The sequence below is a fragment of the Solanum dulcamara genome, chromosome 9, assembly GCF_947179165.1.
Source record: "Solanum dulcamara chromosome 9, daSolDulc1.2, whole genome shotgun sequence".
Lineage (NCBI taxonomy): Eukaryota > Viridiplantae > Streptophyta > Magnoliopsida > Solanales > Solanaceae > Solanum > Solanum dulcamara.
This window is the reverse complement of record NC_077245.1, coordinates 1,475,115-1,610,853: the sequence shown is the minus strand read 5'-3', so window position 1 is coordinate 1,610,853 and position 135,739 is coordinate 1,475,115. Positions and strand designations below refer to the sequence as shown.

The 135,739-nt window shown below is 32.9% G+C and overlaps 16 protein-coding genes, 1 long non-coding RNA gene and 1 other non-coding gene across 25 annotated transcripts; 9 read left to right on the top strand and 9 right to left on the bottom strand.

Annotated features, from left to right (window-relative positions):
- Nucleotides 1-13,528: 13,528 nt before the first annotated feature.
- On the top strand, nt 13,529-26,855 carry LOC129902144 (5'-3' exoribonuclease 3). Of its 2 annotated transcripts, XM_055977205.1 has the most exons (23): nt 13,529-13,870; nt 15,082-15,184; nt 15,581-15,657; nt 15,740-15,931; nt 16,061-16,180; nt 16,302-16,364; nt 16,652-16,801; nt 16,909-17,073; nt 18,084-18,161; nt 18,409-18,495; nt 19,113-19,454; nt 19,676-19,771; nt 21,505-21,600; nt 22,064-22,134; nt 22,507-22,635; nt 22,709-22,785; nt 22,962-23,002; nt 23,075-23,149; nt 23,229-23,386; nt 24,148-24,252; nt 24,362-24,437; nt 25,593-25,672; nt 25,777-26,855. In XM_055977205.1, the coding sequence occupies exons 1-23, from the start codon at nt 13,667-13,669 to the stop codon at nt 26,435-26,437; spliced, it is 3,246 nt and encodes a 1,081-aa protein (XP_055833180.1). In that variant the 5' UTR covers nt 13,529-13,666; the 3' UTR covers nt 26,438-26,855. The 2 variants fall into 2 exon arrangements, with proteins under 2 accessions (XP_055833180.1, XP_055833181.1); XM_055977206.1 differs by lacking the exon at nt 13,529-13,870 and having other exon boundaries at nt 15,082-15,150.
- A 12,087-nt stretch (nt 26,856-38,942) lies between these two features.
- LOC129904036 (cytokinin riboside 5'-monophosphate phosphoribohydrolase LOG1-like) lies at nt 38,943-42,926 on the top strand. The gene is made up of 7 exons (XM_055979564.1): nt 38,943-39,344; nt 39,968-40,065; nt 40,203-40,233; nt 40,650-40,749; nt 41,198-41,268; nt 41,846-41,989; nt 42,486-42,926. Exons 1-7 carry the CDS (start codon nt 39,207-39,209, stop codon nt 42,582-42,584), a joined length of 681 nt encoding a protein of 226 aa, XP_055835539.1. The 5' UTR covers nt 38,943-39,206; the 3' UTR covers nt 42,585-42,926.
- Nucleotides 42,927-44,933: 2,007 nt separating this feature from the next.
- LOC129903038 (endoglucanase 2-like) lies at nt 44,934-51,007 on the bottom strand. Its single transcript, XM_055978516.1, has 7 exons — nt 50,652-51,007; nt 50,307-50,529; nt 48,734-49,017; nt 47,592-48,029; nt 47,110-47,248; nt 45,824-45,990; nt 44,934-45,454 (listed from the first exon to the last, which is right to left on the bottom strand). The coding sequence occupies exons 2-7, from the start codon at nt 50,503-50,505 to the stop codon at nt 45,122-45,124; spliced, it is 1,560 nt and encodes a 519-aa protein (XP_055834491.1). The 5' UTR covers nt 50,506-50,529; nt 50,652-51,007; the 3' UTR covers nt 44,934-45,121.
- A 2,691-nt stretch (nt 51,008-53,698) lies between these two features.
- LOC129904320 (probable diphthine methyl ester synthase) lies at nt 53,699-57,638 on the bottom strand. The gene is made up of 6 exons (XM_055979881.1): nt 57,353-57,638; nt 57,133-57,257; nt 55,784-56,013; nt 55,092-55,131; nt 54,923-55,014; nt 53,699-54,061 (listed from the first exon to the last, which is right to left on the bottom strand). Exons 1-6 carry the CDS (start codon nt 57,500-57,502, stop codon nt 53,880-53,882), a joined length of 819 nt encoding a protein of 272 aa, XP_055835856.1. The 5' UTR covers nt 57,503-57,638; the 3' UTR covers nt 53,699-53,879.
- A 51-nt stretch (nt 57,639-57,689) lies between these two features.
- Nucleotides 57,690-57,771, top strand: TRNAS-UGA (transfer RNA serine (anticodon UGA)). Its single transcript has one exon. It is a non-coding gene; the product is annotated as a tRNA-Ser (tRNA).
- Nucleotides 57,772-58,304: 533 nt separating this feature from the next.
- LOC129903453 (protein SPA, chloroplastic) lies at nt 58,305-61,485 on the bottom strand. The gene is made up of 5 exons (XM_055979013.1): nt 61,111-61,485; nt 60,904-60,987; nt 60,490-60,541; nt 58,887-59,043; nt 58,305-58,623 (listed from the first exon to the last, which is right to left on the bottom strand). The coding sequence occupies exons 1-5, from the start codon at nt 61,273-61,275 to the stop codon at nt 58,602-58,604; spliced, it is 480 nt and encodes a 159-aa protein (XP_055834988.1). The 5' UTR covers nt 61,276-61,485; the 3' UTR covers nt 58,305-58,601.
- Nucleotides 61,486-62,680: 1,195 nt separating this feature from the next.
- On the bottom strand, nt 62,681-66,093 carry LOC129904322 (uncharacterized). Its single transcript, XM_055979883.1, has 8 exons — nt 65,966-66,093; nt 65,752-65,885; nt 65,414-65,486; nt 64,774-64,856; nt 64,027-64,065; nt 63,364-63,434; nt 63,183-63,297; nt 62,681-63,108 (listed from the first exon to the last, which is right to left on the bottom strand). The coding sequence occupies exons 1-8, from the start codon at nt 66,009-66,011 to the stop codon at nt 63,040-63,042; spliced, it is 630 nt and encodes a 209-aa protein (XP_055835858.1). The 5' UTR covers nt 66,012-66,093; the 3' UTR covers nt 62,681-63,039.
- Nucleotides 66,094-75,484: 9,391 nt separating this feature from the next.
- On the top strand, nt 75,485-79,131 carry LOC129903895 (putative HVA22-like protein g). The gene is made up of 7 exons (XM_055979417.1): nt 75,485-75,747; nt 76,351-76,391; nt 76,485-76,583; nt 76,669-76,725; nt 76,846-76,909; nt 77,018-77,224; nt 78,226-79,131. The coding sequence occupies exons 2-7, from the start codon at nt 76,360-76,362 to the stop codon at nt 78,679-78,681; spliced, it is 915 nt and encodes a 304-aa protein (XP_055835392.1). The 5' UTR covers nt 75,485-75,747; nt 76,351-76,359; the 3' UTR covers nt 78,682-79,131.
- Nucleotides 79,132-79,848: 717 nt separating this feature from the next.
- On the bottom strand, nt 79,849-86,810 carry LOC129902900 (transcription factor E2FC). The gene is made up of 13 exons (XM_055978346.1): nt 86,421-86,810; nt 82,930-83,101; nt 82,784-82,837; nt 82,610-82,695; nt 82,349-82,437; nt 82,221-82,275; nt 81,528-81,580; nt 81,396-81,446; nt 81,263-81,311; nt 81,120-81,185; nt 80,969-81,042; nt 80,616-80,790; nt 79,849-80,297 (listed from the first exon to the last, which is right to left on the bottom strand). Exons 1-13 carry the CDS (start codon nt 86,625-86,627, stop codon nt 80,229-80,231), a joined length of 1,200 nt encoding a protein of 399 aa, XP_055834321.1. The 5' UTR covers nt 86,628-86,810; the 3' UTR covers nt 79,849-80,228.
- Nucleotides 86,811-89,071: 2,261 nt separating this feature from the next.
- LOC129904376 (uncharacterized) lies at nt 89,072-95,556 on the bottom strand. 3 transcript variants are annotated; one of them, XM_055979941.1, is made up of 13 exons: nt 95,351-95,556; nt 94,790-94,917; nt 93,550-93,658; nt 92,951-93,032; nt 92,810-92,880; nt 92,123-92,164; nt 91,724-91,848; nt 91,321-91,438; nt 91,109-91,175; nt 90,817-91,001; nt 90,626-90,731; nt 89,795-89,881; nt 89,072-89,404 (listed from the first exon to the last, which is right to left on the bottom strand). In XM_055979941.1, the coding sequence occupies exons 1-13, from the start codon at nt 95,482-95,484 to the stop codon at nt 89,297-89,299; spliced, it is 1,362 nt and encodes a 453-aa protein (XP_055835916.1). In that variant the 5' UTR covers nt 95,485-95,556; the 3' UTR covers nt 89,072-89,296. The 3 variants fall into 3 exon arrangements, with proteins under 3 accessions (XP_055835916.1, XP_055835917.1, XP_055835918.1); XM_055979942.1 differs by having other exon boundaries at nt 91,321-91,417; XM_055979943.1 differs by having other exon boundaries at nt 91,321-91,414.
- Nucleotides 95,557-99,785: 4,229 nt separating this feature from the next.
- Nucleotides 99,786-103,901, top strand: LOC129904188 (uncharacterized). Its single transcript, XM_055979728.1, has 4 exons — nt 99,786-100,227; nt 100,852-101,103; nt 101,208-101,308; nt 103,064-103,901. The coding sequence occupies exons 1-4, from the start codon at nt 99,893-99,895 to the stop codon at nt 103,741-103,743; spliced, it is 1,368 nt and encodes a 455-aa protein (XP_055835703.1). The 5' UTR covers nt 99,786-99,892; the 3' UTR covers nt 103,744-103,901.
- Nucleotides 103,902-110,465: 6,564 nt separating this feature from the next.
- On the top strand, nt 110,466-110,876 carry LOC129902330 (uncharacterized). Its single transcript, XM_055977543.1, has one exon. The coding sequence runs from the start codon at nt 110,466-110,468 to the stop codon at nt 110,874-110,876; it is 411 nt and encodes a 136-aa protein (XP_055833518.1).
- Nucleotides 110,877-111,189: 313 nt separating this feature from the next.
- On the bottom strand, nt 111,190-113,203 carry LOC129903380 (WEB family protein At1g75720). The gene is made up of 2 exons (XM_055978916.1): nt 112,967-113,203; nt 111,190-111,922 (listed from the first exon to the last, which is right to left on the bottom strand). The coding sequence occupies exons 1-2, from the start codon at nt 113,111-113,113 to the stop codon at nt 111,485-111,487; spliced, it is 585 nt and encodes a 194-aa protein (XP_055834891.1). The 5' UTR covers nt 113,114-113,203; the 3' UTR covers nt 111,190-111,484.
- A 2,646-nt stretch (nt 113,204-115,849) lies between these two features.
- On the top strand, nt 115,850-120,590 carry LOC129902876 (hexokinase-2, chloroplastic). Its single transcript, XM_055978311.1, has 9 exons — nt 115,850-116,419; nt 117,357-117,507; nt 117,609-117,791; nt 118,343-118,417; nt 118,517-118,672; nt 118,765-118,860; nt 118,964-119,097; nt 119,320-119,401; nt 119,917-120,590. Exons 1-9 carry the CDS (start codon nt 116,136-116,138, stop codon nt 120,253-120,255), a joined length of 1,500 nt encoding a protein of 499 aa, XP_055834286.1. The 5' UTR covers nt 115,850-116,135; the 3' UTR covers nt 120,256-120,590.
- Nucleotides 119,538-121,527, bottom strand: LOC129902877 (uncharacterized). Its single transcript, XR_008770164.1, has 2 exons — nt 120,857-121,527; nt 119,538-119,728 (listed from the first exon to the last, which is right to left on the bottom strand). It is a non-coding gene; the product is annotated as an uncharacterized LOC129902877 (long non-coding RNA).
- Nucleotides 121,528-121,991: 464 nt separating this feature from the next.
- Nucleotides 121,992-125,514, top strand: LOC129902202 (AP-2 complex subunit sigma). Its single transcript, XM_055977294.1, has 6 exons — nt 121,992-122,150; nt 122,343-122,441; nt 122,544-122,594; nt 123,492-123,665; nt 124,716-124,775; nt 125,263-125,514. The coding sequence occupies exons 1-6, from the start codon at nt 122,148-122,150 to the stop codon at nt 125,302-125,304; spliced, it is 429 nt and encodes a 142-aa protein (XP_055833269.1). The 5' UTR covers nt 121,992-122,147; the 3' UTR covers nt 125,305-125,514.
- Nucleotides 125,515-126,336: 822 nt separating this feature from the next.
- LOC129902200 (uncharacterized) lies at nt 126,337-131,260 on the bottom strand. 5 transcript variants are annotated; one of them, XM_055977289.1, is made up of 12 exons: nt 131,163-131,260; nt 129,940-130,122; nt 129,795-129,852; nt 129,307-129,428; nt 128,965-129,172; nt 128,700-128,878; nt 128,569-128,623; nt 128,376-128,445; nt 128,209-128,299; nt 127,761-128,111; nt 127,501-127,692; nt 126,337-126,904 (listed from the first exon to the last, which is right to left on the bottom strand). In XM_055977289.1, the coding sequence occupies exons 2-12, from the start codon at nt 130,033-130,035 to the stop codon at nt 126,470-126,472; spliced, it is 1,857 nt and encodes a 618-aa protein (XP_055833264.1). In that variant the 5' UTR covers nt 130,036-130,122; nt 131,163-131,260; the 3' UTR covers nt 126,337-126,469. The 5 variants fall into 5 exon arrangements, with proteins under 5 accessions (XP_055833264.1, XP_055833268.1, XP_055833266.1 ...); XM_055977293.1 differs by having other exon boundaries at nt 126,337-126,898; XM_055977291.1 differs by lacking the exon at nt 131,163-131,260 and adding an exon at nt 131,062-131,121.
- A 994-nt stretch (nt 131,261-132,254) lies between these two features.
- Nucleotides 132,255-135,529, top strand: LOC129904399 (mediator of RNA polymerase II transcription subunit 7a-like). The gene is made up of 6 exons (XM_055979964.1): nt 132,255-132,361; nt 132,791-133,166; nt 133,734-133,803; nt 134,447-134,613; nt 134,722-134,795; nt 135,139-135,529. Exons 2-6 carry the CDS (start codon nt 133,026-133,028, stop codon nt 135,197-135,199), a joined length of 513 nt encoding a protein of 170 aa, XP_055835939.1. The 5' UTR covers nt 132,255-132,361; nt 132,791-133,025; the 3' UTR covers nt 135,200-135,529.
- Nucleotides 135,530-135,739: the final 210 nt, after the last annotated feature.

Below are 135,739 nucleotides of genomic sequence, written 5' to 3'. Positions count from 1 at the left end.
CAAGGCAATAGCGTCGAAACTCATGCTTGAATCATTATCTTCATATGGGTCTTGAGCGTCTTGATAAGGATTACTTCCATATTCTTCATTAGAACTTGGAGGTCTTATACTAATACTTCATCTTTATTTAGGATGTATAACTTAAAGCTATTTAACTCATATATTATTGCTAATACTTCAGTGTCTATGCCATTCATATTTCCTTTTTTCTTTATATTTACCACTTTGGTATGCATATATTCTTTCTTCATTTTTACTACTATATTTATTAGGTCTTGTTTGGACTACTAAGTAATCGGATTTTAAGGGGATTTTTAAGTCTGGTATATTTTTAACTTTTTTTTTTTTCCTAATTTAATATCTTCCGCAATTAAGTGTTTTTGTCCCTTATAACTTCCTGTCTTAGCATATAAAGGTCCTGTTATTTTTTCTAAGTCTTGAATAAAATTTCTAGCATAATTTACAAGACCTAAGAATTTTAATAAATCTTTTGTACTATCTAATTTATCTGGCATATCTAATACCTTTTTAGCTATATGTGGTTGGAGCTTTATTTTTTCATCTCCTAAGGTTACTCTTAAGAAATTAATATGTGTCTTACATAATTCCATTTTCTTTTTACTAATTATTCTTCCGTAATTTACAAATAGTCTACAAACTTTTTGTAGTCTCCAAATATATTGTCCATTTTTCGCTGAAAAATGGGCGGTGCTGTTTTTAAATCAAAAGGCATGGCGAGCCATTCAAAATGTCCTTCTGGACAAGTGAATGTTGTCCACTCGATGCTTTCTGGGTGCATTTTTACTTGTCAATATCCAGATTTACAATCGAATTTACTGAATAATTTTTTACCTTGTATTCTATTAATTAATTTATTTTTGTTTGGTAGCTTGTATGTGTTTGTTCTAGTATTATCATTTAATCTTTTATAATTTATTACCATTCTAACTTTTTTTCTTACTTGCTCACTTTGGTTCATTACCATAAATGCAGTAGATCTATGTTTAGAGGTATATCGTCTTATTACTTCTAATTTTAATAGTTCTTTAATTTGTTTACTAAATTCTTCCGTGTCTTCATTATTTGCTTCTATAGCCGCTATTTTTATGGTATATTCTGGGTTGATTATGTCTAGTTTACACACGATTTTATTACATTCCCAATGTATTAATGGTTTTTCACCAATTATTTTCATTTCATCTAATATTGCTATTATGCTATCTAAATCTTTAGGATTTTTTATCCTTTCTATCATTTTTATTTCTTTCTGAAAATTATAAAATTCAGTCTCTACATTTATTAAGGTATAATCTTTTTCTAGGTACGATTGTTCTAAATAATCATCATATTCTTCATACAGATTTTGTGAAGAGGAGCAAATACATGTGTCTCTATAGTCGTCACAACTTGGAGTTGGATCTTTAGTAGGAGGTGTTATGTCTTTAATTTGGGATCTTCCTTTTGTAGGAGGTTGTATAATTTATACTGGAGTAGAAGTTGTATTTCTATATAGCATTATTCCATCTCTAGAAAATAAACAACTTCCATTATTTTGTATAAGGAAATGTAATCCTATTACTAAATCAGTTTTGATATCTAAATCTTTTGCTAGTATTTTATACATGTTGTATGTTGGTTTGTAAAATATATTACATGTATTAATAAAACTTATTTGAGCTTTCTCGATGTAATACATTTGTTGGTAGTATCTTTTTATTTATAAGACAACTAGTGCATCCTGTATCTACAAGAGCTAAGGTTTCTATTTCTATGTATTTAATCTTAACTCTTGCTAATACTTTTATTATTCTAATTTTTTTGTCTTCATTACATATAAGACTAATATTATTCTCTTCAATATTCATAAGTTCAGTTTCTATGTTATCTAAATGTATTGTTCCTTGTGTACAAGTTTCATCTAAATTCACCTTTTATTTTCCTCTTTCTAGTGTAATTAGTCTCTCATCTACCTTATTAAGTCTCGTTTTTAAGGTTATTAATCTTAGATTAATAGTTGAATCTTTTACTTGTGTTTGTTCTTGTTGTTTACTCACTTTTATGTTTAATTTATCTTCTATGCAGGTGATACATGCTTTCATATAACATTTTTGACACTTAGCTCTATTACTCTTACTTGGGTACCATTTACATATGCTACATTGATTACTATCGATTTCTTTGTGTCTTTCAAAATTATGACTACATTTCTGTACTACATTCATCATAGTACTTAGCTGTAGATCATCTAAATTTAATATTTTTCTCTCTAGGCCTATTTCATTTATTAAATTGTCTTCTTCAGAATCAGAAGATTCTAATTGAGTTTTTTCTTCTGTGTCAATACTCATGATAGAATATATGCTTTCAATATCTGTCATATATTCATCTACATTTAACAGGGTTTGTTGTAATTCTTCTACTAATTGAGAATTTCGAGTTTTACTATTATTTCTTTTGGGACATATGTTCGCTAAATGTTCTATGCTACCACAAGTATAACATTCTAATTTATTTTTATAATTTTTATCATTTCTGTATTTTCTAACGTGTCTATCTTTATTTAAGAAAGACTTTTTGGCTGAGGATCTTCTTAAGTAGTATTTTTTTACGTCTTTGTGGCTTTTGATTATAAGAAGATCGTTTTCTATATTTCCTTTGCTTACTTGGTTCTCTATCATCACTCTGAATTGTGTATATTATTGTCTTACAGAAATTCATTTCATTTTGCTTGAGTTATTTCTGTGTTTGTATATTAGTGTATTTTTCTTGTAGTATTTTCATTGCATGTTGAATTTTTTGTTCTATAGACCATAAGGCTGCAAAAACTTGTATTACACCTTCTCTTTTATACCATTTTTCTTCTATTTCTCTCCCTAAAGCTCCAGTTAGTTTATGAAATAGCTTTTTTTCTAGTTCTTCGTCAAAAGTATTACCACTAATAGTACAATTAGGGCTGTTCACAGTTTTGGTTAAAACCAAAACCAAACCGAAAATTTAACCAAACCGAATAAAAAAACTGACATTCAGTTTGATTTGGTTTGGTTTGGTTTTAAATTTGAATAACCGATAATATTTGGTTTGGTTATGGTTATAGAAAAAAATAACCGAATAAATAACCGAACCAAACCGATAATTATATACTTAAAATTTATAATTATTTATATGTATAATATTAGTTTTTCATAAATAATTAAAGATATTTTATATGTTTTAATTATTAATTTAATATTAATATACTTATTTTTAAGGCCCAACAATCCAAATCCAACTCTCAAGACCAATTATAAATTCTAATAAACACTAGACAGCGGTCCAAGTCCAACAATCCAAGCCCATTAGCCCAACTCTCAAGCACAATTCTAAATCCTAAATTCTAAATTTCTAATAAGCACTAAGCACTTGAGCAGCAGGCAGCAACATAAAGTAAAAGTTAAAACTTTAAAACCCTAGTATCTGTTTTCCTTTTACATTTTTGTTCCTCTCACGTTGGTTTCTCACAAAGTCACAGACTCACAGTCATAGACTAACAGTGAAGGCTCAAGAGCAACCTCAACTCCTCAACACCAAGTATAAGATTGTCAAATTTTGAGAAGGTTTGTAAGGAGTTTTTCAAATTGTAAATTGATTTTAAGTTGGTTTTTTTTTTCCGAATGTTTAAGTTGTTTCATTTTCTGTTTTGAACCTCTGTGGGTCGTAAGGAAAAAAAAGTTTCATAAGAATTTGAAGAATGTAGAGAGAGAATATTTGAATTATCTCGGCTAGTCATAAACCGAATAACCGAATCAAACCGAACCAAACCGACAATAACCAAACCCATGGTTATTATTTTACTTGGTTTGGTTATGGTTTTAGACATTTAATAACCGATTAAATTGGTTTGGTTATGGTTTTAATCAATAACCGATCCAAACCGAACCATGAACACCCCTAAGTACAATAATAAAAATAGTCTTTGAGAAAGTCTTTTATATGCATCCAAATAGAAATACTTAATTGTTCTAATTTTATAACAATATTTCTTTATAGTGTTACTAAATCGTTATTTGGGTCTTCGCCTGTTAATAAGACATGTATTTTATTTGCGAAATTATATAAATTTGGTCCTAAATTTATTAAACCTTGGAAATCTTGGGGATATGTGTGTTTATAGGTTTCCCATACTGCTTTACATGATTTCTCCCTAAAATATTTTTAAATATTTATACATTGTATCTACGTCTGTGTCAATGTAGCTTTTTATGAAGTCTGCTACTACTATTTCTTTCCATACGTCTATAACATCATTCCACATTTGTGGATCATGAGCGGCTATGTTAAGTATTTTTCCTTTATTACCTCATTCTTGTAATCTAATAGGCTCTTCAATTGGCATTTACCGTCTCGCCGATTTTATGTTTTCTTTTATTTCTGTGATCGATGTAGACTAAGCTTTTCTTGGCAGATTGCTTGTACTATACCCAACAGTCGGCGCTTCAGTTGTCCTTTAGAAGGGGCTAGCACTATGAGCACTACTTACTTAATTCATTAATTCTTTATGACTTACTAAGGACATTATGTCGTCTTCTTATTGGTCAGAGGTTGTTTCTAGACATTCTGTTCTATATGCTAGATCATCTCTTTCTTTACATAATCTAAAATGTTCAATTATTTTTATTATATCCATTTTATCATTTTTTGCGTCCTTTACATTTAAAAATTATATAATTATTTTCTTTGTATAGTATTTTTGCTTCTTCTATAGCACTGTCTACCTCATATCCTTCTTGTATCAGTTCTACATTCATAAATTCTTCTTGCTCTGTTTCTATGGTACTTTCTGTTTCTATATCATCTACTTCTTTTTGGCTAGTATAATTATAGTTGGTGAATCTTATTGACGTTTCTTCTTAAAAACTAGTATACATTAAATGATTTTCTGATGCAAATACATTTGGTTTACTAAGTTTATCTAAGTTCCATTCTAATCCTGCATATTCTTTTGAATTTATTTTTATTAATTTTATTAATTTGATGCCTTTGTTTTCCATTACCTTTATTACATCATTTACTTATAATTTAAACTTGGTATTACTACTTAGGGTCATTTTTCCTATAAAACCTACACACATTAATAAATTATTGTCATTATTCATTTCTTCGTATCCTTTAGTCTGAATTTCTATTTTAATATGTTTTTCAAATTCTTTTAAATTAATCAGGAAGTCTAGGATAATGTAGAATATTCTTCCATTATTGATCATATCTACTTCTGTTAATCCTATTATAGATTTCTTTAAGTCTGACCATCTATAATCATACAATACTATTAGAACTTTAGATTCTAAGTTTTTTCTAGTTAATCCTTTTATTCCTATGACTATTAATCTCATATGCATTAACATAAGTCTAGGTTGTTTAATGGTTTTTATAAAGGCTGGGTTTGCTAAATTTAAAGTAGCAATATTTTCTCCTATTGCTGATATTTGTTTTTCTCTATAATGTCTATATAATTGATTATCCCTAGAGAAGCATTTTGCATTGTATAACGTTTTAGGATTTAATAATTTAAGTTGATTTTGTTTACAGATTTGTAAATCTCTATCAACATCTATTATTTCGTTTAATTCCTGATGCTGCTCATTACTAGAGTGACTTCTTGATAGTATTCTGGAAATAAGATTATTACCTATCCTATTATCTGAGAAACTTACTCGTTGTTTGTCTTCTTCGACTGTACTTCTTGGTCTAGTTGAAAGAAATTCCATTTTTGCAATTTTCTGGTTAGTCAGTTTTTTTTTGTGGAGTTATTTCTACTTTCTTTAACTGAGTAATTAGTTCGTCTATTTCAGTGTTTTTAGAAATTTGGACTTGAGGTTATTTTTCTTTTATTAGTTTATCTACTTTTATGTTTAATTCTATTAATAATGACAGACTAGATGAAATATACTCAGAGAAATCTACTGATTCTGATTGATACTTTTTTGTATTTTCTAACGCCTTTTTGTAATTTATGTCTTCCTCGCTCATGAAAGCGAGATGTTCTCTGGTCTTTTAATTATTTCCTTTAAGTCTCTTATCTCGGTAGTTATTACTTCAACTTGTTCCGTAATCTTAATTACTACTTGGGTATTCTTTATCTCTAATTCTTTTAGTTTTTCAATAATTGTCTTAACCAACTTTTCTATTTCTATTTTTGTAGGTATTTTTTCGAGATTAAACTTTGTATTCAGATATTGAATTTTTCTATCGACTTCTAGTTGTTAAGATTTAAAAAAAAATGTTTTTTTCTAATTTAGTTAGTATTTTATCTTGTTTATTTGAAGCAGCTTCTATGTTTCTAACAGTCTTATTATAATTTTATCTTTTAACTGAAAGTTATCACTAAAGTTTATAATTAAGTCTACCAAGGTATTATAATGTTTATCTTCCGAATGTAATATGTGTTCTCCTTGTGCGAAATTACACCTAATAATATTGAAAGCTTGATTATTTTTGAAGGGTCTACGCATATCTTATTCCAGAAACTTTTCGCTCTGATACCAAATTAAAATGATTTAGATAAACTGAAGAGATTTAGATTCAAATATGAGATTTAATTTTTTGTTCAAGTATGTTGTAAATCCTACTCAGTACTCCCTTTCTCGTTTTAGTTTCATCATGCTTGTTTAGTACGTAAATCCCGAATATCCCCATTTTTACTTTTTTTTTAAATTACCGTATTCATCTCTCCTTCTGAGGGATCTTCTTCCTATGAAGAAGATTACCAAAATCATTTCAAAGAGACAGTTTTAGAAAGACTATGGCTCAAAAAAAGAAAAAAATGACAAAATTGAAGCTATAATTAAGCAGACTTTGGAACAATTCTTTAGAGATCAAGGACAAGATAAGCATATTATTAACAGAGACAGTCCAAATACAAATAATGATAGAATACTTCCAAACTTAGACGAAGATGCAAACACCAATCCAATCAGAACTCCAAGTTCTAATGAAGATTATGGAAGTAATCCTTATCAAGATGCTCAAGATCCATATGAAGATGATGATTCAGGCATGAGTTTTGACTCTATTGTCTTGCATAACTTGGATACTTAAGTTCCAGATAAGTTTTGAATACAAAGAAGACTATGATATACGAAAATAAGATCGAGATACTGAAGAGATAAGATGCTTGTGAATTACATACCAATAATGTAAAAAGTAGTACATAGTGTGCCATGTGGTATGCCCACAAATGTCTTGTAAGTGCTGTCACTTTATCACTACCCTTCAAGGGAAAAACTGTTGACAAGCACATGTGTGTCAATCAGTCAAAATGAGGAATTAATAATGCATGTGACGATGGGGCCTACTGAGCACCTGACGCGCATTATTAGAGGAATCTTATCAGGTTGTCGGACATTAATAATTGGGCCGCGTAGCGTGTCTTAAACCTTTCGTTTCCTATATCTAATGTCTATTTAAGAGATAGTTGTGTGAGTTAGGAAGACAGATTTGGAAAAATAGGAAGAACACTTAGTAGAAAAATAAACCTCAAAACCCTCAACACATCTCCTTTCATGTACAATAATCCTAACCTTCTACCAACTACCCCTGGCTTGTACTAAAGTTTGAATAATAGCAAGTGCGTTTGTATAAAGTTTTCAACATCTTTGCAAAGCTCTTCGAGGTTTCCGAAAGGAAAACCTTTCTTTGTCTAATCATGTAAGTTTTACAATGTTTTATCCCTAAAATCCCCCCCAAAATATGTTTAGTGTGTTATTACTTTATGGTTTTCATATGTAAATTGTTGTACATATATTACTGTTTACCCTTAATATATGGTTAACTTTTGAACTTCTTAAAAACAACGATGAATTAACCTGTAAATTCCTAGGACTCCTGGCTTTGACAGTCCGCCATGAACAAAAGACGTATTTGTTGTCAGAAATATATCCGAGATATGGTTAAAAAAGAAGTTATTAAGAACATAGGTTCAGAAGGAGAGATGAACAGGATAATTTTTTTTTTTAAAAAAAAGTAAAAATAGGGATATTCGGGATTTACATGCTAAACAAGCATGATGAAACTAAAACAAGAGAGAGAGTACTGAGTAGAATTTACAACATACTTATATCATAAATCATAATAATTAAGTAGTTTAAATCATGAGGTTGTTGGTATATTTATAAGTTACGTCTACATCAATGTGAAGTTATGAACACTGAAAGTCATTTCTTTTTTCTTCATTTTCTTCCCTAATTAATAACTCATTTTAATTTAAGTCCAAATCCAGTAAATTTAGTAGAGTTTAATTAAGTCATCTATAAATAATTTATTTACACACTATCGGGTCACTCAAAAGATACTACAAATTACAGCTATGCCATAAAAAGTGAGACTTGTAATCATGAAAATATGACAAGTTAATTACTTGTTGCATGCAATGTAACGCCCACAACAGAGGACTTGTCAAGTATGACTAATAGGTGTTTAGGTTGACAAGAGAACTGCTATCTCACTATAGAGTATACTCTTCCTCTTTCGGAAGAAGGGTGGGATCCGGACAAAATCGATGAAACGGAAGAAATCAAGCTTATAAAGATGAGACGCACAGGAAATCACATATTAAAATGTGATAGGGGATTGAAAAGTTTTATAAAGCGAACTGAGATGGTACATTTTGTTGGAAATAGTAAATAGTAAATAGAAAATAGAAAAGTGGGTCAGGAAATGGCCTGTTCTTGTTTGCGGAAGGCAAGCCCATGTTCTGTGAAAGAAATAGAAGAGGCCGGCCCTGGCCCCACTCTTCTCGCCGAAAGGCAGTTTACTTCTTTGGCATTTGGTAATGTCCAATTTTGAATAATACGTATATATGTTTATCAACAGTATATATTTAAAATTTGACCGTATTATAATATGATTGTGAGGTGGTAGTTATCGGTGGCGGAATCAGGATTTTTAATAAGGGGGTTCAAAATCTGAAAAAATAGACATACGAACTAATCGAAGAGGGTTCGACATCTACTATTTATACATAAAAAAATATTTTAACCATGTATAAATAGTATAATTTTTTTACCGAAGGGGGTTCAGATGAACCCCTGGACACCATGTGGGTCCGCCACCGGTAGTTATTACCCAATAGTGGCTAGCGGTTATGAGATGGTGGCGTGAGGTGATTATGATGACAGTGATAGTAATAGTGATAGTTGGTGGTGGAGGAGTGGTGATAGCAGTTGACAGTTATGATGGCTGGAAAGAGTGAGGTAACTGTTGCGTAGTTCTAATGGGTAAATTATTGATCAACATTCTCTATTACCGTAATTTTAAATAATTTTTTTATTATTTTTGATACATATAAAAGCCATGTTACTTTTGCCTCCCTCAATTCATTTTTTAACAATTTCTTCTTTCAAAATAAATTTCTTTTTTAATGAGGTTGTAGGGCACCTACATGTGTAAGAAAATTTGCTAGTGTAGAAGTGTAAGGTTTTGAAATCAAATAGATAATATGATTGCTTTTGTTTAAGAACATTTTCTTGAATCCCTTCAAGGAAATATACTAATTAAAGTCCCACGTTTAAATCACATGGAGTTTTTGATAACAATATGTCTTATTCGACGACATAAAAATTAACTAATAACGTGCATGCTTCTAATTAATTACACAAGAGAGAGGATTATAATAAGTTGTTGGGTGTGTTTCAAAATTGCTAAAATAGGGTATATTGGCACCAAACTCTTTTGAATATCTTACACCAACCAGCTAAAACTAATAATAATTTGTAGTGATTTATATAGTTTTACCCTAAGTCGAGTTTTCTCCAATGCACTAGCATTAATTTCCTAGAGTTTAATTAATTTTATATGTATTCTTAGAGTATTTTTTTATACTATTAGGTCTTTCAAAGCATATCTATCGATAAATCTTCTTAAAAATATGAGATTTGTAATTTTGAAAATAAGATAAATTATCGGTACTTTCTTTATACCCCACTTATAAGATTACAACAAATGAAAGTGACCCCATTGATAGTTTAAGAAAAATTACACCGAGTACATATATAATTTCCTCAAATCTCACTAGGTATATTGTTGTAAAATAAGTTATCGACTATAACAAATGAAAGTGACGTGATAATCTTACACTGAGTACGTATAACTTAAACTCAGTTTACGTGCATGTCTTGGAATTGAACATGGTTAAGTTATAGTGTGGTAACCAACGTGAGAATAAAGACATCACATAATCATGGCTAAGACTAAGACAACAAACTGTAAAGGAATTTCATGGGATTATCAAATTTCAAAAGCAACATGTGAAATTACAAAAAATAGAAAGTAAAAAGATAAACTAAGATGACAAAATGAACAAACAAGTAGTTAAGAGGAAAAAACACTAATCATTTAAGAAGGTAGATAGAAAAAAGGTAGTAGGAAGTACTAGTAAATGAGGAAATTGACCCATAAAAAGTACAGCTAATAATTAGTCCTTCAAATCCAGGGAAGCAAAGGATTCTACGGACGTACCTAGCTAAACCTTATCCTCACTCAAATATTTATTCACGCTCGATATTTCCACATCAGTACAGTTAAGTCATTAAGGACAACTTACATTAGCAGGTGATGCTTGGTTATGTACAATATTGATAATGTACACTGTGGAATTTCATTAAATATGCTGTTGTTGTTGTTGTTTGGTGATGACAATATATGTGCAGATATGCATGTATCACGTATTTATTGAATTGATATAAACAACAGATACTGATAGTTAAAGGATTATCGGAGCCAAAGAAAATAGGGGATGAGGAACCACATGTTTGTACTTATGTTGTAACTGAAGAAAGAACAAGAGACATGGTATAGACAAAAGGGTCCATGGCCAACTAGGTTTTGTAGATCATCCATGTTTCTTGTTTTGTTTCGTGATTTTAGTCACTGCATATATAAGAAACGATAAAACTAATGTATCCATGTAAAGCCACGAAACAAGATGAGATACACTCAACTTATTGCATTACTTATATTTTCCTTATCCAAAAGTGATTTCAATAGTTTCCATCCTAGCATGATAACTAAAATATATAGAAGGTGAATACGTTCCTATAACTTATAACATTTTCATTCAAGAGATCAAATCGTAAATACTTATCCGTAAAAGGTATTTACATCAAATTAATGTGACTTATCGTAGTTAAGTGATTTAATGGAATGGATATATACATAAATTAATTATGGTTAAGTAATAGTTATGTGTATACCCGTACAAATGACATGCATCAATTTATTTTGATTAAAATATCCCATACAAATAATTTTTTACCAATTAAACTTATTATAACTTGTTATAATAAGATGTACTTGAAGCATCAATTTACCACTCATGTTAAATTTTAAAGGCCAATGGCGTCATCGATCACCACTAAAGGCATAATGGGATCCATAATCTAAAGTTTATGAATTTCTACATTAATCTCTTATTAATATATAATAATAATTGAGTTCACAAACAACTATTTATAAATATTCAATGGAATTTATAACACATATATAGGACTTGCACAAAAGTTATTAGGTTCACTTTAACCTCTAAGTTTCAGTGTTTCTTTGTTGATAAAGATTTGTGGTAGAATTAATAAGATCTCTCAACACTTAACCAGATATCTTGAAATACAAAACTAGGAATAAAAATGACCCCATTGAACACTTCCTCTTTAATAATATGCCTTATATGTCATGCCAATCTAGATCAGTTGGGCCCTGAAACAAGTATCAAAACACCTAGTGAGGGAGAAAACAAAAAGGAAAAACTATTACAAACGGACTTTAGATTGCCTAAGCTATATAGTTTGCATTGGGCTTAAAATTATGGTTTCTCAATAACACCTTTTGAAGTGATATTGACGATGCTGGAACAAAACAATAAATATTCTAATCGAAAAAAAGGAAAAATTACGCGGATAAACAAACATATACTAGTTAAATAGCTAACATAGCTATAGTTTGAATTAATTATGGCTCGCAGCAACATCTAGGTATAATTACAGTTTGAGTTTTGTATAATTCGCGTGATTTATACAAACGTTGTGCCCGAATCGAATTGTATAGCCAAATATACAAACACTACAAATTGTATAACGAATTATACAAACGTTGTACATAAATTGTATAGTGAAATATAAAAACGTTATACAAAAACTGCGAATTATACAAACATATACAAATGCTGCGTGAATTATACAAATATTGTTATAACTATAGCTATGAATTGTAATTAGCAAACTATAACTATGAAACATAATTAAGATATTTTTGAGTGGCTATATGCGAAAAATTCACCCAATAGATATGAAGCCCAATAACTATCCAAATTGTTGATGCATGGCCCCTCGTGAGCCCAATAGTGAAAGCCTATATTTGAAGAGAGGTAAAAGCAATATATGCACAAAATCACATGGCATATTGGGAGAAAACTACGTATAAAATGAATATTTAATATTTCAAAAAATTTGTATGGAGATCTTTCGAGGCTGTAGCAACATATTTGTTGAATGTACGATGATTTAGATATTCTTGAGATTTATTTGATCTTCATTGTAAGTATTTTTGGTTACATCTTGATCTTTTTATTAAATATCCTAAGAGTTTATATGTTCTTAGAAATATATCTTTAAGAAAATCTATTAACTAGATTTTAAGGTACAGTAGCCTTCGAGAATCTTAGCTGAAATTGAACTTACCTTATGAAGTCTCACAAATTTTTGATGTTTATATTTGTGATTACTCAAAAAATCACGTAGTCAAAGGCAACAACAAATTGAGACGAAAAAGGGAGAATCATGCATGTTTCAACATCACATTTGACGGATAATAAATTGGTTCATTATACAATATAAATGACGACTCATCTACATAGTCATAACTAAAACAGACATTTATATTATAATAATAAATACATACTTGATTATTAAAATGACAACTCTTCTATACACTCATATAATTCCATCTTAACACTTATATTTAACTTTCGTAACTTGCTTTTTTATATCGGTTTAAACTTCTCATTCTTATCTGATTTTTTTTTTGATTGTACTGAGCCAAGGGTCTTTCGAAAACAACCGTCTTGGTAAGAGTCAGGTCTGCGTACACTTTACCCTCCCCAGATCCACACTGTGGGTTTCACTGGGTCGTTGTTGTTGTAGTATGAGTAAAGTACAAAAACAACCGTATGTATTCTCTCAATCTCATCGAGAGAAGGATATTATCGTCCTATAGCCTGTTTGAATTGACTTATTTTTAAACAGCTTATAAGTTGAAAATAGCTTACAAGTCAAAAAAAATTTTGGTCTGCACCTATTTTTTTTTAAAACTTATAAGCAGTTTTCAACTTATAAACTGATTAAAATAAGTTTATGCGCTTATGTAAGTACAATATGACTTTAAATTGGGCAAACAAACACTCAAAAAAAGCTGAAAACAACTTATAATACAATCCAAACCGCCTCCTAATAATTTCGTGCCCTAAAAGATCCATTTTACAATCCTGAATCGGAGCCCCGGCATCCTTACTTGCATAGGGTAATCTAATTCCCAAACGTCTCTCTTAGGGTTAGGGTTTGGTTTCAGTTTCTAAAATGCTTCTCAATTTTAGTTGCATTCATTGAATTGCTCCAATTGAAGGTGATTTGGGAATCCCATAACAATGGGAGTTCCGGCATTTTACCGATGGTTAGCTGAGAAGTATCCGATGGTTGTGGTGGATGTTGTAGAAGAAGAGGCCGTTGTTATCGAAGATGTGAGAATTCCGGTGGATACGAGCAAACCTAATCCCAACAACATCGAGTATGATAATTTGTATCTGGATATGAATGGTATCATTCATCCATGTTTTCACCCAGAAGATAGAGTAAGTACTTTTTGCTCTTGCTTTTTATTCAGTATTTATAGTTGAAGATTCCTCCTTTTTTTTTTTTTTTTTTTTAAATCTGAATTCTGGAGCTAGTTAATGGTTTGCCAATCCCAACTAAATTGAGTAGGATCTTTTGAATTGTTTTTGAATTTATGTACAATTGAATAGAAATGTGGGTTTGTTCAGCGTTAATTTTTATGTATAAGCCAAGAAACCTGTTACTGGGTTCAAGGAAATATCTGCTCATTGTATGTACGTTTAAAAGAAGCTGCTTATGTATATATATCTTGTGGGTGGTGGAAATTTGCATGATTGCAGTAGGTTGAGGCCACAGTAAAAATCGTTGCACTGTGAAAAACAAGATCTATATAGTGGAACAAGCTAATTTGGATTGAGGCATAGATTGATTGATTGTCTGGGAAGTTTCATTATTGTTTCACTTTAAGACATTCTTGTGTATTGGTTATATCTTTCAGTCTTGAAGATAATATGTTGAGGAAAAATGTAAAATGGAGACTTCTCCCTTGCTGCTATTTTCCTGTCCATTTTATCATGGATCATATTTATTTTTGTAGCAAGAATGTAAATAGAAAAAACTTGTAGCAAAAGGATGCATCCGTTTTGGACTTCTTTTGTCCTGTCAGAGGCTAGTAGAATTGGTCAGATTCTGTTCGAAGAAACAAATGGTGTCATAGAAAATAAATTTGGGAACACCTATCTTAGTTTTCTACTGCTTTAATGTTGCATGTGAGAGATTTTCTAGGGAGAACGTATCTTCTTCAACAACAACAACAACATGCCCAGTGAAATCCCACTAAGTGGGGAAGATTGTATCTATTTCACTATAGCTTTAGACGTACAGAATTGATCGAAGTTTTATTATTGAACATGACAGTTTTTATTTTGTTTAAACTCAGTCCATATGCATAATTGTATATTTCTGTACTGCCTGCATTATCAATTAGTTTTGTTCCCTTTTGGGATGCCTTATTTGAACAAAATTAATTTGTCCTAATATCCACCTGTCTTTCCCTGCTGTAATAAATGGGAAAATATAAAAAGAGGGGGGAAGTTCTCTTTTGATGGCCAATTTTGAATCATATTGGATACTGTTGGAGGATTTGGACTTTGGTTTAGCTCTGTGTGTTGTGTATGTTATTGCCATCTCTTCTGCATTGTCTTCTAACAAACTATACTTTTTTATGCAGCCCTCTCCTACGACATTTGAGGAGGTCTTTGAGTGCATGTTTGATTACATAGACAGGCTTTTCTCTATGGTGCGTCCTCGAAAGCTGCTATATATGGCTATTGGTGGGTAATAAGGCCGTATTGCCTTTTAATGATAGTATGATGCTGTATTTTGGATAAAAGTGAATTACATAACAGGAAGTTGGATGACGGAAAAGACATCTTCTCAAAAGCTTGTAAATAGGGAATAAAGCAAAAATGGTATTGCAAAAGGGATCTAAAATGCGTGTATCCTTAGTACCAAATTCCCACTTCTTAGATCACATTCCCTCTTTATAGATTAAGATAGTTTCTCATTGTTTTGACATGTCTATACATACTTGCCAGTGCACACATTTCCTTTTCTAATATTTTGATCTCGTATTGAATAATTTTCCTATATGGTTAATCTACATATTTTACATAGTTATAAGTTGATTGAAAATTTTAGTTCTAATTATTGACTGATATATGTGGTAGATGGTGTTGCACCAAGGGCAAAAATGAATCAGCAGAGATCTAGACGTTTTAGATCAGCAAAAGATGCAGCAGATGCGGTACGTGCTCATTTAAATTTTTGTAGGAATTTATTTTCAACATCAAAGTGTTTGGGGCTCTATCTCATGGAAACACTTTTAGGCAGCTGAGGAGGAAAAGCTGCGGGAGGAATTCGAGAGAGAGGGCAGGAAACTCCCCCCAAAGCAAGAATCACAAGTTTTTGATTCAAATGTCATCACTCCCGGGACTCAGTTCATGGCCACATTGTCAATCGCACTTCAGTACTATATTCATCTTAGACTAAACCATGATTCAGGATGGAAAAATGTCAAGGTATCCTTTATATTAATCCTTTCTGTTTGTATTTTTCATTGTTTGTTTTCTTTGGATACTCTTTCTTGTTTTGCCCTGTTTACTATGTTGAATAATTACCATGGTTATTATTTCAACTACTGCTTGAAGGTTATACTTTCTGATGCAAATGTTCCTGGTGAAGGGGAGCATAAAATTATGTCCTACCTTCGACTCCAAAGAAATCTTCCTGGTTATGACCCAAATACACGTCATTGTCTCTATGGTTTGGTATGTCTTAATCTTTTAAAATTACTTGCAATTTGTACTCATTTAAACTTTAAACTTCTTTCTGATTTCTTGTATTTTATGTTAGATAACTTATATATCTGCTTCTGGTTCCACATGACAGGACGCAGATCTAATCATGTTGGCTTTGGCTACTCATGAAGTTCACTTCTCTATACTCAGAGAGGTTTTACGCTCAACCTGTTTGTGTTCTGTAGTTACACATATCAACATTTTAGTTAAAAATGATTTTGAATAGAACACTGGAGTTTTTTTAATGTTCACAAGGAACCCATTCTGAGTTTTGATAGAGAAGATTCTCCTTCTTTTCCCTCATTTTTCTTAAATTCTTGATGTTGATTGTGGTTCTTCTTCACCATAACATTTTGTCATATTTTCAATCTCTTTTTAAAAGTCCTGTGGTCTATCTTTTACTTCACATCTCATTTGACGAATCCTGCGTCTATATGTCAGGTTGTATTTACGCCAGGTCAGCAGGATAAGTGTTTCCTTTGTGGTCAAATGGGTCACTTAGCTGCAGATTGTGAAGGAAAGGCGAAACGAAAAGCAGGAGAATTTGATGAGAAAGGCAATGCTGAGATTGTGGCAAAAAAACCTTTTCAGGTACATTTGAGTTGAAGATTTTCTTGATGAAAGAGATTAGATGTATAATATGTTATTGACAAGTAATATCTGTAATTTTCTTTTCTAATCTTGTGCATCTATTGCAGTTCCTCAACATATGGACTCTGCGGGAGTATTTAGAATTTGATATGAGAATCCCAAATCCTCCTTTTGAGATTGATTTCGAGCGGATCATTGACGACTTCATATTTATTTGTTTCTTTGTTGGAAATGATTTTCTCCCACATATGCCTACTCTTGAGATCCGCGAGGTCTGTTTTTTCTGCAATTGGTTTCTCTTGTTTTCTATATCTTATAGCTGTGGCTTTGTCCCCTACTTGTACTTCTGACTAGCTAAATAAAGAAGTAGAATACAACCAGTCATGCTCAGTTGACTTTTGTCATCTTAATGCGATCATTGTTTATTTAACCTTAAGAAATTGTCACACTTTATATTGTACACCTATCACTAAAAACGAATTGTATCCTGTGGTGTTGTCTATCTCTTTTGTTGAGCCAATGATTTGATACGTTTTTTAATCTAAACTTTGAGGGCAAGCTCAAGTAGTTATCTTTCAAGAAGTAAGAGGCAGTGACTACATTTTGGGGTAACATGGTGACAGGAGACTTTTTGCCAGGTCTTAATAGCTTACTTTTTGCGATAATGATATGTTGAATGGCCTTGAAGGAGAATTTGTGAAAATGATGGGAAGTTTGCTTTGTAAAAGAGACAACTTGACATGGTCTTGCTCAATGCTTTTTATGAATTAGGAATAGATGGCATAAACTGTTATTTATCACCACTTGTGTGGGTAACTGATTTGTAAGAAAGGAGCCTGTGTTAACCTTATCAGTTAGATGAAAAGCTAGCTGATGAGCACTTATGTATTAAATGGTGCTACATGCGTCTACGATAAGAAAAGCTCGTTGTTTGCTTTGACAACCCCCTTGCCTGTGGAAAGGGGTATAAGTGAGTGAGAACATAAGATCTGATGGGTAAGAAAGAAATAGAACAACTAAAGAGTGAACTAGAGGTTTTAACTAGCCAGTGTGGAAAGGTCTTTTCTCCCATGGCTGGTGATTGAGTAACCACTTTCCTTTCTGTTGTTTCCTCTTCAGCTATAAAACATGAACTTATAAATTTTCTTGATATTTTGTTTTGGAGAATCTGTTACTGGCATCCAGTAGTGAGGTCTTTGTCTCAAGAATCCTTAAATTGTCTGTTAGGTTGTACTATGATTTTCTTCATTTTTGTAATTTTGATTATATTTTTCCTGTTCAGGGTGCAATAAACTTGTTACTGGCTGTCTATAAGAAGGAGTTTAGATCCATGGAAGGTTATTTAACTGATGGTAGCCAGGTATTTGGTTGTTTTCCATAAGCTGATAGATTTAAATATTTCCAGTTTAACCCATGTACCAAGCTATGTTTGCTTGGACTCTTCAAAAATGTCAACAGGTGTGTGTCGGATTTTCCAAAAGTAGTGTATTTTGGAGAATCTGACAAGGGTGCGGCATTGAAAGTGAAGAGTCTGTGCAACTTAGGTACCAATTAATTCTTGGAACTTTTCTTATATCTACGAATTGATTCCTTTACTGCTTTTCCAGCCAAATCTTAGCAGGGTAGAACATTTCATTCAGGCCGTGGGATCATATGAAGATAAGATATTTCAGAAAAGAGCCCGCTTACATCAGGTCTGCTCTTGTCTGACCAATTCCTTACATTTTCTTTCGGAACTAAACAAAAAGGAACCTTGCGGCATTGCTTTCTGTGTACTTGCAGATCTTTGTCTTTTGAGTGTGAACTTGAGTAGTAGCTTAACATGTAAAGCTTTTCTTGCTGCTCTGTCCTGTCTTCATCCATCAGTTGAAATTGATAGAGAGAACAGAGCAAAAAAGATGAGATGAGGACCGGAATTGCTTGGCGACTCTTGATGTGTGAAAAAACCTAATAGCAAGCAGTGTTAGTGTCACTAATTTAATTATAAAATTTTTTTGGTAAATTTAGTGATGTTTTTTTTTTCATTTGTTTTTTTTATATTTGACTTTTGCTACTACTTCCAACACAATTACCATTGTTCGAAGTGTTATTCTGCAATTAAACCCTTCTATTCTATTCTAATGCAGAATCTTCTTTGAGATGATGCTTTCAATATTTGTTTGGTTGTCAAGCTCTTTAAAGTGTCCTTTCTTGAAGCTAGGACTTTGTCCTTTTAATTGCTTGTTTGTTAAAATAGGTACTTTTGGGTCGGGCCTTCTATTGCATGTAAGTGGTACCGACATTTCACTTTTATGTTTTATTTTTTCCCCAGAGACAATCTGAGAGAATTAAGCGTGAAAAGGCCCAGTTAAAAAGAGGAGATGACTCTGCTCCTCGAACTGAACCTGAATCTTTGGTTCCAGTTGCTCGGTTCGGTGGTTCTCGGCTTGCTTCAGGTCCTTCGCCTTCTCCCTATCAACAAGGGGGAACTGCAAGACGTGACCAACTTCAGCATGGCACATCAAGTCTTTCCGTCCTTGACATTCCGATCGAGCACTATGGTACTGTTGAAGATACAGGATCTATTTTTCGCAACAAAAAAGCTTCACGTTTGAGTTCTGGGGCCACAATAGGAGCTGCAATTGTTGAAGCTGAGAATAGCCTTGACACTGAAGTATGTTTTCCTCCTTAGGTAGAGGCATTTATATGTAACTCTTACTTCAGCCATTCCATAGGACTAAGCAGTATCTGATGCACTTAGCTTTGTTTATGTCTCTTATTAGGAGTGGATAGTGTTATTTTACCTTCCCTCTTTATTTTCTGCATGTATTGCTTTCATTCCCTTTAAACATTTTTGAATGCCATCTAACACAATTTTTTGGTTTGTGACATCAGGTATTAGAAAACAAAGAAGAACTGAAAACAAAGCTAAACAAGTTAATCCGTGAGAAGAATGATGTTTTTAATTCAGAGAACCCTGAGGAAGACAAGGTGCGTAAACAATATATTTCCATAAGCTTTTAATGACTCTTAAGGTCAGGTTGCTAGTAGCAGAATGGCTTGATGTGATCCAAGAGTTCAGGAAAAGAAATTTTGCTGAAAACCACTATCTGGTCACATTATGAGATTATGGCTCTTGGAAAATGTTACTCCATGTGTCATTTTAAAAATCTACTTACTATTTATGTATTCAACCAATTAGATTTTTCAGAGTTTTTGAGTTGATAATTTATAACATTTGAGGTGTAACTGAAAATCTATAATTTTGATTTCATGAGAACTATGTTACTCATTTTTCCGTTCTTATCTAAACTGGTCAAGTAAACCTACATCAAGTGAATATAGCATGAGGGATTGCAGGTTTAATTGCAGAGAGCCATGAGTTAAGTTTTCTGGTCATGTTTTGCCTGTCCATTAATGAAATTTTCAGTCAAGCCTATACCGATTGTCTAATTGTTAACTATAATATACAACTGAGATTCTGATGCATGTGTCAGGATGATGTGCTTTCAAGTTTTTCTGTTAGTTGATTTGCAGAAAAAGCCTTAAGAGTCAGTTAGTGTCAGTGTTTTGGACGGCGAAAGGCGACAAGGGTCTGCCTCGCCACAATTCGCCGCTTGCCTTTTTGAAGTACGGCGCCAATTAATACCAAAAAATTAAAATATTTTATTGCATGTATAAATAATCAAAATCTCAATATCAATAACATATTAGCAAATCTTTCAATTCAAAAGTTGAAAATAGATAGTAGATGCTAAAAGTCTAGAACTTGAATGAGAAAAAAACAGAACAAAAATAAAATCAATGAGAAAAAACAAACAAACAGAGGTAGAAGTAACTTTGAAGTCTAGAGAAGAAGAAGGAAAAAGAAACACAGGAAGAAGAAAAGAAGAAATACGTATTGGTTGGACTTTGGAGTCTCCGGAAAAGTCTAGTCGAGTCTACTGGTTGGAGTCGCAGTGTAAGTCTAAGAGTGCAAGTGTGCAAATTTGGAAAGAAAACCCTAAAATTACCTTTTAACTTTTTAAAACCCTAAATTGGTCGCCTTTTTTTAAGAAAATACAAAAGATGACGCCTTTCTCGCCTCTCGTCTTTCTCGCCATTTCCGCCATGGCGTCGCCTTTTGAAGATCGCCTCTCCACAAAGCTAAAAGGCGATGAAGGGTCGCCTCGCCTCGCCTCTCGCCATTGGCGACAAGGCGATCACCTTTCACAACACTGGTTAGTGTATAGAATGGTTAAAGTGGCTGTGTTGGTGAATGCAAAATTTACTGGAGCGGTCTAGCTATACATATTTACATAGAGTACATGATTGTAACTACTTCTCTTATGTTAATTTTAAAATCACTGTTGTGAACTGCTCTGAGAATGTTATGATTATCAAGAGTACATTCAAATAGATGTGTTCCATCCGAAGTACCTGAGATTGTGATCATGGAATGCTCGGGAGGCATTTTAATGTTTATTAAAATGTAAACCCAATGCCATATCATGTACTCTCTGCGTCTTCTTGATGCCTTCTATTGAATTCAGTTTATCAGGAAAAAAATCCCAGTGCTAAGCAATAACCCATTAAGGCTGGTTGTGTTTTTTCTATTTAACATCTTTAACAACTTATAGTTCTTAACATTTTATTAAAAAATGTAGGTATAAGTCAATTGATGCAATTTGTGTTGTTGTCGTTTACATATTTATGCTGGATTGCGATTTGATTTGTCTTTACAGATCAAACTGGGAGTGCCAGGATGGAAAGAAAGGTATTATGAGGAAAAATTTTCTGCAAAGACACCTGAGGAGATGGAAGAAGTACGAAAGGACATTGTAAGTTATCTATCTAAACTTGGGTAGCATCTTTATTAAAAGACGGATAAACTTTTAGGTGGTTGGGATTTTACAAGTCAGCCACATCTTGGATGAAATTTGGCGCATCTGAGTTAAGCATGGTTCATCCAACTTTTAGCTGTCAGAATACACTTTTGAGCTATTTTTCCATGTGAGAGGGTCGCTCTGGTGGCTTTTATAGGGAATGGATAGGTCTGTAATAGATCAATGCCTGGGAGGTTTTCTAGATACCCCAATGTTACATTTAGACTCATCAATGATAGCCGGACCTAAATCAACTGCAACTTCAGCAGTTCAGCTGTTGAGGTTAAAATCCAAATGGATTGTTTTCTCAATGAATTTTAGCTGTCTTAGGCAATTGCGCAAGGTTTAGTTTTCCTTATGCATCTGCATCCATATGAAGGTAATTTAAATCTCATCATTTATTTTTTTATCTTATTAGGTCTTGAAATACACAGAAGGGTTGTGCTGGGTTATGCACTATTATTATGAAGGTGTTTGTTCCTGGCAGTGGTAAGTTCTCCCTTTGTGCTACTGGAGTTGTTTCGTGCATGCATGTGGATCTATGATATGACATGAATGATGTGCTAACTAACGTAACTGTGCTAGGTCTTTGCTTTATATGTCAAGTTCTGTCCACATTTTGTGCTCTTACACAAATCATTTTTTTTAAAAATAATTGATAGTTTTATCTTTTATTTAACATGCTATCTTTTGTGCTTCATATTTCCATCGAGAATGTTTTTTCTTATTCATCTTTTCCTTAAAAAACTGGAACATTCGTTGTGCTAGAAACACAAAATGATCTGGAGATAAGATCAAACATACTGTGCAAAACAATGGTTGTGTTTTTCGGTTTCATTGCTTCAAGTTTTTCCTCTGCAGGTTTTATCCATATCATTATGCCCCTTTTGCTTCAGACCTCAAGGATCTTGGGGAGTTGAATATCACCTTTGAACTAGGTTCTCCATTCAAACCATTCAATCAGCTCTTGGGAGTTTTTCCTGCTGCCAGGTTTATACCTCACTTTTGTGTTTTTCATACTATATATGTCTTGCTAGAGGGTGCTGACTAGGTTTATATGCAGTTCACATGCTCTTCCTGAACAGTATAGGCTATTGATGACAGACCCAAAGTCGCCCATTGTCGACTTCTATCCTTCTGGTATGACATGTTGTTTCTCATTTTGACAAGTAACTTATTGTAAATCTGCTAAATTACTTGATAATACAGGATAACTTGTAAGTCATCTGGCGGTATAGTATCTTGCTTAGAGTTCTTTCCCTCTTAAATGAATATCTCAGACCTTAAAATATCTCATGCCTTAATGTTGTCGACAGATTTTGAGGTGGACATGAATGGGAAGCGCTTTTCATGGCAGGTACTTGTTAAATTAATTTTCTTAAGAACACTATTCTCATATCTTTGTGCTGACATCTTTCTTAATGTGAAGGGCATTGCCAAACTACCTTTCATTGATGAAGCCCGGCTCCTTGCAGAGGTTGCAAAAGTTGAACATACCTTGACGGTATAATGGCGTCGCTTCTGAATTGAGTTGAACTATCTTAGAGGGTATCCATTTTACTAATTAAGTCATTTTCTTGCAGGAGGAAGAAGCACGAAGAAATAGTGTGATGAATGATATGCTTTTTGTGTCATTATCTCACCCTCTGTCTCCATACATTTTTTCTCTTGATGATCGTTGTAAGCAGCTTACAGATAATGAACGTGTTGAAGTGAAGGAACGCTTGGACCCAAAAGCAAGGTTTGTTGTGCTATATGACCTATGTCACTCCAGCCTGGACCCCTTTAGTTGTGTGTTGAAGTCTTAGTCTTCTGTCTGAGTTGGGTCTTGTTTTGTCTTTTTCTGCAGGATTCTTTTGTATTAAGTCTTTTTTTGGCATGCTAAATCTGTATCGTCACTGTTTTCTATTGTGATAAAACCTAGTTTGAATCTCAATCATCAAAGTCTTGGTTGAACTCTTCTATTTTTTTCCTGACGGTGCATGCAATGGTTGGATGAATGTCTACATATCCCTTTGCTTAGGAGATTCATGTCTACATATCCCTTTGCTTAGGAGATTCATGTCCTCCAATTTTTAGCCTTAGTCGTCTTCTCTGTCTGAGCTAGGTTTTGGGGTTTCCTTTTCCTACATGATTCTTTGTTTTTTTTTCTTTTTTCTGCATACTTCACACTATTGTCCAGTTTCAAAAAATCTTCACACTGTTGTCTATTGTGATCAAAACCTAGCTTGAGTCTCAATTGTCAAAGCTCTTGGGTGGATTATTCTGTTTTCTTTCTAGCGGTGCATGCAGTGGTGGGATGAATGGCTACATATCCCTTTGTGTGGGAGATCCTTTTCCTCCAATTTTAGCCTTAGTTTTCTCTATCTGAGCTTGGCCCTTGTTTTTCCTTTTTCTACATGATTCTTCGGTTTTTTAGTTGTCTATTGTGATGAAAACCTAGCTATCTCAATAACCAATGCCGTAGGACTCTTCTAATTTTTTTTCTAATGGTACATGCAGTGGTGGCATGAGTGGATACATATCCCTTTGCATGGGAGATCCTTGTCCTCCAATTTTTAGAGCTCCTATTGATGGGTTGGAAGATATTATGGACAATCAAGTCATGTAAGAAACCTAGCTTTTGACTGCAGCATCTGTGTACCGATTGATGGTACTGGCGAAATGATAATATTTTTACAATTTCTGATCAGCTTTCTGGCTCTTGCATTTTCAGATGTGCAATATACAGACTCCCAGATGCCCATAAGCACATCACACGACCACCTAAAGGGGTTATTTTCCCGAAGAAGGTAATAAATGTGAGAGATCCACGCTTTGTCCCTTCATTTTGGGGGGAGGGTAAGGTGGATGACCATACCATGTTCTTGACTAGAAGGATCTCGTAAGATTTTCTTTGTGAATGCTTCCTCTGTCCTAGATTGTTTTTCTTCGTGTTGGACTATGTCAATAAGACAATAACCAAACCAGGTGTTGGTTAAACCACTTTTCTGAGATATTTATATAATATCCAAATTCCTAAACAATTTGCTTTATAATACATATCTAATCCTGAAAATGGCTTTGACCAAAACCTATTTTGATCGTTGAAAACTCAATTCGCACAAAATTATGGGTGGAAGCAGTTCATGAAAGTAATTGTTGAAGCAGACTTTAACAATTGGCTGGTAGCCAAAGATGCATATTATTTTCTAAAAAAGAATGAAAAATTTACTCATTATACTGCAGTGATTAAATAAACCTCAGCAGCTTGCCAGAGTCCTTTCCCCAACTTTTAACAGTTAAATTAAGCTTGAGCAAACAAAATAGCTTACCTGTGAATTGACCTTTGCTCCCCTTGAATCTGAATCTTAGGAGGTAGGTACTCCACAATTTCTCCTTCCCAGCATTGCTCCTTTCCTTTTCCTATTGAGGTTCCTTCAAAACCATTGCCTCAAAGAGCCCTTTAATCCCCCCCCCCCCCCGCCCCACAAATCCTCGCCTCTTCTTTCCACTTTCGCATGTTAAAGGTGAAAGGTCTTGTAGGTTCATTGATCAAGGTTTTGACAGAACTTCCGAAAATTAAAGATGCATATCAACAAATTGACATGTTCTCTGCTGGAGTTCAGACCTCAACCTGATTCTGAGATTACTTATTCCTATATTTAAAAATTGGAAGAATTAAGGACTTCGAAGCTGAGACCTCTACTGGGCTATAGAGATGTGGTTCCTGGAGGGCTGATGCTTGCTTAAAAGGGAGAGAGGAGGGGTTTTAAGTACCTTATGTTTTTAATTTATACTTGACCTGTATATAACAAAAAAACCTGCATAGTTAGTTGCTCCTTGTTTAAACAAACATAGATACCCGTTCTTTTAAGTATGCTATTGTTTAAAAAATAGTCTCCCAAGCATATAAGTTGTCAGTTTCTTTTTCGTTTCCTCACTAATGCTGCATTGTTACTATGCAGTTGGTCACATTCGGTGATATAAAACCTGATCCGGTGTTGTGGCATGAGGATTCTGGGAGGAAACCTTGGGAAAATGGAAGGTTTGTTGCGATAAGTTGATTGGATGAAGATGTCTAATGATGCCATGTAGTTAGTATGTCTATGTTGTCCATTAGATTTCATGTAGCTGTGTACTTCGTTTCAGGAACCACCACCCTGGCGGAAACTCTGGTCGTCACCTTGGAGAGGCAGCACACAGGCTGGTTTCTAATAGTTTGCAGATGAGGAGTGGTCATGGTGATGACACACATGCTCAACCAGTACCATATCCTTATGGTCCTTTTCCTTCCTCTCAAAGATACAATGGTCAGGGACATGTTCGCCCTACTTTTGGCTATTCTGCTCGAGATGACACAGCTGCGCCGTATCAGTATGATCAGAGTTACCACCAGGCTTATATCCCAGCTGCTGTTGATCCTTATAGTTGGCCTCCTCCTCTGTATGAGAGGGGTAGCCAACCTGTCCCTCCTAGAAGTGATTATCATAGACATGGACATCATGCCGCTGTGACGCAGCAAAATGTTGGATATAGTTATCCTTCTCATGCCTATCATCCGCAGCATATTAGTCAATCACCAGTACCACCAATTGATCATTTTCACCAGCAAAGTGGATACAGTAGTTACCCCAGTTATCATGAACCTTATGAGCCGGGAATCTATAACCAACAGGGTGGTGGATGGACCCCTCAAGTAAACCAAAATGTTGCTCAGGGTTATTTCAATCCACGTCCCTCCGATAATCGCTTCTCGGCTTTAGGAAGAGGAAGAGATAGGCAGCCACCATCTTCAGGCCATCACCGTTAGAGGTGCCATCATTTTTGCAAGTGATGGGTAATGTTTCAGACTTCATACAGAAAAAGAAAAGAAAGAGCAGGTAGAGAACAAACAGATATTGCTGGCCAATATGTAAGTTCAGGCGACTGTACGGTGCTTGTTCATCATATGGCAATGTTGTACAATATAGGTTTATTGCACAGGGTTTTACCTGTATTCTCCTCTCTTCCTTTTAATATTGAGATATAGTTGAGCTTCATTTATTTGAAAGATGACATTATATTCCAGAATAGGTCAAATGTTGGACGAATAAAATTATGCAGTTTTCTCATAAGCTATGAGCTTTGTTTGTAACATCATTTTTGTTTATTGAGAAAAACTCTGTATGAATTCTCTCCTGTGCATTTCATCTGGTTGTTGTAGACTGTGACGATGTAAATTTGTAGAATTGTAGCAAGAATTAACTTAATTACAATCATGCCCATGCATTTTTTAATTCTATCCTTGTTCGTAGGATAGAGGTAGCAGACATGAGAATGCTTGGATGGATATGTGGATATATTAGGAGAAATAAGATTAGGGAACGAAAATATATGGGGTGACTTGAGAGTAGCTTCTATGGTTCTATGGTGGACAAGGTGTAGGAAGCGAGGCTGAGATGATTTGTGCGTGTGATGAGTAGCGCATATGTTCTGGTGAGTAGGTGCTAGAGGTTAATGGTAGAGGTAAGACCGAATGAATACTTAGAGAGGTGATTATACATGACTTGATACATCTTAAGCTCATTGTGGATATGACCCTAATATGAGAGTATGGAAGACAAGGAATAGGGTAGACGATTAAATAGCTAGTGGAGTATCTTTTCTCTTTCTAGTTGTAGAGGATGACCCTAGTTTGGAGCAACTATATGTTCCTTTATTAGTACTAGTATTGTTATTGAGCCGAGACTCTATTGGAAACAATCTCTCTATACCACAAACGTAGAGCTAAGGTTCGTGTATGAAATTATACTGAATATGTTTTTGTTGATCCTCGTTGGTTTAGCGGCTAAATCTTACATTTGAAACTTGAAATTAGCCGATTGATTTAACGGGACAAATTACCTATCGGGCTTTAGATATCCTGATGTGGTCCAATGGATTATACTTCTATTACACGAAGAATGGGCCATACCCATTAGCAAATGAGGTCTTCCATATCTTATGTGGCCATCTATGGACATGTCCCAAACAGCATGAATCTAGATTAGTCGGGTTAGTAGGATTCAACAATCAGATAGTTAGATGAAAAAAAAATGAAGATGTCTACAATTTCTGATATTGATCAAACTTGTATCGTTATGATCCACTTTATTTAATTTTACTTGAATTTTAATTTAAGTTAGAAGAAGAAATCAAAGGGAGTAAAAAAGAACAAGAAGTAAAAGCCAACAAGTATGCGGTTCATTGGTTAATTTAAGGACATAGAAAGAATGTACTACTATTATTTTGAATTTTTATGTTTTACTTTTTATTTTTTATTTTTTATTTTATTTATAGTGGTAGTATTGTTTTGTTTGAGAGTGTTGTGGACCTATGTACCCACGCGTGTGCATTATAATAACAGCTTAAATTGGTCGGATGGTTGGGATATTTGGAGGGTCCCTTTACCCTTTTATTTATCTATATCTATCCTTCAACAAACATTAACGTGTTGTAGGCCTACTAACCTTTATTACTTTGGAGTTCAAACTCAACAATTTGACTTACTAAAATATTAGACTCTCACAATTGGTGTATATACTACAACATTGTTTTCCTAATAAAAAATTGAAATGAGATATACGTATTTCATTGACTTATTGTTATCCATTGTTACATCAGAATAAAAGGTCTCATACTAGCTCTCATTCTATGCCGTGATGAGTAGGATAGAATTGAATCTGCAAAGATCATGCTTATATTGTTTCAAACTTTATTTCATTTTTTTGGTCATTGCTCAATCAATTGAGAGGATGTAGTTAATAATCAATGGGTGTATTCAAATCATAATAATTTTCAAACTCAACAAATAATTAAATAAGATGCGTTAGAAGTTTAAATTCAAACTCATAATGTTCAAATTAATAATCCTAAATTTCACTTTTCTTTTAAGAAAGGAGATAGCAAAAATGGATAGTTGACACAACAACAACAACAACAACAACAATTCAGTGAAATCCCACAACGTGGGGTTTGTAAGGGTGAAGTGTACGCAGACCTGACTCCTACCAAGGTAGGGAAATAAATGAACCTCTCATAAATTTATTTTCATTTAAAAATGATTGAATTGGTTCAATATGTTATTCTTTATTTGTCATAAATCATAATAACTCATTAGGTAGAATGTCTACCTTCCCACAGCTGTGGAGACACTTGCCTTTGATTTTAAATTTCGTCATCTTCCTCTGAATTTCTCATGGATAACTAATATTCCTTTCTTTTCTTAATATACTTTATGCAATAATGAAAAAAACAATATGCAGAAAATAGTACTTTCTCTGTTTCAAAATAAGTGTCGCTTTAACTCATTTTATTTTCATTAAGAAAAATGATAAATAGAAGATAAAATTTAGTAAGTAATTAACTTATTTATCAGATATTTCTTGAAATTGAGCACTATTAAAAATAGTAATTCTTAAATACAAAAAAATAGTTAGAAATAATTTTTTTTTGGATCAATTCCTAAAATGATATGTATTTTAAGACGGAAGGAATACCAAGTTATATAAAAAGGTTCAAGATCTTATCCATCTATCGTATGAACCCTTTATATTAGATGCAATCCATATATCTCATTCTTTCATCATTATTATATTATCAATTGTATATGTATATATGTTTTTATATGCAAAAATAGTGAAACTAGTTATCCATAACTCATACTATATTTTGTATTAAAAATTATTTATAAATAACCTATCAAGTATCTAGTAAATCGAAAATTTGTATTTCGGAATTGCTATCCAATTAAACTAAACCCATTGTTTACGAATTTTTTTTTTCAATTATTAACATAGATTATCATATATAATTAATTAGACTCTATAATCCTATCTCATTGTCGGCATAATTATTTAAAATTAATGAACATTAGTCAAAAGTCAGTGTAAAAGGAAGCACGACAGGCAAGGTTTTCTAGATGTCACCCAGCATCAGGCAAATCTTTAATTAATTACTTTATTAGTTCTTTAAAGATAAATGAAGTATTAAAATATAATCTTCATTTTAAGTACATAATAATAATTTATTAATGAGATACTTTATAATTAACCATGCAGTCATTGGTGACGCATTATCAACTTTGACATTTTATATCTAAGTAATTTTAATTTCTAAATTTCGTAATGCATCTAATAAAATATTTCCCCTACAAGTTTTATTCTGGGCTATGAGACTATGAGTATTTTCTTATTTTAAAAAGGAAGTGACATTCAATTGAATTTATAAAAAGGACTATGGTATTAGTTATGTACAAATTGACATTTTATAATAGTTTAAAAACCTCAATAATGCACTTCCGATCCACTTAAAGTAAATAACTCGGGGAGCCGAGGGCGGGGGTGGGGGGGTTTCAATAGTTCATACTACCTGAAATACTGGAGTGATTCGGTAGTCGGAAAGAGGCCTAATATTATCATTTATTTTTAGCTTATTTATCCCATATTGCAGGGTGGATCTCGAAAGACATGAAAAAATTGTACATATGACTTTCATCAAATACGATTTTTCGCAGAATTCTATATGTCTCTATGAAATCGAGTATGGAATTCTATTTTGAATCTCTGTATTTTATATATTCATATGATTGAGTCGTGGGGTTTCCGAAATATTAGTGCAAAAGGAAGTAATTCGAATAGTTGCTATTTGACTCGAACGTGTCCTAAAAAAATCAAGATTTTTCTAATTATTTATTGACACATATAAATAATCAAGGTTTTACAATTTTTTTAGTACTCAAACATGTACTAAAAAAAGCAAGGTATTTCAAATCATTTTTGAAAATTATTTCAATATTAAATCTTGGACATATAAAAATTTCAAATCGAATCTCTTTAAAATAAAATAAAGATCTTTTATCTCATAATAGATTCTACACATTTATTGAACTAGCCCTTTGTCCAGTGTCAAGTAGATCTAGCGATATATCCTAATCTATTATGTATGAGTCTCTTCATGTATTTTCATATTGAAAATAAAAGTTTAACGAATAAAAAGGAATGTGTAAAACAATAGTACAATATAAATACTCATAAGAGTTATTGAGTTGGTGTAATAGATATTTCAAAGTCAGAGCAATTTTTTTTGGTCAATGCTTTCTCAATTGAATTTGTCATATCAAACTTATCTAGCACATTTTATATATTCGATATAATTTACAAATTATTACACGAATTTATTCCGTGCATTCGAAAGATAGCGGCGAATCATTAATTCCTGAGGGTTAAAAAAATAAACAAATACTAGTAGTTAACATAATCAAATTTGGATATTTGCTTCCACACTAATCCTAATGTGGCGTTTCAACTTTGTGATTTTTTTAATTTTCTTTTATAATAATCCGCCGTAACTGGTCCTACTTAATATTTATTAATAAGTAATAATATTTGGTGTTCATATATATGCTGCTTGGTAGATGCATTTTATTTTTAATAAAAAAATGCAGTTTCTAATAAGGAATATAATGAACTTATACACGTGGATCTTGGTTTACTAGTCATATTATTCGGCGATCTTTGTATTTCTTATAAATTTACTAAATACTTAGCCTGTTTCCAATTGTTCTTTTTACAAATGGACCAAGTCTGAATTATCTAACCAGCTAAACTTTTAAATAATAGCATAATTTGTGTCATGCATCACCAGATTTAGACTCCTGAATCATAATAACAATAACATATTCAGTATATATAGTTTTACAAATAAAAATTAAGAAGAAAAAGATGTACATAGACTTATATATACTTGTATAGGGTAGAAAGATTATTTCGAATAAACTTTGACAATAAAAAAGTAAAATCAAAGAATAATTTTGCAAGGATAATAACGATAACAATATAATAAATATAGATACTAACTAATACTAATAAATACAGAGAGGACTCCCGAAGTAGTTAGAAAGGAAAAAATAGCCATATAAATTCCAAAATCATTAATTTGTTGATTAATTAAAGATAATAAATCCAAATGTATGCTTCCCCATTTGTGGTTAGGTTCTTCCTTCTTCTACCTTCCAATCCATAAAAAAATAAAAGAATTAATTTCACTTTTGTGTTTAAAGGGATGTGTAATGTGTTCTATTGCTAACCACATCATCAACATAGAATTAAAGTATATTAATTAGTCAAATTACTTAAAGCAAAAGGAGTGATATTTGATAGACATACACAAAACACGACATTAATAAAAAACCAAAAAAGTGACTATCAATTATCAATCATCTTTAATTAATTTCAGTCATATTGTTGGTCATTCAAAACAGTGATTGATTGGTATACTTGTCACAAATAATTAAATTCATTGTCCGGTTAACATATCTCATAGATTCGTTCCTCGAGTTATCCCATTATCGAGCACAAAAGTGTATCTTGTGAAGTAAGTGTATTATGTTTTATAAAATTGTTCGTTTTTCTTTTCTGGCCATAACACGTATACTTTTATTTCGAAAGCTTGACAGCTTAAAAGTCGGTTAGTTCCTCGTCAAAATTTTTAATAAATGAAAGTAATAATATTATAGCTTGATGCGTACGTGCCTCTTGTTGGATTTTTATCCTGACTTTTCTAGTATAATTGAGTTTTTCTTTTTCTAAAAGGAAAAGAAAAAGTCTCTAAATTTGGCTAGTCTTTTTTCTTGTAGGAAAATGTTTATGACTATATAAATAGATGTTCATTCCTTCTAACAAGGTAGCATTCACAATGTAGTCCTAAGGGCATTGAAAGTTTTGTGTAGGGGGGGAATTTGTGAGACACAAGTGTTAACGTAACACTTGTGTGAACCTCTTTATATTCCGAGTGAATTGTGTGAGGTTATTTCTCTCAATATTTTGTACTCTCATAATTATATAGTGAATAAGTGCTCACCTTCTCTTGTGGATGTAGGTCGATTGACCGAACCACGTTAAATCTTTGTGTCTCTTTTGATATATTTATCGTTTATCTTCTTACTCATGATCTTTCGAGATTTATTTTGCTAGCTTCCGTAAGACACCTGATTATTTTCCGTCCATAACACCTCTTTCTTGCAACCACAATCGTCATTCTTATGTAGCATGAGAAGGTGAATTATTTAAGTTGTTATACTAACAAATATAGGTTGAACAAATTAATTCTTTTTCTGATTGATTGATTGATTGCGTCTTAATTAATTTTGTTGTTTTAGTGATGTACATGAGAATGTCATTTTATATAGTTTGTAGAATTGTAGGGAGGCAGCACTAACACACTTCATTTTATCTCTGATGATAATTGAATCTTAGTAAGAAATATTATACAAATATTATTTTTTCTGGTAATAAAAGATATTTATATTAAAAAACTTAATATGCATCATTACAAAAAAGTGGCAGTGCTAGACTGCTATTAAATATTATACAAATATATAACAAAACAGATCAATAGAATCTTTCCCTAGAATATTTTACTTAACTACTTATATCATACGATATTGTAAATATTTTATTATAATTGTTTAAATAAACTTGAGCAAGTGCAAAGACTCATGTTACATTCAATTATGAGGATCAGGTTCTTTCCATATCTATTTTTTCCGATTTTGTCGCGAATCAAATTCGTGATACGTATTGTCTAATTCAATATATTTTACGTCTTTGTAGTTTGAGTTATGCCATTATCGATCTCAAAAGTACATTAGCATGTGAACTTGTGTTAAATATCTTTTACAAAGCTTTTTAATTACTTTTCTCTCTTATTCCAATGTCAAATTCATCAAAAGTATTATGTGCATATCCTTCTTCAAAATTTTATTAGCCTAGAAGTCTGTCAGTCTTTCTCTGTAACTCACCCTCGTCAGCACACCTCTTGGCTCTCGCCATAGGCGTCACATATATTTCAATATATTAATTGACATATTTTTACTTGCTAAAGTAATTTCCTTACAAAACTTTAAAAGTTAATTTTACGTACGTCAGTGCAACCACATTTTATGTTCAATAAGTTTAGTTTTTTGTTATCCGTTATGTGTTTGATGTTGTCATAAACTCGACTAATTAAAATTTACATAGAAAAATTTCAACAAAACGCTCCTAATAAAGACGATTGTCATTCTCATTAATGGATAAAAAGAAAGTAGAATATATTTTGAAGAAACGACCAAAAAGTAATAGTAGTAGTGAATGATCATTTAATTTTCAGAATGAATTATTGTTTTAAAAAAAGTACAAAGAGCAAAAAGTTAGTATTATTTGGGACAAAGATTGATCCACGTGCAACCCAAGTCTAACTCTGTCCCACTTCTACTCCAATCATTCCCAATTTCATCACCCCACTTATCTTATTTTCATTACTATATAGTGTGTTTTTTTTGTCGACAAAACAAATTATTTTATTTTTATACCTCAAATATTATCTTAGTAGAGTAATACTTTTGGTAGGAAATTGTGTAAACCGATCTGAAATGATAGAAATAGGTATCTCTACAATTAATCAAAGTATCTCATAATTTGCATTAGCTTTAATGAAGTGTAGATAGTTTGGACGGATATGAAATGTGGATTTGATTAACCTGTCAATAATGATCCAAACAACATAAAATTTACCCAAAATACATAGTAGCCCTATCATAAAATCTATGGTATAATCTGCTCTCACTTCCACTCAGATATATATAGTAATTATCCATTAAATTTAGTCGAAATATTCAGTTTCTGATGCTCATACACTTGACCTTTGGCTATTCAAACACCACGATACATGTTTAATTATGTCTTTTTCTGCTACTTATATCCCTGAATGAATAAAATACAATTAAATATGTGCCTCATCAAATATAACTGCATGCTTAGAATCACTTACATTAGGCACACAAATTCAACCTCGAAGCCATAAAACCCCATAATATATCATGGTTAATCATTCAAGTATCAATCAATTGCTCAAAAGTTATTATTATTTGTTTTATAACATAAAAGTCGCACAATAATATTACCAATTCATTTAAAAATTCACTCTCATTACTAGTAAATATTTTTAAAGGAAAATGCTTATAAAAAATAATCCAAGATTAATAATCATCATATGAAGTCGTGAAATTCTCTTGGTATAGGAAATTACTACACAATACTTTCAGAATTTGTAATGTTTTCTGAAATATATATGTGGATAATGACAGTGATAAGATGTCATATGTCTTGGAAATTGATGTATAATATATAAAGCTTAAGTAATTGACTACTACGTACTGGCGAGATATATCTTTCTTTTGCTTTCTAATTAAGTATATTCCAAGTATTATTACATTAATTATTATATTTTTGACGGACGTGTCGGAATAATTCAATGTTTCATACGACTTTATAATATCAAACCTGATTTTTCTTCTTTAAATGTTAGAATGAAAAATTAAATAAATGAAGGATAGAGACGTAAGAATAATGAACGAACAATATTGACCATAATTTAGATGAAAGAGACTTGTAGAGGCCCAGCAAAATAAAACTTTTGACATTGGAAATTTAATAGAAAAAAAGAGGGAATTAAATTACGTGCTTATCTGTTAATCATACATAGGGTTGAAAAGAATTGTCCTTCTAATTGACTATTAAATAGGAAGAAAAGGAACTGGAATCGAGTACACAATAGAGTTGCGATGCAAGGTAAAATAGGTCTATTTTTTCTCCTGTTTGTGTGCGATATATATATAGACGTGAGATCTAACTCAAGTTTTTTTTTTAAGATACGCCTCAATTTTCATTCTACTCTCCGTATGTTTATCTAAGAGTTACCACTCGGAAGGAATTCAAACGTAGGGAAAACGAACTCTTTCCAAAAGAGAAAACTGTTGTAACCTTGGCTAGTCATATACATTATTATCATGGGCGGAGCTAATAAGGGCTAGAGTTTCATCCAAATCTCTTCAATGAAAAATTGCACTAGTTATCATAGTTAAAATTATTATTTTTATGTATATATAGTAGATGTTGAGTTTTTTTGACTTTTTTTATGTATTTATTTTTTTATATATTGAACTTCTTTAATAAAATTTTAATTCCTTTGACCATTGTTTCTTTGACTACTTTTCTGAATTATCTTTTTTCTTTGAATATACTACTGTATAAGTTGGAACACATCATCAACTATAACATGCAGACACATGTTTGGTTTTGATGATTTTTCCTTTTAAAAATAATAATAATAAATAAATGCAACTAGAAGAAGATATATTCAAAAAGAAAAAGAAAAATAAAGATTCGTTTCTTTTTTAAAAAAAAAGAAAGAAAAAAAAAGACAGGTGTGTTAAAATGGAAGTATATGGTTGAAAGGGCTTTTCGATGCGTTGCGGGATAAAAGTTACTATAGATGAAAGATGTGGCCCAATTATAAAGGACCGCACACAAACACGTGATTTTCGTACGGCACCGTCAAAGAATGTATTTGTTCCTACTAATATTTTACTCAATTCAAGCCCGGCCCACATTTTTCTGACGTAAGTCCATCGTATCGGGTATAAATTCAATTTCAAAATATTATATATCAACAAGTTTAAAATTCATAAACTATGCTTTACAAGACCAAAAACGAAGAAATTGCAAGACAAAATTCACTGCAAGACAAATTCACAAGGTACAAGTTATATCTTACAAAGACATAAGTTTAGTTTCAGAAAGTTAAGCTTTGGCCGCAGAAGTTTTCTAATATGTCTGATAAATTAGATACTAACATAACTTATGTTGGATAAAGTAAAAGAAATTTTTTACTTGTAAAGTTAGGTCATAGTTAAGGATAGTTTATTCAATAAATCTTGTATTCAATGAGAAGCAGAGACAAAAATTAAAATTAATCAATTTGAGAGATAAAAATTAAGGACCTCATTGAAATAAGGACAATAGGGAAAAATTGGTGTTTGCTCCCACTACTCCTTCTATCATTTTTTTAATCATTTCCAAATAAATGACATATTTTTATATTTAGTAATAATTTAATTTTAAATGATCATTTTATCTTAATAAGATGATTTGTAGTCGTACAAACATATATAAGTTATTTTCAATCACAAATTTTAATTATTTTTTTTTGCTTTTCTAATTTTCGTGTCAAATATTTCGTCACATATATTACTCAATTCAAGTCCGGCCCACTTTTTCCTGGCCCATTTCATACTAATCCTCTGCGACCGTTAAGGCTTTTAGTTTCCACGACAATTGGCAATATTCCATTGATTCTTTTAGGAAAATTTTAAAAAAAAGTCTCAACTTTTGCTTTTTACCTTTATTTTTCCTTCATTCCTTGTTAGTTCCAAATTGTGACATCAATTCACACTAATTAAAACGTGTTTACACATAAATTTCAAAATAGTTATAAATTCTTTGTACTATTTCATTCTGATACGTGTACGTGGTTTATCTTTTTGACTTTAGTTGACATTAGGGGTATTCTAAGATTAAAATATATATATATATATATATATATATATATATATATATATATATATATATATATATATATATTACGTTTTTGTTGACTTCAAATTTATCGTGCTACTTGTTTATTTCAAGTGTACAAAATGTGAAAAAGAAACTTTGATAAAAAAAAAAAAATTCCTTTCATGGTATGTCTTGGGTAATTTACAAAATCATTAGAGATGCAATGAAACCAATAGAAAGAATAAATAGTTTAAGAGATATAGAGTTTCATAACACAAAAATATTATTGACCGTTATAATATTTCACCGCTCTTTAAATTTCACTAATATTAAGCAAATTAAAGTTTCTTTTGTGATTCGTCATAGATAATTATAATATAAATTATTAAGATATGCAGTAAAGCTGACCAAAAATAAAACAAATAATTTAAGAGTGTTTTTCATTTATACACGATTTTTTTTTTTAAAAAAAAGAGATATCAAGTTTCATAAAAGAAAAAATATCACTGTGACACCTATAATATCTCAGCATTCTTTAATTTCACTATTATTAAGTTAAGGGAATTGAACAGCTGACCTTGGCTAATAGAAAGTCAAATTGAGATGAAATGGAGTTAATTTTACTTGTAAACTGGAATCTTATATTCTTTAACTAAATAACTTTTAAAAGGACAATGTGCTTTAGTCTAACACTGATAAATATTAACTTGAGGTTTTACATTTTGTTAAATGACAAATATATTTTAGTTTATAAAATGAGAATATTTGTACAAGCCGGTGCTCAAGTGAAAAAAAATTAAATTTAAAGTTATTATCAATTGCTTTCAAATATTAATGACTAATTCTACAAACTTTAAGGGGGGAAAAAACTGTACACAATTATATATGGATGAGAATAAACACGAAAAATATATAAACTTCTTATGTTATATAATAATAACATGCAAACCGACAAAAATAATAAAAGAGACAGTACTGTTCCTAACCTCACTAAAATTCATCCTTACGACTCTTCCTTGTGTTTTGTTTATTTATTTGTTTTGAACTTGTGTTGTATTCATTTGATTTGGTCTTTCTAAATCTAAAATAAAACTTGTACGGAGGATAAATAAGGAAAAAATTTACTTAATTTATTTTAAAATTTTATTTCAAAAGATTTTTTTTTTCTATTTTTAATATTGACTTTTTAATTCCAACATTCACATAATATATTTAAGATATTAGAAACAAAAATTATTTAGTATGTAAAATAAGATAAGATACTTCATAATTAAAGTTAGATATAAAATTTATGATGTATGCAGTTGCCACATATAGGTGGACCATATTCACCACACCTTTAATTTCCTGGCACCTTCTTTGCCTTTATGTTGAAAGTGACAATTTTTTTTGCATTTTTTAAATTCCAATTTATTTCTAGTAATTTCATTTTTTTTCTCTTGAATTATAAACTAAAATTAAATTACCTTTATCTCTCCTCAAACATGATTTTTTTTTGTTAGAGATTTACTATCCTTGTGCGCAGGGGCGGGCGGAATCATTATTTAAATTATGTATTCATCAAAATTTAATAACTTAAAATTTTATTTAATAGATATAAATAATTTATTTGGAATCAAATTTATAAAAAGACTTATGTTAAATCTCAAAAGGTGACTGCATTGATGCTAGGGGATGTCCCCGTCTCTTTTTATCAATAGAATTTTTTGCATCGAATTTACTTAGTGTAATTTATATTTTTTATATATTTAGTATAACAATTTAAAATTCAAAAACTAAAAATCTTTTGACTCTACGTGTGAGGCGGATTTTTCCTAACCATGTAAATAACTAGCATCTTCATCTTTTTGTAAATTGGTAAGAATAAGAATAAATAATAATATATACCCAAATTCCAAAAACATGGGGTAAGTAAAATGATGGAAAAGTATAGGCGGAAAGTGGATATAAAAAAAGGACCAATAATAGCATTTTCTTCTCACATCAACATTCCCCTCTTTGCCTACTACTACTACTACTACTTTCTCTGCTTCTTCAATTTCAAAGAAAACTTGCTGACTCAACCTCTCTTTTTTCCGCACGGAAACTCAAAAATTCCTTCTGTTCCCCTCTCCTTTGGTCCCTTTTTCAATCGCATCGAATTTGCTTAGTGCGATTTACGCACGAAAAACTAATTTCCTTGTAATGGAAAACAATCACCAGACACAAATTCAGGCCACTAATAAACCATCAAGATTCAAACGCATATGTGTGTTTTGTGGAAGCAGTCCAGGCAAAAAGCCAAGTTATCAACTTGCGGCTATTCAACTTGGCAATCAACTGGTATTACATATCTTCTTATATTCCTCCCGCGGATTCTACGAGTTCAACTAAATTATCTATACATATAATAAAATTACATTTTCCGAAATTTACCTGACTCTAAATTCTGAATTGGTTTCGTTTACCCTTTTTTGATTGTTTAATTTCTTTTCATTTTTCCTACGACTGCATGAAAATAAATTTAAACATTAGAAACAGAGACTACTTGTCCTCAAATCATAATTTTTCTTGAAATTCTTATGATTTTGCCATATGTATGGAATTTCAAGTGCATGTATTTTCAAGTATACTATTTATTATGAATAAACGTTATTAACACAGAAAAAAACGGATTTTAAGTACAAAAAAAATAGTAATAAAAGATTTGTAATTCGATAATTCCCCAATCTTTTTTTTTGGGCTTTACATTAAGAAATCACGTTGGATTAACTATTTGGTGTTACAAAATTATGGTAGGTGATGAGTAAGATTAACTTGAGTAATTTTTTTTAATTAAATGGGGTTCACGTTGAATTTAGTGGAGTAAGCAATTTAGACAAGCAATGTTGTCCTAATTTTTAAATATATATATATGAAAACACTTGTCATAATTAAAAATTAAAAAAATATATATTATTTGGCAGGTTGAAAGGAACATCGACTTGGTTTATGGAGGGGGCAGTGTTGGCTTGATGGGCCTAGTTTCTCAATCAGTTTTCAATGGTGGCCGCCACGTGTTAGGGTACCAGATTTTTAAATTATTTTTTTCCATTTATTTCTTCTTTTTTTTTTAAAAAAAAAAAAAAAAAAAAAAAAAACTTCTCCACTAATATAGAACTCATTTGTTATACTTTTTTTTTTTGTTTTTTCACTTGACAGGGTGATTCCTAAAACTCTTATGCCAAGAGAGGTAATTTGTCTTTTTTACCTTTAATAACAACCATTTCTATAAAAAAAAATTACGTTCTCCAATTAATTGTGACTAGTATCTATATTTGGATTTATTAATAATGCATCTGGGTACAAGTACTTTTATACTTCAGTTTTACCATGGTCTGGTTGGTCCAACGACAATTTAGTTGGTCCAACCAGACTAAGGTAATATGTAGTAATTTATAAGTTAAAATTAGTGGAGTTGTTGATTCAGTTCATCATGAAATAATCATTAAATTAGCCTAATCCCCATTCAATTTGTGGTCTATGTTGGGACAATCTTATTGATCAAGTTCATTTTAACGGCTCTAAACGCTAGATTTTTTTACAATGCGATTCAATTTTCACTTTTTTAAACCGTTTTTAATGATACTTTTAAAAATATATATATAGATTACTGGAGAAACCGTTGGAGAAGTAAGAGCAGTGTCTGGAATGCACCAAAGAAAAGCAGAAATGGCAAGACAAGCTGATGCATTCATAGCCTTACCAGGTAAATTAATTAGTTGATTTAATCATTTTGCTAAAATATTTATCTTTTCAAATCTTGATTTTAAAAAATAAATTATTATATCATAGTCTTTTAGTTGTTGTCACATGTATCAATCAATAAAGTAAGTCGACGACCCAACTTATGTCGGAAGTATGGAAAGAGTCATAAAAAAGGTTACCAATTACAATGTCAAGATAGTCGAATTGGTGGAGCAGATGATCCTCTAAATAAAAATTTATGATTGAAATTCTTTTTTTAATCAAATTCATCATATAAAATTAATTCAATATAACTTATCTTTTCTATATTTATTTTGTGCACACCTAAAAAAAAAAAAAAATTATAGCAGTGAATTCCCCGTGTCAGCATCAATACAGTGCCAAATTTTATTAATTTCAAATCAGTCGCTAATTGGGAGACAGCTAATGTATTTATTAATTTTTGGAAGGTGGCTATGGGACATTGGAGGAACTCTTAGAAGTCATCACTTGGGCTCAACTAGGCATTCATGATAAACCAGTACGATCTCTTGTCTTTTACTCCCCTGTTTTTGTTTTTTTTATGACAAATTAGGTAAATCACTAATAATTATGCCTAATAAACGCACATCGACTAGTAAATTACTATGTCCGGTTGCAAATATTAAATATTTTTGTAATACGTACTATGCAAAATTTTAAAAGACAAATAACATAGACTCGAGTCAGAGTAATTTCGTTCTAATTGAAGTAGAGGATCAATGGCGGAGCTAGAATTTTCGTTAAGGGTATTCATACTTTAGGACAAGTTAAAAAAAAATATGTTATTAAAATGTCTTTTAATCTTATGATCTAAAGGGTATTCATACTTTAGAATAAAACGGAACTAAAATTTTTAAATAAAACGCCCCTATCAAGACTTGGGAATTTGCACACCCTTAACCACTAGGCTATCTGTCTTTACTATGTCAAGATGTTCAATAATTAGTATATATCTGATAATATCAATATTTCACATATGACCCTAAGAATTTTTCTCTTGAAGTCTCTAATGTCAACAATTAATTATTTATGTCATTTAAGATAACTGATTAATGTGTGTTGTACGTAATATGCAGGTAGGTTTACTTAATGTAGAGGGCTACTACAATTCATTATTGTCATTTATAGACAAAGCTGTTGATGAAGGCTTTGTCACACCCTCTGCCCGCCACATCATTATTTCTGCCCCAACTGCCCAAGAACTCATGTCTAAGCTTGAGGTACACTCATGATTTATTATGCCCGTATAGGCGATATTATGCGTCCATTGACTTAAAATCTTGAACTCATGATTCATCATTTCGGTGTGGAATATATTGTGCATTTACTTAGTTAAAATCTTGAATTAGCATATGATAGTATCTTGAGTTTACTATTCATGATTAGTCACGCTCATCATATAATACTATGCATCTACTGACTTAAAAAGCTTGAATTAACATTTTGAGTTTATTACTCAGGATTCATCACGTCCATACGGTGATATTGTGCATTCACTAATTTACAAATCTTAAAATTGGCCTTTTTTGATATTCGTCCCTCTGGTATGATGTTATTAAGAATTCACTGGCTTAAAATTTTGAATTAACCCTCATTAATAGTCTGTCATGATTCATTATGCTTGTACAGTGATACTATACATTTACTGCCTTAAAATCTTAAATTAGCCTCTGTTGATATCTCGAGTTTAACATGTTGAATGGGTTTTATTTGTAGGATTATGTCCCGAAGCATAACGGGGTGGCACCAAAATTAAGTTGGGAAATGGAGCAACAACTTGGTTACACAACAACAAAATTAGAAATTGCTCGTTGAAATTTCAAAAATGATGAGTAGATTATTAATATTTATAGAGAAATGTAGTAAATTTCTTTGAGGACTTTTATGACTTAATTACCACAAGGTAAGATGTTGATGGGAAAGCTTCAGAGAATTAATTAATTAGTAGCTTCACCGCACTTTTAACTTGCTGTTGATGATTAGTTTAAGGTAAAAAAATATTACGTAATTAATTTGTTCAGTGTTGATTCATTTTTGTCCATTAGGCTAATCAAAAGCCTAATCAAACATGAAAAAGTTAATGTAGTACAAGTAATTGTTTCTTTTCTGTCTGTATATGATTGTTTGGTAATGTACATTAATTCCTTTGTTATTCTATAGTTGATTGTGTTTCCTCTAATGTAAAACATGTAAGATTTTCTTATTATTAGAAATGAATATTTATTTTGGAACAAATTCTTGTTACTTGCATTTGTGCTCAATTTATACACATTAATTGACTACATGGTGGGAAGGATTGAGTTTGATTAAATTTTCTTCATCGAAAAATTACATGTACAACAAAATAAAAAATACTTTTATATTATTATTGAATCGTCTTGACATATAAAAAGCTGTTATATAGCGTTGACAATGAATTAAAATAATTTACTCTAAATCTCAAATAGAATATTTCCGTATCTTTTTAGGATCTCTTTTATTATAACTTTAGATTTCATCATTTATATTTCGATACAATTATATTTTTATTTTACTAATGCGTATGATTTGAGATTTTGAGAGAGACACGTACCTCATGATTTATGTGGGAAGTATAGATATATAGAATACTAATAATTAGGTTGTAAACATCAAGATCCAAAAACTTAGGCAAGGACCATCGATGATATAGGTAAGTCTCCATTCCTTTTTAATTATCACAATTTTCGTTTTTTAGATTCAAGAGATAAAAATTTTGATTAATATTTTATGATGTATTTTTTTATTATATTGATATAAATTTTTTTTGCAATTTATAATACTTTTTATATATTTTTGAATATTCATTAATTTTTATTTTAAAATATTAAATTAATATGATCTAATTTAATTTTAAAAATTAATTAAATTGACTTTTAAAAAGCACGAGAACATAGGGAGTATAAAAGAACAACTTATTTTTGGACTTTCATTAGAAGAAAAAGAAAAAAGGATAAATACTAGAAGAGATAGTTTCAAAGTTCACTATGAAAAGTACAAATCAAAGTGTCAAAAAATGGTTGGAAGTTGAGGAGAGTGGGGCTAAGGCTATAAATTAGTTTCTCCCAAAAATGTTCTCTTGCATATGTCCAAAATGTATACAAATTTAGATAGAAGGATGTTGATTTGATGTACATTAATTTGTGATTTTTTTTTTTCCAAATAGTACCCTCATAACTATTGGGGTCCTTGTATTCTCTCCTACTTGCTATTCCACTATCCTCAACTTTCATATTTTATTTTTAACACTTTATGTAAAATTAATGGATTTTATTACTTTTACACTTTATGTGCAGAAAAAGTGCTGCACATGTGATTGGTTAACTAGTTAACATTATTGAGTTCCAACAGCAAAGAGACACAAGAGCCCAATAGATAAAAAAGCAAGATAAGGCGGACTCATAATTTTAATTAATGGGTTCAAATTAAAATTCATTATACTGTCAAAATTGTGGATACAAATTTAATATTTTAAAAGGTTTTCACATGTATATGGATATTTCATGTTGAAATTATGAGTTCAGATAAAACCGTAGTGAATAACACAACATAAGATAGTAGTGTCCCTTCTTTAACTTTCTAACACATGCATAATGTTAACAGTACCAAAGTCAGAAACAAGATAAGGGTACAACAAATCAGTTTTGATTGCATAGATGGACAGACCTGTCCAATTTGCTACTTGGTATACTGATTGAAGCCCAACATAAAAGTGTTCCTTTTGTTCAATCATGTATACACTTTTATATTTTGGGATTAGCTTAACTACATAGTGGAATGACACCTATGAACTATGTTTGCCTTTGGTCTGTTTCACATCAGTTTGAATTGGACAACTAACATCTTGATAACCTCCATGAAAACTCAAATCATGTTTTCATATGATGTTTTGAATGGAGAATGTGTTTGCTTAAGACAACAAGACAAACTTTAACAGATTAAACAGCAAAAAGCAAAGTGGTGTCTGAGACCAGTTATTGTTCTTTCAAATCAAAATAAAGCTAGATGAATAGTTGGTCCAGGTACAACACCACAGTAACTTGATGGCTAAATATTTTTCAATTTTAACGCAATGGTAATAAACAACACGAGATAGTTTGCATCATGATTTTGAGCAAACTAACACTACAAAAACTCTTATGCCTGTTGAGCAAATATATTTGATATTAGTACACTAGGACAGTTAATGTGGTACACACTAACATACACATATATATAATGCACCTTTATGTGTTCAAGGAGCTACAAGAAATAAAAAAATATGTATGCATCTACGAAAGATAAGAGACGTACAACATGAGGTGGAACACGAATGAAAGGCGGTATTATCCAGCTCAACTGAAAGACTGAACCACTGAGGAAGTGGAAACCAAACCAGAAAGAAGGCCAACAATGACAGCACTATTGTATGTGGTTGGCTCTCCTTGAATCGAGTTGTTCCTTGAATCAATATATGTCTCATTAAGAAATGGACCACCAACGAGGGCTCCAGTTGCGACATTGGGATTTGGTTCAGTTGAGTCTAGATACTTCCAACCTTCTTTGCAATTAGTATCGGCATCTTTAGGAATGGAAGCCCCTCTGTGATGAACATACTGCGGATATTTGTCCCCATAGCCTACGAGATAACTCATCTTCGCTGGATTATCGCCCAAAACATAATTTGCCTAGAAAAGGTCGGGTACATTTGCAAAATTGTTAGCTACTAAATTCTAAACCAGACCTAGCAAAAGATAAGGCAAGGCAAAGTGGAAGAAAATGATCTATATAGGTAATACCAATTAGTTGGAATTATTTTTTGTCTATTAGTCTTTTCAGAAATTTACATACCAATAGTAAATATAGAGAACTCTAGTACTTCAATTTTTATTTCAAGATTCATTTTTTTTTTTTACATAATATTGGACTAAAATGAGCGTAAATGAAGCGATACGAGTGAGGATTCAAATAACTGTTGTGTTGTAAGCTTCTTGATAAACATAAGATTAAATATCCAAAAAATATCTTCTCTGTAAGTAGAAAGACAAGAAGTGCACCTGGGACATGGCAAACTTTCTGAGATCAGATGGTGTATATGCATCACCATCACAAGTTATTTTTTCAGTCTTGGAAGTGAGCATATAATCACTGTACAGCACAGCTAAGAAGGCAGAGGCTACAGGATGCTGCAACGCGTTCCATTGACTTATCCATATCAAACCACCTGCATCAACATTTACTTGAAATTAGTAACAAAGACTAGGTACCAAATAAGTAATAATATAATAACTGATGCTGGACAAACATGTTATCATATTTTAGCATCTGTTATGAAGAATAAAAATGAGTTAAAAAAGAGAAGAAAACAGGAAAACAAAACTAAGTTGTAAGATAAGAAAATAGGAGCATGGAACTAAATAAAATAACCAACCATACTGTACAATTACCCTTTTAAGCTCATATCTTTTCTTACTAGACTGATGTTGTGAAGGGTGCCAATTAGGAAAAAAATTAAGACAGGCGTCGTGGTAGAATCAAAACCACAATCAGTTTTCTTGTCCTTCTTAAAAAAGTATAATGAATGATAAGAGAAGAATATAGTACTTTTCCAACTCAACCATCAGTCAAAGGAGTATAAAGACCATCAAAATTTTGTTTAAGATCCATGGACTTCATGAGGTTGATACCTCATCTTATTCCTTAATTTGCTGTCTTATTCTAGCTCAACAAAATATGAAGAAGCAAAGTTGAAGGCCAATAGTTTCTGTCTCTACTTCGTTGAATTTAGTTCTGGCTAGGGGCAGATTTTCAGCTTTTCTATTTAGTACTCAGACATCTTTGCTCAGTTTTATGTTTCAATCATCACTTAAAGTTCGTTTGTCTTCTATATCACGAGCCATTACAGAGAGGGAAATAGTACAAAAAACATAGGTTTAATCTGTAAAATATAGAAGCATAATTTAATTCTTAACTAGGAAAAAAAGAAAAAAGGAGATCCTTTCCTTCTCCCGACCATAAACACAAAATCTGCAAACCTTATCAACAAGAAAAAAAGATCCTAGCAGAACAATAAATAAAAAATCCTAGCAGTTACCCCCTCCGTTTCAACTTGTTTGTCTAGTTTTGACTTGGCACAAAGTTTAAGAAAGTAAAGAAGACTTTTTCCTACTCTTAATGAGACATTTCCAATGTAAGCTAGTTTATAATATGTTGAACTATCAAGTCCGACACTTCAAATAAAAATGCAAGTATCTGCTCAATACTCATAGAAAGGTGTTGATAGGGAAGAAAACAGGAAGAACACAAACAGAGCTAAATAAAAGAAGCTTAGATGGGTCATTACTATCAGTTCTGCTGGATGTTGCTGTCGGAGATTTCGGTAAGAGACCACACATTACAGCTTCGGCAGTTTTCCTATACTCTTGAAGTGTGTCCGAGTTTGAGACTTTCGAATTAAAGAAGCTGACCCGAGATAAAAGAACCTGCAATAAAAGCAGCCATTAACTTCTTTTTTTTGTTTTTGTTTTCTTGAGAATGAAAAAAGGCGTAATTGATTTATTCGAATTGTTTGCTTTGAATGGTTCCATTGTGAAACATTAAAAACAAAGTGAGAAATTCACATCCAATAGACACACTGCTTAAATATACCAAGATAAAATTGGTCCATTTAATAATAACTTTCTATAGTTCCTCTAGGACTTTCAAACTGCTGGATTCGCAGATATAGTTGCTCATAAATCAATTATTGGGAAGCATTCAGACATGAGTAAGCTAATAACCTATTACCAGTAGCACTCAAGCATCTCATAAGCAAAGTAAAAATACCTGAGTACCAGCTAATTTGCTATCCCAGCTAAACCAAGTTGGATTTCCAAAATTACCAAAAGAATCTGCATTTTTCCCAGTCGCGTAATCAAAATATGTTTGATCCCCAGTTGCATGATATAGCCAACTTGCGGCCCACAAGAGCTCATCTCCATATCCAGTTGAATTGTAATATGTTGCGACTTCAGGAATATTTTCGCTGTAACTACCTCTATATTTGTCAGCAAAAGAAAACAACTGTTTAGCATGCTTAAGAAGGTCACTTGAGTATGCTGAGTTCTTCGACTTGAACACCAGGGATGCTGCTGCCATAGCTGCTGCAGTTTCAGCTGCAACTTCTGTCCCAGGGACAGTAGCATTTATCTGAATTAGAGGCCTCACCTCAGTCATGTCCTCGGGCCTATCCCAACATTTATGATCGGCATCAGCATCACCCACCTGCCAAAGAGTCGAGCTTGTGAAACAAACACTAAGACACATTTGATCAAATGAAGCACCACTATGATTCACATTCAGAAACTGAGAAAAGCATTGCTGAACTACTAAAAAAAAGTCAAATATAATCTGAACCAGGTCACTTGATGCAAACTCAAGTTCTCCTATATGATATTGACAAGAAATGGAAATGTCATGATGAGATGAACTGGAGCTTAGACATCCTTCTTTCACCTTAGAAAATACATACCAACATCTTATCAAATCACTTGTATTACATGTTGTAAGCCCTTAGCTTTAAACACTAAATACAAGGCAAAAAACATGAAATAAAGACAGTTCTCCTCTGCACCATGAAAAATGTAGTGATATACTACATGCACTCTTTTACTAAATCCATTATGCAAACTTGCTCTTGTTCTGTGACCTAAGACTCGGTCAATTCCTTGTTATCACTTTAAGCTGAATTCTTATAAATAATTTCGATGAAGAACAAGGAAGTTTCATAATAGAAGTCTGTAAATATCAGCAGTCTTCCTAGAGTAAGATCCAAGTTCCACATTCCAGCAAGCTATTCACGCATTAAAAGCATGCGTCAAACAAATTTCGGAGCGTAAAGAGGGAAGGAGGGATAAAGGAAGGTTATAAGTCTTGAAGGCAGCAGCAGCAAGAAAAACGTACTAGAAAGGGAAAATTGAGACAAAAACCTGAATATAAAGAACATTATCTTTTGGATGAGAATTGATAAGATAGTCCGTAATCCACTTGAGTGAGTCTTGAGCAGGTTCCAACTGGCCCACACCTTTCATCTGATCACCATACTCAAGGATGGCCCATGACAACACCGTGGCAGTGTAAGCCATTGGAAAATTAAATTTCATGTGGTCACCAGCATCATACATTCCTTGACTAAGGTCTAACTTAGCTTGACTTCCATCTTTGACGGCTGAATCGCCTCTCCATGTTATCTTATTATTTACCAACTTCCCAGCTGAAATATTAAGAGATTTTATCCTTAAGAAAATGAGTCCAACTGACAAATTCAAAAGACCAAAACTAGAAAAGTTTCCAAGAAAACAAGTTACAACAAGCAACAATGTCTTCACTTTCTATGGTGAACTACTTCCAGAATTCTCCATTAACTCTGACGAAGACATGAAGTCATGTTTTTGCTTTTAAGTAACTTAAGATGAATGGTTTAGTTTTTCAACTATCTTTTTTGTTTTTTTTGAAAAGATCTTTGCCAAGTTCGATAACAATACAGTGAATACATGATATCACGACCTTGGGACCTCGTTCAACATTTGAAGCAGACAAGGCAATGTGCCTCTTCCCAAAAACCTTGTAGGGACTCTGCTGATACCAGCACATTTTTGACAAAAAATATTAAATTTTTTTTTTGAAAAAACTGCTGATACCAGCACATTTGGACCTCATTCCGCATTATAAGGAGACACAGTTTAGACAGCTAATAAGTTCCCTAATCTCACTCATCCTATAGGGTACATTTAAGGAGATGGAGAGTTTAGAAAGCTAATAAGTTCCTCAACCTCACTCATCCCATAGGTACAGTCTCACACAAATCCTTCTACACCAGCGTGCAGGCAAGATAATACCTCACAGGGCATCAGTGACGATCCATTCAACTTACTGACTTTAATAGTAGAAAAATTAAAATGCCACCTAAACTAAGCATTTAGCCCACCAACAACATAGATATATAATCTTTAGCAAATAGAGAAATGAACATTCAAGACATTATGAAGTGCAACATCCATATGAAATGTCCAAGTCATTATGACAACACAAATCTTGGAAACAATTAAGAGTATAAGAAACAAAATATACCACAACAACAACAAGAACATCCGCACAGTAATCCTACAAGTGGAGTCTGGGGGATAGAGTGTAGGTAGCCTTATCCCCACCTTGGGAGGTAAAGAGGTTGTTTCCGACCCTCGGCTCAAGGAAAAGCATATCAAAAAAGAAATAACTAAAGTGAATGAAATCATGGCAAAATACTATAAAAAGCATAAGAAAGCATTCTGAAGGGTGAAAAAAAAGTAACCACAACAAAATAGTGCGTACATCGAAGTATAAGAGACAAAATGTATACAAAAAAAGGTAAAGAAATAAAAAATTTACTCCTCTTCAGTACTATATCAAACAAGTAAGCTGCATTAATGGAAATGAAAATCTTTCAGCAGGGGATCTAAAACAACAAGCACAAAACATCACATAACACAAAAACTAACTTCAAAATATCATAAGGGACTTTACATTTTTGAACATCAAAGAACTGCATTGCAATTTTCAGAGCATCTTCATATTTTTTTTCAGAAGCACCAGAAGCAGCATCTGTGTTAGAATCTTTATGCTTCTTCATGACAAGTACCACAATGGCTCCAGCAGCCGCAGCAGCCACTATCAAAACTATAATCCATCCACACCAACCCCCTTTTTTTGATTTCTCTCCCATCCTTATTCACCTCAACAAATTTACCTGCATTTTTATCAAGAAAACATAAAAATTCAATCTTTATCATTCAGATCTCATAAAAATTTGATCTTTGGCACAAATTTCAATAAAATGAAGAAAATGAGAAAAAGGGTATGTTTCAAAACCTGATTTAATGATCCCGCATACAGCAATGCGGGACTATATGGATGGAAAATTTCTTCTTTTGGTAGAGGAAAAATTATAGGCCGCAATGCAGGTGAAAAGAATTTTTAAAAAAAATTGAAAAATTTTGGAGAGATTGAAGAAGAAAATAATGGAGAAAATTTAGGACGGAAAATGAAATTGGTTTGTTTGAAAGAAGAAAAAAAAGAAGAGAGACTTAAGGTAGATGGGGGATAGAACAGGGCACCGACAATATTTTTCTGAAGATGATGATTTTTTTGTCTTCAGATTCAAGATGTTTTTATTCACAGTCTGGAAGAATGACGATTATGCCATTGTTTTTTTTGTGAGGATCTTAAACGAGATTTGGGGAGGAAAACAATTGACTTTCGTTATAAGAAAATCTCAACAAACCACCTTTGAAAAATTGAAATCTTTAGACCAAGTTTGGACAGTAGAAATTTATAAAGAGTATATCAAACTGATAGATTCATTGAAGGTTAATTTGACAATTTTTTTTTAGTTCATATGGTATAATAGATAATAGAAAAGAAACAAATTATTTTCCTATCGTATTATATAAAAAATATATTTAGTCGCATATTTTTATTCTAATTTTTTTTAAAATCAAAGCAAAACTATATCAATATTATTGTTCAAATAAATAGAATATTCCCAATCAAAATTAGTCCGGACTTTCCTATAAATGATTAGCTTATTAATTATTATTGTGCACACATGGTGGAAAACCCAAATAAATTACAATTTTATAGTAGTAAACTTCCTTTAGAAATCTTGGAGTTCTCTATTTTAGAACTTCCATACATATGATTGGGTTGTTATTGAGCTTAATTAAAATGTTTGTTGTTTTTGGGTGTTTTGGGGGTACAATCGTAATTCCATTCGGTTGGTACTTCATGTGCATCGAAAGCTACTTACCATTAAGTAGTGTCAGTTGGCCAGAAAAAGAAATATTGTCATTTGACACTTGACAGTTGTCCTCTCACTAAGGACTAATTAAGTTTAAAAGGAAAAAATTAAAAATTAATGATTTGTGATTGTCACTGGACCTAATTATATATATATATAAAAAAAAAAAAAATCTAAATTATATATGTATATATTTTATAAATTAGACGGCGGAATGATATTCAGCAGTATAACAGTTATTACTTAATAATCTACCAGTTAATTGTCATTATCTTTCTTTTTCACTAGTGGTGGTATACATCCAACAGCTAAAATAAATAGAGTTCATTGCATGATGGAACCAATTAATGCACTAGATTTTATGTTACACCTAACATAGGTTCTGGTAGTACTGATGGGAATACACTTGAAAGAAGTGAATTATGACACTTTAGCAATTTACATATGTATATTTTTTATATATATAAAAAGAGAAAAGGTATAATTTTTTTTCTAAAATTATATCGAAAAATCAATTACACACTTAAATTATTATGACGATCTATTATACACCTAAACTATCTAAAAGTAAATTTATTACCCCCTAAATGCATAACACCACTCTCATAATATGTGGTGTATTACACTCACTGTCACGTAGCGCTACGTCATCGCCATGTAATCGCAACGTCAGAAATTATAATTTTTTATATTTTTTCTTTTCTTTTCTTTATTAATTAACTTTTCTTTTATTGACTATATTTTATACTAATTAACTCATAATTAATTATTAACTATCCATCCGATCTTTTATATTTTTTTCCTTTCTTTTTTTTATTAATGATTTTTTCTTTTATTAACTATATTTAAAACTAATTAACTCATGATTAATTATTAACTATCCATCCGATCTTTTATATTTTTTTTCTTTTTTTTATTAATAAATTTTTCTTTTATTAACTATATTTAAAACTAATTAACTCATAATTAATTATTAACTATCCATCCGATTTTTTATATTTTTTTCTTTTCTTTATTAATTAACATTTCTTTTATTAACTATATTTTATACTAATTAGCTCCTAATTAATTATTAATCATCCATCCAATTTTTTATATTTCTTTTCTTTTTTTTATTAATTAACTTTTCTTTTATTAACTATATTTGATATTAATTAACTCCTAATTAATTATTAACTACCATCCGATTTTTTATATTTTTTTTCTTTTCTTTATTAATTAATTTTCTTTTATTAACTATATTTTATACTAATTAACTCCTAATTAATTATTAACCACCCATCCGACAACCCCCCCCCCCAAACCCCAATCGTCTTCTCCATCAAAATGGGGAGAAGAATTCTTCTTCTTAATGAGTTTTGAAAGAAAAAAAATCAAGATTCAAAATATGGAGTAAATAAAGGTGGATGTAACGAAGAAGAAGGTAGGTGGGTGTGAAGAAGAAAGGACGCGGGTTTGGGGTGATTTTGTTTTTTAATTTTTTTTACTTTAATGGGTTTTGAATGAAAAAAAATCAAGATTCAAAATGGGAGTAAATGGAGGTGGGTAAGTGAGTGTGAAGAAGAAGAGGGTAGGTGGTGTGATGAAGAAAGGATGTGAGGGTGAGTGATTTTGTTTTTTACTTTACAGAAATTTTTGACGCGCTACTCTTTTTTTTTGCCACATTAGTTGTAGGGGGTAATAATTTCACTTTTAGGTAGTTTAGATGTGTAATAGATCGTCATGATAATTTAAAATGTAATTGATTTTTTAATATAACTTTAGCAGGAAATTTATGCCTTTTCCCTATATAAAATTGATATAATATGAATGAACCATTTAAGCATTACGGTTAATGAACTCTACAATTTGTTATATAAATCCTCACTCACCTGATTTCTCCATTTAATTTTCTATATGGTTGGAAGAAAAGACATTTTACCAAGATGTTCCCCAACTTAATAGCATTAGCCAACGATGAACCATAGTGTGTACAAGAAAAATGTAATAAGAATACTTGTCCCCACAAAAGTAGCGATGAGGTCTCCGTACATCTTATTCTCCATACTCTATTTGTAGGACTACATTGGATATGTTGTTATTATCATAATAATAAGAATACTTGTGAAAGATAACAAAATTAACCAAGAATTCTTGAAAATATGTGAAGTCACTTGAACATGGAAAGAGTTTACAAAGCAAACTATTTATCATACTCATCTAATGCCTAAATAAATAGTCACCAAAAAGAATGGAATGGTACAATACAAAAGGCAACACATGAATACAATATTTGCTATTGCAATCCTGTGATAAGTTTTCTAAAGCCCATAAAATTCCAGCATTTCTTCTTCAACAGGGTGTGTTTTGCCAACTATGACTAAGCAATGCAATGGAGGCCCAAAGTCAACTGTTAGAAGTTGCTTCATTGAACCAGCAACCACCTTCTGGTCTTCACTCCCCAGCCGCGCAAAACCAACACAAATTGTATTTTCACCGTATACTGCAATTTTTAAAACATGAAGCAAATTGAAATGTTAGTCACTATAAATGTCAAACAACATCCTTTATTACAATACATGCCATAAAGACGGGGCTAAAACAAAACTAGATGTCAATTATACACAATAAGTACGTCATGCTTGTAAATAAGGCGTAGGTTAGAGGCATTACTAAACCATGTCCATTATCATACTGTTTGCTTCAGATTGAGTTCTTGATTGAGCTCATAAGAGCAGAAAAAAATACTTACCAGCTCTCTTAGTTATGTTAAGGAAACTAACTTATTATACAACAACAACAACAACAACCCAGTGAAATCCCACATCGTGGGATCTGGGGAGGGTAGAGTGTACGCAGACCTGACTCCTACCAATGTAGGACGGCTGTTTCCGAAAGACCCTCGGCTCAATAAAAACATAGAACAAGGTCAGACAAGAATATTAGAGTAAATAAGTAGATAACGAAAACGGTCCAAACAATAGTATAATCAAAGCACAAAAAACAGATGATGTATGGGCGTGTTTGGCAAACATTTACACAAGCCGTCAGATTCTGTTTTTAGCTAAAGAAGAGCATGCAAAGTGGGGGTCTCATAAGGAATCATAGAGATAACAGAAGGGATGGGTCTTCAAGACTCTATATCAAGTAAATCACATCTTGCTCTCACAGAGTGAAGTACTGCAAACTTGGACAAACTAAGGGAAATAGGCTATTTATAATAGTTCACCTCCCCCAAAAAATTCCCGAAGAAAAAATAATTTTAGGATAAAGTCTAATACTAGTCAATTGCCAGAGATCCAAGATAGATTCTGCTGAAGGATTACCATTTTCTCAAGCAAAAGCATAAAACTCATGAACATACCAGATTCTCCACGGGCTTCTTCAACTTCTAAGAGCTGCTCGATTGCCGTGTTAACTGTCATAAACCTGGGTGGTTCATACTGCTTCTTTCCTCTGAGAATAACATCAGGGTCACATACCACTTCAAGCAATTCGTCTAAGAATAAATGGAAGCAATATTGAAGTCTAACCTGCAAAGAGATTCAATGGTGGGTTCTTTCACTCGTATATCTGCAAATCAGAAGATGAAGATGCAATTAAATGGAGAAAGCAGCACGAAAAAAGGGGAATAAAAGATTGATCAAGTACTTTTGTAACCCAACAAGTCACCGGCAAAGTAAAACAAAAAGTTAACTAGAAACATCTAGTTTCATGTGAAGCATCCATTGTTAGCACTACAACAGTGAGCAATGGTTGAGAACTGAACCCTCTGAAAACCAGTCCAGAAGTACGTTGGGTAAAAAGCTTCCATTTAGAAGCAAAAGATGATAGACCGTCAACTGAAAATTTATAGTCTTATAGATGGAATATAAAGTTAACACATTACTTGTGATGTAGCCAAATAACAATCCCTAAGGGGATGGTCTATCAGTTGAGGGAGTAACAAGAATGAGTGTCTTAAGCTTTTTATCATCCTTGCGTCAAGCTATTTTCTGCGGAACCTCAACTACTTATTCTCATTAGCTCACTGCAGTTGTATGGGAGTAACAAGATCTTGTGCCAAGCGCACATTTTGTGTGAGCCCATATGCTAACCTTGGTGCGCAAGATACCCTTGACAACATGTGCTAGTGAACTGAATAGGCTGCTCAGTCATTTAGTCACAGGTTGCCCCGGACACCACCAATATAAGAATCAAACAAAATAGTTAAATAGCTACTTACCTAACAAGCAGAGTGTGTGTAGTCCAAGCTTTCGGTTTTCTCTAATCTTCTCATAGAAACTATCAGGCCTCCAGGTCTCAGTGAAGAATGGTATGGAAACTGTCTCTCCATAATGGTAGAGTTGTAAGCCACACACTCCAACAGCATTCATCACAGATGCATTGTGTATCACCTTAACATCCACACCCAGCTTCTTAGCACGGACAACAATATCAGTGTGGGTTGTGGCTCTGTATTGAATATTGACATATGATGGAGAGAATAGGAAGTAGATAAGTGAAAGAACATCAACAGGGCAACAAGAAAAGAACCATCTTTGTATTTTTACTGCTTTATTAAATCCATAAACAAAACAAGACATTTGAAAATATTCTCCTCTCAAGGAAGATTAGCCAATTAAGCCTTTGCTACCATATATCAACAAAGTTGATCGTTTTAGAGAAATTCTGCAAGTCATCCAATACTTCTACGTAAAATGGAATGAGAGTCTCGACATAACATTTACATGATTTCTCTTATAAGCGATTTCAACTGTCAATTTTATATTCAAAATAGAAGGCATAACTAATATTGAAAGAGGAACGCATGAACATAGTTTTAAAAACAATACAAAGGTCCGTATTCCACACTCTTCCTAACTTAGAATGATAAATTACTGATAATTTACTTGGTGTTTTGCGACAAAGTTCAATGATTTGCTAGCACATGATCGAAACTTAAAGAAGCAACCTATTATTGTTCTTGATTTTAGAGAATCAAGGTGAATGTTCACTTCAAAATAGGTACAATCATTCATAGCCTATCTACCTTCTTTATCTTCTTTCGAAGGCAAAAAGATTTTCAAATCTCCTAATTTACAATCAAATTCTTTGAGAAATTGACCATACAAAGTGAAACAAGATTGAACAAAGCTACAAGAACTGACCAACAATAACAACAACATATCCGGTGCTAAAAGACTCCCGACTCAAGTAACACAAATCAAAGAACATACAAAAGGAAAGAAATAAAACATATACTGAAGGAAGCATCACATAGCATATAGAGAAGGGAAACAGTAACAGCAGCAAATTCTTATGATAACCAAAACACAAGACGCAAAGGGTAGCAAACATAGATCGCAAGACAAAATCTATGCAAAAACTGCTAATACTGCTGGTACCAAAGGAGAAACAGGTACGGGCGTCATACTGCCCCAAGTCTAACCTGTAGGAAAGCTAGACAACCCTCGCCGAACAACTAACCTTCTACCCTAACCAAGATCAAAAATTGAAACCAACTGAAAGTTAAATAACGAAAAGGGTTTTCATTATTCAAATAAATAAGCATATCAAATTATTGAAGATTACCCAAAAGGATCACCAACAACTAGAAAAGCCACGTCAGAAGATTTAGCTTCATTAAGGATCTCATCAGCTTTCTCCTCAACCATTTCTCTATCAGCAAGTGTAATTGATCTTCCATAAAGATTTTCCTGGAAAAAAAATTCAGAACTTTATCATCAAAATCACTTTTTTTTAACTAACTGAAAGTGATATTACAAGAAAAGACAGTAGCTTTTTTTCTAACCAGATTGGAAAGGCCATTTGGGGAGAGCCCAAAAGAGAGAAGTGAAGTGTAAGCTTCCATGTATACTTTGCTGCATTTTTTTACAGCTTCAAGACCTTTCAAAGTTATATCTTTATCATCCCCCAATCCCAGACCTATTATATACAGCATGATTCTCCCTTCCCTACTATTCCAATATACTTCAAATTACAAGTTCCAGTACGAGAAACAGAGGAAGCACGTTTTGGGGTTCTTGTTTCCAGTTGGACGAGGGAGACGATGAATTTAAACCCTAAGGGGAATTCGTAAATTGAAATATTTTGGACCTAATTTATGCTATGTCGAGGTCAGAACAAATGTCGATATGTCCGAGTGGTTAAGGAGACAGACTTGAAATCTGTTGGGCTTCGCCCGCGCAGGTTCGAACCCTGCTGTCGACGTTCTTCCTTTTTATCCTATCGAATTTTGTCTCCATATTTTTCTTAATCTTACATGTATATATCATTTGGATCACCCGGTTTCGAATTTTGTCTCTATATTTCTTTCTTATTTTACTTTAATTGAATGACCATTCGAAAAGTTTCTTCTTCTTTTTCCTCCCAACTGATCCAAGATGTTTAAAATGTGTGTATTTTTTCCTATTTTTTTTACGCACATTTTATTTTAAGAGTTTAAGTAATATCACATCAATCAATTATGTCATCTTTATTTGTTATAATAGATAACCTATCTTAGTTTTAATATTTAAATATCATCCATTATGAAAATCTTACGTGCATATATCATTTGGATGACCTGATGACGGATGGAGTACAAAGTTATTTACACTGAGGATGTATAAAACTTAAACTAAATTTTAAAAAGAAAAAGGATTCCAAGGAAATCTTAATTATTAGCACTCGGTCGTGTAATGCTCCATTTTAATCTTGAAAAAAACTTACAAGATGTATAATCCATAAAAAAGAAAATGCAATACACAACTGCACATTTTCATTGCCTCAACTGTACTCCAAAGACACCATCTTTGGCTCTTTTACAACATGTAGCTTTTGGACAAAGCTAGTAATGAAATCATGTATTGCTCCATTGTTAATGTTTACATGTAAGAACAAAAGGCAAAAGGAATATGTAAAAAACTGAGAAAGGCAGAGAGGGGGGGTAAACATAAATGAATTTTACAGGAAATTTCTGTCAATATATCTGGGTCAAAATGACAGGTCTTCTAGAAAATAAACAAGTTGTGGCATCCATGTTGAATGTTCTTCCATATCTAATCGTCATCCTTAAATTCCCTGTCAAACAGAAATGGCAATCTCAGTATTAGTTTCTCCAACGGAAGTAAAGGGTCATATGCTACCAATGTAAGAAAATGACTAACTATAAGACCATGTATAACATTTTGGAGAAAATTTAGGTAAGGCGGAACTGAGTTCTAAGTTCTCTTTATCATACAAAATTCTAACAGAAGTCGCATTCTGCCAACAATCTATTTCTAAACAAGTAGTTATAAGTTTTTATTTTTGGTGTAACAAAGAGGTGTAAAAAAATCACTCACCTGCGATCAAGGTACCGAGGTTGAATGCCACTGCCTTGACATGTTGTGCAAGTCAAACCACCAGCACCGTCACAGTTGATGCACCGAGAGACTTCTGTCTCACCCCCTCCAAGCTCCACTGTCACACTGCCAGTACCCATGCAAAATCTGCATTTCTCTGCAATATAAACCTTTCCTCATAATTATTAGCTCTGAGTCAGTCCTCAAAATGATGTTAGGTTTTAAAGATTAACTTGCTGTACAGTCTTTGGTCAGACAATCTACTAACAACTTTTGGAATAATCAAACCTCAGTTAGATCTTGTGGTTCAATTACTCAATTCTCCACTCCTATTGCGTGACGCAATGTCTATGCATGCATCAATATTGCATCGTAATTGATGGCACATGACACCCAAGATTCACTTTGATGTTTAAGGTGACAATTATCAAGATTAGTCACCGAGCAAATATTAGATAAACAAAAACCTCAAATCATAAAAATCACCCTAGGGTCAGCATTAGAACACTTCCCAATTACAATGACGTTAGTTATTAGAAGGAAAGATTCAAGTCAAGCCAGGACGAAGTGGCAAGTTGAACAAAATTGTTGCAATCACAGCCACAGATATCCTAGAAGCTCATTGGTAATTGGTCATTCATGTAAGTAGCTGCAATCCAGAAATTCCTGGCACTAGAGACATGCTAAGGGATAGGCGTCAACCTCCAATGAGATCTTTAAAGTGCCATACATTACGTGATTAAAAAAATAAATCCTCGATCCATATTAAGAAATGCACAATTCGCTCTATCCATCATGTCAGAGATTTTGATCAAGTCATACATGCCAATTTAAAGTTATAAAAAACTAGGCCAATTCAATAACCCAGCTTAAGATCCATGAAAGCAATTGAAATGTGGGTTTAGTGTCTTTGCTCGGACTTCCGGAAGTTGATAATTGATATATACAAACAAAAACATCACTAAAATAAGAGACGGTGATAGCACAAACCAAAGTCTAGTTTCTCTTTGCTGGCAAACAAATGACTAGAACTGAGCAACGAGCACCATCACTAAACGAAGAAAATAAGTGGTGCAAGTTATATCTTAAAATAGAATATAGGAAGGAACCATACGAGTTATTTTCCTAAGACCTATAAGAAAGAATAGAGTGATAACAAGGATGGATGAACATGTTCTTCATGGGCCAAAAACCATCAGAAAACGTACTACAGCATCTAAAACTAAGCCAAGCGCGAATCAGAACTTTGCTTTTGTTGTTATTGAACCAATGTATGCACTCCTTCAACAACAAGAATTACTAGCTTCTAGTATTCATTTTCAAAAGAAACTAAACTTCTGAGAGTTCGAGGCAGATAGAAAACTCTCACTTAATGCGATTGTCTCGAAATTGTTTTATTAAGCCAAAATATAATTCTGCTGTTCTCTGGGCAGTCATTCAGCTCAAATTTCTCATTTGATGAGTGCTACCCGTCAATTATGTACTAATAATGTTTTAAGTAAACTTGTGGACATAACAATATACTTCTAGGCTCATTTGTACTTATCGGATCGAACATATCAAGAAGCAACAGAATGGAAAGTCTAGTTCAAGAAATACTTACGAGCACCAGTGCCAGTGCAGGGGAAGCAGGCTTGTGTATTCTCTCTTTTTGCCTGTAAAATGTACATTCTTTAACTATGAAAACAGAGTTATAAATCGAATTCCAGAAGGAAAATAAGTAGCATATAGTCAATGTCACCCCTATAATCAACAGAGGCCGAACTAGAATTTTGAGTTTATCTAGAATTTTGAGTTTATGATTTCTAAATTCTAGAAAAGACAACTTACTAGGTTTCAGATAAGTTATATATACATACTAAGTGGACCCTTTTAACACAAATACAGAGTTTGAGCCCAAGCTACCGAATTCTGCCGAACCCATAAGTAGAACCGTAGCTCCACCCCCTGATAATCAAGAAAGGTACAAAAATATATTCGAAGAGCATATTTCATAAAATTAAATTTAAAAACCTACAGCATTATCAATTTGGGTTTCATAAAAAACTGGAATTCCAACTCCAATAGCAACGCTGAGCACCCCAACTGTAATTGCTATCACCTGCCAAGTACATTACAATCCCCCAAATTAATAAAAATAAAAAACAGCCATGTGACATCAACCAAATTTAAGCAATAATTATGGAAGAAAAACAGAAAAAGAGAAGTTGACAAAGAAAAAAACCGTGTTTTGATCAAGATCCACAGCTCTAATACATGGATAAGAATTTCGCCCACGATATGTTTGATGAAATTTCTGAGTGAAAAAAGAAGAAGAAGGAGGAGAGAGCTTAAGAGGGGAGCTGATAAATGGAGACTTAAAGCGGGAAAGTGAAGGTACTGTTAACATTTCCTTCTTTTTTCTATTTATTCTATAAATTTCTCAATGGCTTTCGTTTTGCTTCCCTCTTTGGCTATGGTTTTTGCTATCATCAGAATCAGAAAAACAAGAAATTTGAAGCTGACACGATGTGTTTTAGCTATATCCATTGTTGGCCTTTGGATTGTGTGGGGTCACACTTCATATTTACCAGTCAGTTCATTGTTTTTTTTCTCTTCTTTTTTTTTCGTTTTTGCTTACTGGATGGGCTTTTATGTTAAAGGGTTAAGGTTTAATTGCGACACGAAAATGTCTACCATGCGGCCCGAGAGAAATACAAAACATGTCGCTGCTTTTTGGGGCGTTCATACTTGTTTGTGTATGTCGTTGTACTAGTTGTATTTTTATAATTCTTGCTTTTGATATTTATCTTAATCTGTTTATTGTGTTTTGGCTACTGTACTTTTTTATTTTTTTTATTTCTTTTTTGTAGGCTTTGCATGATTTCTCTTATGAGTTATTATGTTTTTTTCTTCTTTATATCTGAATTTGTCACATTTGAATCGATGATCTTTCAGACTCAATCTCTCTGCCTGTACTAGGTAGTGAAACGTATGCGTACACTTACTCTCCACAAACCTCTCTTCGAGGATCTCACTGGACATGTTGTTGTTGTTGTTGTTGTTAAACCACGGTCTTAAGATCGCGTCTGAACAAATCAAAAATTTAATCAGGAAATATCATACAACAATCTAAATTTTTATATGTTATATCAAATGTTAGACAACAACCTTATGTTTTCTCTGCAAAGTTGAATAGTATATGAATAAATATTACACTCGAGTCTAACATTGTCTGAAGGGGTAATTTCTCAAAGTTATACTTGCACAACTTTTAAAAATAGATATGAAATCTAAATGATAAAGACCTAAAAACAAATATTTGTGTAAATCTTCGCTACTCTACCATCAATATTTGGACATTTTTTTAAAATTTTGACGGGATATTTTGTATAATTAAAGTATCACTATCACCAAAAATTATTGAAGTTAACAAAAAATTTAAATTTTAAATCAAAATAAATAAAAACCTACTTAGGTTAGAAACATATCTAATAGTTTATGATGCAATGCACAGACACGTACACTAAACTAGTTCTTTAATAGTTTTATATATCGGTAATGCTAGCCACTTTATACACACCTTGCTCAAGTATCCATCATCTTTCTTCAACACAAGTGTCGAATAAGTAGACTTAGTAAAGTTACCATGTGAAGAATTTTTGCTGGCGCTGAAATTTGAATCCTAATCATCCGTGATTTTCATCAATGATAGGCGATTGCGATCAGTAACATTTGTTTATTTTATTAAATTATCAACTTTCAGTGCGATTTTAACTCATCACAACAATAATTTGTTGGTACTGACGCCAATGTAACAAATTACATGTTAGAACTGCAAATGTATGATACAATATATGAGCTAGAACTTGTTACACATCCCAAATGTGAACAGAGAGTTTGCATCCAGTTACCGCCTTTCGTACAGTAAGGAGATATATATAATACATTGTTTGTGAGTTGTGACTCAAACTCAGAATGAGCATTAGTTTACCTTTATGACTTTACAGATGCATAAAAACATGAAAGGGAATATACGTTAATTGATTAAACCACATCTTGTAACTGAACTGACAAGTTCCTTAACCTCTTTGAGCTTCATACCTTTGCCACAAAATCTGATCGTCTGGTTTGTCCAGCTCATCTTCGTCTTCTCCCAGGAGCTCATGCTGCACTAGTTTGGTCCGCTAGTTTTTGAAGGGCCACATCTCTCCACCATAACATCATACAGTTGCTTCCCGTTCTATTTATGAAATTTAATTAGACTAAACCTCACGTGACATAAATGATACACATTCCAGGTTTAAAAGCACTTACAAAAATTACTGGGAAAAAGTGCACTTGTCCCTCGGGTTTTGTCTGTTTCTCTTTGAAATAAACCAAAATCGGAAAGCTTGGCCACCAGAGCTCCCAGTTCACAAATGAAGAATATCTGTTCACATCATTGAATCAATCATTCGGCAAAACTGACTTAGAGCAAGGATTGCCTTCTACTTACTTCCAGCGGTTCTTTCCACCCACGAAAACATTTTCACCTGACTCCTTGAGTTGCTCCCCAACTTTCACCTCCTGCAACGAAGTTAACATAGCAATTAGAGAGAACAAAATATACCATGTAACAATACATAAATTGCTTGCATTAGATTTATACAAATAAGGATTTAACCACAGGTTACACAAAGCGGTGCTTCACAACCATATTAGCCAACAAGAGAACTATGCAATGGTAATTAGTCAAATCAGAGAACCCCTCTACAATTCAAGGACATATCAAGTCAATCTTGGGACACCGATTTGCTTATTTCAAAGGTAGAAAATATGATGATACGAACACATTGTAATATAAGTACAATATATAAGTACTAAACTTGAGAAAAACACTATTTTCTGTTACCACTCCAAACTAAATTAAATTTAGAGTTTAAGAAAGAAAATATAAGGGAATCATTTTACTAATGAGTTCAAACATGCTTTCATTTTCACTTGTATCAACTTTTTAACAAATTGCACAACTCATTAACCAGCTGAACAAGGAAAAGGATCATGAAACTGAATGCTTTTATCTGATTTATCTTGTCGTTATCTAAGCATGCATTATCAAAAGAGTGCAGCATTGGCTGAAGGAGTGCAAGCATTGGCTGAAGGATGAGAGAAAGCATACCAGAGCTTCATCATCAAAGACAAATCTCACTCTTGTAGTCTGCAAGGGAAAAACAAAGCGAATCAATAATAAAGGCCAGCTCGATAGATGCTACACGGATGACTGAGATCAAGGAAACTAAGATAATAAGCAGAATTAACAGGTGATCCGTTACAAGATCCAGAGCAATAGAAGAAGCTTCCCACTATAACTTGGATGTCATGGGTTCAACTCTTGACAGAAGATTATGAAGTGTTTTTCCTTCTGGGTTATTGGTCAGCCCGTCAGCTTATGCACACCTCGACCAATCCATCAAGCAGCCTATTCAACTCAGAAGCACAGGTTGCCAAAGTGATCCACCAACTTAGAATTGGTAATCTCACAGCAAGTGTATTCGGGATTCGAACCTAGAATCTCTAGGTTGGCTCCTGAATTACTTTCTTAAGTTTCTTAAGGCAATGCAAGCAAAACTGTCTCCTACTAATCTTCTCTAGGTCCAATTCATGCACCACACTATGCTAGGAAAAGTTCAGTATGTATCATTGAATTTCCACCTCACAACTTTTTGTTTGCTGAAAGCCACAAACTTTAAACATGTAAATGTGCATCAAGTACAGTAAAGCCTCAATGTCTATGATCCACATAGCACAGGTGCCTTGTACATGGACTGGATGAAACTGCTTAAAACAGAAGTACTACACAACCTCATTCTAAATAAATTGATTACGGTTTTGCTCTCCATCTCATTTGTAAGAAAAAAGGAGGTACCTGGAATAACAGGAGTAATCCAAGAAGTCCAATAGGAACTGCTGCTGGTAGATTTTCCGCATAAAATAAACCACCAGATAACCCTGTTCATACCAAAACGTAAAAAATTAGAACAAAGACACTAGAGAAAAATGAAATGGGTGGGGGACTGAGGCAAATTCTACACAAATAACAATTGTTTGGATGGTCGTTACATATCGTTTCATAATGTATGATATTGCAATGTACTATGTTGTATTGTCTTGATGAATACAATGTATAGATTGTATTGTTTCCTGTCGTTTCATAACACCATGTACCAACAATTTGAACAATAAGCTTACAATATTCTTTAAAAAAGATAAACAGAGTATGAGATAGAATTATGATAGGGTAAAAGTAATATGATTATTAAATACAAAATAAGGGCAAAATGAGAAGAAAAAAATGGTAAGGCCACGTGATCACACCAAATAAGCTGTTACATTATATGGAATTTTTCATTGTTACATAACAACGGAGTTAATAATAGGATGCAATAAAAACTAACATTGTAGCTAAAATAACAATAACTGACATCCAAAAAAGGTGTAATAGACAACCAATGTGTTTAACTTAAACAAAAAAATTTAAAATGCTGACTTATCAAAGAAAAATGCACCTAGAAGGACAATAGGAATTCGGTAATCAGGGTCAGGAACAACAGTCTCCTTCTTTATTAGTTTCCTCCGCATCTGCAAAAGCATGAACATTAGCCCAAATTCCAAGGCAAATACAATTAGATACAATCAGATATCTCTATAACAACATTTCCCTACAGCGGCCGGCCTAGTTTTCTTCGAACCAACTTTCATATTATGTTATATTATATACTCTTTATAACAACATCTCACTATAGAGGTTTAACTATAGTATTATTAACAATTCTCATGAGGAATCCTCTCAAATTCCAAAGGCAAAAGTAGATCAAATGAAAATCAGAAATATGAATTAACTAACCACTGAGGTGACAGTGAGATGGATTCTTTTGAAGTTTCTGATGAAAAGAGCATGAGTATTAATCTCTTTGCCATAGAATGAGCTCTGTAATTTCCTCGCAGCCACAGGCCCACCTACTACTTTTCTTTCTGCTTCTGATAAGATAAAAATATATATCAGTGGACATTTATAAAGTACACTTAACAAAAAAGTTCCAATTTCAAAATTGGCTTACTACGCAGAGTAGTGAAGCGGGAAGCAGAGAGAAGAGCGCTCTCCATTGTAATTTCTCCGTCTCCGTCTCTGCTATGAAATTGAAAAAAAGAGTGAGAGGCTGTAAGTGATTTCCCCTAATTTTGTCATTTCCATGCTCTATCCCTTTCGCTCCATTGCAAGCCACTGATATGTCTAAAGCACAAGGGTAAAATAGTCAACAAACAAAAGTATTTAAAATGGAGCTGATATTAGCTTCAGAAAATTGTACATGAAACAATCCGAAAAGATAATTTTCAAATATTTATACCTGCACAATTTAATTTTTTAATATTAGTGGTGAATTACAAAAAGAATATTTGAGTATATCGGTTTATACCAATTTCAAAGTAGATTCCTGCCGGAACATGTTGAATTCTTGGAAACGAAATCAAATAGGCAGGGGAGGAAACAAATTAAATAGAGAAATGTAATATGGTTGTAATTGTGCAATAAAATGAATGCTTAGATAGACATGTAACATTGACTTGCTATAGTAACCGAGAAAATAAAATAATATAACTTCCTAAAATTGATTCAATTGTAGCGTTAATATAACAAGAATTTACATGTCCATTTTATCAATACATTTAACTGAAAATCCGCACAGAAAAGGTTATGCACCAACCGAATACTCCTCCTCCCTTAATTATGATTCTCATGTTCCATTTGTCAATATAGAAAAAATTTAGCTAGCGAATATTTCTCTTTCAAAATTATTAAGATCTAAATTAGATAATTTTTTAAATATAATATCGAACATTCAATAATAATAATAATAAAAAAAGTAAAACAAAGAAGTGTCAAGAGTGTGAGGGTGACATGCAGTGGCTAGACACCATGCGGCAAAAAATTATACTATTTATTTATGGTTAAAATATTTTTTTATATATAAATAGTAGATATCAAACCCCCTTCGACTAGTTCGTGTGTCTATTTTTTCAGATTTTAAACTCATTTATTAAAAATTCTGATTCCGCTGCGTCACATGCCAACCAAGTGCCCATCATTGCAAAGCATGTGATTGGTGTGACTACATGTCCCTCCTCTCATCCATATTTTCAAGGCCTTTAAATATTTGCCTTTAAGGAATTGTCCATTTGGAACAAAAGTGAAAAAGAAAAAGAAAATAAAAATGAAGAAGCTTTTGAACAATTCGACATGTATCCGCAGGAATAATTTTTTGAAGAATGCCGACCAATATGTATTATTCAAAACTTATGTATGACCCAGACTAACTTTCAGAAATTCATCTATGTATATCTTTTTTCATTTTTCCTAAAAATATGAAAATTTTAAAAGAAGACTATTTTTGATACGTTTTACATCTTTAAGCACTCAACCAAAATTTCATACTAGTACATGATATCCCATGATTCTAGAATGTTATATATAGCCGTTGTGTGAGTGTGACGTATAAAATTATATTCAATGAACATCAAATGTCGAGGAAACTTTTTTCGACCATACAATAATATATTATATTAACTTGTCTGTTAAATAAATTATATATATTTGTCCCCTACGAACTTACTTTGAAAAATTAACTTGAAAGGCACATTATTGTAGGCTTCGAAACAAACCCAAATTCACCACGTTAGACTATTAAAATTATTTAACAAGTAATATGGTTGTTGTTAGTAAACTGTATTATAAAATATTAAAACAGTAATAATAATTTCTGAAAATAAAAGACAGAAATTAGACAAAAACTGAAAATAAGAACAATATCTGAAAAATTATGTAAGAACAAAAATCGAGCCCACTGAATGCACAGTGTGTCCTTAAGAAAATTATTCCCCTCAACGTATCCGAGGTTTTGGAATCTTTCCTCCCAGGATAGAACGATTTACTCACCAGAATAGCGGTACAACAAATTATGGTGACTGCGAACCACTCAAATACAGTATATCACACGAGTTTTTAGGAAGTGCAGAAAATAAGAAGAAGAAGATTGTTTATCAGAATTTTTCGTAAAGAACAATTCTGAGGATCAACAGAAATTTATAGCCTTTTTGCAACTTTTTCTGAAAAGTTGCAACCTTTCAGAAAAAATCCGTTGAAAAAAAATGGTAGGAAGAAACGGGTCGGGTCAGGATTTTTTAATTAATTAATTAATTAAATAATAATATTTAATTAAAAAATTAAAGAAAATTTGGTCAAAAAAGATTATCAATCAATCAGATCATTTGACCAAATTCGAAGCCGAGCGAGTGACGACGATGGCGCGAGGGGAGACCCTCTTCTTGACCCTTTAGCAACATGAAGGAGTGCTTCTACTTTTAAGTAGGAGACTTTTTCTTTTCACCACCTATGTGGGACAAATGCTTATTTCATAAAGCAAGAGGGAACAACTCATTTTCCCTCCACTTCTTTTCCATTCAACCTATCAATTAAACCCAACAATCCCCACATGAATGGGGAATGGCTATAAGATAAAGAAATGCACGGATAAGTGTGTGATATACAAGTAAAGATTAATTACATCTAGATAAGTAGGTTTCCCTTTGAATTTTTCATAGTGAACTTATATAGGATATACTCGATCAATCGGTAGATGCGATATCTTTGAACCATCGAACTTTGTTGTATAACTAGACAACATAAGTTACACAATTAACCCTCAACCATCCATGGTTCTCACGGTTGTGTTCGTTTCAGCCATGAACACCACCTGATTTCGTGAATGTATAGAGAATGGGCCTTTACTGTCATTCCCCTTGAAGCGGCTTATACTTCACATTCACATAGGTAATTTCTAAATGTGTAGTCTTATAGACACACTATCTAGTCATTTTCTGCCAGACTTAGATAATCATTAAAAAGATTTAATGCTTTATTAACTCATTAAAAAGCCTTAAGATTTTATCCTTGTTTCTGAACATTGTCATCATCACGAGAATGGATTGAGTTATTTGACAATGTTGAACCGCCATTCATAACTTTGTTTGATCTCTTTGAACCTAGTTCTTGGGATCTCCAGTCTACTAAGTAGAGTTATCGTCATGATGACTTGTCTTAGGCCTTAACCCCATTCCCCTCGATGATCTTTCAACAGCCTCTCTAGATAGGCCTTTTGTTAGTGGATTCGATGCGTTATCTCTTGACTTTACGTAGTCAATAGTGATAACCCCACTAGAGAGTAGTTGTCTAACAGTATTGTGTCGCCGTCGAATGTGACGCGATTTTCCATTATACATAACGCTTCCTGCCCTACTTATTGCCGCTTGACTATCACAATATATACATATAGGTGCCAAAGGTTTGGGCCAAAATGGAATATCTTCCAAGAAATTTTAGAGACATTCATCTTCTTCACCGGCCTTGTCTAAAGCTATAAATTCAGATTCCATTGTAGAGCGGGCGATGCATATCTATTTTGACGATTTCCAAGATATTTCTCCTCCACCAACAGTGAAAACATATCCACTTGTGGATTCAACTTCAGATGATCCGGTAATCCAGTTTGCATCACTATATCCCTCAATTACTGTGATATATTTATTATAATGTAAAGCATAGTTTTGGGTGTGTTTCAAATACCCTAAGACTCATTTCATTGTAATCGAATGAGTTTGATTGGGATTACTCGTGAATCGACTCAGCTTGCTAATAGCACATGCTATATCTGGTCATATACAATTCATAATATACATCAAACTTCTCAAAACTAGTGTATATTTCAATTGTGAGTCACTTTCACCTTCATTCTTTTAAAGTGCAAAACTTACATCAATTGGAGTTTTTGCAACATTGAAATTTAAATACTTAAACTTATCAAGTATCTTTTCAATATAATGTGACTGTGATAATGCTAGACCTTGTGGAGTTTTATGGATCATAATTTCTAAGATCAAATCAACAACCTCTAAATCTTTCATGTTAATTTGCTAGCAAACATATGCTTCGTAGCATTCACATCGACAATATCTCTACTCATTATCAACATGTCATCAACATATAAACAAATAATGACTTCATGATTTAGAGTATTTTTAATGTAAACACATTTGTCACACTCATTAATCTTAAATCCATTTGCCAACATTGTTTGGTCAAATTTAGCATGCCATTGTTTAGGTGCTTGTTTAAGTCTATAAAGTGACTTAACAAGTTTGCACACTTTCCTTTCTTTACTAGAAACTACGAAACCCTCAAGTTGTTCCATAAAAATTTCTTTCTTCAATTCTTCATTTAAGAAAGCCGTATTGACATCCATTTGATGGATTTCAAGACCATATACGGCTGCCAGTGCCACTAACACTCGAATAGATGTTATCCTTATTACTGGCAAATATGTGTCAAAGTAATCAATGCCTTCTTTCTGTCTATATCTTTTGACCACAAATCTTGCCTTATATTTATCAATAGTGCCATCATCTTTCATTTTCCTTTTAAAAATTCATTTCGATCCTAAAGGTTTATTTTCAGGAGGAAGATCAACCAATTTTCATGTATGGTTATTCAAAATTGATTGAATCTCACTATTGACTGCCTCTTTCCAAAATGTTGAATTGGAAGAAGACGTTGCTGCTTTAAATGTTTGAGGCTCATTTTCAAGCAATAATGTCACAAAATCTTATCCAAAAGAAGTAGATATCCTTCGACGTTTGCTACGCCTTGAATCCTCTTTGGTTGGTTTACTTTTCTTTGGTTCTTCTCGCGGTCGTTTAGATCTTTCACTTGAGGACTCACATTCTGTTTTATATAGATAAATATTTTCAAAGAATTCAGCATTATCTGATTCAATTACTGTATTAATACGAATTTTGGGATTGTCCAATTTATGGACCAAAAATCGACAAGCTTTGTTATTTGTAGCATAGCCAATAAAAATACAATCCACGATCTTTAGTTTGATTTTTACCCTTTTGGGCAAAGGAACTTGGACCTTTGCTAAACACTCCCATACTTTAAAATATTTCAAGTTGGGTTTTCTTCCTTTCCATAGTTCATATGAAATAGATTGTGTTTTGCTGTGGGGCACCCTGTTGAGTACTCAATTAGCTGTAAGGATAGCTTCCCCCACAAGTTCTGTAGTACACCAGAACTTAATAATAAAACATTCATCATTTCTTTTAATGTTTGGTTTTTCCTTTTTGCAATTCCATTTGATTGTGGTGTGTAAGGGGCAGTAATTTGATGAATAATTCCATACTCTAAACATATCTCTACAAAAGGAGATTCGTATTCTCCACCCCTATCACTTCTAATCATTTTTATCTTTTTGTTCAATTGATTTTCCACTTCGTTCTTGTATTGCTTAAATGCATCAATTGCTTCATCCTTACTATTAAGCAAATACACATAACAATATTGAGTGCAATCGTTAATAAAAGTTATAAAGTACTTTTTTTCACCACGAGTTGGTGTTGACTTCATATCACAAATGTCTGTGTGAATCAATTCTAAGGGACTGGAATTCCTTTCAATAGATTTATAAGGATGCTTAGCGTACTTAGATTCAACATATACTTGACATTTTGATTTATTGCAATCAAAGTTAGGCAATATATTTAAGTTAATCAATTTTCTCAAGGTTTTATGATTAACATGTCCTACACATGAATGTCATAAATTATTTGACTCAAGTAAGTAAGAAGAAGCTTGAACTTTATTATCATCAACAACCATTACATTTAGTTTGAAAAGACCCTCAGTGAGGTAGCCTTTTCCTAAATACATTTCATTCTTACTGACAACTACTTTGTCTGAAACTAGAACACACTTAAATTCATTTTTGATAAAAAGACTGGCAGAAACCAAGTTCTCTCTCATTTCTGGAACATGATAAACTTTGTTCAGCGTCACCACCTTGCCGAATGTCATTTTCAGGAATACTCTGCCATATCCTTCAACCTTAGACGTGGCGGAATTTCTCATATAGATTGTCGCATCAGGTGCGGCAGGGGAATAAGTAACGAAGGCTTGTCGGACCGCACAAACATGAGACGTAACTCCTGAATCAAGCCACCATTCTTTAGGATTTCCTACCAGGTTGCATTCCGATAGCATTGCACATAGATTATCCGTGCCTTCTTTATTTTTCATCATATTGACTTGTCCCTTTCCCTTGTCCTTTTTTGGGAGACGACAATCTGGGGCTTTGTGGCCAGCTTTCACACAATTATAACAATTGTCCTTGAATTTTTTCTTGTTCTGCTCCTTATTCTTTCCAAAAGTTTTCTTCCTTTTCTTATTCTTTGGAGCAGCATCTTCAACGATGTTCGCTCCCATAATTGTTGAATTTCCACGCGACTTCTTTTCAGTTGTTTTGTTATCTTCCTCAATCTTGAGACGAATCGCAAGATCTTCCAACTTCATTTTTTTGCGCTTGTGTTTTAGATAATTTTTGAAATTTCTCCACAAAGGAGGCAACTTTTCTATCATTGCAGCCACTTGAAATGCCTCATTAACTACCATACCTTTAGCAATAAGGTCATGAAAAATAAGTTGTAGTTCTTGAACTTGGGTTCCAACGATTCTGCTATCTATCATTTTATAGTCTCGAAACTTAGTAACCACAAATTTTTTCAAGCATGCGTTTTTAGTCTTATACTTCTTCTCAAGTGCATCCCACAATTCTTTAAAAGTTTTCATAGCACTGTAGACATTGTACAAATCATCATCCAAAACACTTAGGATGCAGCCCTTGCATAGAAAATCCGATTGTGTCTATGCCTCAGAAATTATAAACTTTTCATTGGCCGGCATATCAGTAGCAGGCACAAGAGGGTCTTCGTTGGTGAATTTCTGCATACCAAGAGTGGTAAGTCAAAAGAACACCCTTTGCTGCCATCCTTTGAAGTTGGCTCTAAATTTTTTTTCTGATTTTTCCGTCGGTGGCACAGTAGTGCGGCTTGTTGCAGCAACAGTCGCAAAAGTACTTGCCATTTTTTTCACTATCAAAATAGACAAACTGTCTTAATATTTCAGAATATCAAAATTTTAACAACAACAACGATGAAGTTTTTATATTCTCCAAATCGTTGTACAAGTATGAACTTTAATATTCCAACGAAGTTTTTATACTCTTCAAGTCCGAATACCAAATTTCATACAAAGTAGAAAACCACACAGGTTTTAGTCTCCAAAACAGAATACAGTTTAATCAGAAAAACAAAAATAACAATAATTTCCTTAAGAATGTTAGTAAATTGTATTGTAAAATATTAAAACAGTAACAATAATTTCTGGAAATAAAAAACAGAAACTGGACAAAAATAAAAAATAAGAACAATATCTGAAAAATTATGTAAGAACAAAAATTGAGCCCACTGAATGCACAATGTGTCATTAAGAAAATTATTCCCCTCAACGTACCCGAGGTTTTGGAATCTTTCCTCCCAGGATAGAACGATTTACTCACCAGAATAACGATACAACAAATTATGGTGACTGCCAACCACTCGAAGGCAGTATATCACATGAGTTTTTAGGAAGTGCAGAAAAGAAGAAGAAGAAGATTGTTTATCAAAAATTTTTGTAAAGAAAAATTCTGAGGATCAACAAAAATTTATAACCTGTCTGCAACTTTTCAAAAAGGGTGCCTGTTGGGAAAATGTCGCAACTTTTCAAAAAAAATCCGTTGGAAAAAATGGTAGGAAGAAACGGGTCGGGTCAGGATTTTTTAATTAATTAATTCATAATTAAAAAATTGAAGAAAATTTAGTCCAAAAATCCGAAGCCGAGCGACGACGGCGGCGCGAGGGGAGACCCTCTTCTTGACCCTTTAGCAACATGAAAGAGTGTTTTTACTTTTAAGTAGGAGATTTTTTCTTTCCACCATCCATGTGAGACAAATGCTTATTTCATAAAGCAAGAAGAAACAATTCATTTTTTCCTCCACTTCTTTTTCCTCCATTTCTCATTCAACCTATCAATTAAACCCAACAGTTGTAGCCTGTAGGACAAATTAATTTCAATTATTATGCAGACGATGTAAATAATTTTATCGAGAAAAAAAAATAGCTCAATGAACTAAACTTGCATTATACATGAAATTTGAAAAAAATAAATTAACACGCCCTATTTTTTCAAATATCACTTATAAAATTACATTAAAAAAAAATAAAAAGGTGTTGCACGAGGAATTAAGCATACGCAAATACCTTTTGGTGGGCAAGTTTTGTCAGTTATCGTTAAAGAGTGTAATTGAAGTATTATTTTCCATCAATTTAAGAATATTCTTTATTTCTTTTTCTTTTTTCTGCTATACATTTCACTTTTGAAAGGGTTAAATAATATACCTTGCACTTTGTGTACTTATCCATTACGGTTTAGTTTTTTCATATACTTTGCACATTATCCACTTATCCCAATTCCATTTCTTCAATCCATCTAGGGACCCAGTAGCAATATTTATTAGCAAAAATAAGAATTTTTCCTAGTAATTGTAAGCTAAAAATAAACAAAATCCAAAAATATTGTAGTATGTCCTTCCTGAAATATTCACAAATACTAAGTTTTAATATTTAAACTTTAAAGGAAATATTAAATTACGAATTTGTCGATGTATTTCACTTCAAATTTTATTTTCATGCCTTTTTAAAAGTAAAATATATATTCAAATACAACTTGAACACTCATTTTGAATAATTTCTCATTTTAGAAAAAGTAAAAAATCTCTTGATAAATGGATGGAAAGCAATTTTTTTTGCAAAAACAATTTTCCTAGTAATTGTGCGGTAGAAAGAAACAAAATCTAATATATTACAGCGCGTCCTTCTTGGAATATTTTTAAATATAAAATTTTAGTATTTGAACTTCAAGGAAAATAGTGAGTTAGGATTTAATACCATAATGGTATACGTCAATTAAAATTTAATTTTCACTTGTAAATTTATGAATTACACGCACATTTTTTTCTTTGTCAAGTGAAACTCATATTCAAACACAATTTTCACTTTGAATAATTATTTATTTTATAAAAAAAATTCTCGCTATATCATATTAGTTATCTCAAAATTACCTAAAACAGTTATCTCAGTTTACTTGTTATTGAATTACCAAAAAAATAAGTTTACTTGTTATTTTACAAAATAAAAATAAAATTAATTATTTTTATCTCATTTTTTTTTAGGATTAAATGTTCTTGAAATAAAATTAACTTAATCTTATTCTTAAATAAATTGTAGTATATTGGATAAACAATAATAACATACCTAATGAAATCTCACCACCAAAGTATGATTAAGGTAAAGTGTTGTAGATTTTACTTCTTTCCCTAGAAGGAATAGAAAGATTATAACCGATAGAAAAAAAATAAAATAAAAATTATTTATAATTTCTTAAAAAATAAATAAAGAAAATATGACAATTAATATGAGACGCATAGAAAACAATCATATTTGATGTTCCAATGAAAAACAAGAAAATGTGATGGAACGACTCCATTCTTAATAAAAAAAATTTAAATTTAAGCTTTGAATATAAAAAAAAATGTTATTTGGGTGCGAACGGAAACAAAAACTCAAAAAGTCCGATTTAAATGCCCACTCACGTAAAATAAACTCATTAAAATGGTTTGAAAAAAATCCAAAACGACACAATCTAGGAACCCCGTCTCTCTCTCTCACCTCTTCTCCGCCGACATCGCAACGGTTCGCCGGAGTATTGCAGCGGCGCCACGAATATCTTAAAAATTAACTCCGTTAACTTGCCTGCTTTGCTTTAAGTAACGGCCAATTCGCCGGATTTTCTAGTCAGTTTACCGGTGCTTGATTTGGATTGATCAGCAGAAGTACTGATCGGTTTGTTATAGAGGTTTTTGCTCTTCTTCTGTTTGTCATTTACTATTTAACTTAATTTATTTTTAATTTTACTATTTTTTGGATCCTCATATTTTGTCTTTTATGTTTTTAGATACTTCTGAAGATATAGTGTTTGTTTGACATTGTTTTAGTTTCAACTTTTTAGGGGTTTTCCCCCAGAAGTTTGGGATTTTAGTTTTGTTATAAACAATTGAGCAATAAAGTAGATGGGAAGGAAAAAAAAAGAAATTGTTTTAGTATTTTGCTGCATTTTCAAGTCATTTGCAACTTTGATATTCATTTTTATACAACAAAATGTTGAGCTGAGTTTCTATGGGAAACTACCTGACTACCCGACGAAGGAAGGGGTAAGGTCTGCGTTAGTCCTACCCTCTCCTGAGCCCACTTGTGGGATTACAATGTGTATGTTGTTGTTGTATCACTCAATTTTTAAGTTAAATGGGTAGACTATATGAAATCATCTATATCCATTTGGCTCCATTTGTACGTAGTTTCGTTTCAATCATCCAAATATTGGTTTCCCTGATGCAGTATCTCCTGAATTGTGTTGATAGTAGAGCTTGGTTTAACTAGTGCTATCTTTTTTCTGTGTCAGGAATTCAAGATGATTGGATCTTTTATCACTAGAGTGCTTGTGTAAATTTCAGACTACCCTTATAAAGCTTTTTATAGACTAGTGTTCTATTCCTTGAGTTTCTAAAGTTCTGATCTTTGGTGTTCCTCATGCAGGATGGTTTTTGGTTATGCTTATCCAGCTTATGAATGCTTCAAAACTGTGGAAATGAACAAACCTGATATTCAGCAACTCCGCTTTTGGTGCCAATATTGGTATCTTGCTACATTTGCTTTTTAGACCTCAATGTATCTTATTGTGGATCTCGGTACTAACTACCTCGTTCCTCCAATTTTTCAGGATCTTAGTTGCTATGTTGACAGTTTGTGAGAGGTTCGGTGATGCTTTTATTTCATGGTAATCACAATGAACTTGTTTGTTCATATCGTATTTTTGTTACTCCAACTTGTTATATTTTGAAATATTCATGTTGATGTTAACTTTCTCTTATTTGTGCGATACTTTGTTCTTTTCAAGGGTTCCAATGTACAGCGAAGCTAAGTTGGCATTCGTCATTTACTTGTGGTGCCCCAAAACTAAGGTATTCATATATATATGTTCTCTATTGAAAACAAATATTTAGTCTTTGATTGTTTTCAGTTTCATATTAATCTAATTAATTCTTCATCTTATCATAAAATTACTGCAGGGAACTACATATGTCTATGATGCCTTTTTTAGACCCGTTATTTTAAGGCATGAACCTGAGATTGATAAAAATTTGTTGGAGTTGAGGACCAGAGCAGGAGATATGTTCTTTTTATACTGGCAGAAAGCTGCTAGCTATGGTCAGACGAGGGTTTTCGACATTTTGCAGTACATTGCTTCGCAGTCAAATACCCCTCCCCCCACTCAGGTTTTCATTAAGACGTATTTCATAGTTTACATGCAAGCCCAATCATTTTCAGCATTTCAAAAATTCTCTTTACTAAATGATAGTCTTAGATGTTTGACATCTGAAGATCTTATTCGTATTAGAGTTTGTGTTCTTATGAATCCATTAAGCTGTGGTGTGATGCAACTCCTAATATTCTTCTCTAATTGTCCGTGCTCATTTGAAGGTTAAGGAGTGATTATTCATCAGAATCTGAATATGCATTTGTAACACATGTGAAGCCTTGGGGTTTAATAGATAGGTTGAATCTTTTTAGTCTTAGCAGGGGGGAGGTTGGGGGTTCAGTGTAGATAATAGCCAGATTAGATAATAAAAACTGTTGCATTTTCTGCTGCTTTGCTGAGTTGATTTGTTTGTGTTTGTCATTCTAATTAGGATTTGCTAATTAATTTTCCAGTCAGGGAAGTTAATTTTAGCTGGAGCTTGGAATATATAGGGGTTAGAATCTAAGGGGACATTTTGTTGCTGGTGACCGGGTGTGTATCTGTCATGCTTCTTGTTGACTGCATGACTTCCCTACCTACAGCCACCGCCCACCTGTACAAAATTGCGCACAAATGTTTTATGTGGCTTCAGTGTTTTTTTGGCTAAAAAGGCAAACCACCATTCATAATTTCCTTTTCCCCTCATAATAATAGACAAGAATTATGCTCCCTTCTCTTTTGCTTAATCAAAAAGAAAGAAAATATTAATGACGATAATAATTGACAGGAACTATAATCTAACCTAGTAGAAGAGTTTTCATTGTTCAAGATTACTTTTTCAGTAATGTAGCTCCTATTGTAAATATTTTACAGCACTTGTTGGTGAGATTAATACAACACTTTTAGCAATAAAAAAAAAAGTTCTCGGTGTTCCATTGGTTATGTTGAGTGGTGGTTTGTTTATTAGTTGTAAGATTTGGGAGCTGAATTTGATCCCAATTTTAAAATATCAATTTGAGCTGTCTTTCAAAATTGCAGCCACAAAGGCAAAGCAGTAGAGGTCGTCAACCCACAGCATCACTAAATCGCAGATCATCAGCTTCAGCAACCCAGATACAGGCTGAAGAACAAGCACCCCTTGCTTCTTCTGAATCCTCAAGTGAGGATGATGCAGATACAACAGAAGAGGCAGGATCCTCCAAAGCTCCTCCACCGGCTTCCACTGCTGCTGCAAATGCACAAAAAACAACTCCGTCCAAATCCCTGGTTTCAACTATAGCTGCTTCTCTGAACACACAAAAAGCATCTCCATCCAAAGCCCTTGCTGAAACCACGAAACCTTCCACGTCTGTTGAAACTCGAGTGGTGCAGATCGATTCTGTGCCTTCCTCAGCCAATGAAAGTGTTAACCCTCCTGCTGAGACAGCCTTGGATGAAGCAGTCCGAGTAACGCGTGCCAGATCAAGAAAGACAAAGACCTCAAACAACCCTTGATTTGTGTCATCAAGTACTTAACCTCATGGTTGTTTGAATATGTGGTTTATATACATCGGAAAAAAGGATTCGTTCTTCAATGTACATCTGGCATATCTTAGTTCATTCATCACTGTTGTCCATGATTTTTTAGCGTTGCTTGAAAAATATGAGGGTCGAGTGGGTAGGATTGCCAGATGCAGTTACCATTCATTATTAAATATCCAAATTAAAGTACTTACGTTTGTGCTCAACGATTGGAGAGTAAGTTCGTTATTTCTTATGTTAAGGTGGGACTAGCTTTTAGCTGCTGCCGCATTGGAAAATGATCCTGAATCGATTAAGTCGAAATTATCTTAGAGGATCACTGTACATACATATAAACATTTAGTTCTTGGGATGTCTTTATTGATGTACTGAATGTTAATTGCAATGGGACTGGGCTTCTATTATTGTTTCTCTTTACCTTAATTCCTCTTTTCCTCTGTTAGATTGGCTTTTTCACTACTTTCCTTATTTCAATTGGCGTGTCAGCTCTGAGAATGCTATTATTTGAAGAATAAATGTTGTCATAATACCTGACTTGATGGTTGGTTGGCCACTCATTCTTCCCTGGTAGATTGTTGCTTGCAGGGTGTTCCTTCGGATTGGATATGAAAATTTTGATTTTTGGATTGAAAAATAAACTCGGATTAAATTTTTTTAAAGTTTGATTTGGATATTTCAAATTTTCGGTTTTGACTTTTGAGCCTTTTAAGTCAGGAACTTTTTACCGTTTACAAGGATTGAGACTACCCTATCGATCATGTTGTGTAGTTTCATGTTGGACTTAATACTATACTGGTTCATAGGGTACTAATCTAACTTAAGGAAATTTGACTTATTAGCATTGACCACATGATATTGGTAGAACTGAATCCAAAATCCATAAATTTTAAAATACAATCCAAAGTCCAACCCAAACCAATTATCCAACTTTTGGAAATTTGACTTATTAGCATTGGATACATGATGTGGGTAGAACTGAATCCAAAATCCAATCCAAACACCCATTAGGCAGAAAAAATATTTGGAAGGGGAAGTCAAAGAAAAAAGGCACCCGACATTCTAATTTCATTTACTGAAAACGGAAGAGATGTAAATGTAAAACTACTATAAGCCATTCACAGCAACCAGAAAGGTTAGATATTTAAGTGTCACAAAATTGTTTAAATATCACAGTTCACTTCAATATTACCCAGAATCATTCAATGTTTAGCATGAGCTGCTGTCAAGCAACAATAACTTAACAGCCCACAAAACTTGTTCAATGAAGTCATATCTAAGGCTAATCCCAATTCCCAAAATTGGTTATTCTTAAGACTCATATTCCTGTGAACCGCATAATTATACGCAAAAGTTGCAGGAATTTCCCTGAAACCAGTTATTTCTTACTATAATCTGGCTAGAGATATGTAAAGCTTTTTAACTTTCAAAAGATATTTACAGGTTTGTAAGAAGCCTTATTTTGTGTATATCTTCTGGAATCCATATATGGAATTTGTAACTAGGCCACTCCATTTTTAAGATTATTCAATGCCCCACAGAGCAGTAGCGCTGACCTCCTCCTCCGAGCGCAGCCAGTAATCATCATCTATCTGCAGTTTAGGGGAAGAACATGTTGTGGATTACAATTAGTGTTTTAAAGATGAAAACATATATGAATTCAGTACTATAGTAATAATATTGCAATCAAAATAACAATTGTTACAAGAAGTGACTGTTTATCCGATTCCTCACAAGTTGAGATTCAAAAAGTGACTGCTTATTATTTGGATTACTTTGCCTGTTAATATTCAAAAAGAGATGGCCCTTTGCTTCGAATTACTTCGTCACTTTACAGTCTAACTTATGTAATACAGTAAGAGCTACCAAGAAATTGGAACGGGAAGAGAGGGGCTCAGTCCTACACTTACACTGTTATGAGAAGGTACTATTTTGTGAACACCCGAGAGCTTTGAGGCCGTTGAATCTAAAGAGCAAGGACGCACTGGGGATAGGTAAGCATCATCCATCTTTTTTTCAGCAGACACAGCATCCAAGGGCTTCTCATGTTTGATGGTTATGTCCTCATGTTGCCTACCCTGTTTGCTGCATTTGTTGATAATTATGTCAGTTAATTGGGCCTTGATGTTTTTTTTTGGTACAGTAGAAAATAACTTTCATTTTAAGGGAAGACTACTACGCAAAGAGAATTTGTGAACCAACCAAGCTACACATACATCCAGTTGTTATAAAAGGAGAGAAGCTTGTCATGTAGTGGAGATACCTCAAGAGAAACAAATCTATCGGCCCTGTTGTGCTTCTAAGAATAAGCTTATACTGCCTCTCCAAATCAATATCCTATTATCAAAAATAAGGGATCAGAGTCTAGCATATTGTCTGTAATTCTCATATTGACAAAGACCATGGTTACTCACCTCACATGGATCAGGAACTTCAATGGAACTAGCATATGGAGCTTTTATAGCAATAATAGTTTTACCCTGTGATATATGCCATAAACATTATAGAGAACTGAAACAGCATCACGAATCACATATGTAAGATGGGTGTTACATACCCTGAAATGAGGCAAGCTTGTGATATCTTCCTCAGTCAGAAAGAGGCTCCTGAAGAGTCGAACCAGATGATTTTAAGAAATTGATCATATATTCAGAATAGAAAGAATTGCATCAGGATAAAAAAAGGCATACTTCTGACAATTCACATCAGATTCCAGGGTCCTTATTTGCTCTAGTTTTTCCCTGTATTGAAAATTGTTTCACATTCATAAAGTAAGAAAACTCAGAAACATATCCCTCATTGATGACAAGTTGTTATCAAACCTTATGCAGTTATCAAGTCGGCAATCCTCTGCATTTAGATATCCAATTTCTCCCTGTCATTTAATTGGAAAGCAAGGTTCAGTTTAAGAATCAGAATTGATGAATATACAAAACACCTCCCTCCTTACTACATTCAAAAATTATTACTAGTAGTTAGATGCAAGCAAATATTTCTGCTTCAGTCGTGTCTTTTAAGAGATTCATTGAGGCATACTGTTACCTTGTTTGCTTCATAGCTCTAACTCAAAAGCTTCATAAAATTTCGTGCTTATGTTTATACAACAGCCATAAAATGAAACAATTAGGGGTGACAAAACTTTTGTTTAGAAAATATGAAAACTATAGAAGAAAAATAAAAAATTTATATATAAAAAAGAAAAACTAATAGAAAATATGAAAACTATAGAAGAAAAATAAAAAAATTATATATAAAAAAGAAAAACTAACTACTTTTTTTACAAAAATATTTTAGAACTTTGAATAAAACTACTCAAATTTTTGTATCAATAAAAAAAAGTTTTTGAAACAATATTCACTGTAATGTTTTGCAAACACATAACGACTTATTAGCTTGAATTAATTCTTACTACTATGTGAAGTTAAAGCATATATGTCTTTTAACAATACTACACAGAAAACTAGAAAAAAATGATTTTAGCCATTAAGATGTTCTTCAAAGAAATTTACAAGCACCTTCAGTGTAGATACTTGATTATCCAGCCCTTGAGATTTGGTTGACCGGAACCCTCTGTTGAAGATAAATTTGAGTAATTACCATGTAAGATTTTAAAAAAACTGAACCAAATGCACAAGTGTATTACTTCCAACGTATGCGACTCTTTGTAGTTTTCTCAATTAGTCCAATTCCCTCAAGGACATTTGTGATATCATAGATTCTCCTCTTTGCCACCTGTAGAACAAGAATTTAAATAAATTTAGCATCGTATATGAAGAGGGAGCTAAGGGATCTAAATGAAGTAAAGAACACATAATATTTTCTACTAATTTTACAGATTCATATTCATGAAACATTTATAATAACATGTAACTTCTTCATACTACGACACAAGGAAAAAGTTTACCTCCAAAACATCTGCAGAATGGTTCAAATCAAGAGTTCCATCATCAGCCTCCTGAAGCAAACTAATGAATTTCTTTGTCAACAAGCCTGCCCGAAAATGATATATTTATTAGTCAATATCTCAAACATCATAAGAGCATAATCATCTAAATTACATTTAAAGGAAGCAACTTACCTAAAGAGTTGTCATATCGATAGCTGACACCTAAATTCAGGTTATCAAGTACATCTGTTTAAATAAAAAAAGAATGAATTGAAATATAAACAAACTTGACCTTCAAATCAATACATATTTAGTAATATACCGCCTCAATTTAGTACCCGCATTTATTCCTTTGGCAGCTGCAATGATATCTCTAGAAGCCTTGCCTTTACCGGGTTGTTTAGTACGTGCACTAGCTGCTTGTTGAAGGGGAGAATAGTTGGCTGCAGGACTCCTCTTACTAAGACCATATCCACAATTGTATTCCTTAGACTTTTCAATTTCATTTTTCTGCTTCAAACAATGAAAGAGATCCATTAAAATGAAACATATATAGGTCATTGTATGATCTCCGAAGTGATAAGTAATTGAAAAAGATTTGGCGATAACATTTATTAGCAGAATGTTTATAATCACCATAAAAGTTTTGAGAAATCTCCATTATAAAGGATTAGATGACATGAACTTAGTATGAATTCATATGCATGACAATTAATGGAGGACTTTATAAGATTGATGTACTAAATTACACAAATTAAGGCAGTATCTCTATAGTTAGTAAGAGAATAGAAGAAACTTCACTACTTTCTGGACGAAGACCGGGGAAGTTTAGAAGGGATGGGAAACCTAGCAGCCACCGGTCTAGGCAATTAAGTGCAAGCATTGGGAGATGAAATATTAAAAAAAAAAATTACTTGGAATCTGTGTTGATCGAGATAACAAATTAACTAAGTGCACAACAATACAAAATAACACGAAAATCACTTAATTATAAAATAAGAGAAAAAGCGATGAAAACACAATACTACTTACTGGAGCAGAAACAAATGTGCAAGAGACAATTAAGTGTAAGCATAGGAAGATAAGTAAAAAAGGAAAGGAGAAGCCTTCTTCTCATCTTTCTAAGTTGGATTGACAAATTTACTCCAAATTTATGTTGATTGAGATAACTATTGAAGAGAGTGTACCACATCAGTGAGGGATGATATTCCTGGGCTCCTTACAAGGCTTGGACAATCCTACTTTCTTTGAGATAGTTTTTACAAAAATCACTTAATTTTAAAAAAAAGGCAATGAAAACACAATACTACTCACCGGAGCAAAACTAAATGTAGAATAGGCAATTAAGTCCAAACATTTTGGAGATTAAGTAAAAAATGGAGAAAGTCTTTTTTCTCATATATCAATACTCGGAGTGACAGAGTTACCCCATCTATGTGTTGATCGAGATAACAAAACACAATACTAGTCACCGGAGCAAAAACGAACGTAGAAAGGGCAATTAAATGTAAGCATAGGGATATAAAGTAAAAAAAGAAGAGAGAAATCCTTCATCTCATATTTCTAAGTTTGGATTAATAGAGTTACTTTTTATCTATGTTGATCCCGATGCATACTACAGTTCAAAACAGTATGAAAATCACATAATTTAAAAATACGAGAAAACGCAATGAAAACATAATACTACTCACCAGAGCAAAAAGGAATGTGGAAGAGGCAATTAAGTGCAAGCACTGGGAGATAAAGCATTAAAAAAAAAGAAGGAGAAAGCTTTTTTCTCATATCACTAAACTTGGATTGATATAGTTACTATGTATCTGTATCAATCAAGATAACAGATACACAACAAATTAACTGATGCGCACAATGGTATAAAACAGTACAGAAATCACGTAATTTAAAAGTAGGAGAAAGCACAGAGAACACAATACTACTCACCGGAGCAAAAATGAATGTAGAATAGGCAATTAAGTGCAAACATAGGAAGATAAGTACAAAACAAAAGGGGAAGCCTTCTTCTCATCTTTCTAGCTTGGATTGATAGAGTTACTATATTTATGTTGATCAAGATAACTGTTGAAGAGAAATGTACCACATCAGTGAGGGATGAGATCCCTGAACTCCTTATAAGGCTTGGACAATCCTCCTCCCTTTGAGCTAGATTTTACAGAAATCCCGTAATTTAAAAATAGGAGAAAAGGCGATGAAAACACACTACTACTCACCAGAGAAAAAAAGGAAGGTAGAATAGGTAATTAAGTGCAAGCATTGAGAGATAAAGTTTTAAAAAGAAAAGAAAAGGAGAGAGTGTCAGTGTACCACATCGATGAAGGATGAGATTCGTGAACTAGAATAGGCAATTAAGTACAAGCATTGGGAGATAAAGTTAAAAAAAGAAGGGAAAAGCCTCAGTGTACCACATCGGTGAAGGATGAGATTCCTGAACTCCTTGTAAGGCTTGGAGAATCCTCCTTCCTTCGAGCTAGCTTTTATTTAAATCACTTAATTTAGAAATAGGAGAAAAGGCAATGAAAATACAACACTACTCACTGGAGAAAAAAGGAAGGCAGAATAGGCAATTAAGTGAAAGCACTGGGAGATAAAAAAATTTAAAAAAAAGAAGGAGAAAGCCTCAGTGTACCACATCGGTGAAAGATGAGATTCCTGAACTCCTTATAAGGCTTGGAGAATTCTCCTTCCTTTGAGCTGACTTTTACGGAAATCACTTAATTTTAAAATAGGAGAAAAGGCGGTGAAAACGCAATACTAATCATTGGAGAAAAAAGGAATGTAGAATAGGTAATTAAGTGCAAGCATTGGGAGATCAAGTTAACAAAGAAGAAGGAGAAAGCCTTAGTGTACCACATCGGTGAAAGATGAGATTCCTGAACTCCTTATAAGGCTTGGGAAATCCTCCTCCTTTTGAGCTAACTTTTACGGAAATAGGTAGAATAGGCAATTAAGTGCAAGCATTGGGAGATAAAGTTTGTTTTTTTAAAAAAAAAGGAGAAAGCCTTTTTCTCATATTTCTATACTTGGATTGACAGAGTTACTATGTATCTGTGTTGATCAAGCTAACAAATGCACAACACAATACTACTCGCCGGAGCAAAGATGAATGCAGAAAAAGGCAATCATGTAAATAAGAAAAACAAAAGGAGAAATTTTCTTTTCATCTTTCTAAGCTTGATTGTCAGGGTTACTTTGTATGTATGTTGATCGAGATAACAGATTCCCAATAAAATAATTGAGATATGCACAACCGCGCAAACCAGTATGAAAATCAGGTAATTTCAAAATAGGAGAAAAAGCTATGAAAACACAATGCTACTCACCCAAGCAAAAGGGAACGTACAAGAGTCAATTAAGTGCAAGCATTGGGAGATAAAATTAAAAAAAAGGAGAAAGCTTTTTTCTCATCATGAATAAAACTGGATTGACATAGCTACTCCGTATCTGTGTTGATCGAGACAACAGTACGGAGATCAGGTAAAAGCATTTTTCTCATATATCTAATGTTGGATTGACAGAGTTAATCCATATCTGTGTTGATCGAGATAACAGATACACAATACTACTCATCGGAGCAAAAAGGAATGTAGAAGATCGATGAAGTGCAAGCATTGGGAGATAAAGTAACAAAATCAAAGGAGAAAGTCTTACATTCATATATCTAAACTTAGATTGTCTGAGTTACTCTATATCTGTGTTGATCGAGATAAAAGATTCTCAATAAAAAAACTGCGATGCGCACAACAGTACAAAACGGTACGGAAATCACGAAATTTTAAAACAGTAGCAAAAGCGATGAAAACACAATCGAACTCACCGGAGCAAAAACGAATGTAGGAGATGCACGAGGATTTCCGGAGACGGCGATTGACTCCGAGCAAATATTCGGGAGGAAACGGTGATGGCTCCGGCAAGGTGAGTTGGCTGTTACAGCAATGGCGGAAGGAGAAGGCGATGATCTTAGAAGAAGTGGTGTTGCTAGTGATAAATTGAGATCGACGTTTTCACCGGCAGTAGTAGACATAATTGAGCAGCAACAAAAACTATCAATGGCGGAAAAAATAAAAGAGGGCTTCAAAACAGCGGGAATGAATAGGTGGTAAACACTGAGTTTCGATTCGAATAAGCGAGGGCCCGCTTCCGCGCCTACCTTTTATCAATGTTTTCGGAAATTTACGTGGCCCAGGCTACTAAACGGGCCCATACCTCTCTGTAAACTTTGATACTGACTGGGTGAAGATGACAATAATAAACAAAGCTACATTTCAAGGATCTTAGCATTTTTAGCTTACTCTATTTTTCCTCCTGGCTTGTTAATTTTACTTCTCATAATTATTGGTTCAATTTACTTGACATTTTAGAAATCAAAGATAGAATTACTATGTTTACGTTTACTTTATCATAGTTAATTTTATTAATTTTTAAAGTTGTATTGAATTAGATTAATTCACATATTTAAAAAACATATAAAAAATATTATAAGTCGCAAAGAAAAGTTAATTGACACCTTCTGAAAGCGTCTACATGGCTTTCAAGTCACTTGCGAAAGAAAGAAAGATTAGGAATCAAATAAGTCCTCTCAAATATCATGGGGTGAAGACGGGATGCCTATCGAAATCGGAAAAGATGGAAAATGTTATCTACGTATGTCTATTTCAAAGTTTCTTGCATTTTTCATGTAGTTAGGCGACATTTTTACTTTAAAGTTGCTTTAAGATTGTTAAATTTCACACTACGCAATTCTCTGTCTTCGTTCGTGATCATGTTAGCGGCAAGGTAGTTATAGAGGAGTTGAAAGTCCATTGACATATTAATATGATGCCAAATACATCTTAAAAATGTTCGCCAAAATTCCTGCAGTTTAACTATCGAAAACAAAACATGACAAGTAAAAGTGAATGAAGTAATTACGTTTTACACTTTTATTCTTACGCTAATAAATGTGGAGAGAAATCAACGTGGTGAAAAAGGGGTATTAAAGTGAGATAAAAAAATTAATTTTTAGTGATTTAGTCAAATTATTCTTTTAGTTAGTGATATTTTTTAAAAGAAGTACAAGAGGCAAAACATAACAAGTAAAATAAATCGGAGGGAGCATATAAAAAGTATAGAATGTAATAATAAGTTTAATCAATGTGGAGTGTATAATAATCAATGATCATACGGGCTAAAATTTATTTGAAAAAAACTCAAAATTCTGATTTTTTTTTTTGTTGTTGTAATCTTTATTCAACTTGCTTGAGGCGTAACAATTCCTAGATTTAAGTCAGTCGGTAAGTATTCATGGAAATTTTCACACAATCCATCGGAAGTTTTCATTTCCTAATTAATTGTTCTATTTCAAAGAGAACGACATATCTGTTTTAAATGAATACTATTTTTCTAAATTAAAAAAATATTTAAGTTGAACTTTCTTTCTTAATACTATAAATTTTAAAATTTTTATGATCATACAAATATGACATTTGATTATTACAAGCATGTTGATGAACCGACACCATGGTTTTTGAATTTCAAAAGCCGTGATTTAAAATCTAGGCGGCACTCAGCACAATCTCTCGTCATCATGTTAACTTGCTGCTCCGGGTCGTTTGGTTAGTAAGATAAGAATAATAATTTTAAAAATATTTTATAAAATTATTTTATTTTATATTTGAAAAATGAATATTTTTTAATCTCAAACTTATTTTATTTCATCATTTATATTAAAGCAGTGGAATAAGTTATTTCACACGAAAGATGGATAAAATAATTTCATTGAATATCTCAAATAATAAAATATTCTTATTTATTCCACCCCTTAATATCCTTAAACAAGTCATATGAGATTACGTGGATTCATTATGAATTGACAACTCACTTTTTTAAATTGTTAATATGAACGAACTTGCACGTGCAAAATTCTTTAATATCTCTCGTGTGAAAAATATATATATAAAAATACGATTGAACTTGTAAAAAGCTACATAATGGATTGATCCCTAGTAAAAAATGCAGAGAACTTCTAGTGGTAAAATAAATTATTTTGTTGTTAATATCTAGAAATAAATAGAATAATGATTCATATCGCTAGCCGATTTGCTTGGAGTTGAAGAATAATTGTTAATGTTATATTATATTTTTATATTTCTTCATCAAAACACACTTCAATTGTTTGTTCAAAGAAGGGCAACAATATAAGGTAAAAAGTTCTTTGACATACTCCTCAGCTCCTATTTGGCCATAGAGTTTGAATTCGAAATTTGTAAACTTTATCTTTTGAAGTAGTGATTTTAAAAATTTAAAGTAGTGTTTCAAATACTTGGGAAACAAAATAAAGTTTTGTGAGCAGAAGTGCCCCAAAACTAGTCTGGGCCAGTTTTTTGAAAATATTTCATAATCTGATCGTCATACATATATTTGAAGATAAATTTTCAAAATTTACGACCAAACACTAGCATAATCTTCAAATACTTATATAACCTAAAATAGGAGGAAAAGGGACTTTTTAGTCTTTTGAATTAACAGAATTGTTTATTCAAGCATACATCAATCAATGAATAAAAGTACAACACGAGTTACCTTGTTTCTGCCCCAGACAAAAGACAAGATAATCCTACATCTACTCTAACAGACAATATTCTCGAACGAGGAAAATGGCATCGCCAAGCAACATGTACAACCAAGCAGACAGAGATGCCAACAAAATTTATCCTAGTTGGAGCTGGTAACAGGGTCACTGCTAGAAATTTTCGTGCCACTTAGTATATAACCACCAAAGGCGCTCATCTGCATATGTGGATGGGTTCTTGAGGGGAGTACCTGCATGTTTACAAGTAATTCAGGCACAACTAACAAGCTAGTAAACAGAGGCAGATCTGAGTGGGTTCAGTAGGTTCAACTGAACCCGATGTTTTTGGTTCGATCCATAAGCACACATGCAAAACATGTAATGTTTTTGTGTGTGTAGTAGACTCATTTTATAAACCTACTGACTTTAATTCCTGAATTCTGATAGCAAGTACAGAAAAAGTTGTCAGTTAAAAAAAAAGGTGTATGCATGTCAAACAACTTCAAATGGAGCTATTATTAAATTTCTATAATCTGCGTGACAGAATCCCGCTGGAGAATGCAAATAAAAATAAAGTTAAGTAATCATGTACGTGGGGAGATCCCCTTTTTCGGGGTGGTTTGGGTTTAATTAAAACAAACCTGATATTCACGTAGCCAAGGTTCAGAAATTTGCAAGCCAATCGCCATTTTCTCAATCTGTAGGTTGTGCATACACGTAGCTAGTGGCTGCAATTAAACAAAGGATCTGTTTTATCTTACTTCTCCAACAGAAGGAAAGGTGATGTAACAAAGAGTGGGCTCCAATTACTGATTTAATAGAAGACACACAAGCCAACCCACCTACCCACCACCCGCGCCAGCTTATGTGAGAAAGCAGTATTTTTACAATTTCTAGTCAAAATTATAGTTTGAATTTACATCAAAGCTTAAAATGTCTATTTGAAACAGAAACATCCAAAAAAGAAAACATTTTACATGAAGTTATTCTACCAAGATAGTTTTTTTTATGATTGAAGATGCAATAGCAAATAAATTTCATAGCCTTTTCTGTGATTGGGGTACCAACATAGAAAGTAGACGAAGACATCATGACTCTATAAGCAGTGTCGGGATCCTATTGCAGGATCTCCTCTCGAACGCTTGTATCTCTCAAGTGGAAGATGAGAATGATACTTTTGAAAATCTGTTTTAGTTCTTTGACTTATTTACTTTTGTACATTAAAGAGCAGAAAAAAGGATGATGACTTACTACCATGATCACTACAGGGTGCCTAAATCCAACAAGTTAAGGTTTTACTATCGAAAATATCTATCTAAACTTAATTCGTGGAAAATTATTCTTCACATATGAAGAACGCAGAAGTTGGGCTATTACATAAGTAAATAAGAAAAGGGCTTGTGTGTAAATAAAAAATGAGCAGCCTGGCAGGCTAAGAACATTAAATGAGATTGGCAAGCTAAGAACAACACCTGAGCATACTGGTGATAAACAGCAAAAGGAGCTGAAAATGATAAAAGAGGAAGCACTTCTTTAATAATGCCCCATGGGTCCAGTTCCGGAGCAGCAATTATTAGGCTGAAAAAAATTAAATTGGAAATGAGATAGAAGGCAGCAATATAATGTGTCAGAGAAAAGAATAAAACCCAGATTATATTCAAACCTGGAGAAACCATTTTCTTTCCATAACTTGATGGACTTGAGGGGTGCTTTCTGACCTGCTTTAAGAGATTTAACAGGCCTGATTATTGGAGAAGGAACTCCCTCAGGTGCTATATCCATGCCACCGTCTTCAGCCGACACACCAACTTCTACACTGCCAGAATGAGTGATGGGTAAGGTTTCTTCCTGCAGGAACATGTTTTAGAGAGAAGTTTAAAAGACATCCACGCGTGCATTACAGAACAATTTACACCAAAAAAGGATCAACTTTTGATATTACAATTTGATTTTACCTGACTCTCAGACACTGAAGCCCCAGTTTCAAATGAATTCAGGTCGGTTAGTGATGCATGCACAATTCTAGACCCGTGGACAAACAGCAAAAATCATAGTTAGTACCAACGCAGTAAACATATTTAGACAAAAGCTATCCACTGAAATATACATTTTTTCCCTTGTGTACTAATTGTGTTATTTTTCTATTTCGTTTCAAAGGGAAGTGTACCTTTTACAGATTTCATCACTTAAATTAAACATCCTTGTGATATCGACAGGATATGGTGACGACCCACGATAAGTATTGCACACATAACCAGTACCTGCTAATATCATTGTCATGAAAACTATGAAGACATTAACTAAATAGCAATTAATAGAATCTGACAATACTATAAGTCTATAACATGTTCGACATGGTTTCACAACTATGAAGCATCAGCAGCACCATGTACATCATGATAAATTGACAACCATATGATCAGTATCAGTAACAATAGCAATAATCCACAGACATGATACAAATTCCAATAGTATAGGTTGCATACTCAAATTTTATGTGTATAAGGCAATGATCACAATTAGCCGTTGATGTTCTTAATGTAACTACATTGAAGAGCAAATAAGCATACCTCCTAGTCGTTCTGCAATTGCACCAGTAAGAATACCACTGAGCATGTCCACTACAAGTACATCTGCATTTGCAGTAACATTCCCCAAGCAGAGCAGTAGAGATAGTGCATCCACTCGCATGAATCTGATGGAATCAAAAGAATATAAAATCAACCCCCGTGTATCCAAAACCCAGAATCATGCAAAGCAAGATGAACAAGATATGAAACTTAGGGCTATTAGACTACAATGAGCACCTGGACCACAACAACTAATAACATCAAGGAGAATAAATCAGATTTTCTGATTCTAAATAAGTGATCAAAGTCTATCCTTCTTTCCCTCATCAAAAAGATAATCACAACCAGAAAACAACAGATCAAGATATTTGATCAAACACAAGAAAAGAACATATTTACCCGATTTTTTCAGGATGTTTCTTGAAGTAGGCCTCACAAATGCTGAAAAATGTAACATATATATGTTAGAAATTAAAGAAAAGATCGAGGAAGACAGAGACTGGGGGATATGCAACTAGAAACCAAATGTAGCATTACGACTTTCTATAACTAACATTACCACTAATCGCTTGGGGGATTTCAAGTCCAGAAATTAAATGCAGAACTATCATTTTATATGACTTAAAGAACAACAGTGCTTAGAAATTAATGCAAAACTGCCATTATGTATTGATTGAAAGTTTGAAACGAAAACATCATCTGAATTTTAAAAAAAATCATAAAACGTGAAACACAGTCCACACCAGCCCTAAAATGTTTTACTATTTCAGCGGATATCATAGTTTCAACAAATTGACAGTTCCTGGATATCATTGTCAACTAAGAAATACTGCCTTCTTCCACTTGGGGTGGTCGGGCTACATTTTGCAGTATATGAAAGTAACTTGTTTAATTTTGATTACGTTACCATTCTTAAGAGTTTAGTTCCTAAGCTATGATAAAAGACATGCAGTAAAAACATTATCCAATCTTGTCTCCCCCCTCCCCTTCTCCAAAGATCAAGTTATAGATGAAGAAAAATCGGGAAGTAGTACGTCTAAAGAGATCTCCAGAATAACAAAAGGAAATTTAAAGGCAGGAGTGTACCTTCGTGCAAAGGGACGCCTCAACAGTACTCGAGGTGCATATTTCTTCTGTTTCTTAACCCTATACTTCTCCTGCAAACACTGATAGGTCAGCATATTTTCTCAAAGAAAAACTAATCAACACCAAAAATGCCAAGCTCACTTGTGAAAATAATGTCTTCTTCTCAAAAGTTGCACTGTTTGCAATGAGTGCTTCAACTATTTCATCCCCTTTTGCTCCCTGCCTGCAACATAGTCAGATTAATACTTCTCTTCAAAACTGCTAAAAGAAGACCTAAGAATCTTACAGCTTTTTCTTTTGCTTAAGAGAACTCTTTTGTAACCAAAATTTTGTTCAAACATATCATAAGAAATTATAATCTAGATCTAGAAAAAATTCTAGATTCAGAAAACCTCTAATTTGTCTGTTAATATTTCAATGAAATTGGCCCAAACAGAGTGAAACGGCAGCAGATGATGCATACCACCATTCCAAACTAGTTTGTGGTTACCAAACCTGGAGGCCTTCTAATTAACTGAAAGTAGAAATTATCAATATCCACTAAATAAGCTCCTTCCTGCCCAGAGGGAGGGGAAGAAAAGTATACACGGTTACTATTGCCATACATCTAAAACAGAGCATCTTTAACAATTTTTAAACAAAAGCTTGTGCACCGGTGTATCTCACATATTTCTTGAAACTGCCCACTAAAATAAAATAAAAATACCACATAAAACCCTGAACCTCTGACAAACTCTCACCTTCGCATCTCGTCAATATCTTCACTAGTGAGACTCTGAGCAGTATTATTATCAACAATTGCACGGTTGTCTTTAGATCCATCCACATCTTTTTCTTCAAGGTCGTTACCTGATAATGAAAATGCACAAAAGTTACTATCGATTCCACATGATTCGTTAAAAAGAGAAGAGAACAATTAGAGAAAGTAACACGAGATGTACAAGGATAGACTATCTACATCACAGTCCTAGGGGTGCGGCCCTTCCCCGAACCTAGCGTGAATGCGGGATGCTTTGTGACCAGGCTGCCCTGTGAACACGAGATGCATAAGAATATTTAGTTTGGCCTATAGCTTGGTCAAAGAACTATATACCACCTCTATATCCTAAACTTCTTGTCCCGCTTCAACCGGTTATTTTTCCCAAAAGCTTGGGGAGAGTAAGCAAGAAATACACTATATAGAATAAATACAAGCTAAAAAGAAGACTAATACTGGTTTTACTGAAAAAGTTTTGAATGCTTCATGGAAAGCAAGAGCTCATTCTTTGACACTATTCAAAAACAGAGTATGTTCAATATGGCAGGAAGGTCCACAGAATGTAACCCCTGAAAGTAATTCGCATAGGTAAAAATATCATCAACTGCAGTATAAGTCCTGCATATAATCTTCCTCAATCTTTAGTAAAAAAGTTGTGATAAGCATGCTTGCTCCTCCGAGTCTAAAAGAGTCTAAGATGATGATGATCCATACATAGCAAAGATAAGATGTGTTTTTCTAAGGAAGCCAAGCATTAGAATCCTTCAGATAGAGATTATAATTATATAACATTACACATTATAGACTAATTAGCCATATTATATGTAATATTATATAATTACATTACGCATAATATTGTTAGTCTGCCACCATTTTAAAAAAAATGAGTATTTGGCTACTTTGAAAGGGAGTCTTGGCGTAATTGGTAAGGTTTCGCCATGTGACCAAGAGGTCACGGGTTTAACTGTTTAAGCTCTGGAAATAGCCACTTGCAAAAATGCATGGTAAGACTGCGTATGATAGACTCTTATGATCCGGCCCTTCCTCGGACGCGCGCGTAGCTTAGTGCACTGGGCTTTCCTTTTTAGTGATTGGCTACTTCAATAACTAAGTACTCCCAGGAAATGACTACCGCCCCAAGTAGAAGAAGCTTAGTAATAATAAATTAAAGAACAGAGATACCAGAACTCACAGCAGATTAAAAAGCTAAATCAGAAGAATACCTTCTGCATTCTCAACAAAACGAGTCAAAAAAGATCCTTCTTTTCCAGATTCCACTTGAAACAAAGACCCGAATGGACACCCTATAAGAGGCTGAAGAGAACACTTCTTATTCCCAATTTTCAATGTCCTGCATGAGCATTTCAACTCCTCCATCAATCCAAAAAACCATTACCCAGAAAAAAGAACTGCCTCTTTATTCACAAAAATCAATCAACTATATCTCAATTTCAAATTAGTTAGAACCAGCTATATAAATCCTTTTTAAAAAACTAAATGCAACAACAACATACTCAGTGTAGTCCTCAGCTCAAGGAAAAACAATCCAACACAGTCCAAAAAGAAGTAATGAAAATGAAAGCATGATGAGCCATAAATAAAGCAAACTAATACGATAATCAAAGTATAAAAACACAACAGATAATAACAGAAATTGAACGAAAAAAAACTACATGAGCAATACTACAACTATGGACGGATAGCAAGACAGCGCATTACTACCTACACAACCTCCTATCTATCACTAAATGCAGCAAACTAAAAAATCGGTCATAATTACTTACGAGGCAGCAGTAAGACGAGAAAAAACTAAACGGTCCCCGTCATTGATGTCAAGCAATACATTGCAACCTTCATAAGTTAATCTACTGTTATGATTTTGATTCAAATCTTCATCAACTGCTTTATTAATCGACATTTTAGTGTTTTTTGCTGCTAAAAATTCAATCTTTAAGCATTGGATGAAGCAGTAGGGAAGAAAGTTACACTATAAGCTTCAGTTCTCTGTTAGTTTAAACCCTAGAACCCTAAAAGAGGGGTTTAATTGTAATTTACAGAAGAGGGACCGTAATTTAAATAAATGAAAATTTGGGTAACACAGTAGTGGATTTTCAGGGGCTTAAGTTTGGGGATAATTTATGAATGGGGAAATTTCAACTTGCCCCCTCTAAACTTTAGGTATTTGGTCAAATATCCTCAAAAGTTTTTATAGTATCAGTGAACCCCCATATTTTATGATGTTTGACTTCTAATTGACATCAAACCCAATGTAAGTCAACATCATACTAAGGGTCAACTCAATTTATGTTAGATCTAGACTTATTTCAATCCAACTTGTATCTAATGTTTTGTTTAGTAAATGTTAGTATATGTTCAGCGAGAATTTATTTATTGATTATATACTCAATTTATTGAATTCGATTATTTTTAATATACTGACACATTGAATATCATAATATGATAATTTTTTTATGTATTTATATGCATATGTAATCATAAAATATCAAGTGTTATTGTTTGTGAAGGGAGAAATGTATTCGGATCAAATCATTTTTTGATCGATTCCATTCTAAATCAAACTATTTTATATGAAATTTGATAATAATAAAAACTAGATTCACTTTCATCCGTTATATCTTTTTCTTATAGGAATTTAGGGTATATTCTTGAAATATACATGCATCATATAAACAAATGAAAATTAAATGTTTAGACTGGTATTAAATCTGTTGATACCTGCAAAAGAGTTGGCATTGGTGGTTGTGACAATAATTAAATATGTTATTATCAAGAGAATGGGGTAATAAGTAATATATTATGACATATTGAATTATATTGATAATATATAAAATATTTGCATTATGATCACTATATACAATTCGAAACTCTTTTCTTTTTTTTTGAAAAAAAGTTGTTTATATATAGTGTCCATGAGTGAATTAATTAACAATTGTGTTGTGTGTGGATGAGATGAGATGAGAAAAAAGAAATGGTGAACAGGTCCGCATATTTTGGGACGACAAGGGAACACCTTCTGCAATATCTCTCCTTGGTGAATGGTTGGCCAAATCAACATCTGACTTCTAACCACTCCCGTTAAGATTCTCTCCTTTTTTAAAATTAATTTGATTAAAAAAAACGATAATACATAGAAAATAATATCTATAAGGGGGAGTCTTGAAATAATAGTAAAGTTGTATCAGTATGACTTATAGAATCACGAGTTCGGGTTGGAGGATAACTATGAATTCTTACGTCAAGATATACTGCCTACATTAACCTCATTAGGGTGCAATCCTCCCCTAATGATGATATCGAGTCGTGTGGAATCAGCTACCAATGATGTTTGAGCAGGAATAAGTATGTTGCCTACAATGACACCCTTAGGAGACGTTCATGCATGAACACGAGATATTTTTTGCACTGATTTATCATATTTTACTTGTGAAAAAAAACACTAAGCAATTATAATTATTTAATTAGTGAACAAATATTTAGTTAAGTATTTTTCCTTAGCTTTTGTGTTTATCTGCTGGCCATCCACTTAAATGCAAGCTGTCTAGATCTATAGGCAATGCATGTTCCAATTTCACATGTTGCTAAGTGCCTAAAACCCTATAGTGGTTAAAGAGATAGGAAGACAATGTGGACTTATAATAGGGATGTTTTTCTGGAAATTTGTACTGAAAAGATAGAGGCAATTTGTTGAATTTGAGGGAACCTGAATGGATATATATACATAGAATAATAATCATTCACAAAAGTCAGTCACCCAGTTAGTGTTTACTAGTGATTTTCTTGGCAAAATGTGTGTTTTCTTTTGGCATTTATCAATTCTCATTTTGCTAATTATTGGAATCTGGATCAAACCCACCATGTGTTATGAGGATTGAATTGACTAGTCATTCCAAACTAAGGAGAAAGTGCGTACATATAAACATTCAGAAGCTTCCAAACGTCTGAGAGTGATCCCATAGATATACTCCCTCCGTTCACGAGTCTCATATAGGACGAGTGTATCTCACGTGAATTATTATGTAGAACATGTGTGTCTACTTGTTAATTATTTTTATCGAGTTTAAGTGTCTATTTGTGCACACTCAAAGTTGGAGGACATATATGCCAGATGAAACCAAATTAAAAGACACGTTTATATATTATGCCTTGTTAGAAAAATACTGTGTCGATATTAAACCCGAGCGACTCCATCAATTAATTGGCAAGAAAGAATATTAAAAATTTCTGTGAAAACTAATCAAGTCCATTGATTTTCTTAAATTACGTCATTATAAAATGCACCCAGAGATTTTCAAACTACGAGAAAGTGCGTAGATATAAACAACGGAAAAGAGCCTAAAATGCCCTTACATTATTGGAAATACTACAAAAAAGCCCCTCATCCATCTATTGAGCGTAAAATGCCCTTGACATCTAGTCATCTACCTTTAGGTAAAAAAATGGTCTTTTCTTTAACGGAAAAGGGCATTTTAAACACGTGGCGGCCATCTATATATTGGGCCTAAAATGCCCTTTTCCGTTAAAGAATATGTCATTTTTGGACCTAAATGTGGATGTCAAAGGTATTTTAGGCTCAATAGATAGATGAGGGTCATTTTTGTACCATTTTGTTTAAAAGAAATTTAGACCCTTTTCCGTATAAACAATGAGAAACTTCCAAAAGTTTGAGAGTGATCCCATAAGATATATAAAGTGGTGAAAGCTAATGTGAAAAATTGGAAAATGACTTAATAATTTGTTCTTTCTCAAAGTCTCTTCTTTTACACTCAAAGGCATTGATTCTTGATCTTTTCTACGCAAAAAAAAACAACTAAATTTATGCGTCTTTTCGAGAGCATTGTGTGACTACATAAAGAAGTCGGGTACTATTATACGAGACAAATTTAGAATTTAGAATTAGTAGGTTTGAAATGTGTGTAATCTTTATATTATACCTACACATTTTGAGATTTATTTCCTCTTTTTTGACATGTATATACGTATTTCAAGTCGTTCAAACCCGTCTAAATGTGCCTCTACTATTAGATGCTCAGACATGAAGTAAGGTGGCAAAGCTAAATAGCACCACACAATGACAACCACATCCAAGTTAAATTAACTCTCTAAGCTAGCATTCCACATGCGAGGTCTAACCCTCCAAGCATAGAGTACATGAGTACGCGATTGAGAAAAAATCACTATTTTTATGTACTAACAACGTAAAAAAAATAAATCATAATATCATATCACCTCAGTATGTGGTAACGATTCACATTAAATGAAACGAGCTATTTGAAAAAATAAGATGATAGACTAAAATGTAACAAATTAAATTGCACGTTACGTCCTATGAATCTGCCCATAAAAGTGTTTTAAAGTAATTTATTAAACAAACAAACAAATGTGGAAAGAAATATAAAATTGAAGTTGCCTTTAGTGTGTATATTTGTGTTAAATTTAATGCAATTTTCTTTAAAACGAAATAACTTAAACCGGCTGTCAACATTATATTTTTTAAGCTTAATATGTACATTCAAGTCACTTCATAGTGTAGACTTCTCCATGGTTGATCAACTATCAGTTCACTCGGTCTTGCCAAAGTCAAATCTAATGGAATTAATGGTTGAGATTAGAAGGGGAAATCAATTTGATTAAGTATAGATTAATTTATACATTAAGACAAAAAAGGGAAATAAATCCACATATACCATCACAAGTTGTGTGGTGGAATGGATATGATCATTTTCATTAACGAACAGCGTCGGATTCACATTTTGCATGTGAAAAAAAAATCAATAGAGAGTGCTTCTCCCTCTAATAGGCCTTACGTGGCACAAATCTAAATTATTCATCCTTCCCTTAAACAGAAGTCTCGACTTCTATGTATGAAAAAGGTTTTTAATAGGAAGTGCTTTTTTTGATAAGCCTTAGGCAACGTAGTGTGATGGATATGATCATTCTACATTAACCAAAAGTCTGGCATTTTAGTATGGAAATTTGTGATAAGGAGCATTTTTTTTCTTTTAATATATTATATACCATTTAAATTTAAATTAATCAAATTTCAATACAAACTACTCTATTCATGGAGCAAAGGAGTAAATAGAAAAAGACAAATGCATCATGATTATTTTATGCTAAAGAAGCACCAAACAGAATATTATATACAGCAGAGGGAGTAAATAGTAAAGAAGCTCAACTTTTTTTTCTTCCTTGTGCCCTTCTTGGATCCCTCTCCATTGATAAAAAGAAAGAAACACTACACCCTCTTTTACATTACTATAGAAAAGTTAGAAGAAACTTCTCTCTCTATCTCCTCTTTTTCTCTTATGAAGAAGAGAACTTCTTTTTCTTCTTCAACAATTACTCTGTTTCTTTTCCATTTTCTTGCTCTGCTTTTGATGGCACTCTTAACTTTTTTACCAGAAACATCAGAAAATACCCAAAAAAATCAACCTTGTAAGAGGAGGAAAAAACAGCAAAAACAGAACAAGGAGAAACAAAAACAGCCATCTTCATGGGATCAATTGAAGAACTTATTGACTTGCAAACAGATTGAAAACTCAACTGTTCATGATCCTGCTTCCAAGAACCCTTCTTCCTCTGCTGCTGCTGTTGGAGCTTATTCCAAGTTGAGTTCTTGCAGTTCCATATGCACTTTCAGGTATTAATTACTTAATTATATTGCCCCTCAGTCCGAGCCAGGATTTTCAATAAGCAATCAAAATTTAAAGAAGCTGACACACGAACTAAGTGAACTGGTTCAACATCTACTATTTATATATAAAAATATTTTACCTATGATGTGCGACCTCATTCTTTTTTCATGGATAAAATATATGGATTTTTTTTTAAAATTTGAACCCGGAGCCTTTTGTACTATGTTAAATTGCGCCAACATCTCAAATAAAAATTTAAGATAGAAATAACATTTGTTCATATAGTTTTTTATGATTCGTACATGCATTGATCAAGTCGAAGAATCTGATATAAAGTCTCTACCATATGCACTTAGATTTTAGTATTTCCTCCTTTCTCTTTTCGATTCAATATTTGTTCGAAGATCTTTTTTATGCAAAAGCACACTCAACCAACCAAATCTATGATCTAAACTTCAGAATAATGTCTTAGAATATTATTCTTAAAATTTGAAACTCTATAACAATGATTGTGTCTTAATTTCATTGACCGAAAAGTGGTTTTTCGTGAACTTTACCCAAATTTACGTTGTTAGGAAAAATTACTCATATAGTTTTAATTATTTAATTATATTATGTCTCGATATCAGAGATGTTGTACATGGCAACACAAGAGTGGTACATAGAGCTGATAATTCCCCAGAAAGTAGCAGTTTAGGCCAAGAAACTCGTCTTCTAAGCAAGAATAAAACTTCTCATCATGGCCCTTCATCTTCAAGTTCGAGGTCTGTTGCTAGATCAAACGGTGGTGGTAGCTCCACGTACACTACTTCATCAAGAGGCATGCAATTTCGTAAGCTTTCTGGATGTTATGAGTGTCACATGATAGTTGATCCTAGCAGGTATATTTTAATTTTTCATTTTAGAATACATTAATTTATTTGTGATTAATAATCTTGGTTATAAATTAATGAGTGAAAATAATAATTAAAATATAAATTTATAGGTACCCTTTACCAAGGTCAACAATATGTGCATGTCCAGAATGTGGAGAAGTTTTCCCAAAAATTGAGAGCTTAGAACATCATCAAGCAGTTAAGCATGCTGGTAAATATTTTATTTTCTTGTTTATATTGGAAAAATCTCAAATACCTCATATTTTAAATATATTGATAATATAACTTTATTTTTATACTATTAAATCCCTTAAAATAAGTATAAATAATTGTCCATAAAAAACTTGTATATTTAGTACCCTGAAAAACATATAACACAAGTAAAATATTTACACTTAATAGTATCAAAATATGTATATTATTCGTGTCTATATGTTAAATCCTTTGTGTTACATTCCCCCCCCCCCCCCTATTTATTACTCGTATTCCTTTTGTTTGGTATGGGGGAGGGGGGGGGGGGCTTCAGGGGCTGTGGAAAATCTGGTTTTTTTGAAAAGTAACATAAAGCTAGTCCGATCAAGAAAAATATAGTCGATGGATATATAATACATACACATTATATATGTAAATTGACTAGCGAATTTAGATATTTTTGATTGAGTGATCAAATGTGTAATTTTCTCATTTCTAATTACTTGGTTTTCTTGCTTTCATGTATAGAAGAAAATGATTTTTTAAGTACTTAATTTGGTCATATTTATCCTAGAAAAAGCATGATTTCAATCTTGTATAAAGGAGACAAGCTTTAGACAACATTTAAGCTTTGAGTTATTTTAGGCAAAGTTCAAATTGTGTTAGTGGAGGCAAAACGGAATTGTTAATGCAATTTTTAGCCATGGGACTTTGTCCATTTAAAAATGAAACAAAATGTAATGTACTTTAAATGTTAAATATATTTTTGTGATACATTGGTTGAAACCCCCAATAAATACTTTGCCTTTTTTATATGGACCACTTGATATTTTAAGGACCATCTAGTAATATTTGCCAACTACCTCTTCATAAAATCGAAAAGAACTATACAGTATTACGTGGAGAAATTGACTATAATTTTATTTTATTTTATCTATCATATTCCACACCGACAACATGACACCCTAAATAACTCATACTACAATTAATATCTTTTTAGTTTGATAATGTTGAAGATTATTTTCTTTTGTTTTTAATTAAGAATTAATGCATACCTAAGAAAGAATCGAATCTTTTATACTGAGATATTACTTGTCTATGAATTATCAAGCATTTGGTAGTCCACTCCACTTAATAAAAAATGTTTTCTTATCTTGTTTAGCTATTTGAGTTCTAATTATGTATCATAGTACTAATTCTGGAATAGTTTATTCCTAAATAATTTCATAATTAGTTAATAACATTATATAACACCCATAATTGGTTGCTGGTTGGTCTGTAAGATTTGATATCTTACCAACTAGAAGTGAGTCCCCATTAATATTTTTTTCGTTTTTTGTTCGCATATTAGTGTCGAATATTGAAATTGACATGAATAAAATAAAATAAAAATAAAAAATCATATAATTGATCGTAATTAAGGCTCAATTTGTTGATTTTATTGATTACTATAGCGAAATTCTATTATAAAAAATATATAATATGATGAAAATTACTTTATAAAAAAATTTAACTATTATAATAAAATATTATATATTATAGAGTATGGTTCTATTTTAAAACTTATCACGTATTTACTTTTAAGTAACATGACAATTTATAATGTTGTAAAATATAACCAATTGAATTTACTGTTTATTTTTCTTAGCCGATAGGTATATATTACATATTCAATATGGATTATACATATTTTATATGTTTGCGAGTTAATTTTAATTTAAGTAATTGGACGACAACTATTTACATTAATTCTTTTATATAATATTATTTTCAGTGTCGGAGTTGGGTCCGGCAGATTCAAGCCGTAACATAGTGGAGATAATCTTCAAATCAAGCTGGCTCAAAAAGGACAATCCAATCTGCAAGATCGAACGGATATTAAAAGTCCACAACACCAAACGCACGATCCAACGGTTCGAGGACTGCAGGGACGCCGTGAAGATACATGCAGTCGCCACAGGAAAGAAAAACCCAAGATGCGCCGCTGATGGAAATGAACTGCTTAGATTTTACTGCACGAGCCTTACGTGCTCCCTCGGTGCACGTGGCTCGTCCAGCTTGTGTGGCTCCGTACCTGGCTGCGGAGTCTGCACTACCATACGCCACGGCTTTCAAGGAAACAAAACTAATGGGGTCTGCACAACTGCTAGTAGTGGGCGGGCCCATGATTGTCTCGGTAGCGGTACGGCCCGACGTAGGGCGATGGTCGTGTGTCGGGTCATTGCCGGTAGAGTCAAGCAGACGGCAAAGGATGTGGTAGCTTCTCCCACGGTGGAGGAGGAGAATTGCTCTGGCTCTGGCTCTGGTTCAGGCTTGTCGGCTGCTGGTTCAACCGTATACGATTCAGTAGGTGGATACGCTGGGATCTACTCGAATCTCGAGGAATTATACGTATTTAATCCAAGGGCTATACTTCCATGCTTTGTCGTGATATACGAAGCATTGGAATCTTAGGCTTACGTTTTTTTTTTGTATTTGTACTTGAGCTGTTTGTACGGTTTAGTTTGTTGTTTCTTTTTTGTCGTGTCCTTAAATTTATGTAACTAATTTCGGGTTGGTTAAAATTTTTTAACACCCCTGAGGTAATGCTGATCCAACTACGATTTTTGTACATATTTATTTGCCTTTTTTTCACATACTGTTAGTTTATTGAAGGTGAGTAAATACATTGATGTTTTAAAAGTTGAGCTACCCAACTGTACCATAATAAATATCTTAAAATATGACCCCTCAATGTATGCTTGAAAAAATTGGCGTCCTTCTACATTTAACTTGTCATTTTCTATGTCAATATCTGTTACCCCTTTAAGTTATAAATATTAATTATAGCGCAAAAAAAAAGGTTATATCTTCGTATCAATTTAATTAATCGGTTATACCAGCTTACTCTTATTTTTTAAAATTATCATATCAGGCTTATTAGAAAAATTATATATTAATGCACAAAACTTAATCTCGTTTCTTTCAATTCAAGGTTTACGTTTCTTCTTCTAAAGCTGCAACAGATAAAGGTAAAGAAACTGAATGATATGGATAGAAGTAGGGTAAAGGAAGCATTATAGTACTCAAAGGATAGCTTTGAACTGTGGATAATATCTACAGAGTTGGGGCCAGAAATGAGTCAAAAAAGAAGACAATATGATGATGATAATTTTATTGAAGTAGTACCTAATTGATTGATAATTAATTACAGTTCCTAGTGTTACCAAAATTAAGGGAAAAAGTTTGTTTTGTTATAGTTAGTGTTCAACGTTCTTTGTTATGCTTTACAATCATTACATTTTTTGGACTACTTTAAGTAAGAATTTATCAAAAACAATTATTTTATCTCTAAATTATAGATAAAAATAAAATATGCATATACTATACTACTAAACTTATTTTATTGTGACTAGATTGAATATATAATTGTTGTCGCGTAGAGCTACCAAAATTAAGGAAAAAAGTTGTAGTAGTAATCGCATGAATCAATCAATCACATAAATGTTTTTTTTTCCTTCTTTGTGTGATGATGTTATTAATGGATGAGCTGGAAGGGCACGTGGGGTCAATATTGGGACCACTGCAAAATTAATTGAACTTTAGAATAGAAAAGGGATGATAACACTTTGACTGCAGTGATGAACTAAAATTTACTTATTGCTTATACAGAATTGCTACTTGCTACTTGCTAGTACTTTTTTTTTTCTTCCTTTTGACTATCATTTCAATAGTTTATTAACATCAATTAAAGTAGGAGTTTTGAGTAATAATAAAAATGGACTTCTAAAACTAATTCAACTTCAAAAATTTTATTTATGAGATGATGAAAAATTATATGCAAGGAGACCAAGTTCCTCGTTCATAATTGATGTGGAAAACTCAATATACTTGCATGTCCGGGGCCTGCCAATCAAAACGTTGATAATATAATATGGGCTTAATATCGGGTAAATTAATAATTGCGAATGATCTGATTCTGATTCTGATATATTATGATAAAATTAAATAAATTTTGAATTTAACTCAATTTTAAAAATTAACTCATAATGTGAGAATTACTCACACTTAGGGGTGTTCACAGTTTGGATAAAAATCAATCCAAACTGAAAAATCAAACCAAATCGATTAAATAAATCAATTTTATTTGGGTTTGGTTTGATTTGGTTTTAGTTTTTTAAAAACCGATAGTGTTTGGTTTGAGTTTGGTTTTATTTGAAAAAATTGAAAAAATAACCGAAGCAAACCGACAAATTCTATACATATATTTTATAATTATACCTACATAATATATTATGTTTACAAATATTTTTAAAGATCTTATATATGTTTTCATCAAATTTTACTTTTAATCTATTTATGAAAGCAAAAATTGCTCAAAATGAGAATATTTATCTTATTGATTTCATGTATATGAATGTCTATGACAATTCTTGGTGGGACTAGAAATATCATTGTTTCTTCCTTCTAGGCCAAAATGGTAAATTTTGAAGCCTTATTCACAATAAATTTAGTTGTCACTTTTTCCCCGTTTTGAATTTATCATTGCTTTTATATTTTTATGTATAGTTAATAACCAAATAACGAACCAAACTAAATCAAAATCGATAACAACCAAACCAATAAATGTATATTATAATTGATTTGGTTTGATTTTGAGAATTTTAAAATCGATTAAGTTGATTTGATTTTGATTTTGATTGATAACCGACACTAAAAATTCAATATTTTTCTATTAAATTTTCCACTAAAAAATTTAGTAAAGTTCAAAACATTTTTGCTTTTATTTACATTGGAGAATGCAAAATAGATGAGAGTCGTCGTCCTTGGTTTTCACCCCCTCGTTGCAATACATAATTATTAATTATTAATGAAGATCACTGAATATCTTGCATTTGCTTATTTTAAATGGTGATAAATGATGGGTATTAAATTGTGTAGTTTGAAATGGAAACTTAGTACGTCTCCCTCCTTATATTTTGATTTTTGAAAACTGAGATTCACATTAATTCAGTGTTGTACAGGTATCGACCATTCTGGCAATCTGTTCTTTATTGTTAAAATAAATACTCATACTTCTTTTGTTAACTGAGCTGTCACTCATAGAGCATTTATTTATTTGATGTAAAAAATATATCTAACAATTACTTAGATCACATAAAATAAAATTGTAAATGAACCTCACATCAGTAAAGGATGAGAAGTCTGGGTTTTCTTATAAAGTTTGGACAATCATTCTCTCTTTAAATTGATTTTTGAAGTGTGAATTAGATAAAAATTTAATTTGACATGGTATCAAAATCAAACCCAATTCGATGTGATCCCACAGGGTCTGGAGAATTGTGGGGGAGGAATACCTCCGCCATGAATGTGAACGCACCAACGGACAATGGAATCTAGATAAAAAAAAATGCTTGAATCTATACGTGAGGGGGTGGTGAATGGAATGAATCCCACATCGGTGAGGGATTAGAACCCTAATCTCCTTATAAAACTCGGGCAATTTAAGATGTGAGTTAGACCCCAAGATTAATTTGACAAATATTCAATAATATACTCAGTATATTACTACAAGTGGGGTCTAGGAAGAGGAGAGGTAGAAAGGTTATTTTTGTAGGCCTTTGTGTCACGGACTTAGACTTAGACTAAGACCTTCGTGCGGCACTTGACAACTTACTCACGAATCTTTCACGATCTTGTAAGCTTAAGTAAGCCTTTAAGACTAGATCGCTAAGGAAATGCTAGATTGTAAGAAAGACAAGAGAGTTTTTTTGAAGAAAGCTTTTGTATTGCTTGAAAGAATACTTGATTGCTTGATTTCTGGATGATTTACAAATGAATGACCCCTTCTATTTATACTACTCCTAAGATGTTTAAGTGTAAATAAAAATTACTACACAAGTCCTTCCATATTTACAAACTAGTCTCTCTTCTAGACTTCTCTACACAACTAGAGAATTCTAATGACTTTCCATGCAAATTCATGGAATTCTAAAGTCTTCCAAGGAAATTCTCCATATGTCTCTAGAACCTTCCACTATGGACTAATATTTTTTTTCCTATGTAAGGCTTTCACATGGACAACTTTGTGACATTCAGCACTTAGTGGCGCTTATGTGGCATGATGATGGGTCATAACATTTGACTCAACAAAGCAAAATAAGGTGAGTAACATATTATAATCTGCCAATACAACGCCGAGTGTGGGGAATTGATATATGGTAGAATAGATGATTAAATCTTTGATTTTTTAAAATAAATGGTTGATACGACTTATTGAATTTTGTTGAAGGCGTTGAATCGGGGCAAGCACATAGATAGATATATAGTCGAAAAAATTATCGGGAAAATATCTTTTAATAAATAATTACTGATTTTAGCGATATTTTATTTATTTATTACTATTTATAGCAAGAAATAGAAATATTATGATATATCTGCAATGTATTAAAAGTGAATTATGCATGCAAGTATAAATGTATTATAAGTGTTTTAAAATATATTATACTTGTTTGGTAAAAAATTGACACAATATATTATAAGTGTATTAAATATATTATCAATGAATAAAACTTGTATTATATGAGTTTTATAGATTATTCTCGCTAATATATATTAAAATTGTATTAAAAATATATTATAAGTGTCCAACGAAAAAATATCATTACTATAAATGATAAATATTTTCTTAATATAGTATATTTATGTAAGTTTCCAATATAATCGCCGCTATTTAAGATATAGCTGAAATTATGAAGTTTTAAATGTTTAGCCATATCAGACAACTTCACACCCTACCAGATTGAAGTTGAAAATTCCAAATTGAAATTTTAAAATGAAATAATCTAGACTTGGATGCAATTAAAGATCTCTAATAAAATTATTGGTGATGTGAACTTGTTCTTTTCATGAGTATTTGAATGACAATGTCTAACCTTTCATTCCAATTTATGTGAGCATTCGTGATTCTAATGAAGTTCATTAGATGAAGTACTTGATTGCTCATCATTAAGCAAAAGGAAAAGAAGAGGAGAAATAGACAAGTTTTATCTGACATTTGTGATTATAAATTAGAATAAATACTTTGAAAAAGTCAGATATAACTTAAACAAGACACCTAAATCGGCTACATGGTGCAAACCATACTGTCTAATCTCGAACAGTCATCTTGTCTCCATGGGTCGAGTTAGACTTCATTTTTGGGCCAGAGCTCACCAAGGTTTTCAAATTGTTTCAGGATTGGGCTCTAGATAATTGCAGGTTTTTATCCATGGGCTTAGTTTGGGCTTCCGACCACATTGGTTTAGGTCTTTCTTTCTCTCATTCCTCCTATGAAGATTTTCATACATCGACAATTAATACAAGACCCCTTTTTATTAAAACTCTCACTATTTGGCATAAATATTAATCAATTTCTTTTCATATAGAAACATCGATAGTCAGAGTTACTCGATATTTATGATGGTGGATACAATTAAGTATTCATAGATAGAGTTAGTCCATACTAGTGTTGGTGGAGACAACATATGCCTAGTTGAATAGTTGATGTACGAACTTTGTGATGGTGGGGAGACAACAAGTGCTTGACATAAAATATTAATTAATTTCTTTTTATATATCTAAACATCGATAGACAGAGTTACCCGATATTTTTTTATGGTGGATACAATTAAGTCTTCATAGGCGAAGTTAGTTCATACTAGTGTTAGTGGGAGACAACATATACTTGGTCGAATAGTTCATGTGCAAACGTTGTGCTGGTGGGGAGACAACAAATGCTTGACATAAAATAGTAGGCAATTTCTTTTTCTATGCCTAAATCTTGATAGACAGAGTTACTCGATATGTGGTGGATATAATTAAGTCTTGATAAACAGAGTAATTAGCCGAGGTAGGAGATAATAAATGCCTTCGAGGTGCGAACAAGATAGTTTGAATACGATATATAGTTATAAAAAAATCAACTTTTAAATTGAAATTAACTATCCAACATCCAATGGTAAAACGAAAATTAATCAAGCTGATAATTAACCTTTTTAAACAAAACTATCTCACAGAATTTGAACTCAAAGCAACACATATTTTCTGACGTATAATATAGGCCCTAGCACATGTAGTACTCATTTGGGAGTGATTCTTAGAGAATATTATCTTAGGAAAAAAGGCAAGTTATTATTCATTCATATTCATTGATGTCGTACTTTTAAAACTTCTTTGCTTTTAAATTTGAAACTAGGCCAGTCAATCATGTCTTAGTGAACTTGTTGTCTACTACTAATTTAATCATTTAAATATAAATGTGATTAGCAAGTCATCATTTACAATCCTAGTTTTTACATCTCATAAATTGCAAGTAGATAATCACCATAATATTAAGCTTTTTGTCGTTACCTAGTGCAAAAAATTCACCTTTCTTTTTTGTGATTGAATGGTATTTTTCATGCATGCTTCTATAACTTGTTCATGGGGAATGCCCCCTAATATATTGAGGCAAATAATAAAGGACGATTTTTCATTTCAAATGACTCCATTACTTTTGGATTGACCGATGCATTGAAAAATATTAAAACATATACATATAATACAATCACACTCATTTTGAATTCGAAAATTTTAAATTATGGATTCACCTATGTTAGACGAACATGCATATATAATTCTAATTAAGCAAAGGTGGAGCTGGACTATAGCTTACGGGTTTGGCCGAAAATCAAGGATTTTGGTCCAAATTATGATTTTTTTAAAAGAATTTTGTTCAATATATATATATATATATATATAACTTAAATGAACTAAGATCTTGAATCATAAATTTCAAATTTTGATTCCACCTCAACTCTGAATTTGGTATAACTATTCATAAGAGTTATTTGCAAAAGGTTAGAAACAAAAATATTAGTAATTATTACCATGCTAACATGATTATTTGAATCAGGACTTTGATTTTTCAGAGTGAGTTAATATTAAATCATAGTACAAGACATGATTATTACTTGGAAGTTAATGAAATTAACAATCTAAATAAACAATTGTAATTTGAAAGGACAGCAAAAGCCCATACATATGATTTGGTCACATGGTTAAAGAATTGAGACATCACTTTTCCAATTGTCATGAATATATATAACCTTAGCTAGCCAAAACTTAGAACAAAATACAAAGGCTTTTGTGTTCTAATAACAAAGAGAAGAACAATAATGTACACTAACACAGCTTCTATTCAAAGAGAAAGCTTTGTTATACAAGTTTCAGAAAATTTTCAATCTTCACAAGCTATTAGGCCATCTTCTAATAAATTGATCAATTTCTCAGCCATGAAGCTTTTCGATCGCTTCCGCAAGATCGTCATGCGGTTCGTTTTTCCTGTCCCGACGTCCGGCCGAAGGAGGCCGAATCGAACTGAGGCAGCGATGTCGGCCTCCAGGCCGGGCTCAGGACAGAGACGTAGGTCTTGTGATCGGCCCGACCCGCCCAAGACCTCGTGTAGCTCCTATTATTCGTCAACTTCTCATTATAATGAAGCTATAGCTGATTGTATAGAGTTCTTCAATAAGTCATCACAAGATCAGGGAATTTTTAGTGGTAGAAAATCAGATGTTATTGTGTGATTTTTTATTTTTTTTGGCTAAAGTGATTAATTATGTGCAACCATGCTTGTAGCTTGTGTTGATTTTTTTTGAATTTTATGAGTTCAAATTTGATGTTGTAAATTTAAACATAGATGTATATGTGGAATATCTTCAGCTTTTATTAAAGCAGCTGATTTGATTTTCTAAATTAAATCTTTGAAGATAATATATATCTCATGTGCTGGTCCATTTTTCCTTCCTACTAGACGGTGAATATGATGAGTTGCAAAAGAAGAAATTTAATTAATTCTTGAAATTTGGAAAACTTATTCTCGATTTATATTAGTACAAGAAACAAAAGGAATTACATATCATTCAAGTAATAATATATCATTATTGAAAATTTTACACAAGAAATCAAATATGCATGTTAACCAACCTTTCTTCACACCTTGATTTCAAGCAAAATCATTGGAAAATTATAAGCTATGTATAGAAAATTGCATGTATTAATTACTTCTTATGATGTCGAAACCAATTTCGGTAAGATGATGGATGATGTCTCCTTGCGCATCGAGTTCACGAAAGCCTTGAGATCTTTTAAGCGATAGGAAGAAATCGACTAGTATATTTTGTTTGTTTTAAACTCAAGCAGATTGAATATTATTATCAGAATTACTACCTCTCTTTCTAGAAAAAATTCCCCCAATCAATGGAATAATTAGCGGAATTTTTTTCTTCTTCTTCTTCTTGAGTGAAGGAACATGATCATCACCTTGTGGAGAATTTGTAAATGTAACATATCTTTTTTTGTGAAACTCAATATTATTTTGATCATGTGCCATAATTTGTGACTTCTCGATATATTTAAGGTCTTCGATTTCTGATACCATAACTTTTTGTTGCTCAAATTTTAGCTTATCAAGCTCATTTCTTGTGCGTTCAAGTTCTTCTTCTAAAGAAGAGAGACAAGTAGCCATTACCAATCTTTCTTCTCTTGCCCTTTCTAGTCTTTGCTTTGTCTCAATTAGCTCATCATTAAACAAGTCGTCACTTTCGTTTTCATGACTCACTCCATTCTGTTTCTGCAAAATAAATAAATTAAGTTATACATATCAGATCATATTTGTTATATAGCATCAACTTGAAGTTACTTGTTGTTGAAGGTAATAACTTAATTAGTTTGATGAAGTTTATATCTGCTTCAAAAAAAAAATACTTTGATCAGTCGGTTCATCCTCTTTTCCACTACATATATGTCAGTCTTTATTCTCCAACATTAAAAAAAAAAAAAACATATACGTATATACTTGTATTGCCGCTTAAGCAAAGTTTCTTTTCTTCCTTTTACTGCTTAATGTTGGTTATTACAACTCGATAAAATTCTATTCACATCATTATGTTCGGTAAAAAAATTGAAAAAAGTTACTATAGAAAAATATTGAAATGGAAAAAATACTTCGAAGATCAATTTGTTTCTATGCAATAATCAAGAATTGAACTTGATGAATATACTTTAGGAAGAATTAATACTATTCACAAATGGAGACTTTATTTTTTCTTTTTAGTTCCCGGAGTATGAATTTTGCTATAATTTCTTAGATTTTTATTATAATAATGAAGCTTGTAGTTTTCATACACGACGCTAATATATTTAACTGAAGTATAATAGGTAACAAGTATAAACAAAATTTCCATGTTACCTATAGGCTATAGTCATATAGTTAACAAAAGTTTAATTAAGTAAGAAGTTAAAGATGATACATATCAATATATCATATAGTATACACCAAGGTGCGTAAATTACAAACTTATAGCTTTCAAGTGAAAATATTTCTGCCATAGCGCAAATAACGTGATTTAAATTTATTCAACTTCTATACATATAATAATTAAATTTTACACTATTTAGATCATATAAAAGATAAGCATATACATGTAACTGTTTGTAAAAAGTGAATCACTAATATGAAAAAGAAGGCATACTATTTTACGTGCTACAAAATTATCAAAATTACTCTAATAGTGTAAAATGATTCATACTATCGTGCGTGCGTGTATATGAGTTAAATTCTATTTATATATATACTAGTAAGGGATAACAAAAAGTGGAGACGGTAATGGATAACCTGTTTAAGCTTATTAGCAGAGTAAAGTTCTTCAGCAAGAACTCTTTCTCCGAACAACATGACGGCTTCTTTCACTGAACGAAACGGAGCACTCGTATCGATTTCCGCCTTCCCCATCATCGTCACTCCTCCTTCTGATTCTTCCATATCTTTTATTATCAGTTTCAACACTACAGATCAAATGTGTTTATTATCAGTTTCAACACTATTATTGATCAAATATGTGTATATATGTTATGTTTGTGGAAGTGTGTTCGATGAATGAGAGACTATAAAAGAGCTTAAAAAGTGGAAACAAAAGAAGATGGAGAAGTGGAGCTTCGTTTCTTCAATTCCACTTCACTAGAATTATTCTGCCTTGGACCTCTTTCTTTTGGTAAAAAAATGAATTGATTCAAGCTGAAGCTTAGGCAAATTGGGCTGGATTGTATGGGCTTATTGCTGGGCCTACTTTGATTTTGACTTAGGAAAAAGACGTTTCTAACCTTAGCTCAACCCACACGAATAAGGGACTTTTACGGGATAAAGTTTACAAATAGCCATTCTTTAACCCCTTTAATTGAAAAATAATTGATATCATAAAGTTTTAATTGACCCTATAGTTTTACTTGTGAAATTTAAACTCTATAATAATTAATTTTTTTCGTTATTTTCATCAAAGTAGGGCCAAAAATAATAATTTTACATAACTTTTGCGTAATTTTCTTCATATCGAGCTGACATCCGTTACTTCTGTCATTCAATTGAATGAATTTTCGTTCTAGAAGCTAACACCTTTACAAAACTATACAAGCAAATAACAAATTACTAATCTGTACCCGTTCATAAGATCTGCCTATTTTAAAAATTGCGCAACACAAGTTTTTGGGATATACTAAGGGTCTGTTTGGAAAGCCACTTGGTAATTAAAATTGGTGTAATTACTGGGATAGTAATTACCAGGCTAGTAATTACTCTAACTTGTTTGTCATAATGTAATTACAAGTGTGTTCTTTGGTTGCACAAGAGTAATTACAAGATTATATTAGATTTTTTTTAAAAAAGTTAGTTATGTAAAATTGAAAATTTATATTCGATAAATAAGAGTATTCATAAATAATGTTAAATTAAATATTCAACATATATTTTGTATTTTAAAAATATATTAATTAGTAAACACATGTTCTTAACTAATATTTTAAAAAATCAATTTATATCTTTCAAATTAATATATTTTAATTAAATTAATCATAAAAACTAAAAATATAAGATTTATACGAACATCATAAAATGCATGTTTGACAAAAATATTAAATATTATAAATATAATATCATAGTAAAGTTATTAAAATAATTGACAAAAAGATAATCTATCAAATCTAACTAGTAAATAAATGGCTTGCAATATGAAATATCAAGTCAATACTACTAAAAGAAATGAAACTAAAAATATAACATAAGTTCTAAATTCAAAATAAAAAATTTAACATAATACTCTTATGTCAAATTTCAATATAACGTACATAAATATGATTTAAAAGGAAAAAACATATGTTTATAACTTTATTCAAAAATAAATTCAATTTTAATTTAAAAATTAGAATACTAATAAAATTAAGCTAATGAAAAAAACAAACAGAGAATAAATAAATAAATAAGATAATATGAAAAATTGCACGGAGTCACATGAAGTAAAGGTTGAGAATGAGAAGGAAATGAAAAATAAATATTATAAAATAAAATATATATTTTAAAAATATTAGAATAATAAAAATAAAAAGAATTTAAATAATAGAAAATAATAATAAATTAAAACAAAAAAATAAAAATTGAAATAAAAGAGAGAAATTAAAAAATAATCAGCTTGTAATTATACCATGTAATTACTAGCAATTCACAACCTTCCCTGTGAATTGGAGAGTGTAATTACCTGGCCAACCAAACAGGTTAGACAGTGTAATTACACCAAATTACACCAAATTTAATTATCAGGGTGACTTTCCAAACATACCCTAATAAGAACAATTGAATTACACTAATAGTATAACATGTGAATTATATATACTGAAAATATATAACATACACACTTGTTGCATATTTGATATTAAAAATAATTCTAAATAGATATAGAATGTAATAGATTTTGTTGCAGAATAATCATTTCTGGTCTATGAATATTTTCAATAATTTTTCATTTCAATAATCCAATATTAAAATTGGGTATTTATCCACAAACACACTCAGCTGGTCAAACAAACATTTGAAACTCCGACAGAACCCCCCCCCCCCCCCCAAATCCCCCCCAAAATAAAAAGGTAAAAAATCCAAGCAGCCAGCTACTTCTCTTGTCAACATCGTCTTGTCCGCCACAACCTGGAGAAACTTTTTCTCATTTTTAATATGAATCTACAAAAATTATATTCTTTTTATTTCGTGTGTTTTGGTTTACCAGAACATCAATTTTTAAAAAGAGATTCACTATAATATATGAGCAAATTATATCTCATAAATAAGATATTAGAATATTCTAAAGCATCGTATTGATAAATGACATATTTTAATATTTATTTTATAAATAAATATTTGTGATTATAAACTTTTAAATACACATAATTTTATAAAAAATCAATAATAATTAACTTATTTTTTAATATTATCTTTTCACATGGTGTAGACAATCTATTCACACAAATCATGAATTTTTTTTACAAAATTTAAATAATAGATATTTTAACAAAAAATATAAACTTATGATACAAGTTTTATACTTAAATTTTTAAATTACGATTTCATATTCTAATTTTTGGAAAATTTATAATTTTTGGAAAATCATGATCACTAAATAATTTCATATAGGAATATTAATTTAAAATCATCATCTCAAATATCAATAAAAGCTCATATACTCCTTGCTACGGTTAAGTTTCTGCACTATGAAAGTAACGAACAGTTGGGTAATTAGCAAGCCAATAGCCATACCAAATTCTTATATTCTTTGTTAAATCCTCACGCATATGTTTTATTGAAATCCCAACTGTTCAAACTTACGATCAACTTCATAAGAGAGAAACTTTATATTAGCGTTAAAATTAAGATCTTCACACAACTCTGTTTCAACCTCACCATTTATTGTCCCCCTTTTCCTCTTCTCTTTTTCTCCGTCACACGATTTATCTCACTGTTACCCAAAATGTCGGTCACCCTTAGCTCGCCGTCCGTCCGATCCTTCCATATTTCACGATCACATCATAAAACTGTCTTTAGGCCACGTGTCATTGTGTCTGCCGTCCGATCTAGTGATAGCGTAGGAGTAGCACCAATTTTGACCAAGTTGCAGAAAGACTGTGCTACTCCTCTGCCAGTTTTGCGCCACGTGGCGGACGCCATGGCCGCTGATATGCGGGACGGGCTTGCCGTCGATGGCGGCAGTGATCTGAAGATGATACTTAGTTATGTCGATACTTTACCAACTGGGTACGCTACTAATTTATTTTTTTCAGTTACTTACTGAAGGTGCTACTTTGGTTGCCATTATTAATTTCTCTTCTCGAAGAATTAACCTAAATAGCCGTCTATGCAACGTCTTAAACTAATAATAATTGGTGAATGTATAATATATGTGTTACTTTTATTATCTATGCATACTCTCTAGAAAAAATAATCAAGTTGGTCGGCCGGCTATTTGTGTAAAGATGTCATTATTTTTGCCTATTTTCAGTTATAGTTATTTTTGGGTATTGGGTGTAGTTCAGAAGTTTAATTTGATGGGCATAGTCATAAGGAGTTACAGGGTTTAAAAACTTAGTCTTTTTCATTGCGTTTGTTAGCTCATCTAAAAGTTTAAGTTGAATAATTGTATTATGTATGAATACGCCCTCACATGTGGGCCTGAGGTTTGTTCATGGGACAAACACATTGAAATATTTTTGACTTTTATGGACGGGGATGGTATTTGAATCAATAACTTTTGTCTGCTTTGATATCATGTTGATGTGTGTGACTATCTCATCTAAAAGTTTGAGCATGTTTTAGTGTCTTGCTTATATATTACTCCCTCCGTTTCATTGTGTTCTAGTTTGATGGACACTAAGTTTAAGAAAGTAAAAGAATACTTTTGAATCTTATGGTCTTAAACTAAAATATTTGTAATGTACCAAAATGTCATTTGAATCATGTGATCTTAACATCTAATGTAGGATGTTGGAATTAAAGAGTTAATACATATAGAAAGTAATGTTCTTTTTCAACATAGTACAAAGGAAAGTAAGGCACACATGTTGAAATAGAGGGAGTACTGTGTAGTATGTAGTATTTATGTTTCTAACATTTCCAAGTGTAGTTTCTATTCCTTCACTTGTTTGATTGTTGACCTTGTTCTTATATATGCTACAACTTTTAATGATTTATGAAGGAATGAGAAAGGTTTGTTTTATGCGTTGGACCTCGGTGGTACAAACTTCCGAGTGTTAAGGGTTCAGCTAGGTGGTAAAGAAGAGCGTGTAATCGCCACTGAGTTTGAGCAAGTCTCTATACCCCAAGAATTGATGTTTGCAACCTCCGAGGTTGGTTAGTTTTTCTTGTTATAATGGACTTGACTGACCAATACTATCTTCTTCTTTTTTTCTTTTGTTCTTGTATTCATCTCTGCATTGGTTTATTCTAGGAGCTGTTCGATTTCATAGCTTCTGCGCTTGGAAAATTTGCACAAAAGGAAGGTGGGAACTTTGAGCTGCAACAAGGACGGACAAGGGAAATAGGATTCACGTTTTCTTTTCCAGTGAAACAGACATCAATTAGAACTGGAATCCTAATCAAATGGACAAAAGGTTTTGCTGTCTCTGGAACTGTTAGTATTTCTTGACTCTCTCATTTATGTAAAACAGTGGCAGATTTTAGACATCTTACTAATTTAGCCTATGACTGGTTCTGGCATCATACATTGCTAAGATGGTCTACTAATACCGCGTTTAGTTTCAGTAAAGATGGTCAATTTTCCTCACACTACTAAAATTTCCAACGAACATTTTTACCATTTTTTGAATCACGAACCGGAATCATCTATTTGGTATAATCATGTAATTCCATCCCCAATCGATTGTGCATGTGAGACTTAAAGTCAATCTGTTTGATGGACAAAGGTATGTTTCATACTGTGAGTCCATTGTTTCCAGATAAAACAAAAATTTTGAAGTACTGGTTACAGTATGATTACTGATTAGTAAGTTCAGTAATTAGAGGGATCATTTCTTCGATCTTAAAAGTTGAATAGGAAAATGCTGGATTCCAAACTAGTAGAGATGAGTTTTGAACATTAATTTTTAACTTAGTCTCTCTTATCATTATCGTTTTCATTTCACCTGCGGATTATTTTCTTGATTCCGGCATAACATGGAACAGGCGGGAAAAGATGTTGTTGCTTGTTTAAATGAAGCCATGGAGAGGCAGGGAATGGATATGCAAGTGTCTGCCTTGGTAGGTTCTTGTTAAACTTCATGCATATTTGAAGTAATGTTGGAGAATAGCCTGGCGCCTCCTTAGTTCAATAGTTTCATGATTTCATTGTCAAGTTAGGTCAATGACACTGTGGGAACACTTGCCGGAGCAAGATACTGGGATGATGATGCCATGGTTGCTGTCATTCTTGGGACTGGAACCAATGCTTGCTATGTAGAACGAGTGGATGCTATTCCTAAGCTGACCAAAAGGATGTCCAAGTCTCCAATAACGGTAAGTAGAGTCCAAATCTCCTTTGTCAAGTTATATCATGAATTAGCAACTGTTGAGTTCGAGATAATATCGGATCCATCATTATATTTTAGATTGTGAATACTGAATGGGGTGCATTTTCAAATGGCCTTCCTTTAACCGAGTTTGATAGAGAAATGGATGCCGAGAGCATTAATCCTGGTGAGCAGGCAAGTATTTATTGACTCAAATTATGAAAATCTCTTTTCTTCATAGACTTGGCATCACACAGCTTTTTCATGATCTTTTCTACTGTCTTATTTCTTGATGAAGATTTTTGAAAAGACAATATCGGGTATGTACCTTGGAGAAATTGTGAGACGGGTGCTGGTCAAAATGGCCAAGGTTGGGGGTTTATTTGGTGGCAGCTATGTTCCGGAAAAGTTAGTCACTCCATTTGTGCTGAGGTAATTATATATGTTATATCAGAAGTTGCTGATGCAAATGTTTTCGGAGAAGTATTAGTTTTGTATGTCAGAGTTTTGTATTGTTCCCTTTGTTCCATGAATAAGTTGAAATCACCCTACATTTCTGTCACTGTTGCCTGTTATTACCATGTATCTCCTGTATAAATTGGTCTCCTACTCTTCTTGGTTTTATACTCACTCGATCTGATCTGCATCATATAGGACACCTGATGTCTGTGCCATGCAGCAGGATACATCAAAAGATCTTGAAGCTGTTGAGTCTGTCCTCTATGATGTAGCCGGGGTATATTCTTTAGCACTCGTGTTTTAACTTACATTGCAACGCTCTTTCCAGTCACATATCTTCTAGGCCAATTTTTTCCGATTGAATAGTTGTTATCTAATAATTGATTCATGAAGAGCCCTACATTTTGAACATCTATATTCATTCCAAAGACAACATTCAAAAGGATAGTTTAGTAGCTGTTTCCATAAAAAAGAACATTTTTTCCGAGTTATGCTTGTAGATAAATACATAATAACAACAATAACTACTACTACTTCTATTACGCCTCAATCCCAAGCACGTTGAGGTCAGCTATATGAATTCTCGTTGTCCATGTTGTTAAGCCTGTCCAGTGCAATATTCTAAAAAATTAGTCTCTCTAGCATTAGAAGTTCTTTACAAAATATTTTCCTTTCTTTAGTGTATGTTAGAAACTGACTCTCCTTGTCTTATAGAGTATGAAAATGTAGTACCTGAAAGAAGTCTACGAACCTTTTGATGTTCATAATTAGCTTTCGATTATTGGTTTTCAGGTAAAATCCGATCTAAGTGCAAGGAAAACAGTCGTGGACATTTGCGATACTATTGCAAAACGAGGGGGTCGTTTGGCTGGTGCAGGAATTGTTGGGATTCTACAGAAAATGGAGGAGGATTCTAAAGGCATCGTCTTTGGTAAGAGAACAGTTGTAGCGATGGATGGAGGCTTATACGAGCACTATCCTCAGTACAGAGGATACCTCCAAGAAGCTGTCACAGAGCTTCTAGGCTCGGAAATTTCGAAAAATATAGTGATAGAACATTCAAAAGATGGATCTGGAATTGGAGCTGCATTATTAGCTGCTGCAAACTCAAAGTATGAACATGATTTTTAAGGAAAATGCTAAATTTCACGTCTTTTTGCTTGACGGAAAATTACACGAGCATTTGTATTTTTCTTGCAATTTAGAATGTTCTAAGAAGGATTGTTTATTGGATTTCTCATTCTTTAAGTATAGAGGCTCTTGTTTGTGATGCCATTTTTGGACTCCCATTATGGTAGTGAAGTACGAAGAAGTGGGGATTTATATAGCCAACCCTAACTTGTTTGGGATTGAGGCGTGGTGGTTGTTGTATTATGCAGTAGTGATGTATTTATGTGATAAAAGCAGATGTATCAGTAAATATAGAGACTGCTTATAAATTGTTGAATAAACACATTTCTATGGTATTTGAGAATTTTCTCAGTTTTGTTTCTTATATTGGTTATTCATACAACCACATTTTAATAGACATTTTCTTGTTCTTTATTCAAACCAAAATTTGACAAATACAAGATCTTGGAAGTTATAAATTTCATAACATTAACAGATCAAAAGTCTAGACATGATTCACAGCCATACTGTTCATGACAGGAGAGGTCCATGAGACAAACTCAGAATGCAATGGATGACTTTAATGCAGTATTGAATGAAGAACATAAACAAACTGGCTCACCTTTACTAGACATGGAGATCAGTGATTTCAGAGACTTCTTCATTGATTCAGGAATGAAATGAAATATAGGCTTGTGACAGGAAGATACATGGACCAACAACCATACTTGCGGCAGAATTGATAGAGCTTTTCCTGATGCAGATTGAATGAATTTGATGTCCACTTCTCAGGTACTAATTGTGGAACCACAGTTCTTGAGTTGATTTCTTAGATGGTGGTGACTTAACTAATAGCTATTATCTTAGAAAGTCGGTTTTATTCTGAGATAATAATCATTAGTTAAAGTTTTTCAAAAGTGAACACATACACCCTCTAGGGACAACAGTTGGTATTGGAGGAAGCTTAACTCCCTCAAACTAACTATGTACCAATGGAGCATATAATGTGAGATGTAGGTACAATGAATTGTTGGGTAGGAAGCTGAAATGAAACAATGCTTAAAATGGATAAAAGGAAGACACTGGAAACAATATAAGAAGGAACTAGCTACAGCTATATGGGGAGCTAGAATCTACCACACTTGGAGAGCAAGAAACTGAAAACTGTTTAGAGGGAAAATTGTAATTGTACATACAGAAATTACAATCACACAAATAAAGAAAAAGATAGCTAAAATAGTGGATTACTTGATGGACAATAGGAAAGCTATTAGATGTAGATACTTGGTCCAGAAATTTTGTAACTAGATAATTTTCTTTGTTTGAGGCTTTAGAGGAGAGGGTACCCTTTGGTTTATCTTCCTAAAGTGCTCTCTGGGTGTAACTATCTCCATCAAATATCTAACAAATTATGTACGTTAGATTTGATGAGAACTATGAGATTAAAAACAATATATGATTAAACCATAAATATTAGAAAAGTCTCGTCAAATTTTAAAAACTACAACACAAAAATTGTACTAAATCCTAAAAATAGATCTGAAATAACAAAAATTGCAAAAATCATACCTCCATGAGTTCCCGCTAAACCTTTTTTCCTCCTTAATTCTTATCAAATCTAACAAACAAAATTTGTTAAATATCTAACGGACATCAAAAGTGCTCATTTTTTATAAACATATGGGACCAAAACTATCAAAAACATATTTTAGAAACTATTTTAAACCATAACCCCAAACATAAGGGAGCATTTATCACTTTCTAAAAAACAAGGTGAAAATTCTGGTCTCGCACCTCAGTTCTGACCCCCCTGGGCTTTTCTAGTTTTTACGAATTAAAGAATCGAAGAGACCCTCTTCAACTTTTTCCAAGTGTTTCCTCAGCTCTTTTACCTACAGATCCTCTGAACAAAAATGGTAACTTTTTCCTCTTCCCTTTGATCTCACTGAAAAAATATTTGGTAGCAGAAATTACAATCTTTTTTTGTTTTTTCTTGTTTCCATTTCAATTTCAAGAATTTGCTGTTTTCAAATTCGTTTTCATTTCTCTTCTTAGCGTACTGATTTTTGATCGTTTGTTTTCAACTGGGTCATGTCGAAAATGGGTAGATCCGTTTTATATTGCTTCAGAACAGACAAGGAAAGACTCGTTTGGCCAAGTATTACATACCTCTCGAGGAATCCGAGAAGCACAAGGTGGAATATGAGGTATTTTAGATTTTTTTTGCTTTTTTTTTTTTACCTTGATTATGTGAATTTGTTGATTTTAGATTGTGAGTTTTGATTATAAAGTCAATTTGGTCCCTGTAGGTTCATCGGTTGGTGGTGAATAGAGATCCCAAATTCACCAACTTTGTTGAGGTAATGATGTCCAAAATCTTTAATTTCAGTTGTGGAAAGCCCTTTCATATCTATGGAATTGAGTATAACTTGATCCGCTTGAAATACAAAAGGCGAAAATGCGATTATATGGTCTTATTTTGTTTGCTTTTTGATCTACAGAACACCATAATAAGCAAATTTGCTGCAATTGTGCTAAACCAAAGGGGAAACTTTTTTGCTAGTCTTTTTTCCTAAAAGTATTAATGTTTAACTATCTTATAGTGTGAGTGAATGATGTCCTCTTGGTGGAGAACTGTTTTACTTTCCCTGTCTGTAAGCCCGTACATTATTATATGATATTTCACATTTTTGGTGAAGTAATATCAAGAGGGTTTATCATATTTATCATCCATTGCATCTTAAGTACTTGTTCCACTGGTATCAAAGGAATAACTTTGTGAAATGGTTGAAGGATAGGGAGGGGATTCAAGAACAGTTTATTGTGTAGAGTAACCTATGTTATGGCTGAGTATGAAATTCTTAGTGAGGCAATTTCCCCATACCTGTGTGTTGTTTCCTAATTCAATCTCTTGGCTTTAGAAAATTTAGAGGTTGGAAGGGAGAGAAAACAAGTTTGAGGTTTGAAGTTTGAACTTGTGTATATTCTATTGTGTAAAATAAGATGGAAAACAACTGAAGTGAATAATAAAAGGGAAATCAATTCCTTTTGTGCTGAAACCTCAGTAGTATTGATGAAAGAAGTGAATCCAGCGAAGTTTTTTTTTTAGTGATGGCGCTGCTCTACTTACTTCAATAATAGGTTGCATGATATTTACTTATGTAGTGAGTCACACTGATAATTTTCAGTTTTTGTGAGGATATGTTCCTTGATAAGTCACTAATAACTAGCACCTGCTTGTGATCTCCTCTTTGCAGTTCCGTACCCACAAGGTAATATACAGAAGATATGCAGGATTATTTTTCTCACTTTGCGTTGATATCACAGACAACGAGTTGGCTTATTTGGAGTCCATCCACTTGTTTGTGGAGATTTTGGATCACTTTTTCAGCAATGTCTGTGAGCTGGATTTGGTTTTCAATTTCCACAAGGTTAGACATTTCTCATCAAACGTTGCTACTTAAAGAAGCAGTGAAGTTTATAACCTCTTTCTTTTCCTTGCGACCACTTTTGTGGCACAATGGTCCTTTCATTGTTTGTAAATGAATATTCTTGTTGTATCTTCTTAGATGCCACTTGTGGGATTTCACTGGATATGTTGTTGTTGTTGTAATCCTCTTAGATACCTGTTAAATGCTGCTATATTATTCTTTTAAAATTTCTGTGCTGGCTCTCCAACTTAATGTTTGTTGTCAAATCCTTAGCTGGAACCTTCTAATTACATACCTACTTATTGCTGCAGCTTGGTTTATAAACTCAATTTCTTTTTATGTCCCTTGGTTCTATGTGATCTTCCAATAGCCGAAGTAACTTAGAAGAGTTGAAGTTTGATTATTCAATTTAAGTTTGAAGAGCCATGCCGTCTCTTCATAGAACAATTGAAATTTGATTATCCAATTGATGTTTGAAGAGCCATGTGGGTTCTTCATAGAAGAATTGAAGTTTTGAGTATACTGTGAACAGATGGTTCACTGCAGGATTTAACACGGTGTCAAGTTAAGATTCTTACAAGGTAAAACTGGTGGGGACCATAACAAGTGGTATCAAAGGACTGGTCATCGTCCAACTTGGCGATTAATACAAGACGATTTTATCTTCCCATCCATCATTACTATCTGTAACCATTATCAACATCATGTTCTACATGAAAACTCGAAATGTTCCCTACTCATCACTCGTGGTATATATTATTAGAGGTTGAGCTTTCCTCTCTGAAAATCATAAAGCTTCTGATTTCCACAAAACTTAGCTATAAGGGGATTAGAATAAGTGAGAAATTTAGGTTTCTCTGGGAGGGTGGTAAATCATTCTTTCAATAAAAGAATCAAATGGCCAGGTAAAAGTTGTACTGTGCCTATCATGTGCACTAACTGAAAATACTAGTTTGCTAAAAGTGAAATAAAATGCTTTTTATTAGTAGAGTCGATGGTCTCTGTTCATTACTCATTGTGTTATTTATGATTAATTTCTTCCCTCTGCAGGTATATCTGATATTAGATGAGTTTATTCTTGCTGGGGAGCTCCAGGAAACAAGTAAGAGGGTAAGAAATATGCTACCCTAATCAATTTTTTGATTTTTCGACACCCGCCCTCTCTCTCACACACACACATGTATATGTACGTACATTTGTATATTGACATGTACATGCTAATGTCATGGCGTTAATTTTGAAAAGCATATTTAGCCATGATTTTTTGACACCTGCCCTCTCTCTCTCACACACACATGTATATGTATGTACATTTGTATATTGACATGTACATGCTAATGTCATGGCGTAAATTTTGAAAAGCATATTTAGCAATGATGTAAAAATTTTTTGCTGAAGCAGGGTAACTAAATATTTGGTTTTGTTTGTCCCTCATCTATGAGAAGACAGATGTTTTGGTTTTGTATACGTATTCCTTTGCTCTCATCCCTCGAACCCTGCCCAAAGAAAAAAAGAAGTTGATGCATATTTGATACTGCCTCGACTATACTATTATATTATATAACTTTGCACTGAACATCCTTTTCTTATGCACCAGGCAATTATCGAGAGAATGGGAGAATTGGAAAAGCAGGAGTGAAGATTCTCATGCTTTGCTCGAGAGTCGAAACAGACACTTTCCTTTTGGCTTCGTGGTCTGCACTTCTCTTCTGGCTGGCTGTATTTACTGCATTAGACATTCTGTATCCTGTTGATACCTTCTTGTTGCTGTGCCTCATTTTTATTTATTCATTCATACATTTAAAGGTAGTTTGCAAGTTAAAATATGACTATCTTTATCTTTTGTCAACTCCAGAAGCTTAATCGTTGTTGAAAATAGGAAATATGTTTATTACAAGACGAAATTTCTTTATTTTATAGGTCAGCATACTTTGAGACAACTTATATTTGCCTTTATTCGGAGGGACCTCCAACTTGAAGTATAATAAAAAGTGATTTCAAAGTGTAGGTCAAAATTAGAAAGATAAATGTAGACTTTTTCTTTTTAGAGTATTGTAACACGTGAAGTCCACTCAATTCATGTTATATAGCTCTATCTAGGTGAGAACAATTACCAAACATTTTGCAAAATTGGGGTAGGAGTGACAAAATTCTGATAGTTTTCTAGTGAAAATAGAGAAAATAAGTTTTACAAGTGACATTTAATTAATTATGTCCCTCCTACCCTCGACCACATCTCATCTTTACCTCATTTGAGTAGCCCCTATTCCCACCCCACCACCCCTATCCCCACATGTCCCATTATCTAAATTATATATAACTAGTTTAAAAATAATATTTTTTGTTTACATACCGTAAAAAAAAAAAAAAAAAAAAAACTCACTTTAGGTACTAGTTCATCATCTGAGCATGAATATATTGGTGAAAGAAATTTATAGCAGCATAAAAACTTTTCACTATCATTCTTCTTCTTGTGTAGTCTAAATGTGTTCTAAGTCAATAACCTTCTCACACACAGATAAACTTTCTTTCCATAGAATCCATGTAGGCGAAAACCAACAACCATTTCTGAAGTTGTTCCTCTATAATTAATTGAAAGTGAAACAGAACAAGTAAGCCAAAGCATCTAATAAGGGACACGAAATTTACTGTTATCCTCCCTTTTGGTTCCTCCTCTTGATATATTCAGCAACAGAATGAACACCTACTCTCATGCATAAGCAAAGAAAAGAATAAATCAATTATGATTTGAAGGAGGTCCGATCTGATCTTTGGACATGGCGACATGGTGCCATGGCTCAGTATTAACGACGATCATTGCAAAGAAGCTGCAATGAAGGCACATTATTGGGGTAGAGTCCATGCCCGCTTCCTTCCAAGCCAGAAGGGAAACTGTAATATTGTCCTCTGATCCTTGAATTAGCTCGTGACGCAGAAATGGACATAAGCTCCTGCTCGTTCAACAAGGGTGGAACATACTTGGAAGAAAGTGCTTCCATGGAGGAAGAAGAATCTGCAAATTGAGCTTGAGAAGGTCCAAAAATAGGCATTGGTCGCCCTGCATTTTGCCAGTCTCGCATTTGTGAGGTAGAGACTCCACCAAACTTGTATTGAGCAGCGAAATGGGCGGCGTTTTGTAGTTCATTCTGCTGCAACATTTGTCTTGGTAAGGCCATAGTAGCTTCTCTTGATGGACAAATTGATGCACCTCCAAGATATGGAGGCAGCAGAACCTGCAACTGTCCACAAAAGAATTGTCTTAATCTTCTAAACAATGTTAATTAGTAGTCTCACCACAAACTTATTCCTGAATCATTTTAGTAATAAATGTAACGACCAGTAAAATGCAATAGATGACAAAATTTTACTATAACACTTCTCAAATATTCCAAAAACGGAGAAGGGGATCAGAATGAGCTATGGTGCTGGGCGGTCTATGTTGGAAGCAGAATAGTGTTATCTAACGCAAGCTTTGTATATTAATACATAGATATGTATTTGTGTTGGCGGGTGTCTTTAAATAAACTCATGTATTGTAGTCCCTAACAGCAGGAACCACAACTGGCATTATGTTGTTTTACATGTTCCTAGCACCAAAGGTCAAGATTTCAGCGTGTACTTAGGCTGTTCTCATCCTGACTCTACACATAAAGAGGGGTAAAACAATCTATTTGCTTGGTGGTTTGTAAAAAACAGTAAAGTGAAAGCACATTTCGAAAGCTGAATTCAATTTAAAGAATGCTCAGTATCTTAACAATGATTAAGTCCAGAAACTGAGAATCTGACAAACTAGTTATGTTTCAAATGCAGCAAAGCAATTTTAATTAGAAGTCACCTGCTGAGTTGCTCCTGTTGCAGGATGGTAACGGAAAGGTGCAGATGAATAACCATTCTGGGGAAGCAAGAAATGCAGGGCTGGATGTTTCTGTGAGGTTGCGGGCGTTTCAAGGTTATGACCAGCAATAGTTGCACCATTAGTGCCTTTCATCATATTATTTCCAGCTGACAATGAAAGGAAATCTACGTTCTGCGATATAAAGTGGATTATTATCGTGTATGAATGGAGAATATCACAAATTACTGAATATAACTAACCTGCTTTACTAATGAATTGAAACCAGACGTAGCAGAAGCCTGTTGCTGATCTTGGAGGAGTCTTTTGTGCAAAAGGATTGCATTTCTAACTTCAGTTGGATTCTTCTCAGCAGTAGAGGCAACGCTCCCAGTAGAAACAATTTCATGTATATCATTCACCTTTCCAGTTGGGCTGTTCTGAACTATACGAGGCTCTTGCTTCACTCCATCAGGAGATGAAGACTGAGAAGGATGCAAGGAGACTGTGTCGCCTTTCACTGCAGTCTGTAACACTTTAGTCAGCCGACTTATATAAACATGAGCAGCACACCTCTTAAATGACTTCCTCAAATCAAGTGGAACTTGAGAATCCTGCATAATCAAATCAAATGAGTGTTCCTCATAATTGTTCAGAATGGAACAAAGTACACAAAGAGTAACTAAAAGCCATATCAAAGTGCTAAAACACCTTCACAGTTGGGAGACATGATTTTGCATTTTGAGCTTGAAGATCAGAGCCAGTGCTTCCAATCCAGACAGGAAATTTGGCAATTGGAAACCTATCATTACTCAGTGCATGAGAAACCAAACAATATTTGTATGCAAGAAAGACTGCGGTAAGAAATGGGAAATTACTGTGATGCAGAATCAAGTATGTCGGAACAAGACGACCCTACTGCAGACAAGCCTGGCCACAACAATGAACCTGATCACCAAAACAACGTTTCTGTTAGTGAAGATATAAATACACATGATTTGAATGGGCACTGTCTCTGATAAATTACAACCAGTCATCAGAAAATTCGAAACTTGCTGGCTATAGCTATACCATTATTCCTCTTCTCCTTGTGTGTGTTTTGTTGGTTGGCTTGATAAGCAACAACCTGAATTACAGAACCATAAGATCAGCAGCTATGTCACATATTAACCAAAGAGTATAAATGTTCAAATAAAACTTACTGGTTGCGGTGAAATTCCAAGCTGCTCTGTGTTGATGGATGTATTACACCGGGAAGCATCATCAAATGATTTTGATTTGATAGCTTCTCCAGCAGAAACAGCTATGTCTGGAAAATGCTTCAAAGCTTCAGCACTGAATTGGAAGCTGTTTGTCCTTATGTCCTGCTCTGCTGTTACAACTACACGATTTGTGAAATATACTCGGTTCAGTAAATGACCAATTATGGAAGATACTAACATAGAAACAAAGAACTAACAAACAGACCTCCACTTGAAATGACAGAAGTCTCAGGTTCTGGTAAGTCCAAAGATTTCACTTCCGGAAGTTGACTATTTATTTTGCTTTCGCTCAAGGTGCTAGTGTCTGGGATCATACCAGCCAGAGCATACAAGGTTTCAGCCACTTCCTCTTCATCTTTCGTGATTTGGCCTTCAAGCTCCTCCTTTATAGACCGACTTGAGCCACAATGAGTCTGCATTTAAATCTCGTTATCATAGATGAAAATTTTCCATTGAACTGCATATCATTCAATTGTTTGATGGAGGAACAATAGAGGCAAAAAGAACTACTTAAAGGAAAAAGCTGAAAAATTTACAAGTCACTAACCAAATTAATCTTGGACTTGTTGACATATTTCCTTTGTGTTTCAGCTCCATCTGACATGCGAATCGCCTTCTTGGAAATTGACAAAGGTGGAGAGATGAGCTTGCGAATTCTCTTCTTGATAACTACAAAGGGCAAAGGATCCAAGCAAACAACTTATGATCAATTGGAAGTCCAAATTTTTACTCAAACAAGAACCATTTCACCTTATTAGAGAAGTAAAATCAGAAAGTTGGCTAGTACAATCACTCAAATTGTCGATTAAATACTTTTTAGTGATTCCAAAGGTTCGAAAAAAGAGAAGAAGAAGACGAAGAAACATACAGAATCTTCTGATGCTTAAAAAGAAAGAAGAGGTGAAAAGGAATTTACTACACTTTACAAAAGAAAGAAACAAGTGACCCACTTCCAAGCACTGGGCTCCAACTAACACAAAATTGTTGGCGAATTCATGATTTTATGTTCGGTTTCTAATTCACCAAAATACAAACCTGAACGTACTTTCCGAGGAACAGAAGCATGATCTACTCCATTACACTCATCAAAAAACTGCAAATCCAAAATGAGTTATGAATAAACAGACCAATTATTATTTACAATGTTTTCCAATATACTTAATTGAGCTAAATATCAAACCTTTTTGGGAAACTTAAACCGCTTCCGAACAGAAACATTGGGATGAATCTCATCGTTATCATCAGACTTTAAACAACCCATTTCAATGTTGTTCATACTGAGATTAGACTTCACCAGCACCACTCAATTTTTCACCCTTTTTCTTAAATTTCTTCGCAATTATTTCATTTCCTCCATTACAATCTGAGCAATCAAACCACAACCCAGTAATATTATCAGAGAATATTTCTGAAAACAGAAATCACAAGAAAAATCAAAACAAAAAGAAGGATAAAGAACTATAACAGATAACCAAAAAAAGAAAAAAAGAGAGGAGAAAAGGAGGAATACAAGACGACACGCGTTACTCAGCCTCTCAAACACCAAAATCCACATAGAGATGAAATAAGAATAAGAATATTTTTGCAGAAACAGACAATAGAGGCATTGATGGGTTTTGTTGTTTAGTAACCGCTTGATTTTAATACGAAGACGAAACAAATGAGATATAAAAAATAAAATCATATTCATCAAATTCACTTTTCTTGTCCATTTCTGGGTAAACAAATACCTGCAACAACATTAAATTGAAAACATTTTTCCCAGCTCCAGCTACAATTAATCAAACAATTTAAACAGAAGAAAACCTTCAAAACTTATGAACTTTTAGTAGTGAATCTAAATAAACGAGAAACTGCAACATTAGAGGCTTTTGGGTTTTACAGTACTGACATTAAAAGAGCTCTGAGAAGGGAAAAAAAAGAAGAAGAAGAAAAGTGAATTTGGTCCTTTATGTACAACGAATCGGGTTCTTTCTTCACATAATAAAGCCGCTCTCTCACTGTGAGTCTGTCACACTCGTACTCATCAACCCGAAAAGGAAAAAAGAGAGAGAAAGAAGAAAGACAACACCCACGCAAAGTACTTAAAAAACAAACAAACAAAAAAAATCAACCCCATGAAGAGAAATTACAGTACCACCTCTATTCATCAAACAAAACCCCATTAAAACAGATTAATATTTCGGATTATCTGAATCAAAATGAGCATTTTCTTCACACTTTTTCTCAGAAAAACCAGAATCTCATCACTCTTTCAGATCAACAACGCAAAATTCAAAATGCAGAAAACAAAGAAACTCACTCATTTCCATGAAAAAGAACAGAAGAATCATGAAAAAAATTAATCCAGCTTATAATCTGTTGCAACAACTCATAACTGAAAAAGAATAATTTTTGATTTACCCAAATAGTAACGATTTAGAAAGCTGAGAATATTTCTGCTTAACAAACGGATTACCCGATTCTCTCAAGATTTCACAAAAAAAAAAAAAACCGATCAGTTACACACTCTGTTTTCTCTCTTTTCTTTGCGATTTTAAAGGAATATTTTTAATTATTACGTCGTCGCAATATCTACGGACCATAGAAACGGGATTTTCGCAGCCGTTGGATCAGAATTCCGCGAGTCCCACGTGTCATCTACGTGGCAATAAAATTTCTTACCTAAAATGCCAGCGTGTACATGTTGGGGAAAAATCGGCGACTAATTGAGTAATACTGCGGCGAATTATTAATGATTATAAAAACCTTTTGTTGGGACCCACGTAGGGTAATGATTTGATTCTCTGGCGCTGGGTGAAAGGGGAGTGCCTCATGAATGATGCGTGAAGTTGAGAGCAATTCAGTTGAAAGGGACTGTGCAATGACTAATTTAACCTTTGTTTGCTAGACCATATGACAGGAGTACCCTTCTAGTTGAACTTCATCTTCTGGTAATTACTATTTGAATGTATCAATTAAGAATGTATTCGATAACATGACTTATAAGAAAGACTTGGAATCCTTAATCTTGTTGTAAACTTTACTTTTCGAATCAAGAATTTTTAAATTTAAACTATTGAAAGACATAATTGTCATGTAAAGATACAAATTAAAAGTTTTAACTAAGTCGTATTTAATAAATTGATGATACAAATGAACTAAAAGCTTAATTAAGTGTCAAAATATGCACTAGCTTAGATGTTAGATATTCATCGATTAAGACAACAATAAAGTAACTTATTGATCAATATCTCTTAATTTTTTTAAAATAAATAAATAAATAGTATCTTGAATTAATATATATTTTTTCACTTAAGTGATGAATAAGAGAAATTAGTGGGATAGAGAGAGCTCTTTGCATTTTATGCTCCTAAGAAACTACTTTTCAGTTTTTTCCCAAAAAAAACAAACAAACTTTTAACGTGAGTTTTGGATTAGGATAACTGGTCTGGATATACTTATAGGCCCAATACATAAAAGATAAATCTGTAGCCTTCAGCCCAAAACTAGGCCCTTTAACTCTTTACTCTTAAGTGAATGTATACGTATTGTTTAGGATCCAAACTAAGTCCCGTTCACTGAAAGTCTGCCGCCGGTTGCCGCTGCTCGTCCGTCTTCAGGTGAGTTCCATCACTGTGTCTTTTTTTTTCTTCAAAAGAAAACAATTGAAGATGAAGAAAAATCTGTGGAATTTTCAACTTGAAAAGAACTGAACTATACGTACGGCGTACCATAATTGAATCCATACTAGTTCTAAGCGTGATTTCTGCTAGTTGAAGACGTGATTTCAATTATTATTCTCATTTATCTGTATTTGAAGTTTTTGAAAATTAATGTTTTTAGGTTAATTAGATATTTATGAATCATTGATTTTTGACTGAATCATTGCATAAAAATCAGATGTGGATGGTTACTTGTTAGGTTAAATAGGTTTTCTGTTGCTGATTGTTTTTGTCGATCTTTGAGGCTGTACTTTGAGATAGAAGGAAGGTGTTTTTTGATACTTTGACCCCTCTGACTTTCAAAATTGTTACTTTTATGTATTGCAGCTGATAAAAGCCCAAAATTGTAGCTTATGTTTGGACAAATTAGTTTAAGGTGCTACCGTCGGCAATACACTACTGCAGAGTGAGTGCAGGGGTCTGATATTTCTCGTCCAAGTGTCTACTCAACGCCGAGAAAAGTCACCATTTTTGGTTGAAAAACTGCCCTTTGGAAGCCCTCCGTCTTAATGTGACTATTAGTGGGACAGAGAAGACAAGAACATTGTTTTTGTGAAATCAGATGTCGACAGCAACAGCAACATACCCACCACCGCCACCTTATTACAGGCTGTACAAGGACTATCTTCAGGACCCCAAGTCTGCTCCAGAACCTCCCCCTCACATTGAAGGCACCTATGTCCTCTTTGGTAGCAACTACACTGTAAAGTCTCTCACCTGTTTCCCTACCTCCTTTTGAAATCCCCCCACCTCATGATACCCAATTGCTGACTTGTGCTTAATGTGGGCTTGTGAATGTTTAAGGTGTATTTGGGGCCTATGCAAGGTTCTGGGTAGTTCTTTACCTCGAAATATTTGGTTTTTACTTTTAAGATTGAATCATATTCTCAGTTTCTTCACTTTGATATACTCTATATTGCTTTTGGGATTAATTCAATGTGCGCCTAAAAAATACAAAAGTGTAGATGGGGAAATGTCTGATGCTATTATAAGGTCCAGTGAGATATTCAATTGGCAGTGACTTAGATTTTATCTATTCTGAAATATGAATGAGGTTTCCATTAATGTTCTCACTTTTATCTTATGTTATCTTGAACTGGAATGCATGTTTATAAAAGATATTTTTTTCTGGTCATTTCTCTGTGTTCTTGTCTTTTGTGAATTTTGTTTGTCAGTTGTATTGCTGAAATTAAGTTGTTCGCTGTGGTTTGTATTAAATGACTACGTACAAGCTTGCTCAGCATTTTTTTTGCCATTGCCATTTGTACAGACTGATGATGTACTCCCAAATTTGGAAGAGCAGGGTGTGCGTCAATTATACCCAAAAGGGCCTAATGTTGGTAATGTTCGCATCTATTTTCAAAAAGCCGTGTTTGTTCCTACTGTGATACTTATGTGTATGTAATATGCATATTTATTTTTATATACGTTTATGGTTAAAAGAATTTAAGAATGTGGATACACACATTTGTACCTTATATATCGTCCTGCATTTTAGATATGAGTCTGCATGGAACATGGCACTTGTTTTTATTTCCTTCCTTGTAAGTTCCAAGTAAATATTCTCTACAAGGTTAATCTATATTTCTATCATTTCTGTTTTCTTTCCCGAGCCAGTGACCAGAATAAAGAATAGGGAAATCTAATGAGAACTTCATGTCCTCTAGAAACTGTTTCTTGATTTTGTGCCCAGGATCTAGGATGTCATGTCGCATATTGCAATAGTTATAAGGTTGGAGCCCTTTTAGTTATAAGGTTGGAGCCTTTTAGGTTATCTGAAGTCTTAGACAAAAGATATGTTATCAAGTATCCTACGCATTGCAAAAGTTAATTGCAGAATCAATTCCATAGTTGGAAGGATGTGCCATGATGTTCCCTGTTACTGGATGGTGCTGCATATGGGATGCTTCCAGAGATATGTTTAGGTGCTATTTTGTCTCGTCAGAAAATTATTCTTTCTTATTCTGCTGATTCATGTTACAGATTTCAAGAAAGAACTAAGAGCACTTAACAGAGAGTTGCAGCTACATATATTGGAGCTTGCTGATGTTCTGGTAGAGCGCCCTTCACAATATGCCAGGAGAGTGGAAGAGATATCTCTGATATTCAAAAACTTGCACCACCTACTCAATTCTCTGCGTCCTCACCAGGTGATCAATTGGTGAATCTAAGTACCCAAATATTTCCTGGTTTTTTAGCATGGCTATAGAAGATAGATGATCTCAATTATCATTTACCTTAGTTTCTTTCTTTTACAGGCTCGAGCCACACTTATCCATATTCTAGAGCTTCAGATACAACGGCGTAAACAAGCTATAGAGGATATCAAGCGGTATGTTGTTGTTTGTATGCTCTTTTTATCATATATATTTAGCTTCTTCCTTCATTAGATTTAGATGAAAACTAGGGAGTTCGTTAAATGAGTTCATAGTTGTGCTGCAACAAACCGATTGTAAGTGAGAGAAACCAGTTTACTTTAAGCTGCTTCAGTCAGTTATGTAATTAGTATATCAAACTACCTCTCAAAAAGAAATAAGATATGTATTTACTGTAACACTAATAATGTGCATAAATTCACAAGTTGGAGTTGAGGCAGATTGTTTAATTCCTTTTCTCATCTTTTTATCCTGGATAATATGATTTTTCATGATGTTGGTTTCTGTTTGCTTGTACAGGAGAAGGGAAGAAGCTCAGAAGCTTCTAAAGGAGGCACTTGGTACCCTCGAGGGACAGTAGCATGCTCGTTAAACTTTACACACTCAGCTGGCACAGTAGACTTGACAATTCCTCAACAATTAGTGTGTCCAGAATGCTTTGAAATTACAGTATAGAAGTCATTCAGTCCTAATGTGAAATTTCATAGTGACAAAGCTCTGATGTGGCAAGTGACATGTCATAATCCGATGCAAAATATTTGACGTTTTAGTCATTGAGGCACTTCACATATGTACTGCTGATGTATGGTTCAATTAAGGGTGTGTAAAAAGATTTTGGTGATCCATAACATTTCTGATAAGTATGTCTATTTCCCATCCTTAATATTGAAATTGCATGTGATCTTCCTTATCTTTTGTGGCTAACATCAACATGGATTGACCTTGGAATTTGAAAAGGCGTCATCCCTTTCAATTTTTGCTAATTCTCTTGTTATATCATGTATATGATCACAACAATGGAGTATTGTCAGCTCCGGATGTTGCTAAGCAACTACTCAAGGATCCTTGAGTAACCCAACTTGATGGCAAGGTTGACCATTTGATAAGAAAAGTATGTGTA

What these genes read in the sequence shown, in the direction of transcription:
- LOC129902144 (XM_055977205.1), top strand. Translation starts at nt 13,667, where the DNA reads ATGGGAGTTCCGGCATTTTACCGATGGTTAGCTGAGAAGTATCCGATG. An exon ending in AAAGAGCCCGCTTACATCAG is followed by an intron (nt 18,496 to 19,112) that starts GTCTGCTCTTGT and finishes TTTTTTCCCCAG; the next exon opens with AGACAATCTGAGAGAATTAA. An exon ending in GGAGTTTTTCCTGCTGCCAG is followed by an intron (nt 22,636 to 22,708) that starts GTTTATACCTCA and finishes GTTTATATGCAG; the next exon opens with TTCACATGCTCTTCCTGAAC.
- LOC129904036 (XM_055979564.1), top strand. Translation starts at nt 39,207, where the DNA reads ATGGAAAACAATCACCAGACACAAATTCAGGCCACTAATAAACCATCA. An exon ending in AAACTCTTATGCCAAGAGAG is followed by an intron (nt 40,234 to 40,649) that starts GTAATTTGTCTT and finishes ATATATATATAG; the next exon opens with ATTACTGGAGAAACCGTTGG. An exon ending in TGCATTCATAGCCTTACCAG is followed by an intron (nt 40,750 to 41,197) that starts GTAAATTAATTA and finishes AATTTTTGGAAG; the next exon opens with GTGGCTATGGGACATTGGAG.
- LOC129903038 (XM_055978516.1), bottom strand. Translation starts at nt 50,505, where the DNA reads ATGGGAGAGAAATCAAAAAAAGGGGGTTGGTGTGGATGGATTATAGTT. An exon ending in ATAATGTTCTTTATATTCAG is followed by an intron (nt 48,030 to 48,733) that starts GTTTTTGTCTCA and finishes ACTCTTTGGCAG; the next exon opens with GTGGGTGATGCTGATGCCGA. An exon ending in GAAAGTTTGCCATGTCCCAG is followed by an intron (nt 45,455 to 45,823) that starts GTGCACTTCTTG and finishes GACCTTTTCTAG; the next exon opens with GCAAATTATGTTTTGGGCGA.
- LOC129904320 (XM_055979881.1), bottom strand. Translation starts at nt 57,502, where the DNA reads ATGCTGTATATAATAGGTCTGGGATTGGGGGATGATAAAGATATAACT. An exon ending in CAAATGGCCTTTCCAATCTG is followed by an intron (nt 57,258 to 57,352) that starts GTTAGAAAAAAA and finishes TTTTTTTTCCAG; the next exon opens with GAAAATCTTTATGGAAGATC. An exon ending in AGAAGCCCGTGGAGAATCTG is followed by an intron (nt 54,062 to 54,922) that starts GTATGTTCATGA and finishes TAAAAATTGCAG; the next exon opens with TATACGGTGAAAATACAATT.
- LOC129903453 (XM_055979013.1), bottom strand. Translation starts at nt 61,275, where the DNA reads ATGTTAACAGTACCTTCACTTTCCCGCTTTAAGTCTCCATTTATCAGC. An exon ending in AAACCCAAATTGATAATGCT is followed by an intron (nt 60,542 to 60,903) that starts GTAGGTTTTTAA and finishes TACATTTTACAG; the next exon opens with GCAAAAAGAGAGAATACACA. An exon ending in CCTCGGTACCTTGATCGCAG is followed by an intron (nt 58,624 to 58,886) that starts GTGAGTGATTTT and finishes TCTGTTTGACAG; the next exon opens with GGAATTTAAGGATGACGATT.
- LOC129904322 (XM_055979883.1), bottom strand. Translation starts at nt 66,011, where the DNA reads ATGGAGAGCGCTCTTCTCTCTGCTTCCCGCTTCACTACTCTGCGTA. An exon ending in CCGCTTCACTACTCTGCGTA is followed by an intron (nt 65,886 to 65,965) that starts GTAAGCCAATTT and finishes TTATCTTATCAG; the next exon opens with AAGCAGAAAGAAAAGTAGTA. An exon ending in ATCTCACTGTCACCTCAGTG is followed by an intron (nt 65,487 to 65,751) that starts GTTAGTTAATTC and finishes ATGCTTTTGCAG; the next exon opens with ATGCGGAGGAAACTAATAAA.
- LOC129903895 (XM_055979417.1), top strand. Translation starts at nt 76,360, where the DNA reads ATGATTGGATCTTTTATCACTAGAGTGCTTGT. An exon ending in CGCTTTTGGTGCCAATATTG is followed by an intron (nt 76,584 to 76,668) that starts GTATCTTGCTAC and finishes CCAATTTTTCAG; the next exon opens with GATCTTAGTTGCTATGTTGA. An exon ending in ATACCCCTCCCCCCACTCAG is followed by an intron (nt 77,225 to 78,225) that starts GTTTTCATTAAG and finishes TCAAAATTGCAG; the next exon opens with CCACAAAGGCAAAGCAGTAG.
- LOC129902900 (XM_055978346.1), bottom strand. Translation starts at nt 86,627, where the DNA reads ATGTCTACTACTGCCGGTGAAAACGTCGATCTCAATTTATCACTAGCA. An exon ending in ATTCTGCAGATGTTTTGGAG is followed by an intron (nt 82,438 to 82,609) that starts GTAAACTTTTTC and finishes CTTGTTCTACAG; the next exon opens with GTGGCAAAGAGGAGAATCTA. An exon ending in ATCAAGTATCTACACTGAAG is followed by an intron (nt 81,581 to 82,220) that starts GTGCTTGTAAAT and finishes ATTAAATGACAG; the next exon opens with GGAGAAATTGGATATCTAAA.
- LOC129904376 (XM_055979941.1), bottom strand. Translation starts at nt 95,484, where the DNA reads ATGTCGATTAATAAAGCAGTTGATGAAGATTTGAATCAAAATCATAAC. An exon ending in AATTGCAGAACGACTAGGAG is followed by an intron (nt 91,439 to 91,723) that starts GTATGCTTATTT and finishes ATGTCTTCATAG; the next exon opens with TTTTCATGACAATGATATTA. An exon ending in CTTGGCTACGTGAATATCAG is followed by an intron (nt 89,405 to 89,794) that starts GTTTGTTTTAAT and finishes GTAAACATGCAG; the next exon opens with GTACTCCCCTCAAGAACCCA.
- LOC129904188 (XM_055979728.1), top strand. Translation starts at nt 99,893, where the DNA reads ATGAAGAAGAGAACTTCTTTTTCTTCTTCAACAATTACTCTGTTTCTT. An exon ending in AGTTCCATATGCACTTTCAG is followed by an intron (nt 100,228 to 100,851) that starts GTATTAATTACT and finishes TCTCGATATCAG; the next exon opens with AGATGTTGTACATGGCAACA. An exon ending in TCAAGCAGTTAAGCATGCTG is followed by an intron (nt 101,309 to 103,063) that starts GTAAATATTTTA and finishes TATTATTTTCAG; the next exon opens with TGTCGGAGTTGGGTCCGGCA.
- LOC129902330 (XM_055977543.1), top strand. Translation starts at nt 110,466, where the DNA reads ATGTACACTAACACAGCTTCTATTCAAAGAGAAAGCTTTGTTATACAA.
- LOC129903380 (XM_055978916.1), bottom strand. Translation starts at nt 113,113, where the DNA reads ATGGAAGAATCAGAAGGAGGAGTGACGATGATGGGGAAGGCGGAAATC. An exon ending in CTGCTAATAAGCTTAAACAG is followed by an intron (nt 111,923 to 112,966) that starts GTTATCCATTAC and finishes TTTATTTTGCAG; the next exon opens with AAACAGAATGGAGTGAGTCA.
- LOC129902876 (XM_055978311.1), top strand. Translation starts at nt 116,136, where the DNA reads ATGTCGGTCACCCTTAGCTCGCCGTCCGTCCGATCCTTCCATATTTCA. An exon ending in ATATGCAAGTGTCTGCCTTG is followed by an intron (nt 118,418 to 118,516) that starts GTAGGTTCTTGT and finishes TTGTCAAGTTAG; the next exon opens with GTCAATGACACTGTGGGAAC. An exon ending in GCATTAATCCTGGTGAGCAG is followed by an intron (nt 118,861 to 118,963) that starts GCAAGTATTTAT and finishes TTCTTGATGAAG; the next exon opens with ATTTTTGAAAAGACAATATC.
- LOC129902202 (XM_055977294.1), top strand. An exon ending in AGCACAAGGTGGAATATGAG is followed by an intron (nt 122,442 to 122,543) that starts GTATTTTAGATT and finishes TGGTCCCTGTAG; the next exon opens with GTTCATCGGTTGGTGGTGAA. An exon ending in TGGTTTTCAATTTCCACAAG is followed by an intron (nt 123,666 to 124,715) that starts GTTAGACATTTC and finishes TTCCCTCTGCAG; the next exon opens with GTATATCTGATATTAGATGA.
- LOC129902200 (XM_055977289.1), bottom strand. Translation starts at nt 130,035, where the DNA reads ATGAACAACATTGAAATGGGTTGTTTAAAGTCTGATGATAACGATGAG. An exon ending in TTGGAATTTCACCGCAACCA is followed by an intron (nt 128,624 to 128,699) that starts GTAAGTTTTATT and finishes TCTGTAATTCAG; the next exon opens with GTTGTTGCTTATCAAGCCAA. An exon ending in CATGTCTCCCAACTGTGAAG is followed by an intron (nt 128,112 to 128,208) that starts GTGTTTTAGCAC and finishes TTGATTATGCAG; the next exon opens with GATTCTCAAGTTCCACTTGA.
- LOC129904399 (XM_055979964.1), top strand. Translation starts at nt 133,026, where the DNA reads ATGTCGACAGCAACAGCAACATACCCACCACCGCCACCTTATTACAGG. An exon ending in ATTCTCTGCGTCCTCACCAG is followed by an intron (nt 134,614 to 134,721) that starts GTGATCAATTGG and finishes TTTCTTTTACAG; the next exon opens with GCTCGAGCCACACTTATCCA. An exon ending in GCTATAGAGGATATCAAGCG is followed by an intron (nt 134,796 to 135,138) that starts GTATGTTGTTGT and finishes TTGCTTGTACAG; the next exon opens with GAGAAGGGAAGAAGCTCAGA.